Source organism: Gouania willdenowi, chromosome 13, assembly GCF_900634775.1.
Source record: "Gouania willdenowi chromosome 13, fGouWil2.1, whole genome shotgun sequence".
NCBI lineage: Eukaryota > Metazoa > Chordata > Actinopteri > Blenniiformes > Gobiesocidae > Gouania > Gouania willdenowi.
Window position 1 is genome coordinate 27,092,275 of NC_041056.1, and position 121,896 is coordinate 27,214,170.

The 121,896-nt window shown below is 36.5% G+C and overlaps 5 protein-coding genes and 2 pseudogenes across 5 annotated transcripts; 2 read left to right on the forward strand and 5 right to left on the reverse strand.

Annotated features, from left to right (window-relative positions):
• The first annotated feature begins 11,929 nt into the window (after positions 1-11,929).
• Positions 11,930-23,092, forward strand: p2rx5 (purinergic receptor P2X, ligand-gated ion channel, 5). The gene is made up of 12 exons (XM_028465105.1): positions 11,930-12,091; positions 14,645-14,795; positions 14,969-15,040; positions 19,568-19,643; positions 19,756-19,852; positions 19,940-20,020; positions 20,124-20,265; positions 21,271-21,407; positions 21,503-21,596; positions 21,840-21,905; positions 22,000-22,082; positions 23,026-23,092. Exons 1-12 carry the CDS (start codon positions 11,955-11,957, stop codon positions 23,090-23,092), a joined length of 1,203 nt encoding a protein of 400 aa, XP_028320906.1. The 5' UTR covers positions 11,930-11,954.
• A 17,665-nt stretch (positions 23,093-40,757) lies between these two features.
• Positions 40,758-56,694, forward strand: LOC114474407 (SAM domain-containing protein SAMSN-1-like). The gene is made up of 9 exons (XM_028464701.1): positions 40,758-40,871; positions 41,667-42,091; positions 47,793-47,873; positions 48,172-48,300; positions 48,721-48,838; positions 50,177-50,331; positions 50,432-50,644; positions 51,332-51,479; positions 56,165-56,694. Coding segments are annotated over exons 1-9 (1,443 nt in total). The 5' UTR covers positions 40,758-40,870; the 3' UTR covers positions 56,338-56,694.
• Positions 56,695-70,344: 13,650 nt separating this feature from the next.
• LOC114474674 (ubiquitin carboxyl-terminal hydrolase 36-like) lies at positions 70,345-75,327 on the reverse strand (annotated as a pseudogene).
• A 3,847-nt stretch (positions 75,328-79,174) lies between these two features.
• On the reverse strand, positions 79,175-84,918 carry LOC114474676 (ubiquitin carboxyl-terminal hydrolase 36-like; annotated as a pseudogene).
• A 2,101-nt stretch (positions 84,919-87,019) lies between these two features.
• On the reverse strand, positions 87,020-101,967 carry LOC114474678 (ubiquitin carboxyl-terminal hydrolase 36-like). Its single transcript, XM_028465114.1, has 14 exons — positions 101,904-101,967; positions 101,588-101,701; positions 100,783-100,989; positions 100,560-100,670; positions 100,337-100,436; positions 99,131-99,198; positions 98,951-99,021; positions 98,779-98,861; positions 98,568-98,679; positions 98,339-98,479; positions 96,673-96,773; positions 96,243-96,390; positions 87,644-87,710; positions 87,020-87,024 (listed from the first exon to the last, which is right to left on the reverse strand). Exons 3-14 carry the CDS (start codon positions 100,985-100,987, stop codon positions 87,020-87,022), a joined length of 1,212 nt encoding a protein of 403 aa, XP_028320915.1. The 5' UTR covers positions 100,988-100,989; positions 101,588-101,701; positions 101,904-101,967.
• On the reverse strand, positions 90,334-93,543 carry LOC114474526 (ubiquitin carboxyl-terminal hydrolase 36-like). Its single transcript, XM_028464912.1, has 7 exons — positions 93,479-93,543; positions 93,055-93,168; positions 92,249-92,455; positions 92,026-92,136; positions 91,800-91,899; positions 90,590-90,657; positions 90,334-90,480 (listed from the first exon to the last, which is right to left on the reverse strand). Exons 3-7 carry the CDS (start codon positions 92,451-92,453, stop codon positions 90,392-90,394), a joined length of 573 nt encoding a protein of 190 aa, XP_028320713.1. The 5' UTR covers positions 92,454-92,455; positions 93,055-93,168; positions 93,479-93,543; the 3' UTR covers positions 90,334-90,391.
• Positions 101,633-110,466, reverse strand: LOC114474680 (ubiquitin carboxyl-terminal hydrolase 36-like). The gene is made up of 13 exons (XM_028465119.1): positions 110,402-110,466; positions 109,980-110,093; positions 109,175-109,381; positions 108,952-109,062; positions 108,728-108,827; positions 107,544-107,611; positions 107,364-107,434; positions 107,192-107,274; positions 106,981-107,092; positions 106,752-106,892; positions 105,087-105,187; positions 104,656-104,803; positions 101,633-101,701 (listed from the first exon to the last, which is right to left on the reverse strand). The coding sequence occupies exons 3-13, from the start codon at positions 109,377-109,379 to the stop codon at positions 101,633-101,635; spliced, it is 1,209 nt and encodes a 402-aa protein (XP_028320920.1). The 5' UTR covers positions 109,380-109,381; positions 109,980-110,093; positions 110,402-110,466.
• Between the last annotated feature and the right edge of the window lie 11,430 nt (positions 110,467-121,896).

Here is a 121,896-nt window from a genome sequence, read left to right on the forward strand (position 1 = left end):
TTATTATTATTATAATTGTTACCTTTTATAGTTCCGTTGGTAAAAGTGGTTCTGCAGAATCAACCATGCAAGGTAGGGCGGTGCCCTTTGGTGGTTGGGTCCAAATCCCCCAGGGGACCTTGGATGCAAAAATTCACCTATATCTGCCAGCAGGTGGCGCTATAACAAAGATCAACGCGTTTTTGGCCAATAACTCCCACACCGTTTGTTGCAAATTTAAAACCTTCATATCCACAGAATCACCTGGGCTAGGCCACGCCCAGGTAATTGGAAAACTTACTTTTTCAAAATCCTCCTTGGGGTTTTGTCCAATCAGCGTGAAACTTGGTACGTAGAGTCTTCAGTTGAACATGATATACAGTTAACTAAATGAGTTTGTTCGGGTAAATTATGCGTAAATTATTAATGAGTCAAGTTTTCTAGCTCGCAATAAATATGCAAACTGGCGCATATCTCGGTCAAAATATATGCTAACACCAAATCTGAGATCCTTAGTTAGCATGTGACTGTGAGGGTATGCGCCAAATTTGAAAAATATAGGCCACTAGGGGGCGCTACAAATAACGAATAATCTCTTAAATGGCAAGACTAATTTTTACCAAATTTGGTGGGAATGATCTTGGGTCCCTCCTGAGGCGATATCCCAAATGTAATCGCGATTGGTGAAAGTGGGCGTGGGTTATTACATCAAAACTTATAAATAAACAAACATTTATTTCAGCTGAATTATTGTTGAGGGCAGTGAAATTTACAGGGTAGATATAGAAGACCACACAGACCACCCATACCAAAAAGTGCACCACTAGGTGGCGCTATAATTGCAAAAACAATTTGGCCTTTAACTTTCACAATTTTATTCACATTTTCATAAAATTCATATCCACATGTTTCCTACATAGATTTGCATCTTCTGACAGAGGCCACGCCCACTCCCACAGCACATTGCTCTTTGTAAGTCACGACATATCAAAAACATATTTTTCAAATTACTCCTTGGGGTTTTGTTTAATCGGCATGAAACTTGGCACGTAGAGTCTTCAGTTGGACCTGATCTAAAGTTGATAAAATAATTTTGTTGGCTCAAAATATACGCGAATAATTACTGAGTAAACTTTTCTAGCTAGCTATAAAAATGCATAACTGTTGCATATCTCGGTCAAAATAAATGCTAACAACACCAAATATGAGATCCTTGGTTGGCATGTGACTGTAAGGGTATAAGCAGAATTTGAATAACTTAGGCCTCTAGGGGGCACTGCAATTATGAGAAATTTATATCTCCTAAATGGCACAACCAATTTTTACCAAATTTGGTGGGTATGACCTTGGGTCACTCCTGGGACCGTATCTCGAAGTTAATCGCGATTGGTCAAAGTGGGCGTGGCTTATTACTACATAACATATAAATAAACAAACCTTTATTTCAGCAGAAGTATTATGTTGAGGGCTGTGAAATCTACAGGGTAACTATAGAAGAGCACACAGATTACCCATACCAAAAAGTGCACCACTAGGTGGCGCTCTAATGGGTGCAAACACATTTTGGCCTTTAAATCACATCTTCCAAAACTTCATATCCACCTGTTCATACCAAATGGCACGTTGGCCTGTGTCCTGACGCTCGCCACGAGCCCGTCATCTTTTATGACGTACTTCCACGGGCTCCTCGAAACCTGGGGGCAGAGTCGCGCGGGAGGGCTTGGCCCCCTTTCATAACTGCTTGCAGTTCTAGTTATTATTATTATTATTATTATTATTAGAATAATAATAATAATAATAATAATAATAATGCTTTTGTTAATATTCCTTCCCATTTCTACCACTGTGTCGGTCAAAGAAGGCCATGACCGGTGTCCAGGAAAATTAATCGATCTTAAAGGATCAAGCAGAAGTCCAACCCACTAGCTTTGATTGACAGACTGAAGTTATTCTGCTAAAAAACATTATGAAATCAAAAGAACATCGTGGAAAAACAATGGACTTTGTAAAAACAGTTTTATTTTCTAAAATCTTGGAAAATAAATAAAAAGTCATTATTTTAAAAAGTATGACATTGTTAAAATAATTATTCTGAAATATATAATGGCCATATTATACTGTATATTTGTCTGTTATTTATCAAAATGGTATTTATTTATTTCAATAGTGTTTTTGTTTATCTAATTATGACTCTTTTGTTCTTCCATACAGACCTGGCTCATCAGCGAAAACAGCAGAAAAATTAGGTCAAAGAACTTCTGGCCAAACAGAAACAGGAAAATATAGATGAGAAGCGTCAACAGGATTTGGAAAATTAATAAATAAATAAAAGATTAATGAGAAATCAAACAATGAAAAGCAACTTCTCAATCGCAAAAAATTAAAACCCAAACTGATCAACCAATATGAAAATGTTGAAGAGACATATTTAAATGACTTAAACGGGTCAAAGACAATTAATGGGAAGAAAAGCTAAAAGAGCTGAGAATAAAGCAAATTAGATTCCGTTGTTAAAGAAAGGCTTGGCACAGCAATGGAAGTGGAGGCTCAAAGCAGGATCACAAAAGTTGCTCATCAGCGAAAACAACAGAAAAATTAGGTCAAAGAACTTCTGGCCCACCTGGCCAAACGGAAACAGGAATATGAGAAGCGTCGACAGGATTTTTTAAAAAAAGAATTCATGAGAAATAATGAAAAGCAACTTCTCAATCTTGACAAATTAAAACCCAATCGGGTCGACCAATATATAGCGGACAAAAATAAAGATAATAACAGCATAACCTGTGATGTTTTTGGTCCAGTGTCATCTATCCCAGTTTAGCTAATAAACATGGGGGAAACAGCTCTAATGGCAAAGTAGTTCTCCCCCCGATTGGACGAATAGGACAGCAACAGAAATGAGCAGTCCCTCACACTCCCTCCAATCGTCTTCTAACACAGTCTTTCCTTCTACCTATTGCTCCCTGAAACAAAAGTTTGCCAAAACTGTTGAATCCCACGAGAAGACCATGATTGACTTCCATGCACAATGGCATGAGTGGTGGTCCACTCGGGAGGAGGAGATGCAAACTTCAATGTCCAACCTTCAGAGCCAGCATAAACACAGGATAGATGAACTTTTGCAAGAACAGAAGGAAGCTAAAAAGATATTCAGAGCAGAGAGGGAAGCTCTGACTAACAGGAATGCTGAGAGCCTGACAAAGATTTTAGCTTTGGAAAGTCAGTTCATCAAGTCTCAGGCAGTGTGAAGTGACAAGTACAAAACCCTGCAGGAGCAACACCTGTCCATGAGCAAAGCAACGGAGGTTGCAACAGCAAATGGAGGCCCTGAACAAAAACAGTGTTGAACCCCAGGAGCTGGGGTCTCATTTATAAAACTGTGCATAGGTAAGATCACTTCAGCTGGCGTACGCTAAAAACCAGGAAGTGCATACGCAAAAAAATTGTCAGACTTATAAAAGAGGGCACACGCTCGTCCCACGCCTGTTTCCGTTTATAAATGACAATCAACTCGAAAGTTGTCACACATGAGGAAACACCTTGCTCCGCCCATACGGTGCCTATAAAAGGTCCGGTGAACGCCCTTAACGAATATTCACTAATACAAATTTCACGATGAACCGAGGGGGAAAACGAGCAAATAAAACAAATTTCACTCAATGCAGGTGGAGGCAGGAGTGGCCAATCCTGGTCCTCAAGACCCACTATTCAGCGTGCTTAAATGTTTCCTTCTTCCGACACACTTGATTGAAATGACCAGGATTGTTATCAGGCTTCTGCAGAGCTTGATAATGAGTTAATCATTTGAATCAGGTGTGTTGGAAAAGGGAAACATCTAAAACATGCTGGATAGTGGCTCTTGAGGACAAGGATTGGCCACCCCTGGATGGAGGTATTAATTGTTGAGGTGGACACACACAGGAGAGTGTCATTTGTTGACAGTGTGCATTACGAATGCCGGAAAGGCAGATCACGTTGCGTTGCCTCAGAGTGTCAGATTGTGACTGAGTTGAAAAAGAAATGTCAGACATAAAAGCGGAGGAGAACATGTGTATCATTCTGCATAGGAAGAACGTCTGTTGAACAGTGTGCACAGGAGCTCAGCCTCACAAACAAAAAGCTGGAGGATCATTGGGGAATTCCTCTGCGTTATAAGAAGGCTGAGATGGACTATATGCACCTGAAGCATGGAATTAAATTGTATTTCCTTGTTTGAATTAATAAAATGAACAGGTAGTAAAACAACTTTGGTACTATACGTAATTCACAATATTTATTTTCAAGTAAAACCATATTTTTAATCAGTCCCAGGTAAGGGTGTGCGATCTGACGATATCAGATCATTAAGGATTAAAACATGACGACGATCTCCCAAATCACGGAGATCGTAGAACCGTCTATAGTTCACATTTGATTTACTTTAAAAACTACTTTGAGCAACTCAGAGCTTCCCTGAAAGAATCAACACTACATAATTTAATCACATTTCAGCCTTAATGAAGGAAAAAGTCAAAAGTGACACAAAATGTTGATATTGAGCTGCTATTGATTAATAAAAGGGTATTTTTGGCATTTTTATCCACTGACTTTAACCCATTATTGTTTTTCTTGTAAAATTATTGAAAAAAATGAATAAATAATTGGAGTTTATATTGCCTAGAGCCATTTTGAAGAAAAATATAGAGATATGAATATTGGTCCATATCACCCAGGCCAAAGCAGAAACGTTTTATCTTGTAAAGGATATGGTTGTCTAAACTGTGGGAAACGAGGAGTTCACACATTGTTTAAAGTAGGATTTTGTGTGAGTGTTTGAGTGTTACCTCAAAAACAAATAGAAATCACTAGACTGATCTGCTGCCTTGTTATGTAGCAAATGTTGCTGATGCTAATGCTACACCACTTTAGTTAAAAAAATTAAAAAGACTGTGTGACCAAAATAACTTGTCAGCATTTTTGTTTGATGTTAATTGTATTTGGAACCAGTTTGATGAATTGCTTACATACATTTTTTTTAACTATTTGAAAACTACCTTGTCTTAAATTTTCCATTTAGGATGATGGTTTTAAGTAGGTGAATTGGTTTGTTTTATTAGTAAATAATGTCAAAATGATTTGAATGAAAAAAATTGTGATAAAATTGTGATCGTGATTTTACAAATAAAAAATCATGATATGATATTTTTTCCCATATCACCCACCCCTAGTCCCAGGGTGTTTACTGGTCGGTGGTGTTGAGGCTGGGGTGAGTGAGCCTGGTCCACCTTCCCGCAGCACAGCGTTCGCCCTCCCACCGCAGCACCTTGTCCTCATGGGGGGGCAGAGTTGGCGCCAGACAAAGTTCAATGGGAGTTTTTGGGAGTTATTCTATATATACTTATGTTTGCCATTTAAAAACTCTGTACCAACAGTGTGCAGGGGTGAAAGAAAGAAATAATATAGTAAATTAAAGCTGTCATCAGCATTGAACGGGCCCTTGCAACCACACGCATGTCGGGAAGTGGCGCACGTTGAAGTGTGTTGCATGTCGGAGTGTGGCAGAAGTGTTGAGACGTAGCTGACCATTTTCAAGGATGATATCACAAACTTTCCTGTAATGTTCTATGCAAATATAATGCCTATGATTTCCTTTTACCAATAGGTGGCGCTATGACTATGGTTAACCGGAGGTGCTTAATTTGATTTTGTGTGTAATAAAACAGATGTATATAATTAGACAATAAGGTTACATTGTGTAATCTTTGGGAGAAAAAAAACTATTTTTTGTTTCTGTAGTTTTCTACATTATTAAATGTTTGTGCAGCAGACAAAGAAGTCCATCTGCTACAAATATAACTTCCTCAAATGTCAGTGTGCTGATGAGCAAAACGCCCAGTTAAATAGGTGTGGTCTGCACCAGTTCCGCTCGTACACTAATGATTGCTGCAATCTTAGTAAACTCCGTACAGCAGATGAGGAAACTGAGTCACTGAAGGATTTACTGAAGCAACCAAATAACCACCCTAAATTTCATATCTTTGTGAATCTGGCCCTGAGTGTTTAAAGCGAGTCCTCAGCAAGTATTTCAGGACCATGGACAGGGCCTCAGCCTGCTAGTGTTAATCCTTCTTCTTCCAGTCAAAGGATGTCCAACTCTTAAATTCTGCTGCATTTTTTTTTAATGTAAATATCTTTAAAAAAGCATGTAAAAGCATAAAAGTTGTTTGTTGTTCTTGTTGTTTTAAAATATAGTAAATACACATCTGTACTTTCTACTCTTTACAAATAAAAGTTTAACTCTTGCTTTTAAGACCTTCAGATCGAGAATGGCTCTACGCAGGGTCAAGATGGCGCAATGTCCCCTCAAATAAATGTCTTGCTCCGTCAAATCAAAATTTTAGAAGTAGTGGAAAAATCCGCAGAAAAGGGGAGACTAAGACAATATAGTATCAGCTTCCTCTCATCTCTCTCTGTCTCTCCGATGTGAGCGCACATAGACACATCCAATCACTGTTAGTATGCAAATGAGCCAAGTCATAGCGAGACAGTGTGGTGTCAGGTTTCAGCGCGGCCACGGAACGATAAGACTTTGAAGAAGCAGCTGCGTTTTCTCTTTTCACTACTGCTTTGCACCGCTTTGTTTCCTTTAATCACAGCAGTTTTTACAAAGCTTATTTATTTTCCACTCCAGCATCCTGCAGCTCACAAAGAGAAAGTTAATCCATCCAATTTTCAGAGCTTTTAAAAAGTGTAGTGCTCCTGTGGAGTGGAGAGAAGGGAGATTTTGAACTGTTCGGTTGCAAACATTTTTTTAAAATAAAAAAAAAAAAAAAAAAAAAGCAAGCCAAAAAAAAAGAAAAGACAACATTAAATGTTCTGTTCTATATCTGTTGTGTTTTATAAATTAGTTTGATGAGTTTAAAAAAAAAATATTATTCATAACACTACCTTTTAGTTTTGTAAATATTGATCATAGTGTGTGAAGTCTTACTTTAGGTTATAAGGTATATATATATATATATATATATATATATATATATATATATATATATATATATATATATATATATATATATATATATATATATATATAGTATATATATATATATACAGTATATATATATATATAGGTGTGTTGGTTGATAAAATCTGAATCTTTATTTTATTTTTTTATTTTGTTCATTTTATTTTTATATATTTTTTTTTTTCAGTTTTCCCCTTTGAGATATTGCCATCTTATTGTGGTCAGGGGGTTTTCGGGCCTCAGTGATCTTAAGAGCTATACTAGCAGGAGCTTAGTCTTCAGGTAGGACACCCAAGTTGGACAGGTCTGAAGGTAGAGGCCTGACTAAGTGCAATCCACTTCTCTAGGTTGGGGTTGGACACATACATAGCTAACAACACAATTCAATTTAGAAAACACTTACTATAAGCACAGGGGAAACAAAGTGCCTGAGCATGATGTGTACACATGATGAAATAATGTTTGGTGATTTTAGCTCCTTTGAATATATGTTGTTCTTACTGAAGGGTGATTCAAGAGTTCTGTTTTTAGTCGTTCATAGACCCCCAAAATGTGCTGGAAATTTCATGGATGAGTTGAACTGCTGTCAGTTGTATCCACTGAATGCAACTTTTTAATAACAATTGACTTTAATATTAATGTAGACAATAACATGGACAATACTGCCAAAGAACTCATTGCTTTAATTGACTTACCTCTCCTCTGTATTTTCGTCATGAAATGCAAATGCAAATCATCTAGTTCCAATTTGTAAACCTGGTTTGCAGCACAATTCTTGACTTAAAAACCTAAACTTCTCTATGTGTTCCTGTTTAGCAGTGTATCATTTGATGCCACTAGGGAGTGCTAAATTTCTACTTACTGTGCATTTTTTAGGAATTTAAAACACATTTTACCCTTTGGAATTTAGTGGGCTTCTGATTTATTTTTATTCTCAGAAGGTATTATGACTTCAATCAGATAAATGCTGTAGGAGCCATATTGCTCATCATGCTAATTTTATAGTTGCTAGAAATGTTTTTAGTTGGTTGGATCTGAGAGTGGGAGGGGAGTGTGGAGTTAACTGGGTGTTAGTTGAAACTGGAAGAGAGTGGAGCCACACAGTCTTTTGACCTCTCTCTCTTAGCTCTCTCATTTTTGCATTTGTGGATTAACCTGTTGCTGATTTTTCTATAAGTAAACATTTAAACTTTACTACGTGGTCCTGTGGATTTTTTGGATGCAAATACGTATGAGGAGTTTTTTGGGAGCGTCAAGCTAAGGCTGCACTCAGTGGACACCTACAAATGCCAGAATCCCTACTTTTTTTCTCAGCATTATACATGTTATTACTTTAAAACTTTTCCATCCACATCATTTCTTTACTTGACCAGTCAGGAGCTGAGCCATTATTACTGGGTTTGAATGGAAAGTAAAAATTTATTGTGTGAAAACTGTTCACTTTTTGCACTAAAATGTAAAACATTTTACCAACGATGTTAATGAATCCACTGCCTGCATGGGTGGCCTGCTCCAGGTCCTCTTTGCTCTCAGAGCATTCAGAGGCTATGAAACACCCCGAGTCTACTGTGTCCCCGATTTCACCACCTGCAGCACCAACAAAAACACACAACACAACAATGTAGCAATAATAATTTTTTACTCTATCTGATCACCTTAGAAAAGGCCAAATCCATGCCAACTTGTATACAGCAGGAGCATGAACAGGTATACAATGTATTCTCAGGCAATACATTTCTAATAGAGGCAAAAAACCAAACCTTGCCTAACCCTAACCCCACTAGTTCCCTCTGCATAACTAAAAAAAAAAAAGGGGCAACATAGCTCCAAAGGTGTCATAATTTATCAAACGACACTTAATGACCCTTCATGAAACCTTCTTCAATCGGTTCAACCAGCCCATGCCCCCTCCTCCTCCTCCTCCTCCTCCTCCTGACCCAACTTCACCTTCACCATCTCCCTCAGTACAGTCATCTCTCGTCACTCCCTCAGTACACCTCCCCCCAGACACTACATCAACACAACCACCCCCATACATCACTTTTGACAAAGTCAGAGGCCAGCTGAGGAAGCTTCAGCCCAGGAAAGCAGCAGGCCCAAACATGGTGTGTCATAGACTGCTGAAGACCTGCACTGCTGAACTGGGTAAGCCGCTACAACGCATCTTCAACCTTAGCCTGCAGCTCGGGAGAGTGCCCACCCTCTGGAAGACATCCTGCATTGTGCTGGTTTCTAAGAAGAACCAGCACAGTGAGCTGAATGACTTCTGACCAGTGGCACTCACTTCACACCTGATGAAGACGTTGGAGCGGCTCTTCCTCAGCCTCCTCGGACCCGAGGCGCAGCACGCCCAGGACCGTCTACAGTTTGCATACCAGGCAGGTGTTGGTGTGGAGGATGCCATCCTCTACCTTCTACACCGAGCCCACTCGCACCTGGATGAAGGAGGCGGCACAGTCAGGGTTCTGTTTTTTAATTTCTCGAGTGTGTTCACCGCCATCCAGCCCCTGTTGCTTAAGAACAAACTGAACAGGATGCGAGTAGACCCCTGTCAGGTCACCTGGATCTCCACCTATCTCACCAACAGGCCGCAATATGTCAGGCTGAAGGACACCACGTCTGACACTGATCAGCAGCATCGGAGCGCCCCAAGGAACGATGCTGGCCCCTCTTCTCTTCACCCTGCTACACCTCTAAGCTGTATCACATCCAGAAGTTCGCTGATGACACAGCCATCGTTGGGTACATCAACGACAACAGAGAGAAGGAGTACAGGAGCCTGGTGAGGGACTTTGCTGATTGGAGCCGCACCAACCATCTACAGCTTAACACCTCAAAGACAAAGGAGCTGGTCATTGACTTTAGGAGGTCCATACCAAGACTGCAACCAGTTCTGATCGAGGGCGCTGAGGTGTAGGTTGTGGACTCCTACAAGTACCTTGGGCTGTGGCTGGATAACAAACTGGACTGGGCAACTCACACAAACCACCTATGCATGAAGGAACAGAGCAGGCTGTACTTCCTGAGGAGGCCGCACTCTTTTAACATATGCAGGAAACTCCTGTGGATCTTCTACCAGTCTGTTGTAGCCAGCATCCTATTTTACACCGTGGTGTGCTGGGGGAAAATCACCTCAAAGAAGGATGCCTTCAGGTTGGACAGACTGATCAGAAGGGCAGGCTCTGTGGTTGGCATGAAGCTGGACTGGTGACGGTGGCAGAGAGAAAAACACTGGACAAAGTGCTGGACATCATGGACGATTCCAGCCACCCATTACACACTGTCATCATCAACCCGAAGATCCTGTTCAGCCACAGATTGCTCCGTCCAAAGTGCAGAACTAACAGACTGAAGCACTCCTTTGTCCCTCAGGCCATCAATCTGTACAACTCCTAGGTCGGGGGAGGAGGGGTAGCAGACAGAGGAGCAATAGCTGTAGTCTGTAGCACCAACCTTGTTTGTTTATTTATTATTTATTTCTGTACATTCTGGTTTCTTTTTTTGTATTTTATATTATCTATATTCTGTATTTCTGTATTGTATATTTCAACCCTGTGTGCTGCTTTTTTTCTTTCTTTCTGTAATGCTACTGGAATTGTAATTTCCCTGACGGAGCCTTCCCAAGGGATCAATAAAGTCTAATCTAATCTAATTATTCATGCTAATGACAGAAAATGACAACGTAAATGTCAGCCTTATGTATAAAACTTCAAGTAGTGTTTACCCAACGTGTACCTCCTACATCATTTTCTCATACGCGGAGTTTGCAGAGGGTACCTCCTAGTGGTCACTAGTCTTCAACTACAGTTTTCCAAATTCTTAAAACATTCGTATATTGTGTAAATTATATTAAGTACTAAAAACACAGAGACTAGGAAATTTAAAAAAAACTGCGATATAAAATTCAAAATATCACAAAATCAAACTAAATTAAAAAAAAACAGTTTTAATGTACCACAGCGGCGTGATGACATTTGACAATCCTGCTTCTCGTAGCTGCTCAGAGCTTTGTTTACAACATGGCGGACACCGCGGGTGCGCGCTTGTCTGGATATAAAGCAATGGATTGAGCGGTGCTGTTTCAATCTACTCGCCCTTACCCGACAAATCCCCTGGCCGCCGGGAGTGTGCATGCATTCAGCGAAGGTGGAGTAACGTTGTTACTTTTAAAGACTTTTAATGTCAAATCTAAGTTGTTGGACTTTTAGATACTTTTTAATCCTTATGTATCCTTTTATACTAACCTACCTGTCTCACTTAGTGATTTACAACTGACACAAAGTCTATCCCTCCATGTTAAAGTGCATCTTCCATATTAAAGCACGTGCGTGCGTGCGTGCGTGTGTGTTAGCAAGATAACTTGAAAAGTTATGAACGGATTTGGATGAAATTTTCAAGAAAATGAATAAATGAGACAAGGAACAGGCACACTGTGAAACTTTTGCTAAACATTGTTTTAGAACACTGATGATGTCATTAACAGTGATGATGTCATAATTTTATGCTATGTTAATGCTAAGCTAATGCAGTGTGACGCAGGCCCGCACCTGCATCCTTACTTGCTGTCTTAAAAACTGTACTTAGCAAATAAAACATTTCTGATTCTGATTCTGATCGCTAAGGAAAAGCCCAGCCACCTTATGGAAGAAACTCATTTCAGCCGCTTGTACCTGCGATCTTGTTCTTTTGGTCATGACCCAAAGCTCATGAACATAGGTGAGTGTAGGAATGTAGATTGACCAGAATGTTTAATGGTGGAATTACCAGTTCCACCTGGCAAAACAGAGAAGACTGTGTCATGTGTGAGATGATTCAAGCAAATTAAAGAAAGGGCCAGGGGCCATAGGTTTAACACCACTGTTTAAAGCAGCTGCCTAAGGGGTGGAGAGGGGCTGCAGTTAGAGCTCTGTTTGAACATTCTGTCTCAGACCGAGCGTGAAACTGTTGGTGAAGATCCAGGATCTGCTGTGTGATGGCTGGGAGCAAATGGAAAGGACACTTCTCTGCTTTATTTAACTACAAAACTGAAAAATACATTGTAGCCAAAAATAAGAAAGTGGGAGTTTTGTACAGACTCATTCAGTTGTCTATAATCGGTTACCTGATAGGGTAAGTAGCCAATATCATGTTGTTTTACTGTAAACCTCATCATTTTGGTTGTGACTGTTTAATGGATAGGCTGGATATTTGCTGCTTGATTGGTGATGTGTTTATCAATATCAAGTACAGAACTCCATTATGAAATAAACTTTGTCAGTTTTTAGAGGAACAGATTGAAAAATGTGTTGGAAACCTTCATATGAGATTTAGTTTCATAATGACATGATTCAATCGCACATTTGCTGCACATTTGAGATGAGATTGACCAGTTCCACCACATTCCAAACAAACTTTTTTTTTTTGTTTCTTTTCCAATTGCTTGAACTCATTTAGCAAATGCTTTGCTCGCTGTGGCAATACTTTAAATACAAGCAGAAAAAAGAATTGAATCAAAAAATGAAGTATTCACATGTATGGCTCTGATACACTGTCATCAAAACTCTAAAATAACTGGGCGAAATGAAACACTGATGACAAATAAATACACCTTTCCATCATTTAAACACTATTAGCTTTGCGCAACACGATACAGCAGTTTTCACTGCTTTTCATTCTTTTCTTCAAAAAGAATTCTGCAAAACTCAAAGTTGAGTCTATTGTAGCAGCAGCACATGCTCTAAGTTATGGCCATGCTGTGTTTAAGGTAGACATACCATGAGGTAATGTATTGTCACATTTGTTTAAACATATGTTCATAGTGTGTAAGCAATGGGAAATAACTGTAAATGAAATCTGGTGACTGTGGAGGTCAATGCCATCTAGTTTCATATTTGAGAAGCCAGTTAGAGATGATTTAAAGATGATGGACACAATGTGTTTATCAAAGGTTGGACGTAGTCTGGGACAACACTGAGGCAGGCTGGGAAAATGAAAAGATGTTCAATAGATATAAATTACAAAGTTGTGAATAACAATAATAACAATGTATGCCCTGAATACCTTTCCCACCTTTACACAACTAGGGATTTTCAGTGATTGCGGTAAATGGACAAAAAAAACACAAAATTCAAGCATTTGCGTGATTTCAACGTAACCCTCCAGTTTTTTGAAAAACATCTGAAGCACAAAAATGTTAAATTGATAACAGTAATTGACTCTCTTCACCCTATTTAGCATGTTTGATACAATTTCTAAAGCCATTGAAAAAGTAAAATATGATGAAACGTGATGCAAACATGACACGGAAATTGGTATACCCTGAAACGGAATTGTGGAATTTTTGAAAGGGAAAATAGTCTTCCCTACATAACCAACCTGTACCAATTGTATAGATCTAAATGGCACACTAAGTGACACTTTGCAGTCTGTTTGCTTTAAAGCTGCTTATCGTAAAAAATATTACAAAAAATAGACTAAACAAAATGTGGGGGAAAAAAATGAATTGAATGTTCATTTCTCAACCATAAGCCGTCTCCAAAGGTGTTTTAGAGAATTTGGCAGTACATCCTACCGGCCTCACAACCACAGACCACGTGTTACCACACCAGCCCAGGACCTCCACATCCAGCATGTTCAACTCCAAGATGGTCTGAGACCAGCCACCCAGACAGCTGCTGCATCAATTGGTTTGCATAACCAAAGAATTTCTGCACAAACTGTCATAAACTGTCTGAGGGAAGCTCATCTGCATGCTCGTCGTCCTCATCGGGGTCTTGACCTGACTGTAGTTTGTTGTTGTAACCGACTTGAGAGGGCAAATGCTCACATTCGATGGCGTCTGGAACGTTGGAGAGATGTTCTCTTCATGGATGAATCCCGGTTTTCACTGTTCAGAGCAGATGGCAGACAGCGTGTGTGGCCTCGTGGATGAGCGGTTTGCTGATGTTAACGTTGTGGATGGAGTGGCCCAAGGTGCCGGTGGGGTTTGGTATGGGTAGGTGTATGTTATGGATAATGAACACAGGTGCATTTTATTGATGGCATTTTGAATGCACAGAGATACCGTGACGAGATCCTGAGGCCCATTGTTGTGCAATTCATCTGCGACCATCACCTCATGTTGCAGCATGATAATACACAGCCATATGTTGCAAGGATCTGTAAACAATTCCTGGAAGCTGAAAACATCCCAGTTCTTGAATGGCCAGCATACTCACCAGACATGTCACCCATTGAGCATGTTTGGGATGCTCTGGATCAGAGTATACGACAGCGTGTTCCAGTTCCTGCCAATATCCAGCAACTTAGCACAGCCATTGAAGAGGAGTGGACCAACATTCCACAGGCAGTGGGATGGATTATCTCTGCAAAGGAGAAGTGCTCACTAACACAGATTTAGACAGATTTGTGAACAATATTTGAGAGAAATAGGTCTTTTGTATTGTGTATCTAGAAAATGTTTTAGATCTTTGAGTTCAGCTTGTGAAAAATGGGAGCAAAAACAAAAGTGTTGTTTATATTTTTGTTCAGTGTAGTTCATGGCTATTTTTTTTCTTCGTTTTTTTTTTTTTTTTACCATGTCATACTTTCAACACATCATTGTCAATTTACAGTATTGTATCACCTACACTATTGAATTACAGTGTTTTAAAAACCATCCAATATTTCTGTTCACACACAAAGGTGGGTTTTTATAAAAAAGAAAGGCTACCAGGAGACAGACGAGTCCATCCAGAGCTCAGTCATCACCAAAGTGAAGGGAGTCTCAGTCACCAACACTTCTGAGTCTGGTGTCCTGCTGTGGGGACCGGAGGATTATGTTGTCCCACCACAGGTGAAACATCTCAACCACACTACCACCGTACAGCACTTTATAACAGAAAGTGTTCTTACCACTTATAATCATATACAAATTAGTATAATTTTTTTCTTCTTATCCAAGGTCAAATGTGGAAGAACCTCCTCGTGAAATGATATCGATACAAATATTACTTTTCCTTCCCACAGGGTGAAGCTTGTCTTTTTATCATTACCAGTTTCTTGGAGACACCAAACCAGAGGCTTGGATTCTGTGCTGAGGTAAGAAAGCACATATTGACACTATTGAGCCAGTCATGCCATATTTACGAGGAATGAGATGAAGTTCAAGTCCACCCTGCGTGACAGTTCATTCATTTGGACAGTGGTGTGAGCACATGCTCTGTGGTCTCCATATGGTACCCCTGTAAAAGACTGTGGCATCCTTTTCAAACTGCATCAATGCTGTTGAATGACTGTTGAGGCACAATCATTGGCACAACCTTATGACTGTCATAGGGTCATGGAATTAATTATTTGGAATTATTTGTGTTTACTTGGAAATAGTCATTCCAAATTGAGCTTTACATGGAAAATGCGTTTATTCACCTTAATTCAATTCTGCTTTAGGTCTGGGGTTGGGAAGGGTTCTGATTGGACAACAAACCTTTTCTTTTCGGCCACAACATTGAAGACCAGATAATAAGAACTTTTTTCACTTTTATTTTGATTGTCGTTTTAAGCAGCAGCTCGACAATAACATACGGTTTCACTTTCATCAGCAGAGGAGGAGAAGGGAGATATGGTAGCGGAGAATCATTTCTGAAATAATGAAGCCTGTTTCATTTGCTAATGTCCGTGTGAATGTCCACATGTTTATACGTCCATCCACTTCTTCATTATATCCATGTCTTCTAAGGCTCTTATTAAATAAATAGTCTCCACCCCTTGCTGTTTGGCGCCCATCTTGGAATGTGTCGTCACCAGCGCGTCATCGCAACAGGACGAGCATGCACAGGAAGTCCAAAATTAATTTAAAGCGGAATTATACCTATACAGCATCGAGGGGTTATTTCATTCGGAATGAAAAATCTAAATAAACCAGCCACTCAATTCGGATTTAAGTTTCTCAGATCTATGGACACAGGTCAGATAGGGGATCCCAGTGTTCACAGCAAACATGGTGATGCTGCTTTTAGTTGTTATGCTGCAAAGAAACGGATCAAACTGCAGCAGAGCTGAAGTCAGCATCCAATGTGAAGATTTTTAAATCAAAGTTAAAGGCACACTTTTTCTCTACTGCGTACGATTGAGAGGGAGATTTTTGGTCATGTTGTTGTTGATGTAATGTGTTTGTTGCTGATTTGAAATGTTTTTACTGATGATTTTAAATGTTTTTGCTACTGATTTTAATGTTCTTATTGATATTTAAGCTATTGAATGCTTTTTTTTTGCACTTTTTGATCATGTAAAGCACATTGGTAAATTTGGTAAAGCCTTGTGTTTGAAATGCACTATACAAATATACTTGCCTTGCCTAATTTGGAATGGCCATTTTAATTCGGAATTAGGTATTTACAAGGTCAGTTCAAAGAGGATTGAATTGTTATTTGGATCTAAAGCCCAATATTGTGGCCATACTAAAACATTATGTAATCGTGGCCATTGCCCACTACAACTCCAGTGACAGGACTGCCTTAGGACATTTGGTGAGAATTAAGTAAGGATTATTTGTTTATTTAACTCTTCTTTACTTAGCCTCTGTACGTTTGCTGACGTGAGTCATTTTTAAGGAGTTTCAGGTGTAAGCAGACAGGTTAGTGCTGGAGGGCAGAGCAGTACGTTAAAATGCAAACTTCTCTGAACAGTTGTGTTTAGCTTATTGTTACATGTTGCACATTTCACACTTGCTTTGTTTGCCCTCAAAAGTAGCATGCATGTGGTACATTCTGCTGAAAAATGTTATTATGAAATAAAAAGGTAATTGTGGAAAAAGACATTATGAAATAAAAAAAAGACCATTGTGGAAATAGATATTTAAGAATAAAAAAATGTATTTCATAATAATATTACCATATTTAACAATTGAATGGCCATAATATATATTTGTCTGTTATTTATCAAAATGGCATTTATTTAAAAATTGTTACGGTTCAGTGTTGGTGTGGACCCAAATGCAGGGAAAGAAGGAGGCATGATCGTAGCATATCGTTCCTGGAACCACTCCATGTTTTTATTCCAAAATCAAAACCTAAATCCAAAACAGGGGAGTAGGAACAGGGAGCAAGACCAGACACAAGGCCCGAGACCACGAACCTGACATCACACAATGATCCCACAGTCATACTGCGTACAAGCACTCAGCTAAATAGTGGAGGAGGCCTGATTGGGAATGGGCCACACCTGGGTGGAAACACGAGGGCGCTAATCAATCACCACCCAAGCACACAGACATCACTGAGGGGTGGAGTCACAAACAGGAACACCTGAAACACAGACAAGAGTTAACACAAACCAAATAAACAAAGACAGAATAACAAAAAGAGGACCCAAGGGTTAAAATAAACAGAACCTAACAAAAATGTTTTTATTTATTTAATTATGACTCTTTTGGGCTTCCATACTGTCCAGGTTAAATGAGCAGTGGTTGAACCTGCTACTTTTTGTTTTAACATGGCGTGTGGCAATGACGTCACAGAGTCGGCAGTAACGTCTTTATTATTAAAAACGCTTTTTAAACACATCCATATAAAGTCTGCCATGCTTAAGTCCAATGCGTTTTTTCCTTTTATCGATACAATCTATTGATTACCTCTTCAAATTATTTTAGATCAATATGTGTCATCTGGAAGGCCATCTTGCTGATCACAGATCAATGTAGTTGGATGATAGGAATAGAAATCGATTCATCGATCTAATGGATGAATTGTAACACCCTTTCAAATATGACAGCTGATCAGCTGCAGACCCTTGAAAAATCATTTTAATCGTATTGTTCTGACATTTAGCAAATAGAAATAATTTAATTTTTTTTTTACTGGACCGGAAAAGTACTGTATATTCTGATTTCATGTTGCGCAGTGAGAAAAATTGTGTATGTAAATATCTGGTTTTCACTGTAGATAAATTAAAGTATTAAGTATTAATAAATATATGTTAACTTTTATTTTTCTCCTTTTTTGTTTTCAAAGTCTGACAGAAAACACTTGAAAATGTATTATCTAGTGCACAAAGAGCAAATAAACAGTATACACTGAGACTCACATTCTAATGCCTGCAGTTGGATGAGTAATATGACTAATACTTTGTTTGTACAGTCAACACGACAGAGGAACACTGTCCCTACAGTGTTATGTCAAAACAAATGAACTCCAAAGATAAACAAAAGGCAGTCTGTGCGTTTGGTTGTGTTTATTCCACTATACTTCATTTCCCTTTGCTAGACCTTTAGCGACACTTTTCCAGAGACCTTGTGGTATGTAAACGTAGCCTGCTGCAGTAGAAGGCCTGACTGCCAACATTCAGGAGCCATCAGCATGGCTTTTTTAAGTCTTCCTGGGAGAAGCTCTCCCAGGTAGAGTAATATGTAATTAAAACAGGGCTTTTCATCAATTACAAATTCAGAAAACTAATCTGTAAACAACCATTAACTACTTTTTACTTTAGTTTGTGGGGATTTACTGGAGATTTATTGCCTTAATTTAAGATATTTTACCTTATTAAGATTTCCCTTTTTGCAGTGTAAAACTTTGTTTAGTAACACTTTACTTTTATACATAAAGGCTGACATTACACTGTCATTATTATAACATGACACTTGTCACAAACATTAATAAGGTGTCATGAAGGCTGTCATTAAGTGTTGTTTGTTACCCTAACCCTTCTCCTACCTAACCCCTCTAGATCCCTCCACCTAATCCAAAAAATGCCAACATAGCTTCAAAGGTGTCATAATTTAGCAAAAGGTGTCATAATTTAGCGAGCAGCACTTAAAACTGGAGTTCTCCATTTATTTTTTTGAATTGAAGAAAAAAAAAAAAATCTTATTAGCATCATATTGTATATTGTAAAAGTAAATATTTCTGGAAAAAAATTGTACGTCTGCGTGCTGTCTGTGCCTTATAATTATGTATTTTAGTTAATAAAACCCCAGAAGACAAAATCTTGGCAGTTACTCCCTCCAGCTCCAATCAAAAGGATTTAGAGAATGGAGGGGTGAGCAGAGCCCACAACTAGCCTCCTCATTGGCTGCCGCGATATATAGTGAAGCGCGTGCATGATGTCAACTTGTTTTCAGTCTTAGACTAACTTTGGACGCACAAGTGGCTGTTTTCCTTCTAGACAGGCAATCTAATGTTTCATTTTCCTATATTTTGTGTGCATCCTTTTGCCTGGCGACGTGTTTTACCAATAGTGCACGTTCAGCTCTCGTGCGCGATTTCGTGCACTTCCGTGAGAGTAGAAGACTGGGAGGGATTATGAGAGTGGGGGGCGGAATTTACGGTTCAAATTCAGCCATGCTGCTCTATCATGGTTCAAGAATCAGGTAGTGCAGTTTTAATGACGGCGTTCATGACACCCTATTCATGTTAATGACATGTGTCATGTCATAATAATGACAGCATAATGTCAGCCTTATGAATAAAACTTCAAGTAAAGTGCTACTATCTGTTTTTAGTAGTTGGGGTTTATCCTACATCGAATGAAATCAAATTGTCATTACATATTGTATGAAAGATACAATGCAAAGTGCTGAAAATAACTGATAAACTATGTATCAATTGTTGAATGAATGTTCCTCTCTTCCAGAGTCCTAAAGTGTTGGATGGCCACTGCCAACATGATTCAGACTGTAAAGAGGGAAGATTGGTTGTGGCTGGTAATGGTGAGGAAGATGTGTTGTTTAAAGAAAGTCGATAGTTATCGTGGAGCTTGCATTTATCAATAATATTGACCATAATGACATCTGGCCATGTTGCTTTACTGGTTTTGTGAAGGAGTCACCAGTGGCCAATGCTTGAAGAAAAACACCAACTCCACTGGAACCTGTGAAATCTACGGTTGGTGTCCTATTGAAAAATACTTCAAACCAAAGTAAGATGAATCTAGTACAGATTTATGAAAATTGAACCCACAGATAAGGCTCCATGTGATTAAGTGATGTGATGTGTGTTTGAACAGAGGACCACAGCTAAAGAACGCTGAAAACTTCACCATCTACATTAAGAATTTCGTTCAGTTTCCAAAATTTTCCTTTTCAAAGTAAGAGCTTTTTTTTTTGCACCAAACACAACTTCTCCCCACTGACTTTTGATAACAATTGCAGAAATAACAAAGCACACCAACAATATTTTTGTCCTGGAAGGTCCAACGTTCTTGAAACTGCTGATGGATCCTACCTAAAGAAATGTCGATACAATGAGGAGATCAATCCGTACTGCCCCATCTTTCGTCTGGGAGACATCACCAAGCGTGCAGGATACGACTTTCAGGACATGGCAACATTTGTTAGTAGGACTCTGGTCAAAATGTAGCAGTTTAATCTACTGTTTAGATTGTCTTGTTTATGTTATACTTAATCTTGTTTGTATTTTTTAAAGAGCTTTCTGCATTTTCTTCAAAAGGCCTTGTCTTTTGCGAGGTCACAGTTGTAAATAAGAAGTATGATCTTAATCTGTCCTTACCTGGTTAAATAAAAATTATATTTTGATTAAAGAGTTTAATCAAATAGAAGAAAAAATGCTTGTTTAAAATGTATATGAAATGTAATGGAATCTTTCATGGCGTAAAGGTAGACCTTTGGTTCAAAATTTGTCAAAATCTGTTAAGTACTTTTGACGTAATTCTGCTAACAGACAAACAAAACAAATGATAAAATGCATGTGAAAATATTCCCTCCATTAAACATAGTTTGTATGTTTAAAGGAATTCCAAACTGAATCATGGGATGCACCCGTCACTGTCTCAGTCAGCATTTATGTGAAAGATTTGATGTAACCTAAAATAATAAAATATTTAAATGTTGTACAAAAACCTAAATCCCTTTTGCACTAAAGCAAGAGAAACACAGAAACCCACAAAATCTTTAACAAAATGAACAAAATATGCTAATACGGGACGGAGAAAGCAAATTCAGGCTTGCTATTGGCTTTTCAAACGAACCAATCAGTAGTAGTAGACTAAAAACAGTCAACTTGTACTACTAGTGAGATGTTATTGAACTCTCGAATTCTAATTCCCCTTTTTGAAAATTGGTGGAATTCCCCATTATCACAACTATTTCATGAATCTACGAGGATGATCATTGTGTGTACTGCATTGGTTTGTTAAAGACTAAACAGTTTGAGAAAGACCCATAAAACATCTAGTTTTAATTCTTCACAGTATTCCTATTTTCTCTTACCATGCATATATTTGGACCAAAATAGGTTTTCCCGAGGGCAACAAGACATCAGATACTTTTGACGAGGAACTAAAAAACGGCCTGTTTCTAACCGTTGTTTTTCGTGCAGGGTGGCTCTATTGGCATATCGATAGAGTGGGACTGTGACCTTGATAAAGGGTACTCTCACTGTCATCCCAAGTACCACTTTGTCCGTCTGGACATCAACGTATCCAACAACAGCATCTCAAAGGGATTTAACTTCAGGTAAAATCTGATGTTCAGTGACCACTATTGAAAGTGACAGTGTTTTGAAAGCAAAGAAGAAAACTGACACTTTTGTGTAATTCTTGTATTCACAGACACACTCGATATTATAAAAGCACAGAAGGGCAAAGCTATAGATCTCTGTTCAAAGTCTACGGTGTCAAGTTTAACATCATGGTCCACGGAATGGTGAGAATAGAAGTTCTTACACATTTATCTGCTTCCAAAGCAACAACTTTAGGGACATGTTTAATTGGCTGGAAAATACAGTATAGAGAAGATAAAATCATCACTACTTTTAGTGGTCACAATGTTACAAGAGGTGACTAAAGCTTAAAACAAATCTATATATATATATGTTTGTTTTATATATCTATTAGAAGTTTTAGTTAAATACAATGACTATTACATCTTCAATCTTTTCATCCATAGGCTGGACAGTTCAGCATTGTTCCAACAGCCATTAACCTGGGAGCAGGACTGGCACTGTTGGGAGCTGTAAGTATAACCTTGCTTTTGTCACCTGGACTTTTTTTTAGCATCACATTAAGTAGTGAGAGTACAGGATGTGATAGTATATGTGTCTCTGCAGGGAGCTTTCTTCTGTGACATGGTGCTTCTCTACCTAATAAAGAAAGGGACCTCCTACAGAGAACGCAAGTTTGAAGGAACATGGTGTGGAAAATGATGTTTGATATGTATTATACATACCACTAATATTGGGTATATACACTGTAGGTTAGTTTGTATGTTGTGAGATTTTCACTTACACATGCATAATACTTAAACATTAAAGGTGTGAAGTCACCAACGGATCACCTCCGTTGGTGCTCTGGATCACCTCCAAAATGTATTGGAATCTTCTGTGGTCTAAGGCAGTGCTTCCCAACCTTTTTTGGCTTGTGATCCCATTTTAATATCCCAAATGTTTGGGACACATTTCTTTTTTTAGAATAAGTTTTTGGTCACATATGTTATACTGTGTTACGAGTAGCCAGGATTACGTGACATGATGCACCAGCTCAGATATATTCATACTGCATTGTATTTGAACTAGAATTACATTTGAGAAAGTGAAAGTATAGAATACAGCTGTTTGAGATTGTGTGTGGCGTTTTACTTTGAAAAAGAACAATACTTTAATTTTCATTAATTTTCATTTTAAATACGATTTCAATCAGTAATTTAATTTGTTTATTTGTTAGTAATTACCAGATATTTCAGGCGACCCCATTTCAATTCTGGTTGAAAAACACTTGCCTATGGTCTATCTTTGGTTTAAATTTGATCAAAAACTGTTTAGTTCTTTTCATGTAAGCCTGCTAACAAACAAACAAGCAAGGCAGGCTAATTTTACTTTTTAGAAAAGTAGAAAAACTCTGCAAAAAAATGTGTAGTAAAAATTACATGCAGGTGAGGAGTTTGATAAAAGGTTTAAAGAGATATATCCATACTTTATGCATTTCAATGACAACCCCTTCATGTTAGGATAAAGTGATTTAAATTGATTAGTTGATAACATCTATTGGGAGAACAAAATATTGTGGCCATTGATGTGTGTGCCTTGTGTGGTTTGTACTTGAGCTACTAAAACAGTAGGTGTTTCTCTGTTTGACAGGATGCAAAAATCAACATCTGAAGAAGTCGATGAACTAAAGGACAACAACAACAAAATGGAAAAGTAGACACAGTCAACTTAGTAGTATTTTCACTACCTGAGCTAAGTCGTGAATACTGCAGTTTTTAATGAAAAAAAAAAAAACTTTTAAAGTGGGCACCACAACACAAAGGTACTACTGTGAAATATTCATGAGAAAAATCCTGTTTGTAATTTGACAATGTAATAGGCCGATATTCTCAGATTATGATTTTCGTTGTTGACTCTTCCTTGCTATAAAAAGCTACTTTAATTTATTAATTAATATCAAAATATTAGTAATAATGATAATCATTATAATAAAACTGTAATCTGTAAATAAAATGTTTAGAACTCACTTTTTTTTCCTAGTTAGTCCTCAATTGGTAGATAGTTTCTGTGTTTTTCCTTCTGTGTTCTGTAGGTTTAGGCTCCCTATTTGTATTTCTAGCCACTCCCTGTCTACTCAGTTTGTTTGTTTGTTTGTTTGTGTGTGTGTGTGTGTGTGTGTGTGTGTGTGTGTGTGTGTGTGTGTGTGTGTGTGTGTGTGTGTGTGTGTGTGTGTGTGTGCGTGCGTGCGTGCGTGCGTGCGTGCGTGTGTGTGTGACTTAGTTTACATTGTACATTGTGGACAATGGGGCTGTACAATGTTGTGCAACTGTATATGCATAATATAAATATGTTTGTTATATCATTTATAATACAAAAATCTATTAAAAGATCAGATTGACTCATCAAAGATTGTCTTTTTTATTTTCATTTACTGAACCTATCATTACTTATTCCATAATATATATGGCGACCGTGGCTCAGGTGGTGTGTGAATGTGAGAGTGAGCTGTTATGTAAAGCACTTTAAGACTGCTTCAGTGTGGTGATAAAGCGCTATATAAATCAAGTCCAAGTCCATATGGTTAACTTAGGTTGGTATATAAGTTGGTATATATACTGTGTATATGAAATAAATCGTTCTCTCACACTCTGTGGGTGGTATGTTTGTCTTCCTCATGCTCTGCTTCTCTAACAGAGGACTGGTTTCAAGTGCTCCATGTATCACAAGGAACACGTGTGCTTTGACCTTCCACATCTGCTCCAGTTGTTCTTTGAGCCTTTGGTACATGAAAACTGAATAGTATTCACTTGACGTGGCCACACCTCCAGTCGCCATGTCTAGGGCAAAGCTGCCGTGCGCTACAACCACACTCTGGATAATGTTGACAGGCAAATATATCAGAAACTACAGCTAAGTGGATGGGATAGTTTCAGGGGCATTTCTAGACCCCCTGGGGGCCCTAGGCAAGAAGGACTATGGGGCCTCCTGGCAATATACAGTAAATCCCAGAAAAACCAACACAACTAAAATGTGCAAAATTTTAAGAATGATTAAAAGGCTACCAAGCAAAAAACAACAAAAAAAACAAGGAATTTAAGTGGAAAGTAAGAGTACACTAACCATTTCTCATTGGATTTTCTAACCATTTCTCATTGTCATTTTGTAATTTTCTCTAGTGAATCTCCCGACGTGGATTTTCTGAAATTTGGGGAAATCCATGTCTGTTATTTAGAGTGTTTTTTTTTTTTCTCACAATTTGACACAGAGCATTGTCATCGATAGCTTTTGGCCACAGCACAGGATCATCTGATATTATTTGATTTGCTATTATTTGAGTACCTTCTGTCCTGGTGATGTGGTGAGGAGGTGGTGATGGATTGCTGCTGCTGCATGAAGGTACCATCATGTCCTACTCTTCTTCTTCAAGACCCCCTCATGATCTGAGGTTGATATTGCTAGAAAGAAAATAGTATAAGAAGCAATTGTTTAAGGCAAATTTTTATGTGGTCATATTAAATCAGATAGCTCCAATGACATATTTTAAACTTTAAAATGTTTTTTAAAAAGTTGAACTAAATAAGTTCCTACTTTCATGTAGAGAGGTCTGCTGCTGCTGCTGCTGATGTTGATGTTGTTGTGGTGGTGGTGGTCCAAAAAACTTCAACAAAGCACATCGGGGAAGAAAAAAGAAAAGAACAAAATGTATTTGTTTGGCTTGCATAAAGTAAAGTAAAGAAATGAGCATGCTACACAAACACTAAACATTTGAGATTTGAATTGAATAATTAATTAACATGAATTTGCAATAACAACTTTAATGCTTCATGTTAACATTTTATTTAATGTAACATTTAGGCTATCGCAGAACATTTATGGATGTATCAGTTTTACCATTTAACGACAAACACTTTATTCTGGGAGAAAATATCATTGGTAGCAAAGGACTAACTTATTGTGTGGCTATAAATGTACAGTATGTACACAGCCACTGGCAACAATACTTATGATGTGTAAGCTAAGCTGCACTACTTCTTAACATAAAGCTGTTAAAATTGGTGTAAAGTAAGAATAAATATGTGCTCTAAGTTTGTCACACCACATAAGTTTGTTGTTAACCACACTGTCAAATTTGAATGATTAATATTTACATATAAACACACTTTATAAATGTGTTTAGAAGTAAATGAATGCTGAATTCACTTTACACAGACTTAAATGTGCAGTTAACTTTTCTGGTGCTGGGTGGATGACTGGGAGTTTGGGACAAAGTGCCTGGGACTAATGGGGACTAACTTTTTTATAATGTAACACACATAGTTTACACATTCTCATTTACCACTATCACATTTTTTCTTTTCATCCTCTTCTTGTTTTTTTTTCTTCTTTTCATGAGTCCTGAGGGATATGTGTTTTTGATGACATCAGCACGTTGATGCAGGGACCGGTAGTAGTGGGGCCCCATTAGGGAGGTTCCCGACATATCACTGTAATGTGTCCGGGGGGTTTCAAGTTGTGTCACTGATATTTGCCGTCTGTCGGGGCCCCCTACTAGCAACTACCCAGTAGTGAGTACTCAGAAAGGGCCCCTTGCAGGGGATTTGTATTAAATATGTGTGATTTGTCACAGGAAAGCAGAGCTGAATACCCTAACGATTGTCTTTGACTATCCATTTTCGGCTAAAAAAAAACTGCACATTGCAGTGAAACACGTGGCTATTTAAGCTCCTATTGTGATTGTGTGTCTGACAAACACTGCTTCAAGGTTTGTGTTTATCGCAGCAGCAGGAAAGTAAATCTTTAATAGTCAGCCGTTTCAAACACTCAGCGGAGCTACTAAATCTCTTCCTTGTTCTCCTCATCTCTTCTGTCCACAGGAATAGTCCATTTAATACAACAGTCCATTGTTTTGTCCAACTGTTGGCTTACAAACACATCAGCTCGTGCCATAAAGGCGATAGGAGGCAGTATAACGGCTGCGAAAAGTGAAACTGAATGTGAGTGCTGCGCTTTGATTTATCTATATACTGACTGTAAGATATTAATTGCGGATAATAATTAATAATAGCTGTGACATCAATGAATACGATCTATACTTTTGAGACACAAGAACAAGTTTCCAAAATAAAGCCTTAACAAAATGTTCATATCAGCTCCAAACAACAAGCACAGTTACATACCGTGTGCGTCCTCTGATCATACATTTAGGAATTGTTAAAGTCCTACGTTCTTCTAAATCTTCTAAACCAACTCTTTTTCTGCATCTGACCACTGCTTTTGTGGCTCCTTGTGGCCCATGTGCTGGTCTTATTAGTCTAATACCAAGTTTCACCAGTAGGTGTCAGTAACAGACAAAATAAGGTGCATGCATCCAAAAACAACACAATGCAACATAAATACAATTAAAGATATATACAGAACTAATTTTTGTGCTACAGCTTCTTGCCACCAAAATTACAAATATGTATATCAACTCAAAAGTCAACAATTAAATAAAAATATTCTAATTTTTCTTGAAATAAAAGTAATCCTTTAAATTGCATGTTCCTTTAACAAAAGCATTTCTTTATTATTACTGCATCATCTGACTTCAGTTGTAATATGCATTAATCACTTGTAGTCTAGGACAACAGTATTAGATGGATTTGAGTAAGTCTGCGTCTGACCAGAAACCCTGTGTTCTCACTGGATGCGTCACAAAATGTTTGTGCGACCAGATTACATACAAGGTGAATGGATAGACGCAGCCCAGTGGCGAAATCTTTCCTGTGCGGCCGTGCGAGCGCGCTCCCGATTTTTTGTCATATTCGCACATTCGCAAGAGTTGAAGCTATTGAACTCCTACAACTGTTTCGCAAGACAAAAGCCAATCAAAGTCTTTGTTGACGATGACGTCAGGCCGTCAACACGGACACTCCTTTTTCACCTCTCATAAACATAAACCACCAGTGAAAAAAGCCGGTGTGATTAGCGGCTAATGCTATCCTAGCTCAGTGCCGACTTTCAGAGATGAAAACTACAGAGAGAACTTGTACCTGCTACTACCACCTCCTCGCTGATTCTCCTCCACGCCAAATCCTTCCTAGTCCGGTCCCGGTTATAAAGGCTGTGTCATACATCTCCAGGTGGTCACACACATCTTCTATTCCATGGTTGAATGGGTGAACAGACCGGTGTCCGTGTTGACGGCCTGACGTCATTGCCAACAAAGACTCAGATTGGCTTTTGTCATGCGAAACAGTCGCAGGAGTTCAATATTTTCAACTCTTGCGAATGTGCCAATATGACAAAAAATCGGGATTGAGCTTGCATGGCCAACGCTTTTGACGCGTGAATCGAACTGCACCGCCGCACAGGAAAGATTTCGCATCTAGGACGCATCTATCCATTGACTTAGTATGTAATCTGGACGTACAAACAATTTGTGACGCATCCAGTGTGAATGCAGCATTAAGCTTGACTGCATTTCATTCATCAAAACCACCACAACAATGAATACCAATCCATATTAGGCAGATCAATGATAAATTCATCTTTGGAAAAAATGCATAAACTCTTATTACTTTTGGAAAAAAACAAAGATGTTTGTTTGTTTGTGTGTTTGACTGTTTGTGTACACGATAACTTGAAGAGTTATGAATGGATTGTGATGAAATTTTCATGTTTTGTATCAGTAGTTATAAAACGAATTTGGCTCAAGTACCCCTTTTCTCTTATTTCTGAATTCATGTAATCCTTTGTCTGAATACAAAATTTTGCTTATAAAGCTATTTGAAAACAACTAATGATTATAATGATGGAATGAACAAGTAATTTAAAGAATCTTTTTAAATAAGTGAAAATAAACAGTATTTAGTGCAGTGGTTCCCAACCTCTTTTGGATCCCGACCCCAAGGTTGAAAAACAGTGATTTAGTGGCTCCTAATTAGATTTATTTCTATAGTTTTTATCATTTCCAATCATCTCATGCCTGGGGTGGGACCAAGACTGACACTTTAATTGTTTATTTTCCACTCCTTCTCCCAAGTGCTCCCTGTAGTGCCATCACGTACCTCGATTAGAAAAACACTGCTTTATATTATAGTCGACTATATTTCACAGATTTCAACTAAAATCGTAATGTCATTTAGTTGACTCAAACTACAATAACTACACTATAAATATATTTCCTGATGACTATATTTTGACTAAACAACAAAGACTAAAACTACAATTTTTAATGGCAAAATTCACTCTGGTTATGATTTTGGCTTCAAAGTAATTAATTAATTTTTCAAAACTGTGTTAATTCCTATCTTCTGTAATCAGTATTGTTTTCATGTCCCTGTCTGAATCCCACTGCTCTCTGACTCCACACTCTGGTTAACTGTGACTTCTTCTTTTTTTAAATCACTGGACAACTAGTAATGACACACACACACACACACACACACACACGTAAGCGCTCGCACAACTTAATCCCTTCCTGATAGAATTTAGTAGGTCACTGCAGGAGTTCACTGCCATGTGGGTCACTGTCACTGCTTGGATTTTTTCAGCTGTTTCTGTTTCTCTTTTATACTTGAGGCAGAAAAATTGAGTAAAAATTGATATTTTATTTCATCTCATTAGATTTTTCAGTTCAAATTTCAAGAGCTTTTCTTTTACTCCAATACTCCTACAGTGAGTTTCCTTTATCATTAGTGCTAATTTTGACAACAAATTATGATCTTAGTCTTTTGACTATGATGCAACTTAGTTTTAGTCCAAATGTAGTCATCAAAACTATTTTAGTTAACTAAATAAAATAAGGTTTTAGTCGACTAAAATATACAGGATAAGAATGTATGTATATTTTTTTAAAGATTCAATCAGAGTTGATCAACCAAATACGGCATAGTATTAATGTTACTACACACAGACAGATACAATGTGATCAATGCATAGACCACATGTTCATATGAGTTCTGATTGGATTTTGTCCCAAAATTAATATTTAGGTTTTTTCTTTTTTTTTTTTTTAAATTAGTCATAGTCTTGTTATTGTCACTTAAATTATTTAGTCAACAAAAAAAAATAAAGATTTTTTTTTTTTATCAACAAAATTAACACTGTTTACAATACAAACATATAATCAGAAAATGATGCTGATCCTGCCTAATGTTATTATTATTATTTATTATTATTAAGAAACCCTTCAAATTCCAGGCACCCGCATTCCTACCACCTGCACATATTATTGAAGGACTGTAGAAAGGTAATACCTTTCCAATCAAGTCTGTTACATCACGATACAAATATGGGTCATACGTGTTAATCTCTCCATCTGTTTCTTCTTCACATTAGAGCAGCTCAACCATCAGACATGGAGGATTGCTGCGTTATTAGAGTGCCTTCTTCACACCTCTGTGTTAATCACCTAATGCATACGAGTCATTTCATCAGTGCAGACACATGTGAGTGATTTCATCAGCACACCTCAGCCCAAACCAAATATTATCAATTTATTATATCACAACTTCCAATTATGTAAAAGGATTGTGGTGATGTGTTAGGAATTCAATTGCTGCATGCAGCTGTGCTTAAAAGCATTAAGTCATCATCAGCAGCCCAAGCAAGAGCTGTGGTTCCAATGGAGACAGCCTGTAAACACTGTCCTCTCTTTATTTGTATCTGTAAATGTTGTGTTCTCGGATTTCATAGATTCATATTTTCAATCATGTATTTTATATATACTTCTTTCTCTCCATGAATGTAATATTACCACAATAATAAACTTAAATTGTCATTTTTTTTATAATGAAAGTGAGTATTAGATTCTCTAGTAGCCTACATTGCAAGGGCAAATTATTCTTGAGTTTAAATAATTTTTTTTATTCTTAAAGCTGATATCCAGAGTTTCTGAGAAACGTCTCGATGTCCCGCCCTAAACAGCCTCACTTCCTCCCACTGCCTCTCCCAATCTACCAGAAGCCAGGCCTCTACTTTTCTGCATGCGCATCGCAGAACATAACAAGGTTGCAGCGAGTCACATTGATATAGGTCTATGGGTCAGGTTAGAGCCAAAATCAAATTTACCTGTTTGCTGTTGTGACGCGCGGCCTTGCAGTTCCAGCTCAGCAGCAACACACGCACTGGCACCGCGAAGACAGTGTGTGTGATTGCGCAACAGGCACGCACACACACTCGCAACCCGACGCTCCATCAGGCAGCACACACACAGACATTCATCCATCTATCTATCCATCCATCCATCCATTTTTCAGAGCTGCTTTGTCAGTGTCGTGACTTCCCCAGGTGATGATGTAGATGGTCAAAAAGGTGTAATGTGGAAAAAAGGCCTTCATTGAAACTGGCTTGCAAAATAATACAAAGTTTAAAAAAAAAAACCAAGCAGAATCAAAACAGGAGAACTGGAGACAGCGATCCAATGAGAGCAACCGGGGTCAGTTCATGCTCTGAAGCAAAAACAGGAGAGAGGCGCCTATATCTCTCACAGGATTTTCAGACATCACATGATAACTAATTTACCTTTCACTGGGACACAAAGAAAAGAAGCAACAAATGTTTATTACTGTGGTATGACCCCCATATGTCAACGAACAAAGGCCTGAGTTAGATTAATTTAAAGCATGAAGCTGTAATTGGAGGAAGAGCAGGCATGTGAACAGGGTGCTTTCAAGGGTCGCTAGACAATATCACATGCAAACAGCAGGTCTTCAAAGCGTGACTGAATTTCATGTGTTCAGCGGCATGGCGAAGGCAATAATCAACTTCAGGTGAAAAGGAATATTGCATAAAATGAATATCATATGAAGCAGTCAATACACCTCATCAGCACACAAACAAACAAATCACACACATTTCCACACTCCCTTCCGTATTACTCCCACATCATTCATTTATTTTACATGTCTCTCTTCCTCATCCTGTTCACATGGTCACATGGGATTATACAGTATGTGTGAAAGCACCCTTAGTGTCACTGTTGTATTAGGATTTTTCAGTGATCGGTAGCTACCGTCTTGGGAGAGCAAAGGTAGCTTTGGGGTGGGGCAGGCAGCGGGAGGTGTAGTGTTTACAACAGTGACAAAACCAAAAGGGACCTTTAGGGGGAGCGCTAAGCACAAGTTACGTAGTTCTACTTTAATGTTATCAATAGATCAATGCGGTTTCCTTTGACAAGATTACTGTTTTCCACTGGCAGATAGACGGGGACTGACATAGTAGTCACATTAAATTATAGGAAAAAACAACATTGCGTCCATTTGAGTACCTGCACTTCCATTTATATTTATTTTGTTGGCTACTTCATTAAATGGATTATGCAGCAGACAGGGAAGTCCAACTGCTGCTTTATAGCACAATCACCTCAGTCCAGTTCAACTTCTTCAAATGCTCATTTAAATAATAAGGCAGTCAAAAACTACTTCTGAACTTGCACCAATTTGCGTGGCAATCATAGTAAATTCTTAGCAAACAGTGCCACCACCAAGTATTTAGGCACATAAGTTGTTTAGCACCTTAGTAAATCTGCCCCAAAGTATTTCAAGAACATGTTCTGTGAATACTTGATGAAAGTTTAAAACTCATTGTATTAGGAAGCAAATCATTACAGTCTGAGGCAGCTTTCAAAACACACACACACACACACACACAATCAAAACAAAGACCCAATCTGCCTCTCTGCCTCTGAGTTGTGCTTTAGCCGGTAGAGTAATGGTGGTCCATCTATTGGATTAGAGGAGGGATTTCTCTCTGGTATTAATCGGAGAAGACAGCAGGCGACCCAGGCTGGGATCACACTGAGCTGTTGTGTCTTTCGGCCACTGGCTGACACTTGGTTCGTTGTTTTTCCTCCATCTGCACTGGGTAGCAACAGTCGCCAACATGAACCTTTTCTGCTTCTCACTGGTAAGAAAACTTTTCTAATGTGTTCACAGTGTGCACGAAGGGAAAGAGACTGGAGAGGAAAAAGCTCCACTAATCACAGTAAACTGTATGAAACTTAATTGGATGAGAGCTAAGTTTGCATTGGTTTTGTTTATTCATTTATGACATAAATCTGCACCTTTGTTAAACTCATACAACTAAGAATGTTTTTTTTTTTTTTTTTCTGATCTAAAATGTAACAAATGTGTCTGAAACATGCACCTGTTCATAAACATGCACCTGTTTATTTCCACAGGTAGTCATTCCATCAGTGTTTAGATTAATATTTACCTCAGTCATTACTCTATAAGAATGATTTAGTATTTCTAATGAAGATTGCAAATGTTTGGATACTCTCTATTAATCTAAAAAAGATGCATTCAATTTATGACTGCACCTACACTAACCCATTGGATGAGACCAATGTAGACGAGTTTAACAGATGTTAAAACTATAGAAAATGCATTGTCAAATAAGTAGAATTTGACTATAACAGGTTATAAATACATTGTCACTTTAGGACTGTCGATCCTCTGATCTGTAAGTGCATTTGCAGTTCTAATAAAGTCTACATGATAACTAACATTAAGAGAAATGTCAAAACTGTCTTAATTTACCTTACTTTGTACTTCATGGAGGACAAATCATAAAGGTGTTCTTCAAAGGTAGATATTTTGTGTTGAAAGGTGGCTGCCTGACCCTTTAAAGGCAGTCACACTGAGACAAAATAAAATACAATAAATTGAAATGGAATTTAATTGAAACCGACTTAGGATATTTGTTTTACGGCACCCTGAACCCCATTGCATTACAATTGAATATTATAACTGTGAAAAAGGTAAAGTCTTGACCTCAAGCGACCCGAAGGCTATGTTTTCAAGGATTGTGTTCAAAATCGCATATTAATGTACTACTCATACATACTAAGTCTGACATTAAAATAAGTATGTAGTGCTTTTACATTAGATAGTATGGAAAGATTTAGTACGCCAAATGTATAATGTATTGGGACATCTTTTACACTAGTATGGAATCAGAACAGTATCATAATGAATGAACTCTTGCAGGGTTTTTCACGAATGCACATGCTTTGTTTTGCAGTTGTATTCCAGATTCACGAATGCACACGATCTGTTTTGCAAATGCGCACACACACTGGTTCACAAATAAATGTTTGTTTTGCAGTTGTATTTCAAATTCACAAATGCACACGCTCTACTTCACAAATATTATTTTGAGGCACACATGTAATATAAATCCACAGATGATGCAAATTGCTGAATGTGCATTTACGAACAGCTTCTGTGCTGTGAAACCCCTGTGCATTTGTGAGAGAAATGTGTGCGGTGAATTTTGAGACTGCCCTGACGTCGCGGGTCACCGAACATCACCATTGGCTGATAAAAGTGATTGACAGATTCATCAGCCAATCAGCTGTGTGTGCTTTCAGCCAATCATATGGCTTCTTTCATTTTTGCCACACTTTTAAACCAATTGCAGATCTGCTGATATGTGTGCGCATACGCAGTGTTCAAACAGGAGTGTGGAGAAAATGTGAGAAGCCATTGAGTTTGTAGTGCATAGTGCAGAGTATTCAATTTCGATCACAGCCCTAAAACATGCAAGAAAGGGACTCTGCAGAACCAGACCAGGACACCCCTCCCTGTCTTATAGAAAAAGATAAACTCACTGCAACTTTTTTTTTCTTTCCTGGCCTCTACGACCCACCCAGTACAGGTCCACGACCCACTCTTGGGTCCTGACCCACCAGTTGAGAATCACTGATTCTAAACTATATGTTATTCTACTGATGGATTCAATAAATAATCAATGGGAAAAAATGTGTTATTGGCCTTATTGCATGTTGAAGATGTTTCATGTTCCATCAAATGGCAAAGCCGACCTCTACATTATACTGAATTAGGTGAGATGACACCAAAACATGCAGAATTAAGTTCCTGACAGATGTGTTTTAAAGGATGGACTAACTACAACAGCATCAATACGATGATTAAGTCAATGAAGACAAATACTTTACATCTAGTGGCACTCACAAAAAAAACATTATTTCCACATGATTATGTTGTGATTTTTGTGAGTAATGGCTAAATGTAGATAATGTATTTTCCTACAATAAGCAACAATATTTCAATAACATCATCCTTTGAGAGCACATTACCACAACACTTGGATGAACAGAAAGCACTGATGAGCCACATTGGTTTTGTGTTCCTAGAAGAAATCTAAACAAGCCAAACACATTTTCTGCCTGGAGGATATTCAATCCTTCTCCACTTCCCTGGATGACAAGCAGCATTAGCAGCATTTACGGCATCAAACCTTTAAAACCATCAATTCTATTTTGTATTTTTGTGTTTAATCAAAGCAGTTATTTCAATGATTTAATTTTTCTACTGAATGTTCTTTATTTTGGTTTAAATGAGATCACGTTACAGCTTGCTGCAGTATTTGAGCTTCTTAACAACTGTGGGTTTATCTGTGTGGCCACTGCACTTCAGGAAGGGTCGATGGACAGCCTGTATGAAGCAGTGCAGAATTCCAGTGACGTTCCACCTCGGCCTATTCCGAGCCGCTCCTCCAGCAGAGCATGCAGCCGCTCCTGCAGCCCAGCATTGCTACTGGATGACAATGCAAAGTGGCAGAATTCTGGAAGATCTATATCGATGGTGAGCATCAGTCTACTGCACACACACACACACACACACACACACGCACTCACACTCATGGATGCGTGTACCACATGATTTTATGAGAAAGGCCTTTCTTAAAGTAAGAGGCCATTAATATATTAACAAATGCAATAGAGTCAGCAAGTTAGAAGAAAAATGTTAATAGTAGACTTAAATAATATGATCGTATATAATAAATAATGCACGTTCCCACCAAACCAAAAACAGTAAAACAGAGAAATTATCACATGGGAAAAAATACAACAAACAAACAAAAAGTCATTATTAATGTATAAATAATTGACAAAAAAAACTAACATTAGTGAGAAAAATACTATTTGCAATACTGTGGGAGAAAATATTTCATTGTAACACCATCAGTTCAAATTTAGCTATTTTTCTTGTCCATGCACTTTGTATAAAGACTGAATTAAAAGCAAAAAAAAAACAATATTTAAAGAAAATAAGATAATAATAATAATAATAATAATAATAATAATAATAATAATAATAATAATAATAATAATAATAATAATAATAATAATAATAATAATAATAATAATAACCAGTATTCCAAATCAGTACAAACAATGACGTGACTAAGAACAAAAACAAAAACAAATAAGGATAGTTATGCTTTAGTTTACTGTAAAAAAGGAACCTCTGGCTTATGGCTGTATGCATATAGCAAGAAACAGCCCAAGGTATAAAGAGTACTAATATTTCCTATTTAAAGTAGAAGTATTGTTACTTAATTAAAATTATACTCAAGCACAAGTACAAAAAAGTCATAGATAAAATACTCTAGTACAGGTAAAAAATAGTTCATTTAAATAGTAAAAGTTAACTTTCACCCCCCACATTTAGTAATTGTAATGTAATAAATCTTGCCACGGTTCCCTTGCATACAGTAAACATTTCATGTATAAACTTAAAAAGGTAGAGATAAAAACTTACTGAGCCCCTAAAGGGACATGGATATTTTTTTTATTGCGCGCTCAAGTAAAGGTTCCACACTCTCACATAGAACCTTTACGTGAGAACGTAAAAGTTCTACGGGAGCACGTAATAGTTTAATGACTGTGTAAAACGTCAGTCATCAGGCTGCATGCTCTGCTTGTATGGAGTTAATCATGTCAAAGGACACAGTTGAGTTTCTGTGGGAACATTCATTAGTAGATAGTAGGAGATCACCTCTCTAGGGAGGTCCTGTAGTCCACCAACCAGACTGTATTTACAAAAATAAAGCTGATTATGAAATAAATCAGCAGAACGAGACTGCAGCTGCCTCTCAGGCCTTTATCCAAAATTTTAACTCAAGCTTGTTACTCAATTGCAATTTCCCTAATGCTCTATCATTGAGGTGAGTACAGTACACACATTAATTCAACAAATCCTTTATTGGTGGAAGAATGACTTATTTACACAAGGATAAAAATGCTTAAATGATTTGTTTTCTTCCAGGAAATGCCACAAACACATGGGGTCACTCTGAATAAAAAGAAAAGAAGGTAAGGTCATAGTTTGTGTTTAAATTCAGCATTCTTTTCCAGTTTCTTACATACATCTGTTTTAGACCTGTGCCACTCAGTCCAGTGTTAGCTCTATTGTACAATCTTTGCCTTTCTTTGGGTCAATTTGAGTGAAAGCTGAGCCAAAACTCCTGCAAGTGAAATGGCTTTGTCATAAAGTAATAAGTGCTCCATGTTGGTCTCCCTTAGGGTTAATACTGTAATTCCATCCTGCTGCAGAGTAGACAATCTCTTCATTGCTGTTTTCCCCTCCCTCATCTTCAGTTCATTTTCTCTATTTCATAGAATGCTGCATTTTAAGAGGGGGGATTGACTACCCATTAAATTCAATTGAAACAAAAGCTTAGTATAAAATTAAGCTTCACTAAGGGAGAATGCAGCTTTTGTTGTCTTTAATTTTAAGGCTGTCTGTTAGCCCAGCAGACAGCAGATTATGGCTTTGGGCTCGTTGAACTAAGCAGATGGAAGGTTCCCATGGTCAAAACAACTTTCCTTACCTGGTTGTTCTATTAGAATCAGACAGTGTGGTAAGTCAGCCTTTAAAGGTCCATTATCATGCTATTTTTCACCCATCTCCATTTGTTCTAAGAACCCCAAAAACATAGTATTTGAGGTTTATTTTCCCAAACTCTCCTGTTTTCCAATGTTTTAGCCTCTGAAAAGTCTCTTTCTGAGCAACTCTACACAAATAGGCTGATTGGGACCTACTTACGCAGATTCATGAGTGGGCGTGTCTATAGACGGGACACTGACTTCCTCCTCCTCGCACGGTGACGTAGGGCCAGAGGACGGTCCGCCCTCCTCCCACCCACTCCGTAGCAGAGCTCATGCTGCTTTATAAACATGAGACAGAGATTGGGGGCAGGGGGTTCACCGGTACATACATAGACTGTAGAAAATACATACATAGCACTGCGTGAAGGACGCTGAAACATGTCAATCGCGGCAGAGAGCTTCCTGGAGGCACGGCTTCTCCAGCTCAGTGCCGCGTCAATTTCATCATCAAAGTGGGAATGCATCATCAAATTAGAGCGAGGTGTTTGTGCTCACCCTGCAGTAAGAAAGGAGCAAATCACCTTCTAACTAACGATTGAAGGAATCAATGAAAAAAACACTTTGGGCATGTGTATGAAGCCCTTGTCACGGCAAATTTGCGGTTGACCTCATTTGGAGACATGATATATTGCTCTGTTTGAATGATGGAGTCCAGTCGAAGCATTGATGATTTTATAAAAAAGATTTATTATAAAATTAAATAAAAAAAGAGTAAAAAAGGAGCTTCCATCCTGTGGAATGAAAGGCAAAAGGCTTGTGGCAGAGCAAAAAGGCAAGACCCACACTAACTAACAGTTTCACAGCTTAAGCTTTTATACAGATAACAGAAAAAGTTCCACCCTGAGGTGAGGAGAAGGAGGGGGTCAGATGCCCAACAGTGGAAACGTTTGAGGATGATGAAGACGTGTATATTATGAGGAAGGTTGGGCGCCACTCTTATCTATCCTTGATAGTGTGTGTGCGTGTATATCTGCATGTGAGTTTGAGTTTGGCCTTCAGCAGAGACTCTGTGTTGCACTGTGGATACAATACAATCTGTACTGTTTAATCTAACATGACTCAGCTGTTCAAAAGTGCAAAGAGTAATGCAGTCATCATGTATTAAAACATGACAAATTGTACACATGAACATACATTTGACGATTTGATGATGAATATAATAATTGCCATAACACCCTAATAGCACTTTATGATGTTTATAGCACAGATAAGTTGATTTAGCTTAACATGGGCCCTTTACATTTTAACAATGTTTTTTGAAGACGCCAATAAATATTGGATTGTTTTTGGCTTAATTTGAAATGAGACAATGGACTAAATCTTTAAGACTAGTGAACTAAGATGTCCTATTGTGTCCTGTTATTCCTACAGGGATCAGATCTAGAGAAAACTTAGATCAGTGGATGAATAAGGATGAATAATTGATAATGTTGGTGTAATAATGGGGTTAACATGTCTGATTAGCATGTTTGCCTGACAACAAAAGGGCTCTGGGTTCAACCCCTAGGTTTGACTAATTGTGTGGCACTACCTGGTACTGCTACATGTGGTTAAATTACCAGCATGCTTTCCTGCTCTATAGCCCCATACTAATAGTACCCCTCCACCATCTTCTCTTTTTCCCCCTCACCAAATCACTTGAGTCCTGAGTGTTTTCCTTTGTTAAATTCTGCATTTGATGAGTTTCACTTCACATCCCTGCTGTATCAACAGCAGCCTCTCAGATGACTCATTTGATTTTGGGTTAATGCTGACAAGGCATTTGTGAGTCATGATTCAGTGCAAAGATTCATCTTTTTAATCTGGGTCTTTGATGATGAACTGAGCAGCTGTGATTGGTGCTGCTGAAACAAACTGCTGACCATCACATTTTCAGAGTTTTGGTTCTGCTGTGGTAAAGGAAAGGCATTTTCACTCTATACGTTTTATATAGTTTATTTTCAAATAACTATTCTTGATGGTATTTACTTTTTTCAAAATATATTAACTGTTTTCAATCAAAGTCATTTTCAAATTACCATTTCAATATTCTTATTGTACTATTTTGATAATAAAAATTGTGGGCACCCCTGGTCTACAATAATCTTAGTCTGTCTCTTCAACATTGTTTTTATATATTTACCTTTAATGCATTTTAAGTTTCAAAACTGTCTTATCGGTGCTGTCAATAGTTGTAAAGCATCTGCTTGATCACATGGGTCTGCTTTTTTTTCCATACAGAACGCAAATATCAAAATCAGCATCAGATAATGATACATTAGGTGAGCATTCTAATCTTATTACACTTCCTTTTAATGCAGCTATGCAGTATTTTTCTGTGACTCAAAGTTTTATTTCGCTGTTCATCTGTGTCCCATGTTCACCTTGACATTTCATTTTAAAACCTTCAATATTGGTCCTCAGACAATCCCAGCTCTAATGCAGCAGTTTGGCAGGCTACCAGGAGTCGAGAAGATTTAATTCATTTCCCCAACAGTCATTATGAAGGTAAACCTTATGTGAAATGATATTTAAACTGGATGTTCACAACCACTTCCACCTGTAGAATGACACCTCAAGCTAGTCAAGAATCCCTGAACTATAGATACCCATTCACCTAAACTAAGTGTTTCTATTGTGTTCTTCTAGAAATAAGAAGGACAAAGCACAAATCAGACACCAAAGGAGGGAAAGGAGTCCATCATTCTGGCACAAAGAAAAAGGAGAAATCGTCTTCAAACCAGGTTAGAGATTGCGTCTTACCCTGCTTCCTTTCAAACAAGCTAAAATAAGCCAGTAATGTGCCGATAATATCACATCATTAAAAATGCAAAGCATTGTTGGAGCCTAAAAACAACTTAAAACCAATAAAATGCATTTTGTATGTCTACCATGAATGTTATTATTGATAAATTAATAGAATTTGTGTTAAACTCAAATGCAAGGATTATAGACCAAAGCTGTCTCACCAACTTGTTTTGATAAATCTGCAGTTGGGTGTCAGGTCAGGTTTTTTTTCTTCTGTATTTGTAATTTCAGTGTGACATGAAGGATGGAGATGTGACAAATATTTTCAGGGCTGATTTTTAGTTGGACACCATTTGTTTAGTTGGTCTTGTTTTAGTATCACAAGTATTTTTTTTTTTTTTTTTTTTTTGAGGTATGGGCCTGTACTAATAATAATAATAATAATACATTTTATTTGTAATGCACTTTACATTTGGAAAGAAGTTGGATGAGTATATCCGGGATATCTCTCCGTTATCGGGCTTCACTTAAATAAATAATTGCTGTCCCAGAGCAGCTGTACTACGAAGATGGCTATCAACATGTTAACTTAACCCAGGGGTTTCCAACCTGGATCGGTGCATGTTAATATAAAATGGGTGGAGACTGCAGCATCAGACAAATCACAAACGTGCAGAGCAACTTGCGTCCCCATGAGGAATAATTCTTAAAAAATATTTTACAACCAATGAATATTTTTTTTCAGGACAGTTTCCAAAAAGCAAAAAGGTGATTCAATGTCTTGACAACTAATTTATTGAGTAGTTTTACTTATTCATTAGATGTTTTAGAGAAAACCTTAAAAAAGTGTATTAAAGTCGAAATCATTTTGTAAGATATATGGTTCCCCCTTGTATTGGTCAACAACTGTGCAGAATATCTAAACAATGCATCTTTCAAGTAGTTTTCTATGTGTCTTTTTAGAGCATACATACAAAAGGAGCGACTACTGAATGTAAATCTTCCAACAAAAGAGGCCAAAAGTCTGCCAAGAAACCAGGCGGACATGGTGGGAAAGAAGGTTCAAAGAAATGCCACAATTCAAGTAAGTACACTTTGCCCAACACAATGGAGGATTGGACAATCTATAAAACATTGCTTAGGGTCTAGAGTTAAAGTGTAAAAACTTGAAAATGAGGTATTAAAAAAACAAAAAAAACAAATCTGATTTATAAAACCATGCTTACGTACACTTCTAAGCACTTTTCCTGTATAAAATGCAACATACTTATAACTTTGTGAAATGAAGTTCACCTAAAAAATTAATAATGTAAAGAACCTCATAATTCGTTTTTGCATCTAAAAAAAAAGCAGTTTGAATATTCTAGCCAAGCATTAAGCTGTGTTAACTCGTGGCTTCAGATATCGTATTCTTCTTGACCTTTCTGCCTCCGACACTTCCCCATATGATGACTAAAGAAGATTTTTGGCCAGCTGTAAAAAAGTGTTTGTAGAAGTGTTGAAACTTGGGATTTTTACAGTTGGGATTTGATTTGGTTTCAAATCATCTTTTAGCTTTTGTTTTTAGTGTCCTAATAATGGCAACACTAACACTGCACCAATACTGTGTCGAGGTAATGTCTTGTTCAGGAAATATGTTCAAAATAATGCATTTTGCATGACACTGGTTTATGAATTCCTCATATTTTGTTCCACTCTACACTTGAAATTGTGTTTTCAAGGCTTTCAGCAATTGAGACATACTGACACCATTTAATACATTTTGCCGTGTTGTAACTAATGCTGGCAATTTAGATATGGGACTAGCTGTAGTCTGACATTGGGACAGTAAAAGTGTTCTTCATGTTCTCCTCTTTTACTCTGTGTTGTTCTCTCTCAGTGACTCATCTACCTGGCACAGTAAGCCCACCCACTGGACCCCATTCCCTGAATGTTCCATATAGGTCAGACAGGATGCTCTACCTTGGCAAATCCTCTACCCTCCCCACCCAAGAAAATGCAACGCCAGGCCGATGCACAGCAGTGGTCAACCTACCAGGTGGAGCAACGCCCACCCATCACCAGCGTTGGAGCAACCCAGGTGACACCAGTCCCTCATGGGGCACCATCCAGCACACCTGCCGAAGGCCGCTCACAGAATATCGTGTGTACTCCCATGACCTCACCACAACACAGGGAAAGGAACAAAAGGGATGGCAGCTACAGGCTCCTCCCCAGGATGGAAGCCTGAAAACGGAGCGTAAACCCCAGATTCCACTAAAAGTGCCACGATCCATGACGGATGTTGATCTCTCAGAGCCAAATGTAAGTTCATGCAATACAGTTATCTGTAGTCAAATGATCAATCATTATATTTTGCAACATTTATTCATGCATTCATTCATCATCTGACCCGCATGTTTATGCTCAGGGTCTTGGTGGTCTGCTGGTGACTATATCTATTTTCTACAAATGTATTTATGTAGTTATTCACCATTGTACAAATTCACGTGACATCCTAAAGTTTAACTGAAACATATACAACCTAAAAGAAAAGCTGTACTACTTTTTCAAGTGGAATATGGGTGACCATTGTCTAGATCCAGGGTCACCAACATTAGTGAAACTGTGATCTCCTTCATAGGTACTGAATAGTCTGAAAGGCTACCAGATTGAAAAGCACTTCTTAAATACTCAATTTATACTTTAATTAGAGGGTAGAGATAATAAGGAAGTTTCAACATGCAACACTTCTCCTAATTTATGCAATTTCATTTTCATTAAATTTCATAGAAAATGACCATCTTCCTATTTTTGAGTTACTGACAACTTTTAACTAATAATAATGTAACGAATATGTCTTGTTTTATCTTATATATAACATACTACAACCCATACACCAAATTTGCAACACTAAAAAACATGTAAATATTTCAGTGAAAATAAACATTTAAAGATGATAATTTCATTACTAAAATTGTATCTCCTGCAGTATTATTTAACTCTATTAAATACTAACTACATCTGTCATCTGTATATATCTTTGTGAGTTGGAATTCTAGAAAGTAAATCAGATTTTAGATGGAGCACATAGGTGACTAGAGCTGCTGAGGGCACCTCACATGTTTCATACTGGCTACCTGGTGCCCGCAGGCACCGTGTTGGTGACCCCATGGTCTAGATATTGAAATATCCCCTTGAAGACAACTAGGAGGTTCGTGTAGTGAATTTTATTTGCAAGCTCCATCAAAAAATCATTATAATTGAAGTTTTGCTGGGTTAATTTTTTTAAAAATCCTTGTAGAGCAGCCATTATGCTGAAGTTGTAGACCGGTGTCGTGACCAAATCTGTGACTCAATAAAATGGTGGCTCGGGTGGCCCTAGTCATTTGTGCACAAAATAAGGACAATAGGCTCTGCTAATACCAAACAGCAGGGCGGATTGTCCTGTGAGTGCAATGCTTATGTGTGCACTTGACATTGTAAGACCCTGACTGATACCCAGCACAGCAGACACGTGCAGGGTAGGCCATGCGTGGCACGAAGATTATCATGCCTTGGAAGAAAATGATCCAAGAAGAGGAGAATGACCTGGTGTGAGATTACAAGTCCCCATGGGTGTGTTGATTCTTCGTGATTAAAAGTCTTGTAACAAGATGTAAAGCTTTAAAATATATAGATAAAGACGACACGATGTTTAGAGTCTCTTTAGGTGACGATTCAATTCTTTAATTTATAGTTAGTTAGTTAGTTAGTTAGTTAGCTAGTTTTTAAACAGTCTTTAAACTGTAAATTTTTCTACAAATCTATATATATATATATACATACGTTTTTAAAACTTTTGGAGGAAAAAAAAATTGTCTGAATTATATATTTTTTAAAAGTCATGTGAGTTCTGTAGATGAACAACAGCTTCTCAAGGGAGCCCATCTGAGGTAATAGTTCAGACCTTAATCTGGATTGACAGGAATTCATATCTGACTGCATGCAGTGGGATTAAGCCAGGGTTTTGTCTACAGAATTGTCTTTTCCAGAAGAGACTAAATGAAACCTCCCACAGTACAAACATGACAGCCAAAGCCCCTTTATTTATTTCAGTCAGAGCGATCACTGATAGAATTGTGGGATCCTATGGAGGTTTAAGAATGTCCTTACAGAGACTCGGGTCTCTGTAGTTTATGATTGATTCATGAGAGTCAGGTGCTGAGCAGATATAAACGGGAAGGTGTTTTCGACACACTGAAGTTGAAACTTTCAGCTTTTCCTCTGACGTATCTCAGCACTTCCTCAAAAGCTTTCACCCTATCTTTAAATTAAATTACTGGAATAACTTGTCATATAATACACTTCCTTTTAGTTACGAATGAAAAGACTCTCACCTAAAAATTCTGAATATTTTTATTTTCTTCTATAGTGATTTATTGTATTTTACCCTTAAAGATACCAGTTTTTTTTTTTTTTTTGTTTTTTTGTTTTTTTTTTACAGTGACAGCAAATGATTTTCAAACCAACCACCTTTATATTATTTTTTTAAATCTCTCAAAAAACACCATAATTATAAGATTTGCCCCCTGGTTTGTTTTGTTCATGAGGACACAAAATGCACACTTCAGCATTTGTGTGTTTTTTTTTTTTTCATTTTCTAAGAGATACTGCCACTAGAAGCACAAAGTTAGTTGCCTCACATCCTGTGTGTTGTGAGGAAGTGGTCCAGCCTGCCCATCAGTCTGCAGTCGGTGTTAGTTAACGCTTCACTGCCAGGAGCGAAGATAGAAAAGGGCAAAGACGGACAAACAATAGTAATTATAAAGCAGGGAAAAATGTTGCAGAGGGCGGCGTCCAACGTGTCCGACAAAGCAAAGACCAACAAACCAAAGGTTGGTGGAAAACAACTAATATTTATTCGAATGGCTTTTTAAAGGTTTGATAGTGGAAAAATGCTTGTTAGTGGGAAGATGCAAGTCACCTTTGACCTATATTTTATAATCAATATTGTTTAAAATGTGTGAAATACATGTTTTGTTTTGTTTTGTTTTTGTTGTTGTTTTTGGGAACACTATGTGTTTGTTAGAAAACCTAGTCTTTTTTTCACCTTAAATGAAAGCAATCTCGCTGTAATGCAGATATATAACCCTGCTAACAACAGCTTTCTAAAACAAGTGACTCACTTCACAATGAAATCCTTGAATTCTGCATCAGTGCTGTTTTTAATAAAACAGTAGGCCTGTTGTCTGTATTAAATCAATCTGCACAGGGATGTCTAGGAGTACAGGGCTCAGATTTTAACCTGGATTTCCAGGGATTACTCACTTACGTAATTATTTTTGGTTCTCTTCCATGAACATGACGATTGTCTGAGGCAGGATTATTAGGACTTTTAATTTTATGAAAAATAAGGAAAAAAAAGATGGAAAGCAAGTTACCAGACAGTGTATACAAATATTAGTGATTTGTGTGTTTTATTATTATTGCTAAAATTATTAGAATGGTATAACCAATGGACCAATGTAGGATAATTATGTTTTCCCAAGCCTGGTTTGATACTTAAAGCTGCAGTATATACTTTTTTTTTTTTTTTTTGCATAATTTTTGGCAAAAATCCATAATTATCTTTGGGCATATTGTAATCCAGGAGCTTAACGCTGGATTTCAGCCAATCAGAAATCTTTCTACAAACAGAGTGTTCCATGAGCTGTTATGGGCGTTACTATTGGCTGCTTGATTAAAGTCAATGCGCGTTCACGTATCCTTGATATAAAAGTGTAATGGCAGATGTTCCAGCAGAAGTCCCCATTGCAACGTTAGACACAACGGTTACACGGCAAAGCAAGCGGAAAAAGAAGGACCAACGTGGAGAAGCAACAGTCTAAAGGCATAAATGTGTTCGGGCGGAACGGACTGATGGAAGTCCCTCTGACTCGGTATATGGGGTGGACTGCGCGTGGTCGGCTGTGAGTCCGCCCCACGTACTAGTTACAGAAGGCAGAGTAAAAACGGACGGGATTAATTGCTTGTAAAACTAAGAGAAGCATATCCAAGGTGGGAGAACATGTATAATTAATTTGCAGTGTGGACGTGGAGTGTCTGCTATGCTCTGCTGGGATCACTATGGCTGCTTGTGTGTGAGCTTTGTGGCAGAGAAGGATCTGAGCCTCTTACTGTTGTCACATCAGCGAGTGATACGTGCTTTAATGTCTCTAAAACATCAGAAAACTCTCCAAAAACACAAGATAGAGTCCCTGCATTTGTCACTAGTCCATTGAGAAAAAAGTTGCAAAGGGCTCCACAGTTGTGCGCTTTCACAAAAATACCAGTAAGGGACGATAGGTTTCTAAACAGGGAAAGGAGGAGGGAGCCTGGTTGTTAATATACAAGTCTCACGATTCTACATACTGCAGCTTTTGGTGCAGAAGACATCGTCAATGCCCGAAGGTCTCATTGCTGCCTGAAAATGTAGCCATGCTAATGAAATAACATGTCCATATCATAAAGCTGGGCTATGTAGTAGAGATTTAAGTTTTTGTCCGACCCGGGTTCGGACTCTGCGCGGTGAATAAATTGTCAGGTGATGTGTTTCAATTAGCACGAGAAAGACGCCCGTATTGTCTGTAGCGGCACATGAAGCTGCTTGTCATGTTTATAGTTGTATGCAGAAGGAGGGACTCGTAAATATAAGACGTACACTACACACAGGTCCACGCACACACAGAGACAGACGGAAATACACACATGATGTGTCTGTACATACACATAGCTTTATGAACCTTCTGATTAGTGCAGAATCTGCTCTTTATAGAGGCACAGAGTCAAAAACCTCACCGCTGCAGCAGGCTGTTCACGCGGAACATTTGACTTCCTCATTAAAACTGTCAATCAACGCTCAATGAGGGCTGTGATTGGAGGAAAAACCCTCCCCCCTCCTTCAGCTTTTATAGGAGGGGCGGGGCCAAACGTCAAAGTTGATGACGCGAGGTAATCCAAAGAATCCGTCTCAGTCAATAGCAAAATTTAATTGTAATAGCCGGCTTAAACCCTTAAAGGCCAGTAACTCTGAGATTTTACTAAATAAACTAAAACGCAAAATTAAAATACTTTTACTAAAATATGAAGATTGGGACTAGCATTAATAAACGGCACTACTTAATACCCAAATACATATGTATTCAGCAGAAAAAAGTAGGTTTGGGCTTTAGCTACTCTTAAAGTCTTGAACTAAACGTGGGAGGGAGGGGATAGAAAATAACTGGCTTCATTCGGTCGGACCTGTTTGGCTTGTGTTCTTTTTGGCTCGAAACAGTCTACACTACTGTGTAGACTGTTCTAGTTTGATATTTTAAAAAACTTGTCCCACAAAGTTCATACAAAGATGGGATTTATATATATATATTTTTATTTTAAAGATTGTCACGATGATGACATGATTTGGTTTTAATTTTAGACTGGCATGAATTGTCAGTCTCTGTTTTTGCATTCTATTTGCTTTATTTATGTTATTCTTTATTTTATACCTATTGAGTGGAGAAGGTCATAACCAGAGTACGGCAAGTATTTCCAAGTCCAATAAAAAAAAACATTGTTATTTTTCCATCAGCAATTCATTTTGTCTTTTTTTCCCTTTCCAAAAATATCATTATCATTATCATTTACTCTATCATATTGTATTGTGAACTCTGTCTATCATCCCCCTACTAGTTATCTTTCCACCATTAGTCCTCTAATCAGTAAATTATTATTATTATTATTATTATTATTATTATTATTATTATTATTATTATTATTATTATTATTATTATTATTATAATAATAATAATAATAATAATAATAATAATAATAATAATAAATAAATAAATAATTCAAAATAATGAAAATAAAAAATCAGAGAAACAAAGTAGAGCACTACTGAATTTTAAAGGCTTCATTTGCAGCTTCAGATTCCACAGATTTCAAACCATAATAGATACCTTGTGATCCAGATGTATTTGATTTGTCAACATAATATATTTTTCACTTTTTACTGTCTCCATAGCGTACCACAAGCTTCGGCAGGTTTGATGGACTCAAACATCAGTCATCACCGATTAAACCAGAAGAAAATGGAACAACTACGGTTTGTACAATTCATTCGGTCTCTCATGTTCTGCTCAGAAATGCTAATAAAGGCCAGAGAACGAGACTTTTTAATAATCACCGTCATAACAGAGGTAACACATGTGCAGTGATGAAGTTTGACAAGTAGTTCACAGGAAAAACAAGTTCCTTCCTGGAAAATAACCTTTGCTGCACAGGATGTGGCACAATCTTTGAAGCTTTAAAAAGAAGAAGAAGAAGAAAAAACACAACAAAAAAGTCAACGCTTTCAAAGAAATTTAAAATTGTGTACTAATAAAGGACCTTGTTGCTTTCAGCTCACAGAGGAAAGCCAAAGTTTGGACCCAAACAAAGCAAATGCCCTGGGAAAGAAAATGAAAGCCATTTCATTAACCATGCGTCGAAGAATGTGCAAGAAACAAGACAAGTCTTTCTCTGAGGAGACCGTGAGATTTATCTTTTTTAACTTACACATGCTTGCATTACTACATTTTGAATAGATTTCTTTAAAATGATGAAAGCAAAAAAAAAAAAAAAAAAAAACTTGTATTAATTAATTCAGCCACATTTAAAGCAAACCTGCAGGTTTTCCCCCAAAAAACCCACATCCATGAAAATGATAGTATTTTGTGCAAACAAAAGATGAATAATTATTTGCATGTTTTAATATGCTCTTCAGATACTGAAAATATTGAAGACTTCCTCTTGTAATTGTTTTTTTTTTTTTTTTTTTTGCTTTTATATGGTTTTGTTATATCAGCAGTTTTTATATGTTATAAATAGGTTGAGAATGCAGAATTTGCCTTACTCAGTAAGTATCATTTCACTCCCATAAACTGCACATCTTGATGTTTTTTGTTTTTTAGGGGGATGAAATAGAAAAAGACCCAGAAGCAGAGACAGATGAAGTCCCTTCAGCTAAGAACAATCCTACAAAATCGAGCAACTCTTTGGAAAGTCTCTGCAGTGGTCAGAGCTCTTCAAGTAAGTCTCTGCACATTGAACACAACTGGAGGACTTACATTGAAATGCTTCAAAAAGTATATCTAAAAAAAAAAAAAGCATGTTTACTTGTGAGGTTTGCATAATACACCTTTGGAAGTATTATGATCCTTATCTGGATTGGGGTTGGAGAGTGCCAGGGTCCTAGGCATGGATTCAAACCCAGTACCTTTGAATGCAAAACCAGGTTATATCAATATTTAAATTATTTACTTTCACTTACAAAAAAAGGATCAACCTGGAAATGGAAAACAAACGTCTGCCAAACGCAAAATCTTCTCTTTGTCAGATATTGGCAGTTATCTGGATCAGGATCACTGATCACTCACACTTTAAAGGATTGGAAGAAATGTATATCCCCATTAATATTGATGCAGTTGATTGAAATGTATAGGCATACCTATTTTTAAAAACAATTAAGATGAAATGTGCAATCTGGAACTGATCTGAGTGAAACTCAAGGGAGAAATTAAGGAAACAACCCAACATAACTGAGTCAAATTTACTATAGATCAAGTAATTACGAACCGAGATATGAATTTTTGAAATTTCACCAATGATGAAAGAGAGGGATTTTTTGATTTTTGAAATAGATTCAGAATCAGTATATTGATCTGGATCCCCCCCAAAAATGTTATGAAATCTTCCATGGCTTAAGTCTATCTTTGGTTTAAATTTTGACTGAATATTTTAAGCACTTTTGTTGTAATTCTGCTAACAGACAAACAAAGAAATAAACACATGCTAGTGAAAATATGACCTCCCTAGCTGAGGTAAATGCAGTTTACGATAATACTGAATTATAATATAACAATTTCAAGCTTTTTTTTGGCATTCTAAATACAGGTTTCAGAAGATACCATAATCTAGTATATTATCAAATGATTTTATGTCTGATCACAGTTTTTCGCAGCTCCATCACAACTTACATAATACGAAATATTGTCTCTTTCTGAACTTGTGTGTTTTTAATATTTTATACCACGCACTTTTATATTGATGAACTTTTTATACCAATGCACCTTTATTCTGATTAACTTTTATACGTTTACCATACCCTATGTTTTTTTTTTTTTTTATTATTATAATTGTGTCTGTCCTGGCTTGAATCTCTAAGTGTACTTGAATGTTGTGTGGGGGGAATTTGCAATGTCATTGTACTTTGTACAATGACAATAAAATGATTTTGATTCTTATGTTCTTGGATTGTCTGAGTAATTACGGACATACCTGTACGATGACTAAACCGACTGCAGTGGGTCATCACGTGTTACGTAAGCATTTTTAGTGTTGAATTGACCATGTTGTGTGTATGTTTAGGTGGTGTCACCAGTGAGTCCAATGGTTCTGGTCAGAGAGACAGTCTGGGGTTGGATGAGGATGGATCCTTTTATCAGGGACAGTTCTGTGGCAGAGCACGCGTCCATACAGATTTCGTTCCAAGTCCGTATGACACAGACTCCCTAAAACTCAAGGTAATGCTGAGGAGCAGCCGTTAATAACCTGAAGCTTGCTGTTTTGCGTTTCTAGCAGCATTTTATAACAAGGCTAAGTTTCTGCTTCCTCTTGGGTTAGGTCGGTGACATCATCAACATCATCAGTAAGCCTCCAATGGGTATCTGGACAGGACTGCTCAACAACAAAGTGGGAAACTTCAAGTTCATCTATGTAGACATTGTGGTGGAGAAAGAGAAGGAAGAGGAGGTTCCTAAGATCAGACAACAGAAGCTGTGTAAAAGACCTCGACCGAAAACACTTTTGGAGTTGTTGGAACGATTAAACCTTGAGGTGAGGAACCCCTGAGTACCGGAACATTTCACTGTGATGACAAAATATTTGATTTCTCGATTTGTCCCAGGTAATTTCTGCAAAATGCTGTGTTTTAGTCGTTATGTGTGCCCCCAGAACTGTGCTTAAGGAGTAACTAAAACCAAAAACAAATGTTGAATATGAAGTAGTGGTGTTTCTTGATTGTTGTCCAACTCTTGATGCTTTGGCAAAGTATTTCAAGTTGAAGGAGTGACTGCACTCTATGGGTTCAAACACAGCTATTACAATTGGATTTTGCTATTGGCTGAGAATGGTAGTGACATCACTGACATCATAGTGGCTTCTTATGTCATGAACCAGCGCTATTGGCTCCACCCCTTTTGTAAAAATCAGTACCTGTGAACTCCACAATCTGTGGCGAGTAGGTTGAATTGAGAGAATTGTGAATACAGAAGTATAGCTTATAGTTAGCATTAGCATTGCATAGATTGTTATTTGGAGGTTTTATAGTATAGACGGGGCGTGTCTTAACTGCTCCAAGAGCCCAGTACGCCAAAACATCTAGGTTTATTTACTCGTTAACTGAAATTCCATCAAGTTATTGTCAGAAATAGACTTTATCAACTATAAAAACCAACTTGGTTCTACACCTGCATGTACATTATATGAAGTGGCTACAACATATTGAGAATAATGCTGTTTCAGGAATACGCCTCTGCTTTGCTGCTGAATGGCTATCAGACAGTGGAGGACTTGACGCATCTGCAGGAGAAACACCTGATTGAGCTGAACTTCAAAGACCCTGAGCACAGACGTAGGCTGCTTGCTGCGGCTGAATACCGCTACACTGAAGGTCAGGAGGAAACCAGAAAATCATGTAATCAATCACTAAGCATGGGTAAAATGATAGATATGTTTTCATAAAAGCAGATCAGGAAGTTCATTCAACCAGATGTTCTTGCTTCCCTAATACTGTGTGTATAAAACTCATGTGTTGAGCCTGATTGGTTTTAACCATATTGAAGGATGGTAAGATCTGCTCGACTCAGATGGAGAGATATAATAATGGTTTGGATTTGTACAGCACTTTTTTCAAGGAGACTCAAAGCACATTTCAGAATTTACAGAAACCATTATTAATTCACATCAGTCATACCAGTGGTGGTACAGGAGCGTGGCTGCAATTTTGCACCGATGGCCCCTCCGACCACCACCAACACCAACATTTATGCGCAATTCTTATCCATTCATATGAAGCAATTTGGGTAAAGTGCCTTGCCCAAGCACGCAATGACAATGACTTGGGTACTAGCAGGATTCGAACACCCAACCCCTTCAGTTATTGGACGACCCACTTTACCACTGTTGCCTCTATGTGTCAGCAATGACGTCAAAAGAGCAAAATTACCGTTAATCCAACCACTAAAAATCAGTCCTGAAATATACTGTTTGTAACCATAGAACTGATGAAGGTGCGCAAATGTGAACACACCACACCCATCCTCTATAACCTTCATTGGCTTCCTGTTAGGATCAGGATTGAGTATAAAATCTGCCTCCTGACCTATTAGTGTGTCTACGGCAGCGCACCAGTGTACCTCAAAGAACTCATTCATAGTCACAAACCAACTGGCCATCTCAGCTCCTCTGACAGTCACCAGTTCCATGCCCCCAAGACAAATCTTCAAACTATGGGAGATAGGGACTTTCAGGTGGTTGCGCCTCGACTGTGGAATGCCCTCCCCAACCACTTGAGGGTACCACAGTCTATTGAGGCTTTTAAAAACAAACTAAAAACCCACCTATTTTGGATTGCATTTTCTTAATATGGTTCTTGCTGTTTTTACTGTTTCTATATTTTGGTGTTTTTATTTCCCTGTAGCACTTTGAGATGTGTTTTCATGTGTAAAGTGCAATACAAATAAAATGTATTATTATTATTATTATTATTATTATTATTATTATTATTATTATTATTATTATTATAACTCAACATTTCTAAAGTTTTAGTGAGCTGGTGTTTTCAAATTATCAGCTGTAATCAGACTAAAAAAAAAATCCAAATTCAGCACTCGTTTTATATTTACATTAGTGCTGGACAACGATACAATTCTTAATTGTGATTAAGTATTGTGCGCTAAATTCAATAATAATTTCAAGCGTAGTGTATTGCACACTTTTATTTAAAAAGTACTGATGTATAAACAAACACAAACAATTAAGGTGCTTGTATAGAGCAAAATTCCCTTTACGCAGTATTACAACATGATATACCCCCAGAGACCAGAGCCAGTATAAACCTTCTGAACAACAGTTTTCTTTGTTTCTATACAGGAAACAGCAGAAACGTTTTTAGAATAAAGAGTGAGATGCAGTGGTTGACCATGACCACACAACAAAAAAAAAGTACAAAGCTGCGATCTGCAGGGGACTTTTTACTCTGTGAAGTCCATGTTGTAGATTTTCTTTGGAGAATCTGAGTAAAAATAAATAAATAAATAAAAATGATTGATAATGACAGAATTAACTGCATTTATTCATTCCTCCAACATTACATTTTCTTACTGTTCCGCACCAGCAGTCTCCAGTGAGAGCAACCGTTGGTGCACGTTGTAACGCCGTCGACTCTGTGTTCTTCTCGTGATGGTGCGCCTTAAGGGCGGCTCGTACCAGCCGTCATTCGTTGCGATCCTAAGAACGTTCCTCTGGCCAACATCTGCAACGATACTTAACGGCCTGCAGTTTGTAGCTATCCACTTCGCCATAGCATTTGTTAGCTTGTCTTGCTTTTGCTTATTAATGCTTCACCCACTCGATGCATCCAATGTGGACTGACAAAGCCTCCGTTCGCTGTTTGTTTGGGTGGGTGATTTGGTCGCGTCAGCGGTGTATATTGCATTTAAGTGATACTTAAGACTTGATATACTCCGATGATGAGAAAAATCTGCTTTGCAGTAGCTACATATAACGTTAGTTTCATTCAATTTCATCCAGTCTAGAAGCAATTTAAAATTAAAATGTAAGAGCTCGGTACCTTTCTCCTTGTCCTCCAAGTTCTTTTCTGTTCCGGCTCTTCATCATTTAACATAACAACATCCAACCCAACGAGAAACGGACTTTCAAAATAAAACAATAATCAAAAAACTGCGTTAATGCGTGATAAAATAATTGTCAAGGTTAATTAATTACTGCGTTAATGTGATAATAATGCCCAGTATTAATTTATACCAAAAGGCCACATATCATACAAGTATAACAGACACACAGTTCATTTTCATATTGACTGCCACTTTTTTACGTTAGGTTCATATTTCAATATTTGGCCTTATACTTAGGGTTGGGTACCGAAACGCGATACCAATATGGCACTGGTTCTGACGTAAACGGTAGTAACCAGACCAAATAAGAACAAACGTTCAAAATGTTGAACTTAAGCTTTAACACCAGATTTAAAAGGCAGAGTTTTGCATTTACACAGGAATGCAGCAGATTGGCTACTTCAGGGATTTACTGCAATCTGTGGCTCTTTGACTCTTTTTTTGGCTCCCTAGCTTTAAAAAAAAATATTGAAATAGTTGGGGGTTTATTTTCAAAGGCTATTAATGATTATTGACAAATAAAATCATAACAATATTCATCTCCAGTATTATATAGTTTAATACAATATTGTTTTATTTGATATTATTTAGATTTTTTTGTTTATATTATTTCCATATGTTTCTTGTATATATATTATTTAGGGTAATATTGTGTTCAATTTGGCCCTGAAAAAAGTGTATGTTTCATTTGCAACCCCGGTTTAAGCACCGGAACCGTTTAAAAAATACCCAGTAGGCACCGGTATCGGATAAAACCCAACCCTACTTATACTCCACCATATTTGGACAAAAAAGATGCATCAATGTTGCTATATTTACCCCAAGTCTTTTCACACTTTTAGTTTGCAAAGGTTTCACTAACTAAAAGTTTGATTCTGGAAGTGGAGACTTTTAGGTTGCGTGTGGAGTTAGTAACGATTAAATGTGTTACACCTGTGTGAACTGGCACAACCTGGACTTTGCTCGTCAGCCAATTAGACAAGATTACTAAGCAACCAGAAAAGTCATCAAGGCTACAATATCCTGGTCATTGTTGACACATATTCTATCTGGTTATAGTTCTCTGTGGAGGATTCATAGATATGTATATGTTTAGTAACGTTTTAAATATCTGGGTCTTCTCAGCCACACTGGAAGGTTTAACATCCTGTGTGCCGTGTGACCCATTAAAGATTTCCTGATTCTCAAACAGAAAGTAGAAGGTGTTCCTGTAATCTGATTATCTCAAAACCATGCATGAATAAAAACAATACCTACATTCACTGAAAACCATCAGAACGTCTGGTTGGTGCTTATTTAAATATTTAACTCAAACCAATGTGTATGAGTCACTGTGAAATATGTAAAAAGGGGGGTGAAAGTGTGGTTAAACGGATGGCAGCGTCAGCACTGTGACCTCACAGAGCCTTTGGCCTCACACTAAGTGCCAGTAAATTCATGATCTAGGTTAGTGTTTTGTTCACACGAATTAGCTGTGTTTGTCATGGAGGTAGAAAATGAGGGAGCAGATACACATTGTTACTCAGAAGTTTAGCACTCACTGAAGAAAAGGGAGAACTTGACTCTGTTTTCCAAAATTCAAGTGAACTATTCTAAACGAAAACATTATTTTGCTTCCATTAGAGATTTATTGGTTGAAAGTCTCTTTATTCCAGTAGTTCTCAAACTTTTGTTTTAGTATATCCCACTTTGAACGAAAGTGAGCTTTCAAGCACCACCTGCGCCCCTTGCCCCCCTAAAAATTCCTGACAAATAACACATTTTCAAATGTATTGAACCAACAAAGAACAAGTAACATCATATTTCATAAGGAATAGACTGATCTCCTGCATGAAAAACAAATGTAAATGTGAAGTAGTCAAAAATACAGGAAATAATCAAACATTGTTTGCAAACTGTGCCAAAACGCTTAAGAAAACAAAAAAGGAAATTGATTTTTAAGTCACATATTGAAAGTTTGTTTATTGTCCCACTCCGTGTGAAATACATGGCAACGTAAATCATTGTTTTTGCACTTTAGTTCCACGTTACATTTTGTTACCGATCCTTATCGAATGCAGTCTATTTTGCTTTTTTAATTTCTGCTACATTGTTATGTTTCTCGTGATTACTTTCTTTGTGTGTAGGCGTTTTGTTTAGTGTTAATGATCTTTTTTTTTAACAAAGAAATTAATTTGAAAAGATTGGCGTGAAATTGAAAATGTGCTCCTGTTTGTCGCTCCCCACATGTCATGTCTCCATTCCCCACCAGGGGGTGTACCACACACTTTGAGAAGCACTGCTTTATTCTGTTCTTCTGATCTTGAGGATACATTGTGTACCTGTTCATGCTCCCGCTGTATAGAAGATGGCGTGGATTTTGCCTTCTCTAATGTGATCAGATGTAGAAAAATGGAGTATTGCAACAGTGTTGTGTACTGTGTTTGTGTTGGTGCTGCAGGTGGTGACATCAGGGACTCAGCAGAGAACCAAACGTCCTACAGTCAGCAGGAAGAAGACAGTGATTGTCCCAGAGACTCGGGGTGTTTTATCCCCTCTGAATGCTCTGAGAGCAAAGAGGACCCGGAGCAAGCCACCCAGGCAGTGGATTCATTAACATCATTGGTCATGTGATTATTATTACTATTCCTTGCATTTGGTATAACAAGCCCTGTGTAAGATTGGAGCTCCCTAAAATGTCATTTTATTGTATTTTATTTCTGGTAGCTGTTTCAACCATTTCCAGCAATATTTATTGCATTAACAGATCTTTTTTTTTGTACATAAAGTCATTGTCAAAGTTGCAGGATTTTCCCCTCCTCAATTAACCTTCCAACGTGTTTTCCTAATATTGAGATTATAATAAGTGTGTGAGAGATTTTCTATATTGTGTACTGTACGGATTGTCATGCGGTGATTTCACTCACCTGTACATCATTTTTGTGCAGAAAGTGAACAGTTTTCATATAATAAACTTTTACTTTCCATTTCTACCCTGTGATATTGGCTCAGCCCCTGACTGGTCAAATGAAAAATGTATGGGGGTGGCTAACTTTTAAAGTCAGAAAATGTATAATGCTGAAACAAGTCATCAGTCTGATTTTACAGTAATCTGATTAAAGCATAATACTGTCTGAGAAGAAACATAAATAAGAAGCCCCTACATTTTAAAAGGTAAAACCTCTTTTATTAAAGAATATAATGTATTTTCAATAGTTTTAACTGAGGAAACTTTAATTTAATGTGCCAATTAATCAGTAACTGTTACACTTACAAAAATCCCAAAAGATAGCAGGAGTGTCCTTAGAATTCTGTTTGCTAGGGTATCCTGGTCAGTAAAATATGACTACATTTGTCAGTCTATTATAACAATAATAAAGTAATTGTATAATTTTTTATTTTTTTTTGTTATCCTATATACCTATTAGTGGTGGAATTTGTTTAAAAAAATTGTCTAATAAATTAAAGACTTTGTAATGACATAATCTAAATTAATTGCACAACAATATTTGACACGAGACGAATCAATGAATACAATAAAAGAGCTTAAACAACAAAATTGTGTTTGTCATTTCCATCATTGAGCGCTAACATAATGTGCAATATAAATGAAGAATATTATGATTGCATTGTTCACAAAGCACAAACTTTGAATTTAAGTAAGCTACATTCATGGGTTTTCTATATTCAAGTATACAAAGAAACTCCTGGCTTGCCAGGTGAGAAAATTATCGTTTTTCTTCATGGACTACAAGCAGTGGTGCAATTAAAATTCATAATTTCCTGCTACTAGTCTGTGGGCCGGGGTCAGGGGCTTTCAAAGTGTCGGAGGCACCTCCCCTGGAGGAGATCAAGCAGCACAATCCCTACTTTCAGGATGTCCTTGTAACTCACTAAAAAGTCTCCAGTTAATTCAGAATGCTGCAGCTAGAACACTAACAGGTACTAACAGGAGAAAGCATATTTCTCCAATATTGGCTTCTCTTCATTGGCTTCCTGTAAAATCTAGAATAGAGTTCAAAATCCTCCTGTTAGCATACAAAGCTCTACATGATCAAGCTCCTGTGTATCTTAAAGACCAGTTAGTGCCCTATCGTTCAGACAGATCACTCCACTCTCAGTCTGCTGATCTCCTGGAAGTTCCTAAAATGTCTAGAAGTAGAACAGGAGGAAGAGCTTTCAGCTATCAGGCTCCTCACCTTTGGAACCAGCTCCCAGTCTTAGTACGAGAGGCTGCTACTCTCTCCACCTTTAAAAGTAAATTCAAAACCTACTTAATTACTAAAGCGTATATCATATAATAGCATTCAACTAAAAACTAGGAAGAAAGCCCTAAACCTAAAAATATGAACTAATAACTAATATTATATAGTAGAACACCAACATTATATTCAAACACAATCCACCATCTACACATTGCTCCAATGAGTTGCAATGGGATGATGTCCAGTTAAACACAGTTGTGCTGGGTTGTAAACAACCCCCCCCCCCCCCCACTTCTGTCCCTCGTTGCATAACCCACCATACTGCTCATACTGCTTCACACCATTTACACTGATGTCCACCCCATATATCATTACATGTGACCAGTACAAGATGAAACCTCGTCTGTAGTGGTAGCATTTCAGAGCATGGAGGATGCTGCAAAACGCTTAAAGTTAACCTAACCACTAGGAACGAGTGTATCATATTGTATCATGTTTTTCCTGCAGTCTGTGCCTTCTCCTCGCCCTCCGCTCTCTTTTCTGTTTCAGGTGTCTTGATGCTGGAGCTGGTGGTTCCTGATCAATGGCTCACGGCTCAACTAGTCTGGGACACTCGGATTGTCTATCCTTCTATCCTATTCTGTTTGTCCCTCTGTTCACTAACCCCAACCAGTCGAAGAGGATGGCTGCCACCTTCTGAACCTGGTTCCGCTGGAGATTTCTTCCTATAAAAAAGAGGGAGTTTTTTTCTTCCCACTGTCGCTAAATGGTTGTTCATAGGGATGTAACGATTCACTCAACTCCCGATACGATTCGATTCACGATACTGGGTTCACGATACGATTCTCTCACAATTTATTTTACAAAATGGGAATGTAGACAAATACTGTATTATTTTCCTTTTATATTTCATTGTCAAAAGAATCCCTTGATAAACTATTCAAAACAATGCAATTTAACTAAAAATAAATCTTGAATGAAATAAATAAAGGAATAATAGAAATGAAAATGAAGCCTATTAATTTAAATTCTGGTTCTATAATAAACAATGCAAAACTGCATAATAGTTCTTTTTCTTTTTAAAAGTGCAACTGAAAATGTATTTTGTGCCTTAACAATTGGACTTTAAAAAAAAAAACACTGATTTACGTCATATTTGTTTGGACCAGCAGAGGGCGCTGGTAACACAGTGGTCGGTTGGAAGAAGAGAAGCTATGCTAGCAGACAGAGCTAATAGAAAAACGTGACTTTTACAGATATTCAAGTAATATTACAGATATTCTTTCGGTGCTAAAGGGGTAATGAATCATTTATTAACATATTTAAGAGTAGAAGGCGGCCAGAAAGAAAGTATTAGCAGACTCCGCCCGCCACCTACACTTGTACACTTGCCCTTTGCTGGTTAAAAAAAGTACTGCGATTCAATTTTCAGAAAATCGATATCAACCGTGATACCTATGAATCGATTTTTAACTGCCTTACGATTAATCGTTACATCCCTACTTGTTCATATGGATCTTGTTGGGTTCTTTCTTTCTTACTCTGGACTTTATATTTTGTTCAGTGCTTTAAGATGACTTTGTTGTATTTTGCGCTATATAAATAAAGTTGAATTGAATTGAATATTTAGTTTTTCTGGGATTGTTTTTTTAAAAAAGAGCCAAAATTAAGAGTACCATATTTTTTCGGACCATAAGGCGCACTTAAAATCCTTTAATTTTCTCAAAAATCGACAGTGCGCCTTATAATCATCTGTGCCTTATGTATGAAATTAATATGTCAAAATGTTTTAGTACAACTTTGGTAACCTATGACGCTGCACCGCTTGATGGATTTTTGGCGCTTCAGGGCTACCGTAGTCAGGCGCCTCATGGAGTGATATGTACCAGTACTGTGCTTCAACATACTGAACTGAAAAAGTGAGTGTAATGTTCTGTATTTTATGTGTTAAACCTGAACAATGTTGAGAGTTATTGTTAATGAGTTGAATAAAGTTTGACTTATCTGACTATTTAGTTTCACCTAATAATAATAATAATAATAATAATAATAATAATAATAATAATAATAATAATAATAACAAACCGGTGCACCTTATGTATGAAAATAGACCCGGTCAGACCCATTCATTGATAGTGCGCCTTATAGTCCAAAAAATACGGTATACCTACTTCTCCGAGATCAACTCCAACACTGATTATACTTAAAAATGAATTTAGTTTGTACAGTCAAGCTCTACACCATAATGTAACATTTGTTGTTTATTATTTCAGCCCACTTGAGTAAAATAAGTTGCATATTAGTCTTTTTACTTTTTACAGGGACATTTTTGAGTAGAAAAAAAAAAAACTTACTTAAATTTGAATAATGATTTACATAAAAACATGCTGATTGAACTTGATTTTTTTTTGTACCTAATATATATATATATATATATTCACCAACACACAGAAAATGCTGTATTTTGAGTCTGCAGCGCCCCCTGCAGCGCTCCCATCTCACGTTGTTTCTTCTGGATGTTTGTGAGCTTTAGTCATTTAAACAATTACTATTAGGTCGTTTGAACTTTATGTGTAAGATAACGAATGAAGCCTATTTGTTTAGAAAAGAGAACCTTTGGAACCAGAAGGAAAAATAACTTTCATAACTTATTTTGAAAGTCACATACAGTTTGCTTCCTTAACATTTGAAAAGTTTGAGTATTTTGATCAGTGTATGTTTTGGACATTGAATTTTCTGTTCAGAGAAGGAAATCCAAAAACAATTAATGCTGCAAGCAGCGATGAAAATGGAAGCATATGTGTACCATAATTCAATTTAAAATGGATAAACAGAATTCCTGTATTTTCATTTTCTTCTCCAAGGTTGCTAATTTTGTAACTTAATTAAAATGATAAAATAAATTACATTTAAGTTTTCATTTTCAAAAGATGGCCCAGCAAATAAGTAACAAAATTAAATTTGAAATGGAAAATTTGAAAATTAAAATGCATTAGCAGAAAGGCCTTATTTGACTTATAAATTAAATTGGTAATAAGTAATCAAAATTGCATTTTCAACACTGCTCATTTTGTGGCACAAGTAAAGAAAGGAAAGAAGTCATTGCATTTTTGTTTTCATGCCCCACCCCCCGCGCAAAGTGTAAGATAATTAGGAGGCCAAGCCCGCGGGGCCAGGGAGCCGGTTGCTAGGACCAGCGGTGCTAGGAACCCTACTGTAATCATAAGGATTATTGTTACCTTTTATTTTTTCCCCGGTAAAAGTAGTGCTGCAGGCAAAACCGTGCAAGGTAGGGCGATGCCCCTTGGGGATTGGGTCCAGACCACCCTGTGTACCTTGGACGCAAAAATTCACATATGTTCGCCAGCAGGTGGCGCTATAGCAAAGGTCAACGCGTTTTGGCCAATAACTCCCACACTGTTTGTTGCAAATTTAAAAACTTCATATCCAAAGATTCCTTGAATAGCACTGAATCACCTGGGCTAGGCCACGCCCATTTCCGCCTGAACTTTTCTCAGAGCAAAATCACAAAAACTGGAAAACCTACTTTTTCGAACTCCTCCTTGGGGTTTTGTCCAATCAGCGTGAAATTTGGCACGTAGAGTCTCCAGTTAACCCTATGAGTTTGTTCGGGTCAATTATGCGCAAATTATTAGCGAGTAAAGTTTTCTAGCTAGCTATAAAAATGCAAACTGGCACATATCTCGGTCAAAATAAATGCTAACAACACCAAATCTGAGATCCTTAGTTGGCATGTGAATGTGAGGGTATGCGCCAAATTTGAATGATGTAGACCACTAGGGGGCGCTACAAATAATGAATATTTAAATCTCTTAATTGGCACGACCAATTGTTACCAAATTTGGAGGGTATGATCTTGGGTCCCTACTGAGGCGATATCTCAAAGTTATTCACGATTGGTCAAAGTGGGCATGGCTAATGACATAACACTTAAATAAACAAACATTTATTACTGTTGAATTATTATGTTGAGGGCAGTGAAATTTACAGGGTAGATATAGAAGACCACACAGACCACCCATACCAAAATTGCCCCACGAGGTGGCGCTATAATTGCAAAAACATTTTGGCCTTTAACTTTCACAATTGAATTCACATCTTCATAAAATTCATATCCACATGTTCTCTACATAGAGTCACATTTTTTGACATAGGCCACGCCCACTCCCACAGCACATTGCTCTTTGTAAGTCACTACATATCACAAACTTACTTTTTCAAATTACTCCTTGGGGTTTTGTCCAATTGGCATGAAACTTGGCACGTAGAGTCTTCATTTGGACCTGATCTAGAGTTTAGCAAAACAATGTATTCGGGCAAAATATGCGCAAAATATTAACGAGTAAAGTTTTCTAGCAAGCTATAAAAACACAAACTGTTGCATATCTTGGTCAAAATAATTGCTAACACCACCAATTCTTAGATCCTTGGTTGCCATGAGACTGTGGGGGTATGAGCCAAATTTAAAAAAAATAGGCCTCTAGGGGGCACTGCAATTATGAGAAATTTATATTTCCTAAATGGCACAACCGATTTTTATCAAATTTGGTGGGTATGACCTTGGTTCGCTCCTGGGACCGTATCTCAAAGTTAATCGCGATTGGTCAAAGTGGGCGTGGCTTATTACTACATAGCATATAAATAAACAAACCTTTATTTCAGCTGAAGTATTATGTTGAGGGCTGTGAAATTTACAGGGTAACTATAGAAGAGCACACAGATCACCCATACCAAAAAGTGTACCAAGAGATGACGGAAGACCTTCATTGTTCAGACCCTGTATGAGCCACATCCATCTCAAGCAAACAGTCAACTCCAGCCGAGTCAAGGGACTCTCTCAAAGTTGCCATAACGCTATAGTGGACAGCGACTCACTTGGCCTCACAGTCTTTATGAGAACGGTGGATGATGACAAGCATGCCTTATCCATAGAGGACGAACAGTTTTGGCAAATAATGGACAAAGAGGTTTTTCAGGATGAGTCCAATAGTTGGGTGGCTCCTCTTCCCTTCAAGTCCCCCAGGACACCTTTGCCTAACAATCGTGACAAGGCATGACCCGCCTCTCTTCGCTACAGCGCACCCGAGAATGTAAGTCAAAGATGAAAGACCAGTTCATCGACTTCATGCGCAAAATATTTGACAACAACCATGCAGAGCCAGCACCCCCACTCCCAAAAGGTAAAGAGTGCTGGTACTTGCCAATGTTTGGGATCTATCATCCCAAGAAACCCGACCAAATCAGGGTTGTCTTCGATGCAAGCGTACAATACAATGGCGTCTCACTGAACAATGTGCTACTCACAGGACCAGATTTGAACAATAGTCTTTTGGGAGTCCTCATTTGTTTCAGGCGAGAGCGAGTAGCAGTCATGGCCGACATTGAACAGATGTTTTATTGTTTTGTTGTGAGGGAAGACCAACGAGACTACTTACGCTTCCTCTGGTATCGAGGGAACTACCTCTGCAAAGAGATCGTTGAGTATAGGATGAGAGTTCATGTGTTCGGCAACAGCCCTTCTCCAGCTGTGGCAACATACTGTCTCAGGAGAGCTGCAAAGCAAGGAGAACAGCACTACGGGTCAGACACCAGACGCTTCGTAGAGCGGGAGTTCTATGTAGACGATGGTCTCGTTTCCACATCAACAGAGAAAGAGGCAATTTCTCTGCTTCAGAAAACCCAAGCGTCTCTCTCAGAGTCGAATCTGAGACTTCATAAGATCACGTCCAACAGCATAGAAGTCTTGAGAGCATTTCCAGCAAGGGATCATGCTAAGAACATTAAAGATCTCGACTTGGATGGAGACACAATACCTACACAGCGAAGCCTTGGACTGAGCTGGGATGTTAAGACTGACACATTTGCCTTCCAAGTGTCTGCGGGTGACAAGCCGTTCACGCGATGTGGTGTGCTTTCTACCATAAACAGCCTTTTCGACCCTCTCGGCTTCGTTGTTCCCGTGACCATTCAAGGCAAATCATTGCTGAGAGAATTAACCCTGGATGGAACTGACTGGGACAGCCCACTGCCTCAAGACAAATGTAATGTTTGGGAGACATGGAGAGATTCGTTACGAGAATTGCAACATCTTCACATCCCTCAAGCTTATACTATCACCTTCTGCTTCAATGCCAGTCGGAAGGAGATATGCATCTTCTCAGATGCCTTGACCAAAGCAATCTGTGCTGTGGCGTACCTCAAGACAACAGATGAAAATGGCCAAATCCATGTGGGTTTCATCATGGGAAAAGCGAGACTTGCACCTGCGACTGAACCTACCATACCCAGATTGGAACTTTGTGCGGCAGTGCTCGCCGTAGAAGTCGCCGAGCTTATTGTTCAAGAGATCGACATCCAACTTGATGCAATTACCTTCTACTGTGACAGTAAAGTGGTGCTGGGCTATATTCATAATCAGTCCAAGCGATTCTATGTGTACGTCCACAACAGGGTACAAAGAATCCGCCAGTCCACAGAACCAAACCAATGGAAGTATGTGCCTACAGAGCATAACCCTGCTGACCATGGTTCTAGGTCAATCCATGCCTCACAGCTCACTAGAACCAACTGGTTCCCAGGTCCAGCATTCTTATACAAGTCACCGACAACCAGTCAGCAACAAGAGACTTTTGAGCTCATCAATCCAGATTCTGATGTAAAAATCCGACCACAAGTAACAAGTTGTGTCAGAAATCAAAAGGACAAGCTACTCGATTTTAAGAGGTTTGCAAAATTCTCTTCCTGGAAGTCCTTACGAAGAGCAGTTGCAACACTCGTTCACATTGTTCTTTCTTTCAAACTGACAAGTCGAGGTGCCAGGGCATGTAGTGGTTGGCATTGGTGTCCAAAGCCTCTGTCCGCTGACGAGTTGTCCAAAGCGACCACGTTACTCCTTCTTGCTGTACAGCGAGCCTCCTTCCCTGAAGAATTATATGTTCTCTCCAAGGGAGTTGACATTTCTAAGAGAAGCTCACTGATTAAGCTAAATCCTATGGTAGATTCGGATGGCATACTGAGAATCGGGGGCAAGCTAAAGCTAGCTGACCTAAGCGACAGAGATAAGCATCCAATCATTCTGCCTGGCAAACATCGTGTGTCCACGTTGCTCGTCAGACATTATCATGAGCAGGTTGAGCATCAAGGTCGTACCTTCACCGAAGGTGCCATTCAAGCTGCTGGCATATGGCTAATTGGTGGCAAGCGATACATAAGTGCTGTTCTTCACGCATGTGTCATCTGTTGAAAGCTTCGTGGGAAAAAAGAGAAGCAAAGGATGTCAGATCTCTTGCAAGAACGACTGAGCACTTTACCACCCTTTACCTACACTGGTGTGGATGTTTTCGGTCCCTGGGTCGTGACGGCCAGGTGCACAAGAGGAGGCATGGCTCAGAGTAAGCGCTGGGCTGTACTCTTCACTTGCATGAGCACACGTGCGATCCACATCGAAGTGATCGAGTCCTTAGACACTTCTTCATTCATCAACTCCTTGAGAAGATTCTTTGCAATCCGTGGCCCTTCTGAACAGCTACACTCAGACTGTGGGACCAATTTTGTTGGTGCTTGCAAAGAGCTGGAGTTCCACAAAGTGGTGAAAGAGTCAGAAGTCCAGAGGTACACCAACAATCAAGGATGTACGTGACGTTTCAACCCACCTCACTCCTCACACATGGGAGGTACGTGGGAACGCATGACAGGAGTTGCAAGGAAAATCTTAACACTCAATGCTATTGCGCACTCCATCTTCCAGTTTGTCTCACAAAGTCCTGTGCACTCTAATGGCAGAAGTAACGGCCATCATCAATTCTAGACCTCTAGTTTCAGTCTCTTCAGATCCAGAGGTTCCTCAGATTCTTACTCCAGCAATGCTTCTCACGCAGAAGCAGAGTGTTCCACCTCCTCCGGGGAAGTTCACTGAGAAGGACTTGTATAAGCAACAATGGCGTCAAGTGCAGAGATTGGCCGACCAATTCTGGAATTGTTGGAAACGCGAATATCTGCAAACACTGCAACTTCATCACAAATGTCCAGGCCCAACATTGGAAAGGGTGATGTCGTCTTGATGAAGGATGATCGTACATGCCGAAACGACTGGCCCATGGGTCTCGTAATAAATACTTTCCCGGGTGGTGATGGGAAGGTCCGCAAGATCGAGATCAAGGTCGTCAAGGATGGAGCAGCCAAAAAGTTTCTCAGGCCTGTAACAGAAGTTGTTATGCTTCTAAAGAACGAGGACTGAAGTATTAATATGTGGCATCTTAAAAGATACCAGGCGGGGAGGTTTCTGCCCTTAGTTTTGTAATATAAGTGCTGCATGTTAATTTAGTCTGTCTATTCAGTGGAGTCTTTTATTTTGAAGGTCAGTTTTTGGGCATGTGACAGGAAGTCAGCCATCTTCTTTAGTTCTCTGTAAGCCACATGTGGAGAAGTTCATCCACTGCCATCTGCTTTGTGTTTACGCCATCGACATCACCGTCTGTAAGTTTTTTATTCATATTTAGCAGCAGAATTTGGTTTAAGCTTTATTTGTAAGTAATATTTACTATAATGTGCATTTTGATTACTTTAAGATGCAAATGGGTTTATGTTGGTTTACTGGCACTCTGACATGTGATATGCTAATTTTCTGTGTGTTTAGCCATTGCTGATAGTAGTTGTTTTATTTCGGTTCTACAGTTTTACTCCATGTTGAAACGTTTACGTGGTGCATCGGGAATAGAGTGGAGCTAAGGAAGCTACATCCTGACTCACGTATTTATTCAAGAGGAGTTAGGCTAACTGCTAAATTGTGTTGGACACACACAAGGAGAGCAGAATAATGTCTTACTATAGAAAAGTGGGATGTTAAGTGTCTTTTTTATGGATGTTAACATGGGAACTTTAATTCATCTTTACTTTAGAATAAAAGTTAAATCCTCTTTAAACTGACCTTGTAAACACTAAATTCCTAATACAAATTCAATTCTGAATTACACAAACACACACACACAGACAGAGATTCTTTGCTTTATAGATAGATATAAACATTGATTTCTGGTCTTTTCAAAATGTAAAATTTGGCATCTACCTTAAAAATGAAAAAAAAAATGTAAATTTTTTGATTAAGAATATTAAGAATATTATTTAATTTTATAATGAATTCAAATTTATAAAAATAAAAATAAAATACCCCTTTTTATTTTATTTTGTTTTATATTTTCCTTTTGTGTGTGTGTGTGTGTGTGTGTTTTTTTTTTTTCAAGACAGGATGTTTGTTCCGTAGCGGAATGAACGGAGTAAACTAGAAACTATTTGGTTCATTCTGTTTGGTTTAAGACTGAATGACAACGGAACAGAATGAAACAGGTGGAGGCGGGGCCGCTAGCATTTTTGTTTACAAAGGTTTTAACTGGATTGGAAGTGTTAGCTGTTTAGGAATGTACAACTATATACCTCTGTGCCTCAATGTTTATTATTTATTGCAAGTGCAATTTTGTTTTTTGAGAGAGAGTTGATAAACCATTTTATTTATTGCTTTGGTTGTGTGTGGTTTTGCATTTAAGGTGTTTTTTTTTTTTTTTTCTTAACAGAGACGGGGTTTATTTTATTGTTTTTGTTTGTGATATTTATTAAAGTATAATTTTTTGCTACCAGAAACAGAGTCCATTTCATTTAAATTGTTTGTTTTATTTGTCTAAAATATTTAAAAGTTTTTGAAATTACAATGATAAAAAATACTAATGACAAGTTGATTGTATTTGAAAGCGAGTACTTGCATTTTTATGATATGTTATCATTATTTTAGTTGTTAATTTGGTCTAAAAAAGACAATAATATCGTTTATCGGCAATAATTTGTGGGACAATATATCGTCCAGCAAAATCTGTTATCAGCCCAGGCCTATATTTATATACGTATATATATATATATGTGTGTGTGTGTGACTGTGGTTCACACTCCAACAAAGTAGGTGGCAGCACTGCAGCAATAAGCCTTTACACTCTCGCTCAGAGCCCACGTAATCTAAACAAAGTGTGTGTGGCGCTACATTTGAAACAGCAGCATTTGAAACAGCATGAGGATTTTCTCAAGACCGCCGAGACGAAGAAACAACAAACCTGTGGCTCCCTCACTCAACCAATGTTACAATCAGTCATAAAAATCCACTTTCAAGCCTCCAGCTTTGAAGCTCCTCTTCATCCTCTCTCCTTTATGGTGCCATTTAGCGCGCTGTAATATGAAAATGCATGTAACTCTCAAATGCAAAGTTCAAACTGCTTCATATTTGATATACACGTTGACTGTCCGTCCCTCAACAAAACTACCTTTAATTGTATCTTACTTTATTTTTGACATACATTTTTGTTTGATTATGAGTTTTTTTTTTAATTTATTAGTATTTACTTTGTTTCCTCACGGGAGTTAAAAACTAATATTTTCTTTCAAAAATAAGAAGTATTTAAAAAAAAAAAGTGGAATTTAAAAAATTAAAGTTGAAAACACAGAATTTGGGAAAAAATAAAACAGAATTTGGGAAAAAAAACAGATTTTATAGGGCCCTATTTTTTACTTATTACATTTTTTCTTACCCATTTATTTCTATTGGAAATTTCAGCTTTTTTCATATTTAAGCCCTTCATCTCCAGCCATTCTTTAACCAATTTTGACCATTCAGCCTTTAGCATGTTCAGCTACGACCTTCAACACATTTCAACAGACATTGCTAATATCCAGCTATTGCTAGGTTAATGCTCACCTAAGGCTAGGCTAATGCTATTGCTTGGCGAATGCTAAAGTGTTATTGGTGCTAAAGCTTTGTTGGTACTAGCTCATGCTAGTTAATGATAATTTATGCTAATGCTCAGCTAAGGTTAGGCTAATGATATCGCTTGCTGAATACTAATGCTTTGTTGGTGCTAATGCTTTATTGGTACGAGCTCATGCTAGTTAATGCTAGCTTATGCTAATGCACATTAATGCTAGCTAATGCTAAGGCTAACTTGTGCTAATGACAGCTAATGCTAATGATAAGCTAATGCAGTACGACGCCGGCCAGCACCTGCATCCTCAGTTGCATTTATTTCAGGAAATGCAAATATTCTAGTTGAATGAGTTTTTTCCCTTCCTCCCTCTGCCAACACCAACAGCATTTTATATGAAGCCTCAGACTCACCAGCTGGTCTGACTGGTGCCCATTATCGATTTCAAATTTATATTCAAGTTAACGGATTCATGACACTAAGTTCAACTTCAAATCTTTTTGTCTCCAAACCCTCAGAGCTGTGAATACATACAGTAGAATATGCCATATTGCAGATTTCATTGTTTTTTGTCACAAAAACATATTTCAAATGATCATATTAAAGTTTTTACCAGAAAAAAATAACCAAAGCAAATACAGAACTTTTGTCAATGGAAAAACAAGCTACCCAAACTAATCCTGAGCTCTCGTCCCATCACTGCCACCTTTCAAGGTTTTTGGAGTGGTTACAAAATTACATTTTGATTCTTCCCACTATATATCTGCTCCTTTAAAAATTATTATTATTTTTTTTTTTGCAAATATCAGATCAGTCAATCGTGTGATTTTTAATTTGGATGTTTTTCTGGAACTATCTGCTTTTCAACCTCAGGAACCAGGGTCTACATTTAGTTCAGAGGAGATGTAACAGTGATCAAGGGCTAAGATTTTAAATTTGCTCAGAAACTTGCTGAATTTTAGAATTGTATGACTTCTGGCTTGTAAGGCTGTCCAAACATTGATCACTCAATCACTTTGCTTTTCTTTGGTTAGTATTTATCAAATTGGGCCTTTTGAACATTTAAACTGCTTCATGTTGACAGGTTGGTTGAATATCTTTTGTTTCCACATATCTGACACAGTATTTAAACTCAGGCATAGCTAGTGCATTCTATTCCGCAACAGGTTGGTTTGGATAGCTGTTTCCCTTTGATCATTAAAACTTTCTAAAAGGCTATTGTTTTCAGGTTATCCTGGGTCGAAAAAAACGGGATACATTATTCCTATTAAGCTTTCTTTTTCTTTCTATTTACATTTTTAAAGAAATGAAACAGCGGCGAATGAATGACAACTTTTTTCATTTTGACTTCACTGCATTTTGACTTCATTAATGCGTTTTAGCATTCAAACAAATCTCTTATTTTACTACATTTTTGTGTGACTTTCAGGTCTAAAAAATGAAACTTTTATGACACAAATCCTAATATATTCAACCAAAAATTACTCAATAAATATTGTTGGATTCCCATTCACAGAAAGCTACCACGTCACAGAGTTGTGATGCAAATAATTTAGTCTATTGGGCCCATTAACTACACATGCTCACTGTGTACCAGGACATTTCACGTTTGGCTACAATAGAATACTGTGTGAACCAAAATGTGACATATTTAAAAGGAAATAAGAGTCAATACAACATACATTTGGGAGATTTATTTAGGTTTATTCTGTTTACATGAAAAAAGCAATGATTAAGTAAAATGCTGAAGTACATAATAGTATAAATATTTACAAGCTGTCACTGTTTGTTTTCTTTCCTCGTCTTCTTCTTCTTCTTCTTCTTCTTCTTCTTCTTATTCTTCTTCTTGCGTTTTTTGGAGCCCTGAGAGCCATGTGGCTGGGTGGATAAGGGCTGTGCTTTGACCTCCAGGCAAACCTCCAGAATGAGACATGTTGTGGGAACGTGATCCAGAGATTTAGGTGAAGTTAAAGGAATGGAGAGGTGGCGGCTAACATTAGCAGGAGCAGGAGGAATCTTCTGAGACAAACTGGACTGGGATGAGGAGGTCAAAGGAGCCTCTTGCCTGAAATACAAAAAAAACACACAAGGTGGTCAATTAAATTTTTCAGTTTCAATTACATTTTCAATTACCCATGTTGAATTACGATTACAGTGACCAGCATTTTTACTAATTACAATTAACATGGCAGCCTTGATTAAAACCACTTTTATTTTCCTGGAAAGAATAGTCCCTAATTCATCGTTTTACAGGATTTTTTTTCCCATCAAAACTATTAAATTAAGTGGGAGAAAATAGTGTTGAAATGATTTCCTTTTTAAATGATTAATAATCAATCATCACTTACTTGCTGTAGAACAGAACATAGGCTTGGTGTTTCAGGACAGCACTGATGTCACTTTTTGACACCAAATTGTCGTTCATCCTATACCACTGGTTGTCACTCGCCTGTAAAACACACACACAATCAGCTATAGCTCTCAATGACATTTACACAAGACAGGGTTCAGATCAATTATAATTGTAATTGTGTAATTGATTATTAATTTACAATCATGGTGTAATAAAATCTTGTAATTGAGTTTTGATAATTAACTTTGTAATTGTGATTGCCATGAAAATTCCAGAATATTTGTCAATTGTAGTTTAATGCAAAACTGGGGAAACATGTAACACTTCTATGTACATTTCTACGCATAATGTACAATTATTAAAATATGTTTCATATCAAGCTTTACCACATTTTACCATTTAAAATAAATAAACCGAAGGATATACTGACACAAATACCCCAACCCTGACACACTTTTCAGCACAGAGCGTAATGATGGAATAAATGAGTGATAACACACATTTTAAAGAATATAATTTTGTAAACAAGTGGAATGAAACAGTATTTAGATTTATCTCTATGGTTTTTATGAATGCTGGTTATTTCCCATTTTGTTGTTTGTTATTGTTATTATTCAGTATATTTATCTCTTACTTTGTGTGTTTTTGTTGTTTTTGTGTGTTGTTGGTATTATTTAAATCAGCGGTTCTCAACTGGTCTCACCCTGGGACCCACATTTTGCAACGGTTAATAAATTGCAACCCACTTTTTTTTTCTTTTCTTATTTTTTTTAAGAATTCAACCAACCATATTTTGTTATTCAAAAATAGCCGTTGACAACACATATACATATATAATCATTTTTAAAACATAAATCTCCATATTTTCCTGGTCAACATGCATTTCTGTCAAATGGAAAGTTTATTTCAAAATAAAAGACAAGTACAGCATGACAGAAATTTAGTATTTATTTTTGACCAGCTGTCTGCCACCCACTCAGTATAGGTCTGCGACCCACCAGTTGAGAATCACTGATTAAATCATTCTCTCAGTATTTGTGTTTTTGGTGTCACTTCTTATGCCGTATTGTATGTTTCTCTGTTTTTTTGTGTGTATTTTGTAGTGATCTTGTGTTTTTTTTGTATTTATTTTATTTAATGTGTCTTTGTCGTTTTGTGTGTTACTGTTAATAGTATTTTTCTCTCTCTTAGTGCATGTGTTTTTGGTGCCACTTTGTCGTTGTTTGTCTGTTTTTGTATTATTCACTATATTTTTCTCTTATTTTGTGTGTTTTTGTTGTCATTTTTTGAGTTGCTGGTAATATTTAGTAGAAAGTGTCTATTTGTACGGACAACCCCCGGTGCTAGTAGTACGGTTACCAAAGTACAACTACATCTTAGGGTTAGGTTATAACCCAATATTGCAACAACTTTTAGGGTTAAGTTTAGTCTAAGTCACGTGACCTAAACTGGCCCAATGGGGGCGCTGCGTACGGATAGAATGTTGATACAGCAACCGATAACCACTGCCTATTTAGTATGGTTATCATTTTTAACTAAAAATAATGCTTTTATTTGTTAATTTTCCTCACTCCCTCTTTCTCAAATACCCCCTGTATTGCCATTGCATACCCCCATTTGAGAAACACTGGGTTAGCAGGTAAAAAGCAGTGCCAGTACCTTGACGTAGCAGAAGTAGTGACCATAATGATCACTGTGCCCAGAGTGAACCAGTACCGCGTACAGGCTGTAGATCCGAGGCTTTCCTTGAGTCTTGGACATGAATGGACGTAGATCCAAGTACTCAGAGTATTTCACGTGCTGATTAACAAACAAAACAGGAATTAAAAGCAGTCGGAAACCAGCAGAATACATGAGATAATCTTCTGTTTGCACATAGTGAGGATACCTTTGAGATCTTCCCTCCAGTGAAATCATCAAATCTCTTAAGAGAGACAGTCAGCACGTTGGCTCTCTTATGAATTGTGAATCGCTTAGTGGCCGTGACCATGTGTTCACATCTAATGGAAGGAAATAATTGTTTCATTAGTTTGCTGGAAAACTACTATGATTATAAGAAAGAAAAAGAGCAGACATTTGGCAAAGAATTATTCACTGACTTTGAGCACTTGTACGCGTTTTCACCGCCGAGCTGCTCTGCCTTTACAAACTGCTCCAAAGCCTCGGACACAGTGGAAGCTTTCTGCACGGGAAGAGAAAACAACAGTTTAACTAATCATGTTCTGATGAACAAATATTTAAACGTTAATCAGATTAAATCGAACAAATTACCTGAATATCCAGAGTGACATCCAGAAAAGGATCAAACGTATCCGAAACGGCTTTGCAGTCTAAACATTTCACTGTAAAAGGAAAAATAAATAAATCAAGGCCATGTACAGTATGTAGTTGAGTCAAACCATGAGAACACAAACAATATGTTGGAGTATAAAAAAGTAACAAATATTATACCTCTGGAGCGCAAACAGCCTCCAAATACTTGGTGGATTAACGTGGTTGTCTGCGTTTGCCTGTCCAGTCTATAAGAAGCACAAAACATGGTGTCAAACAAGAATGAACAACATGTGACTTGATACCAGGGTTAGGGTCAATTCTAATTGTAGTCGCGTAATTGATATTTACAAATATGGCGTAATTGTAATTTTAAAAAAATCTGTTGCTTTCGTAATTGTAATTAAATTGCAATTGAGATCAGATAATTGACTTTGTATTTGTAATTGTAATTGTTCTAACTAGTAGGGATGTAACGATTCACTCAACTCCCGATACGATTCGATTCACGATACTGGGTTCACGATACGATTCTCTCACGATTCATTTTACAAAATGGGACTGTACTTAAATGACTGAAAAATATTCCTTTATTTTTTGGGGGGAAAAAAAACTAGAAAATACTGTACTATTTTCCTTTTATTTTTCATTGTCAAAAGACTCCCTTGATGAACTATTCAAACAATGCAATTTAACTAAAAATAAATCTAGAAGCCTATTCATTTAAATTCTGGTTCCATAGTAAACAATAAAAAACTGCATAATAGGTATTTTTCTTTTTAAAAGTGCAACTGAAAATGTATTTTGTGCCTTAACAATTGGACCTTAAAAAAAAATTAAAAAAAACAGTCTGCACTGTATTTGCGTCAGATATTTGTTTGAACCAGCAGAGGGCGATGGTAACACAGTGGTCGGTTGGGATGCAGCTAAGTGTAGTGAAGAAGAGATGCTATGCTAGCAGACAGAGCTAATAGAAAAACGTGACTTTTACAGATATTCACGTAATATTACAGATATTCTTTTGGTGCTAAAGGGGTAATGAATCATTTATTAACATATTTAAGAGTAGAAGGCGGCCAGAAAGAAAGTATTAGCAGACTTCGCCCGCCGCCATGACTTCTGGATAGCGCCCTCTGCTGGTTAAAAAAGTACTGCGATTCAATTTTCACAGCATCGACGTGAACCTTGATACCTATGAATCGATTTTTAACTGCCTTACGATTAATCGTTACATCCCTACTAACTACAGTTTCACACAAATGCAGTTAACAATTATTAAAATATGTTTCATATCAAGCTTTCCCACATTTTACCAATTAAAAAAAAAAATTTAAAACCTAAATTTTTTATTGTCCCTGCTCTATGCTGGACAGGTGAATGAAACTTACTTGATTGCAGGTAAGCAGGACTGTTGCATAGCTTCCACTGTGTATCGCAGAACTCGTGCGCATCCTCCTGGTTTCCATACTGGAAGTGTTTTGCAATCGCTGCAATTGGAAAAAAAAAAAAACATCTTAGTAAAGCTAAACATAAGAAAAGTTGATTTTGATGTCGTCTTAGTAAAAACTACCTGCAAAGCTTCAATATTATAGCTTTGCTGGAGTCACTTACTTTTGAGCTCCTTGAGCACACCAGTAGGCCTGATGACCCTGCCTGAGTTGGCAAATACTTGTAGGATGTGGTTTTCCATGATGCACATCATACAAAATCCTGGTTCGTGACCTACAAAAATAAAAGATCAGCAAATTCTCATTAGCATTAGAGGAATTACCCTGGAAAATAGCGCATAGATTTACCAAAACTGATCAACAATGGTGTAAAGTTCATAATTACATGTCTTGGAGTGCTCCTTGGTCAGCATGTAGTTTGCCAACGGTGGTGTGTAGGTGATGCATTGGAGAACTGAGTTAAGATAACAGGTGTTCCCTGCGTTCATCAGACCTGCACCAATGTCATGGACCCTGGCCCAGTTTAGGTTAAGCTGGTCAGGAGAGAACAGGACCTTCCTGGGCATTTCAATGCCAGATCTACTGTTCATAGCTGGACACACAAAGCACACATTATTATAATGCAATTACATTCAACTTTTTACAAGCAATATTTTAAGATTTCAAACTAGCGCCATTTTTATTTAGCTATAATTAAAAGGAGTGGGGTTAAATTATAATTGTAATTTTAAAAATTTGTTGTTGCAATTGTATTTAGATTGATTTTAGATAATTGACTTTGTAATTGTGAATGCCATGAAAATTTTATAAAAATTGACAATTATAATTTAATGAAAAACTGGGGCACCATGTTGCAGTTCTACACATATGTAGTTAACAGATATTAAAATATGTTTGATATCAACCTTTCCCACATTTTACCATTAAAAAAACCCCAATATAAATGTAGAAATATACTGACACAAAAAAAGGCTTAGACGCCTTCACCAAAAATATTAAAACCTATATTTTCATTGATTAGGAAGCCTAACAATGCAACCAATAGAAGGAAATAAACTAGATGATAGATATTTGTTATTTTACAGCTAAAGATGGTTAAGGGGGTACACTTGAGAAACACTGTTATAGAGCATGTATGGAGAAACTCCATCCTTAAAAAATTATACAGCCAGTAAAAACACTGCTCAAACCTTTCTTCGTGGCCCTGAGGGTCTACTGTTGCAGACTGCAGACTTCAGCCTTGGGTGATTACACCCAACTGACCCAGGGTCAGACTTTTCTGAAGATCTGCCTTGTTTTCACACTGCAATGGGGATGAGAATACATAAGTGCATATCTTTAGATCCATACAAACGAACAAAACAATATAATATGTTATCATTATTATTTAGATTTTTAAAACCAATCAGAAATACACCATTTTTTTTTAAGTTTCTGGTTTTCTAGTTTTCCTGTTTCTGGTTTTAAACTAATGAAACAATTGGTTTTGAATCTAAATAACATATTTTTTACTCTGTTGTCATTTGATATATTTAAAATCAATTAAAAATTAAATATGTTAAGGTTTTGTTTAATCAGAAAAGTTTTTTCAGTAATTTGTCTATATCCTTACATGTTTCCACTGTTAACTTCAAGTCTTCTTTAGAGGTGATATAGTTTTGCTGTGTTCTTTCAAGTTTCCTCAAAAAGAATAACTGTGAAAACATCTACTGACGGCTTTCATGTCCCTTGTGGGCGTGGCCAACTGTCGGCAACTTTTCGCGCATGCGTTGAACAGTTCCAGTGGTCAATCAATGGCATGCTACAGCTAGCTAGTGTGTTAGCTTCTTACAACGGTCTCACTCTGACACAGTAAATCGAAACACGGCTATGAATGACTATGGTCAGTCATTTTCTGGTTTTGTGTTTGTTGTTTAACCTGAACACGATAGGTTTAAGTAACGGCGTGTAAATAAATGAATGTTTATCCGTGTGTTGTTGCCGCCATCTAGCGGCAGAAAAGTGTAGCAGCATTGTCTCAGAAAGGGCTTCAGAATACCCGGATGCAATGTTATTTCTGTTGACCCCAGACGCACTTCCACATAACCTTAAAAAACTACAATAAATCTGAAATTTCAGCCATCAGAACAACATTTAAAAAAATGTATTCCCCCAAAATATAAAGATCATCCACTTCAAAATTCTAAATGACATTTACCTATCAAATGATTTTATTAATAAAAGATTTGAACTGGATGTGGACAATTGTTACATATGCAAAACAAATGTAGAAACAACAATACATTTATTTTATGACTGAAATTGTTAAATCTATATGGAACTCTAAATATGATTTGTTGTTTTCTAATAACAAGTGCAGTGCCCGTAGGAAGTATGTCTTACTATAGAAAAGTGGGATGTTAAGTGTCTTTTTTATGGATGTTAACATGGGAACTTTAATTCATCTTTACTTAGAATAAAAGTTAAATCCTCTTTAAACTGACCTTGTAAACACTCAATTCCTATTACAAATTCAATTCTGAATTACACACACACACACACACACAGACAGAGATTCTTTGCTTTATAGATAGATATAAACATTGATTTCTGGTCTTTTCAAAATGTAAAATTTGGCATCTACCTTAAAAATGAAAAAAAAAAACACATTTTTTGATTAATAATGTATTCATAATAACAAAATATTGTACACAAATGCAAATATGCTAAATGCCCATGGTCAAAGATTCCTAGACAAAATTGAAAATGTTCATGCAAGAATACTATTTAATTTTATAATAAAGTCAAATTTATTAAAAAAAAATACCCCTTTTTATTTTATTTTGTTTTATATTTTCTTTGTGTGTGTGTATGTGTGTTTTTTTTTTTCAAAACAGGATGTTTGTTCCGTAGTGGAATGAACGGAGTAAACTAGAAACTATTTGGTTCATTCTGTTTGGTTTAAGACTGAATGAAAACGGAACAGAATGAAACAGGTGGAGGCGGGGCCGCTAGCATTTTTGTTATAAAGGTTTTAACTGGATTGGAACGGATTCATGACACTAAGTTCAACTTCAAATCTTTTCGTCTCCAAACCCTCAGAGCTGTGAATACATACAGTAGAATATGCCATATTGCAGATTTCATTGTTTTTTTGTCACAAAAACATATTTCAAATGATCATATTAAAGTTTTTACCAGAAAAAAATAACCAAAGCAAATACAGAACTTTTATCAATGGAAAAACAAGCTACCCAAACTAATCCTGAGCTCTCGTCCCATCACTGCCACCTTTCAATGTTTTTGGAGTGGTTACAAAATTACATTTTGATTCTTCCCACTATATATCTGCTCCTTTAAAAATTATTTTTTTTTTTTTTGCAAATATCGGATCAGTCAATCGTGTGATTTTTAATTTGGGTGTTTTTCTGGAACTATCTGCTTTTCAACCTCAGGAACCAGGGTCTACATTTAGTTCAGAGGAGATGTAACAGTGATCAAGGGCTAAGATTTTAAATTTGCTCAGAAACTTGCTGAATTTTAGAATTGCATGACTTCTGGCTTGTAAGGCTGTCCAAACATTGATCACTCAATCACTTTGCTTTTCTTTGGTTAGTATTTATCAAATTGGGCCTTTTGAACATTTAAACTGCTTCATGTTGACAGGTTGGTTGAATATCTTTTGTTTCCACATATCTGACACAGTATTTAAACTCAGGCATAGCTTGTGCATTCTATTCCGCAACAGGTTGGTTTGGATAGCTGGTTTCCCTTTGATCATTAAAACTTTCTAAAAGGCTATTGTTTTCAGGTTATCCTGGGTCGAAAAAAACAGGATACATTATTCCTATTAAGCTTTCTATTTCTTTCTATTTACATTTTTAAAGAAATGAACAGCGGTGAATGAATGACAACTTTTTTTCATTTTGACTTCACTGCATTTTGACTTCATTAATGCGTTTTAGCATTCAAACAATCTCTTATTTTACTACATTTTTTGTGTAACTTTCAGGTCTAAAAAAATGAAACTTTTGTGACACAAATCCTAATATATTCAACCAAGAATTACTCAATAAATATTGTTGGATTCCCATTCACAGAAAGCTACCACGTCACAGAGTTGTGATGCAAATAATTTAGTCTATTGGGCCCATTAACTACACATGCTCACTGTGTACCAGGACATTTCACGTTTGGCTACAATAGAATATTGTGTGAACCAAAATGTGACATATTTAAAAGGAAATAATAGTCAATACAACATACATTTGGGAGATTTATTTAGGTTTATTCTGTTTACATGAAAAAAGCAATGATTAAGTAAAATGCTGAAGTACATAATAGTATAAATATTTACAAGCTGTTTTTAAGGGCTGTGCTTTGACCTCCAGAATGAGACGTGTTGTGGGAACGTGATCCAGAGATTTAGGTGAAGTTAAAGGAATGGAGAGGTGGTGGCTAACATAGCAGGAGCAGGAGGAATCTTCTGAGACAAACTGGACTGGATGAGGAGGTCAAAGGAGCCTCTTGCCTGAAATACAAAAAAAACACACAAGGTGGTCAATTGAATTTTTCAGTTTCAATTACATTTTCAATTACCCATGTTGAATTACGATTACAGTGACCAGCATTTTACTAATTACAATTAACATGGCAGCCTTGATTAAAACCACTTTTATTTTCCTGGAAAGAATAGTCCCTAATTCATCGTTTTACAGGATTTTTTTCCCATCAAAACTACTAAATTAAGTGGGAGAAAATAGTATTGAAATGATTCCTTTTTAAATGATTAATAATCAATCATCACTTACTTGCTGTAGAACAGAACATAGGCTTGGTGTTTCAGGACAGCACTGATGTCACTTTTTGACACCAAAGTGTCGTTCATCCTATACCACTGGTTGTCACTCGCCTGTAAAACACACACACAATCAGCTATAGCTCTCAATGACATTTACACAAGACAGGGTCAGATCAATTATAATTGTAATTGTGTAATTGATTATTAATTTACAATCATGGTGTAATAAAATCTTGTAATTGAGTTTTGATAATTAACTTTGTAATTGTGATTGCCATGAAAATTCCAGAATATTTGTCAATTGTAGTTTAACGCAAAACTGGGGAAACATGTAACACTTCTATGTACATTTCTACGCATAATGTACAATTATTAAAATATGTTTCATATCAAGCTTTACCACATTTTACCATTTAAAATAAATAAATAAATAAACCGAAGGATTATACTGACACAAATACCCCAACCCTGACACACTTTCAGCACAGAGCGTAATGATGGAATAAATGAGTGATAACACACATTTTAAAGAATATAATTTTGTAAACAAGTGGAATGAAACAGTATTTAGATTTATCTCTATGTTTTTATGAATGCTGGTTATTTCCCATTTTGTTGTTTGTTATTGTTATTATTCAGTATATTTATCTCTTACTTTGTGTGTTTTTGTTGTTTTTGTGTGTTGTTGGTATTATTTAAATCAGGGGTTCTCAACTGGTCTCACCCTGGGACCCACATTTTGCAACGGTTATTAAATTGCGACCCACCTTTTTTTTTCTTTTTTTTTAAGAATTCAACCAACCATATTTTGTTATTCAAAGATAGCCGTTGACAACACATATACATATATAATCATTTTTAAAACATAAATCTCCATATTTTCCTGGTCAACATGCATTTCTGTCAAATGGAAAGTTTATTTAAAAATAAAAGACAAGTGCAGCATGAGAGAAATTTAGTATTTATTTTTGACCAGCTGTCTGCCACCCACTCAGTATAGGTCTGCGACCCACCAGTTGAGAATCACTGATTAAATCATTCTCTCAGTATTTGTGTTTTTGGTGTCACTTCTTATGCCGTATTGTATGTTTCTCTGTTTTTTTGTGTGTATTTGTAGTGATCTTGTGTTTTTTTTTGTATTTATTTTATTTAATGTGTCTTTGTCGTTTTGTGTGTTACTGTTAATAGTATTTTTCTCTCTCTTAGTGCATGTGTTTTTGGTGCCACTTTGTCGTTGTTTGTCTGTTTTTGTATTATTCACTATATTTTTCTCTTAATTTGTGTGTTTTTGTTGTCATTTTTTGAGTTGCTGGTAATATTTAGTAGAAAGTGTCTATTTGTACGGACAACCCCGGTGCTAGTAGTACGGTTACCAAAGTACAACTACATCTTAGGGTTAGGTTATAACCCAATATTGCAACAACTTTTAGGGTTAAGTTTAGTCTAAGTCACATGACCTAAACTGGCCCAATGGGGGCGCTGCGTACGGATGAATGTTGATACAGCAACCGATAACCACTGCCTATTTAGTATGGTTATCATTTTTAACTAAAATAATGCTTTTATTTGTTAATTTTCCTCACTCCCTCTTTCTCAAATACCCCCTGTATTGCCATTGCGTACCCCCATTTGAGAAACACTGGGTTAGCAGGTAAAAAGCAGTGCCAGTACCTTGACGTAGCAGAAGTAGTGACCATAATGATCTTTGTGCCCAGAGTGAACCAGTACCGCGTACAGGCTGTAGATCGGGGCTTTCCTTGAGTCTTGGACATGAATGGACGTAGATCCAAGTACTCAGAGTATTTCACGTGCTGATTAACAAACAAAACAGGAATTAAAAGCAGTCGGAAACCAGCAGAATACATGAGATAATCTTCTGTTTGCACATAGTGAGGATACCTTTGAGATCTTCCCTCCAGTGAAATCATCAAATCTCTTAAGAGAGACAGTCAGCACGTTGGCTCTCTTATGAATTGTGAATCGCTTAGTGGCCGTGACCATGTGTTCACATCTAATGGAAGGAAATAATTGTTTCATTAGTTGCTGGAAAACTGCTATGATTGTAAGAAAGAAAAAGAGCAGACATTTGGCAAAGAATTATTCACTGACTTTGAGCACTTGTACGCGTTTTCACCGCCGAGCTGCTCTGCTTTACAAAACTGCTCCAAAGCCTCGGACACAGTGGAAGCTTTCTGCATGGGAAGAGAAAACAACAGTTTAACTAATCATGTTCTGATGAACAAATATTTAAAGGTTAATCAGATTAAATCGAACAAATTACCTGAATATCCAGAGTGACATCCAGAAAAGGATCAAACGTATCCGAAACGGCTTTGCAGTTTAAACATTTCACTGTAAAAGGAAAAATAAATAAATCAATGCCATGTACAGTATGTAGTTGAGTCAAAACCATGAGAACACAAACAATATGTTGGAGTATAAAAAAGTAACAAAATATTATACCTCTGGAGCGCAAACAGCCTCCAAATACTTGGTGGATTAACGTGGTTGTCTGCGTTGCCTGTCCAGTCTATAAGAAGCACAAAACATGGTGTCAAACAAGAAATGAACAACATGTGACTTGATACCAGGGTTAGGGTCAATTCTAATTGTAGTCGCGTAATTGATATTTACAAATATGGCGTAATTGTAATTTTAAAAAAATCTGTTGCTTTCGTAATTGTAATTAAATTGCAATTAAGATCAGATAATTGACTTTGTATTTGTAATTGTAATTGTTCTAACTAGTAGGGATGTAACGATTCACTCAACTCCCGATACGATTCGATTCACGATACTGGGTTCACGATACGATTCTCTCACGATTCATTTTACAAAATGGGACTGTACTTAAATGACTGAAAAATATTCCTTTATTTTTTGGGGGGAAAAAAAAACTAGAAATACTGTACTATTTTCCTTTTATTTTTCATTGTCAAAAGACTCCCTTGATGAACTATTCAAACAATGCAATTTAACTAAAAATAAATCTAGAAGCCTATTCATTTAAATTCTGGTTCCATAGTAAACAATAAAAAACTGCATAATAGTTCTTTTTCTTTTTAAAAGTGCAACTGAAAATGTATTTTTGTGCCTTAACAATTGGACCTTAAAAAAAAAAAAAAACAGTCTGCACTGTATTTGCGTCAGATATTTGTTTGAACCAGCAGAGGCGATGGTAACACAGTGGTCGGTTGGGATTGCAGCTAAGTGCAGTGAAGAAGAGATGCTATGCTAGCAGACAGAGCTAATAGAAAAACGTGACTTTTACAGATATTCACGTAATATTACAGATATTCTTTTGGTGCTAAAGGGGTAATGAATCATTTATTAACATATTTAGGAGTAGAAGGCAGCCAGAAAGAAAGTGTTAGCAGATTTCGCCCGCCGCCATGACCTTCTGGATAGCGCCCTCTGCTGGTTAAAAAGTACTGCGATTCAATTTTCACAGCATCGACGTGAACCTTGATACCTATGAATCGATTTTTAACTGCCTTACGATTAATCGTTACATCCCTACTAACTACAGTTTCACACAAATGCAGTAACAATTATTAAAATATGTTTCATATCAAGCTTTCCCACATTTACCAATTAAAAAAAAAAAATTTAAAACCTATATTTTTTATTGTCCCTGCTCTATGCTGGACAGGTGAATGAAACTTACTTGATTGCAGGTAAGCAGGACTGTTGCATAGCTTCCACTGTGTATCGCGAAGAAACTCGTGCGCATCCTCCTGGTTTCCATACTGGAAGTGTTTTGCAATCGCTGCAATTGGAAAAAAAAAAAAACATCTTAGTAAAGCTAAACATAAGAAAAGTTGATTTTGATGTCGTCTTAGTAAAAACTACCTGCAAAGCTTCAATATTATAGCTTTGCTGGAGTCACTTACTTTGAGCTCCTTGAGCCACCAGTAGGCCTGATGACCCTGCCTGAGTTGGCAAATACTTGTAGGATGTGGTTTTTCCATGATGCACATCATACAAAATCCTGGTTCGTGACCTACAAAAACAAAAGATGAGCAAATTCTCATTAGCATTAGAGGAATTACCCTGGAAAATAGCGCATAGATTTACCAAACTGATCAACAATGGTGTAAAAGTTCATAATTACATGTCTTGGAGTGCTCCTTGGTCAGCATGTAGTTTGCCAACGGTGGTGTGTAGGTGATGCATTGGAGAACTGAGTTAAGATAACAGGTGTTCCCCGCGTTCATCAGACCTGCACCAATGTCATGGACCCTGGCCCAGTTTAGGTTAAGCTGGTCAGGAGAGAACAGGACCTTCCTGGGCATTTCAATGCCAGATCTACTGTTCATAGCTGAACACACAAAGCACACATTATTATAATGCAATTACATTCAACTTTTTACAAGCAATATTTTAAGATTTCAAACTAGCACCATTTTTATTTAGCTATAATTAAAAGGATTGGGGTTAAATTATAATTGTAATTTTAAAAATTTGTTGTTGCAATTGTATTTAGATTGATTTTAGATAATTGACTTTGTAATTGTGAATGCCATGAAAATTTTATAAAAATTGACAATTATAATTTAATGAAAAACTGGGGCACCATGTTGCAGTTCTACACATATGTAGTTAACAGATATTAAAATATGTTTGATATCAAGCTTTCCCACATTTTACCATTAAAAAAAACCCAATATAAATGTAGAAATATACTGACACAAAAAAAGGCTTAGACGCCTTCACCAAAATTATTAAAACCTATATTTTCATTGATTAGGAAGCCTAACAATGCAACCAATAGAAGGAAATAAACTAGATGATAGATATTTGTTATTTTACAGCTAAAGATGGTTAAGGGGTACACTTGAGAAACACTGTTAAAGAGCATGTATGAGAAACTCCATCCTTAAAAAATTATACCAGCCAGTAAAAACACTGCTCAAACCTTTCTTCCGTGGCCCTGAGGGTCTACTGTTGCAGACTGCAGACTTCAGCCTTGGGTGATTACACCCAACTGACCCAGGGTCAGACTTTTCTGAAGATCTGCCTTGTTTTCACACTGCAATGGGGATGAGAATACATAAGTGCATATCTTTAGATCCATACAAACGAACAAAACAATATAATATGTTGTCATTATTATTTAGATTTTTAAAAAATCAGAAATACACCATTTTTTTTAAGTTTCTGGTTTTCTAGTTTTCCTGTTTCTGGTTTTAAACTAATGAAACAATTGGTTTTGAATCTAAATAACATATTTTTTACTCTGTTGTCATTTGATATATTTAAAATCAATTAAAAATTAATATGTTAAGGTTTGTTTAATCAGAAAAGTTTTTTCAGTAATTTGTCTATATCCTTACATGTTTCCACTGTTAACTTCAAGTCTTCTTTAGAGGTGATATAGTTTTGCTGTGTTCTTTCAAGTTTCCTCAAAAAGAATACTACTGACGGCTTTCATGTCCCTTGTGGGCGTGGCCAACTGTCGGCAACTTTTCGCGCATGCGTTGAACAGTTCCAGTGGTCAATCAATGGCATGCTACAGCTAGCTAGTGTGTTAGCTTCTTACAACGGTCTCACTCTGACACAGTAAATCGAAACACGGCTATGAATGACTATGGTCAGTCATTTTCTGGTTTTGTGTTTGTTTGTTTAACCTGAACACGATAGGTTTAAGTAACGGCGTGTAAATAAATGAATGTTTATCCGTGTGTTGTTGCCGCCATCTAGCGGCAGAAAAGTGTAGCAGCATTGTCTCAGAAAGGGCTTCAGAATACCCGGATGCAATGTTATTTTCTGTTGACCCCAGACGCACTTCCACATAACCTTAAAAACTACAATAAATCTGAAATTTCAGCCATCAGAACAACATTTAAAAAAATGTATTCCCCCAAAATATAAAGATCATCCACTTCAAAATTCTAAATGACATTTACCTATCAAATGATTTTATTAATAAAAGATTTGAACTGGATGTGGACAATTGTTACATATGCAAAACAAATGTAGAAACAACAACATTTATTTTATGACTGAAATTGTTAAATCTATATGGAACTCTAAATATGATTTGTTGTTTTCTAATAACAAGTGCAGTGCCCGTAGGAAGTATGTCTTACTATAGAAAAGTGGGATGTTAAGTGTCTTTTTTATGGAATTTAACATGGGAACTTTAATTCATCTTTACTTTAGAATAAAAGTTAAATCCTCTTTAAACTGACCTTGTAAACACTCAATTCCTATTACAAATTCAATTCTGAATTACACACACACACACACACACAGACAGAGATTCTTTGCTTTATAGATAGATATAAACATTGATTTCTGGTCTTTTCAAAATGTAAAATTTGGCATTACCATAAAAATGAAAAAAAAAAACACATTTTTTGATTAATAATGTATTCATAATAACAAAATATTTACACAAATGCAAATATGCTAAATGCCCATGGTCAAAGATTCCTAGACAAAATTGAAAATGTTCATGCAAGAATATTATTTAATTTTAATAAAGTCAAATTTATAAAAATAAAAATACAATCCCCCTTTTTATTTTTTTTTGTTTATATTTTCTTTGTGTGTGTGTATGTGTGGTTTTTTTTTTCAAAACAGGATGTTTGTTCCGTAGTGGAATGAACGGAGTAAACTAGAAACTATTTGGTTCATTCTGTTTGGTTTAAGACTGAATGAAAACGGAACAGAATGAAACAGGTGGAGGCGGGGCCGCTAGCATTTTTGTTTACAAAGGTTTTAACTGGATTGGAACGGATTCATGACACTAGTTCAACTTCAAATCTTTTCGTCTCCAAACCCTCAGACTGGATGACATACAGTAGAAATATGCCATAGTGCAGATTTCATTGTTTTTTTGTCACAAAAACATATTTCAAATGATCATATTAAAGTTTTTACCAGAAAAAAATAACCAAGCAAATACAGAACTTTTGATCAATGGAAAAACAAGCTACCCAAACTAATCCTTAGCTCTCGTCCCATCACTGCCACCTTTCAATGTTTTTGGAGTGGTTACAAAATTACATTTTGATTCTTCCCACTATATATCTGCTCCTTTAAAAATTATTATTATTTTTTTTTTTTGCAAATATCGATCAGTCAATCGTGTGATTTTTAATTTGGATGTTTTTCTGGAACTATCTGCTTTTCAACCTCAGGACCAGGGTCTACATTTAGTTCAGAGGAGATGTAACAGTGATCAAGGGCTAAGATTTTAAATTTGCTCAGAAACTTGCTGAATTTTAGAATTGTATGACTTCTGGCTTGTAAGGCTGTCCAAACATTGATCACTCAATCACTTTGCTTTTCTTTGGTTAGTATTTATCAAATTGGGCCTTTTGAACATTTAAACTGCTTCATGTTGACAGGTTGGTTGAATATCTTTTGTTTCCACATATCTGACACAGTATTTAAACTCAGGCATAGCTAGTGCATTCTATTCCGCAACAGGTTGGTTGGATAGCTGTTTCCCTTTGATCATTAAAACTTTCTAAAAGGCTATTGTTTTCAGGTTATCCTGGGTCGAAAAAACGGGATACATTATTCCTATTAAGCTTTCTTTTCTTTCTATTTACATTTTTAAAGAAATGAAACAGCGGCGAATGAATGACAACTTTTTTCATTTTGACTTCACTGCATTTTGACTTCATTAATGCGTTTTAGCATTCAAACAAATCTCTTATTTTACTACATTTTTTGTGTGACTTTCAGGTCTAAAAAAATGAAACTTTTATGACACAAATCCTAATATATTCAACCAAAATTACTCAATAAATATTGTTGGATTCCCATTCACAGAAAGCTACCACGTCACAGAGTTGTGATGCAAATAATTTAGTCTATTGGGCCCATTAACTACACATGCTCACTGTGTACCAGGACATTTCACGTTTGGCTACAATAGAATATGTGTGTGAACCAAAATGTGACATATTTAAAAGGAAATAAGAGTCAATACAACATACATTTGGGAGATTTATTTAGGTTTATTCTGTTTACATGAAAAAAGCAATGGATTAAGTAAAATGCTGAAGTACATAATAGTATAAATATTTACAAGCTGTCACTGTTTGTTTTCTTTCCTCGTCTCTTCTTCTTCTTCTTCTTCTTCTTCTTCTTCTTATTCTTCTTCTTGCGTTTTTTGGAGCCCTGAGAGCCATGTGGCTGGGTGGATAAGGGCTGTGCTTTGACCTCCAGGCAAACCTCCAGAATGAGACATGTTGTGGGGAACGTGATCCAGAGATTTAGGTGAAGTTAAAGGAATGGAGAGGTGGCGGCTAACATAGCAGGAGCAGGAGGAATCTTCTGAGACAAACTGGACCTGGGATGAGGAGGTCAAAGGAGCCTCTTGCCTGAAATACAAAAAAAACACACAAGGTGGTCAATTAAATTTTTCAGTTTCAATTACATTTTCAATTACCCATGTTGAATTACGATTACAGTGACCAGCATTTTTACTAATTACAATTAACATGGCAGCCTTGATTAAAACCACTTTTATTTTCCTGGAAAGAATAGTCCCTAATTCATCGTTTTACAGGATTTTTTTCCCATCAAAACTATTAAATTAAGTGGGAGAAATAGTGTTGAAATGATTTCCTTTTTAAATGATTAATAATCAATCATCACTTACTTGCTGTAGAACAGAACATAGGCTTGGTGTTTCAGGACAGCACTGATGTCACTTTTTGACACCAAATTTGTCGTTCATCCTATACCACTGGTTGTCACTCGCCTGTAAAACACACACAAATCAGCTATAGCTCTCAATGACATTTACACAAGACAGGTTCAGATCAATTATAATTGTAATTGTGTAATTGATTATTAATTTACAATCATGGTGTATAAAATCTTGTAATTGAGTTTTGATAATTAACTTTGTAATTGTGATTGCCATGAAAAATTCCAGAATATTTGTCAATTGTAGTTTTAATGCAAAACTGGGGAAACATGTAACACTTCTATGTACATTTCTACGCATAATGTACAATATTAAAATATGTTTCATATCAAGCTTTACCACATTTTACCATTTAAAAATAAATAAACCGAAGGATATACTGACACAAATACCCCAACCCTGACACACTTTTCAGCACAGAGCGTAATGATGGAATAAATGAGTGATAACACACATTTTAAAGAATATAATTTTGTAAACAAGTGGAATGAAACAGTATTTAGATTTATCTCTATGGTTTTTATGAATGCTGGTTATTTCCCATTTTGTTGTTTGTTATTGTTATTATTCAGTATATTATTCTCTTACTTTGTGTGTTTTTGTTGTTTTTGTGTGTTGTTGGTATTATTTAATCAGCGGTTCTCAACTGGTCTCACCCTGGGACCCACATTTTGCAACGGTTAATAAATTGCAACCCACTTTTTTTTTCTTTTCTTATTTTTTTAAGAATTCAACCAACCATATTTTGTTATTCAAAAATAGCGTTGACAAAACATATACATATATAATCATTTTTAAACATAAATCTCCATATTTTCCTGGTCAACATGCATTTCTGTCAAATGGAAGTTTATTTCAAAATAAAAGACAAGTACAGCATGAAAGAAATTTAGTATTTATTTTTGACCAGCTGTCTGCCACCCACTCAGTATAGGCTGCGACCCACCAGTTGAGAATCACTGATTAAATCATTCTCTCAGTATTTGTGTTTTTGGGTGTCACTTTCTTATGCCGTATTGTATGTTTCTCTGTTTTTTTGTGTGTATTTTGTAGTGATCTTGTGTTTTTTTTGTATTTATTTATTTAATGTGTTCTTTGTCGTTTTGTGTGTTACTGTTAATAGTATTTTTCTCTCTCTTAGTGCATGTGTTTTGGTGCCACTTTGTCGTTGTTTGTCTGTTTTTGTATTATTCACTATATTTTTCTCTTATTTGTGTGTTTTTGTTGTCATTTTTTGAGTGCTGGTAATATTTAGTAGAAAGTGTCTATTTGTACGGACAACCCCCGGTGCTAGTAGTACGGTTACCAAAGTACAACTACATCTTAGGGTTAGGTTATAACCCAATATTGCAACAACTTTTAGGGTTAAGTTTAGTCTAAGTCACGTGACCTAACTGGCCCAATGGGGGCGCTGCGTCCGGATAGAATGTTGATACAGCAACCGATAACCACTGCCTATTTAGTATGGTTATCAATTTTTAACTAAAATAATGCTTTTATTTGTTAATTTTCCTCACTCCCTCTTTCTCAAATACCCCCTGTATTGCCATTGCGTACCCCCATTTGAGAAAAACACTGGGTTAGCAGGTAAAAGCAGTGCCAGTACCTTGACGTAGCAGAAGTAGTGACCATAATGATCACTGTGCCCAGAGTGAACCAGTACCGCGTACAGGCTGTAGATCCGAGGCTTTCCTTGAGTCTTGGACATGAATGGACGTAGATCCAAGTACTCAGAGTATTTCACGTGCTGATTAACAAACAAAACAGGAATTAAAAGCAGTCGGAAACCAGCAGAATACATGAGATAATCTTCTGTTTGCACATAGTGAGGATACCTTTGAGATCTTCCCTCCAGTGAAATCATCAAATCTCTTAAGAGAGACAGTCAGCACGTTGGCTCTCTTATGAATTGTGAATCGCTTAGTGGCCGTGACCATGTGTTCACATCTAATGGAAGGAAATAATTGTTTCATTAGTTTGCTGGAAAACTACTATGATTATAAGAAAGAAAAAGAGCAGACATTTGGCAAAGAATTATTCACTGACTTTGAGCACTTGTACGCGTTTTCACCGCCGAGCTGCTCTGCCTTTACAAACTGCTCCAAAGCCTCGGACACAGTGGAAGCTTTCTGCATGGGAAGAGAAAACAACAGTTTAACTAATCATGTTCTGATGAACAAATATTTAAACGTTAATCAGATTAAATCGAACAAATTACCTGAATATCCAGAGTGACATCCAGAAAAGGATCAAACGTATCCGAAACGGCTTTGCAGTTTAAACATTTCACTGTAAAAGGAAAAATAAATAAATCAAGGCCATGTACAGTATGTAGTTGAGTCAAACCATGAGAACACAAACAATATGTTGGAGTATAAAAAAGTAACAAATATTATACCTCTGGAGCGCAAACAGCCTCCAAATACTTGGTGGATTAACGTGGTTGTCTGCGTTTGCCTGTCCAGTCTATAAGAAGCACAAAACATGGTGTCAAACAAGAATGAACAACATGTGACTTGATACCAGGGTTAGGGTCAATTCTAATTGTAGTCGTGTAATTGATATTTACAAATATGGCGTAATTGTAATTTTAAAAAAATCTGTTGCTTTCGTAATTGTAATTAAATTGCAATTGAGATCAGATAATTGACTTTGTATTTGTAATTGTAATTGTTCTAACTAGTAGGGATGTAACGATTCACTCAACTCCCGATACGATTCGATTCACGATACTGGGTTCACGATACGATTCTCTCACGATTCATTTTACAAAATGGGACTGTACTTAAATGACTGAAAAATATTCCTTTATTTTTTGGGGGGAAAAAAAAACTAGAAAATACTGTACTATTTTCCTTTTATTTTTCATTGTCAAAAGACTCCCTTGATGAACTATTCAAACAATGCAATTTAACTAAAAATAAATCTAGAAGCCTATTCATTTAAATTCTGGTTCCATAGTAAACAATAAAAAACTGCATAATAGGTATTTTTCTTTTTAAAAGTGCAACTGAAAATGTATTTTGTGCCTTAATAATTGGACCTTAAAAAAAAATTAAAAAAAACAGTCTGCACTGTATTTGCGTCAGATATTTGTTTGAACCAGCAGAGGGCGATGGTAACACAGTGGTCGGTTGGGATGCAGCTAAGTGTAGTGAAGAAGAGATGCTATGCTAGCAGACAGAGCTAATAGAAAAAACGTGACTTTTACAGATATTCACGTAATATTACAGATATTCTTTTGGTGCTAAAGGGGTAATGAATCATTTATTAACATATTTAAGAGTAGAAGGCGGCCAGAAAGAAAGTATTAGCAGACTTCGCCCGCCGCCATGACTTCTGGATAGCGCCCTCTGCTGGTTAAAAAAGTACTGCGATTCAATTTTCACAGCATCGACGTGAACCTTGATACCTATGAATCGATTTTTAACTGCCTTACGATTAATCGTTACATCCCTACTAACTACAGTTTCACACAAATGCAGTTAACAATTATTAAAATATGTTTCATATCAAGCTTTCCCACATTTTACCAATTAAAAAAAAAAATTTAAAACCTAAATTTTTTATTGTCCCTGCTCTATGCTGGACAGGTGAATGAAACTTACTTGATTGCAGGTAAGCAGGACTGTTGCATAGCTTCCACTGTGTATCGCAGAAACTCGTGCGCATCCTCCTGGTTTCCATACTGGAAGTGTTTTGCAATCGCTGCAATTGGAAAAAAAAAAAAAAACATCTTAGTAAAGCTAAACATAAGAAAAGTTGATTTTGATGTCGTCTTAGTAAAAACTACCTGCAAAGCTTCAATATTATAGCTTTGCTGGAGTCACTTACTTTTGAGCTCCTTGAGCACACCAGTAGGCCTGATGACCCTGCCTGAGTTGGCAAATACTTGTAGGATGTGGTTTTCCATGATGCACATCATACAAAATCCTGGTTCGTGACCTACAAAAATAAAAGATCAGCAAATTCTCATTAGCATTAGAGGAATTACCCTGGAAAATAGCGCATAGATTTACCAAAACTGATCAACAATGGTGTAAAAGTTCATAATTACATGTCTTGGAGTGCTCCTTGGTCAGCATGTAGTTTGCCAACGGTGGTGTGTAGGTGATGCATTGGAGAACTGAGTTAAGATAACAGGTGTTCCCTGCGTTCATCAGACCTGCACCAATGTCATGGACCCTGGCCCAGTTTAGGTTAAGCTGGTCAGGAGAGAACAGGACCTTCCTGGGCATTTCAATGCCAGATCTACTGTTCATAGCTGGACACACAAAGCACACATTATTATAATGCAATTACATTCAACTTTTTACAAGCAATATTTTAAGATTTCAAACTAGCGCCATTTTTATTTAGCTATAATTAAAAGGAGTGGGGTTAAATTATAATTGTAATTTTAAAAATTTGTTGTTGCAATTGTATTTAGATTGATTTTAGATAATTGACTTTGTAATTGTGAATGCCATGAAAATTTTATAAAAATTGACAATTATAATTTAATGAAAAACTGGGGCACCATGTTGCAGTTCTACACATATGTAGTTAACAGATATTAAAATATGTTTGATATCAACCTTTCCCACATTTTACCATTAAAAAAAACCCCAATATAAATGTAGAAATATACTGACACAAAAAAAGGCTTAGACGCCTTCACCAAAAATATTAAAACCTATATTTTCATTGATTAGGAAGCCTAACAATGCAACCAATAGAAGGAAATAAACTAGATGATAGATATTTGTTATTTTACAGCTAAAGATGGTTAAGGGGTACACTTGAGAAACACTGTTATAGAGCATGTATGGAGAAACTCCATCCTTAAAAAATTATACCAGCCAGTAAAAACACTGCTCAAACCTTTCTTCCGTGGCCCTGAGGGTCTACTGTTGCAGACTGCAGACTTCAGCCTTGGGTGATTACACCCAACTGACCCAGGGTCAGACTTTTCTGAAGATCTGCCTTGTTTTCACACTGCAATGGGGATGAGAATACATAAGTGCATATCTTTAGATCCATACAAACGAACAAAACAATATAATATGTTATCATTATTATTTAGATTTTTAAAACCAATCAGAAATACACCATTTTTTTTTTAAGTTTCTGGTTTTCTAGTTTTCCTGTTTCTGGTTTTAAACTAATGAAACAATTGGTTTTGAATCTAAATAACATATTTTTTACTCTGTTGTCATTTGATATATTTAAAATCAATTAAAAATTAAATATGTTAAGGTTTTGTTTAATCAGAAAAGTTTTTTCAGTAATTTGTCTATATCCTTACATGTTTCCACTGTTAACTTCAAGTCTTCTTTAGAGGTGATATAGTTTTGCTGTGTTCTTTCAAGTTTCCTCAAAAAGAATAACTGTGAAAACATCTACTGACGGCTTTCATGTCCCTTGTGGGCGTGGCCAACTGTCGGCAACTTTTCGCGCATGCGTTGAACAGTTCCAGTGGTCAATCAATGGCATGCTACAGCTAGCTAGTGTGTTATCTTCTTACAACGGTCTCACTCTGACACAGTAAATCGAAACACGGCTATGAATGACTATGGTCAGTCATTTTCTGGTTTTGTGTTTGTTTGTTTAACCTGAACACGATAGGTTTAAGTAACGGCGTGTAAATAAATGAATGTTTATCCGTGTGTTGTTGCCGCCATCTAGCGGCAGAAAAGTGTAGCAGCATTGTCTCAGAAAGGGCTTCAGAATACCCGGATGCAATGTTATTTTCTGTTGACCCCAGACGCACTTCCACATAACCTTAAAAACTACAATAAATCTGAAATTTCAGCCATCAGAACAACATTTAAAAAAATATATTCCCCCAAAATATAAAGATCATCCACTTCAAAATTCTAAATGACATTTACCTATCAAATGATTTTATTAATAAAAGATTTGAACTGGATGTGGACAATTGTTACATATGCAAAACAAATGTAGAAACAACAAAACATTTATTTTATGACTGAAATTGTTAAATCTATATGGAACTCTAAATATGATTTGTTGTTTTCTAATAACAAGTGCAGTGCCCGTAGGAAGTATGTCTTACTATAGAAAAGTGGGATGTTAAGTGTCTTTTTTATGGATGTTAACATGGGAACTTTAATTCATCTTTACTTTAGAATAAAAGTTAAATCCTCTTTAAACTGACCTTGTAAACACTCAATTCCTATTACAAATTCAATTCTGAATTACACACACACACACACACACAGACAGAGATTCTTTGCTTTATAGATAGATATAAACATTGATTTCTGGTCTTTTCAAAATGTAAAATTTGGCATCTACCTTAAAAATGAAAAAAAAAACACATTTTTTGATTAATAATGTATTCATAATAACAAAATATTGTACACAAATGCAAATATGCTAAATGCCCATGGTCAAAGATTCCTAGACAAAATTGAAAATGTTCATGCAAGAATATTATTTAATTTTATAATAAAGTCAAATTTATAAAAATAAAAATACAATCCCCCTTTTTATTTTATTTTGTTTTATATTTTCTTTGTGTGTGTGTATGTGTGTTTTTTTTTTTCAAAACAGGATGTTTGTTCCGTAGTGGAATGAACGGAGTAAACTAGAAACTATTTGGTTCATTCTGTTTGGTTTAAGACTGAATGAAAACGGAACAGAATGAAACAGGTGGAGGCGGGGCCGCTAGCATTTTTGTTTATAAAGGTTTTAACTGGATTGGAACGGATTCATGACACTAAGTTCAACTTCAAATCTTTTCGTCTCCAAACCCTCAGAGCTGTGAATACATACAGTAGAATATGCCATATTGCAGATTTCATTGTTTTTTTGTCACAAAAACATATTTCAAATGATCATATTAAAGTTTTTACCAGAAAAAAATAACCAAAGCAAATACAGAACTTTTATCAATGGAAAAACAAGCTACCCAAACTAATCCTGAGCTCTCGTCCCATCACTGCCACCTTTCAATGTTTTTGGAGTGGTTACAAAATTACATTTTGATTCTTCCCACTATATATCTGCTCCTTTAAAAATTATTATTATTTTTTTTTTTGCAAATATCGGATCAGTCAATCGTGTGATTTTTAATTTGGGTGTTTTTCTGGAACTATCTGCTTTTCAACCTCAGGAACCAGGGTCTACATTTAGTTCAGAGGAGATGTAACAGTGATCAAGGGCTAAGATTTTAAATTTGCTCAGAAACTTGCTGAATTTTAGAATTGTATGACTTCTGGCTTGTAAGGCTGTCCAAACATTGATCACTCAATCACTTTGCTTTTCTTTGGTTAGTATTTATCAAATTGGGCCTTTTGAACATTTAAACTGCTTCATGTTGACAGGTTGGTTGAATATCTTTTGTTTCCACATATCTGACACAGTATTTAAACTCAGGCATAGCTTGTGCATTCTATTCCGCAACAGGTTGGTTTGGATAGCTGTTTCCCTTTGATCATTAAAACTTTCTAAAAGGCTATTGTTTTCAGGTTATCCTGGGTCGAAAAAAACAGGATACATTATTCCTATTAAGCTTTCTATTTCTTTCTATTTACATTTTTAAAGAAATGAAACAGCGGTGAATGAATGACAACTTTTTTTCATTTTGACTTCACTGCATTTTGACTTCATTAATGCGTTTTAGCATTCAAACAAATCTCTTATTTTACTACATTTTTTGTGTAACTTTCAGGTCTAAAAAAATGAAACTTTTGTGACACAAATCCTAATATATTCAACCAAGAATTACTCAATAAATATTGTTGGATTCCCATTCACAGAAAGCTACCACGTCACAGAGTTGTGATGCAAATAATTTAGTCTATTGGGCCCATTAACTACACATGCTCACTGTGTACCAGGACATTTCACGTTTGGCTACAATAGAATATTGTGTGAACCAAAATGTGACATATTTAAAAGGAAATAATAGTCAATACAACATACATTTGGGAGATTTATTTAGGTTTATTCTGTTTACATGAAAAAAGCAATGATTAAGTAAAATGCTGAAGTACATAATAGTATAAATATTTACAAGCTGTTTTTAAGGGCTGTGCTTTGACCTCCAGAATGAGACGTGTTGTGGGAACGTGATCCAGAGATTTAGGTGAAGTTAAAGGAATGGAGAGGTGGTGGCTAACATTAGCAGGAGCAGGAGGAATCTTCTGAGACAAACTGGACTGGGATGAGGAGGTCAAAGGAGCCTCTTGCCTGAAATACAAAAAAAACACACAAGGTGGTCAATTGAATTTTTCAGTTTCAATTACATTTTCAATTACCCATGTTGAATTACGATTACAGTGACCAGCATTTTTACTAATTACAATTAACATGGCAGCCTTGATTAAAACCACTTTTATTTTCCTGGAAAGAATAGTCCCTAATTCATCGTTTTACAGGATTTTTTTCCCATCAAAACTACTAAATTAAGTGGGAGAAAATAGTATTGAAATGATTTCCTTTTTAAATGATTAATAATCAATCATCACTTACTTGCTGTAGAACAGAACATAGGCTTGGTGTTTCAGGACAGCACTGATGTCACTTTTTGACACCAAAGTGTCGTTCATCCTATACCACTGGTTGTCACTCGCCTGTAAAACACACACACAATCAGCTATAGCTCTCAATGACATTTACACAAGACAGGGTTCAGATCAATTATAATTGTAATTGTGTAATTGATTATTAATTTACAATCATGGTGTAATAAAATCTTGTAATTGAGTTTTGATAATTAACTTTGTAATTGTGATTGCCATGAAAATTCCAGAATATTTGTCAATTGTAGTTTAACGCAAAACTGGGGAAACATGTAACACTTCTATGTACATTTCTACGCATAATGTACAATTATTAAAATATGTTTCATATCAAGCTTTACCACATTTTACCATTTAAAATAAATAAATAAATAAACCGAAGGATATACTGACACAAATACCCCAACCCTGACACACTTTTCAGCACAGAGCGTAATGATGGAATAAATGAGTGATAACACACATTTTAAAGAATATAATTTTGTAAACAAGTGGAATGAAACAGTATTTAGATTTATCTCTATGGTTTTTATGAATGCTGGTTATTTCCCATTTTGTTGTTTGTTATTGTTATTATTCAGTATATTTATCTCTTACTTTGTGTGTTTTTGTTGTTTTTGTGTGTTGTTGGTATTATTTAAATCAGGGGTTCTCAACTGGTCTCACCCTGGGACCCACATTTTGCAACGGTTATTAAATTGCGACCCACCTTTTTTTTTCTTTTTTTTTAAGAATTCAACCAACCATATTTTGTTATTCAAAGATAGCCGTTGACAACACATATACATATATAATCATTTTTAAAACATAAATCTCCATATTTTCCTGGTCAACATGCATTTCTGTCAAATGGAAAGTTTATTTAAAAATAAAAGACAAGTGCAGCATGAGAGAAATTTAGTATTTATTTTTGACCAGCTGTCTGCCACCCACTCAGTATAGGTCTGCGACCCACCAGTTGAGAATCACTGATTAAATCATTCTCTCAGTATTTGTGTTTTTGGTGTCACTTCTTATGCCGTATTGTATGTTTCTCTGTTTTTTTGTGTGTATTTTGTAGTGATCTTGTGTTTTTTTTGTATTTATTTTATTTAATGTGTCTTTGTCGTTTTGTGTGTTACTGTTAATAGTATTTTTCTCTCTCTTAGTGCATGTGTTTTTGGTGCCACTTTGTCGTTGTTTGTCTGTTTTTGTATTATTCACTATATTTTTCTCTTAATTTGTGTGTTTTTGTTGTCATTTTTTGAGTTGCTGGTAATATTTAGTAGAAAGTGTCTATTTGTACGGACAACCCCCGGTGCTAGTAGTACGGTTACCAAAGTACAACTACATCTTAGGGTTAGGTTATAACCCAATATTGCAACAACTTTTAGGGTTAAGTTTAGTCTAAGTCACATGACCTAAACTGGCCCAATGGGGGCGCTGCGTACGGATAGAATGTTGATACAGCAACCGATAACCACTGCCTATTTAGTATGGTTATCATTTTTAACTAAAAATAATGCTTTTATTTGTTAATTTTCCTCACTCCCTCTTTCTCAAATACCCCCTGTATTGCCATTGCGTACCCCCATTTGAGAAACACTGGGTTAGCAGGTAAAAAGCAGTGCCAGTACCTTGACGTAGCAGAAGTAGTGACCATAATGATCTTTGTGCCCAGAGTGAACCAGTACCGCGTACAGGCTGTAGATCCGGGGCTTTCCTTGAGTCTTGGACATGAATGGACGTAGATCCAAGTACTCAGAGTATTTCACGTGCTGATTAACAAACAAAACAGGAATTAAAAGCAGTCGGAAACCAGCAGAATACATGAGATAATCTTCTGTTTGCACATAGTGAGGATACCTTTGAGATCTTCCCTCCAGTGAAATCATCAAATCTCTTAAGAGAGACAGTCAGCACGTTGGCTCTCTTATGAATTGTGAATCGCTTAGTGGCCGTGACCATGTGTTCACATCTAATGGAAGGAAATAATTGTTTCATTAGTTTGCTGGAAAACTGCTATGATTGTAAGAAAGAAAAAGAGCAGACATTTGGCAAAGAATTATTCACTGACTTTGAGCACTTGTACGCGTTTTCACCGCCGAGCTGCTCTGCCTTTACAAACTGCTCCAAAGCCTCGGACACAGTGGAAGCTTTCTGCATGGGAAGAGAAAACAACAGTTTAACTAATCATGTTCTGATGAACAAATATTTAAAGGTTAATCAGATTAAATCGAACAAATTACCTGAATATCCAGAGTGACATCCAGAAAAGGATCAAACGTATCCGAAACGGCTTTGCAGTTTAAACATTTCACTGTAAAAGGAAAAATAAATAAATCAATGCCATGTACAGTATGTAGTTGAGTCAAACCATGAGAACACAAACAATATGTTGGAGTATAAAAAAGTAACAAATATTATACCTCTGGAGCGCAAACAGCCTCCAAATACTTGGTGGATTAACGTGGTTGTCTGCGTTTGCCTGTCCAGTCTATAAGAAGCACAAAACATGGTGTCAAACAAGAATGAACAACATGTGACTTGATACCAGGGTTAGGGTCAATTCTAATTGTAGTCGCGTAATTGATATTTACAAATATGGCGTAATTGTAATTTTAAAAAAATCTGTTGCTTTCGTAATTGTAATTAAATTGCAATTAAGATCAGATAATTGACTTTGTATTTGTAATTGTAATTGTTCTAACTAGTAGGGATGTAACGATTCACTCAACTCCCGATACGATTCGATTCACGATACTGGGTTCACGATACGATTCTCTCACGATTCATTTTACAAAATGGGACTGTACTTAAATGACTGAAAAATATTCCTTTATTTTTTGGGGGGAAAAAAAAACTAGAAAATACTGTACTATTTTCCTTTTATTTTTCATTGTCAAAAGACTCCCTTGATGAACTATTCAAACAATGCAATTTAACTAAAAATAAATCTAGAAGCCTATTCATTTAAATTCTGGTTCCATAGTAAACAATAAAAAACTGCATAATAGTTCTTTTTCTTTTTAAAAGTGCAACTGAAAATGTATTTTGTGCCTTAACAATTGGACCTTAAAAAAAAAAAAAAAACAGTCTGCACTGTATTTGCGTCAGATATTTGTTTGAACCAGCAGAGGGCGATGGTAACACAGTGGTCGGTTGGGATGCAGCTAAGTGCAGTGAAGAAGAGATGCTATGCTAGCAGACAGAGCTAATAGAAAAACGTGACTTTTACAGATATTCACGTAATATTACAGATATTCTTTTGGTGCTAAAGGGGTAATGAATCATTTATTAACATATTTAAGAGTAGAAGGCAGCCAGAAAGAAAGTGTTAGCAGATTTCGCCCGCCGCCATGACTTCTGGATAGCGCCCTCTGCTGGTTAAAAAAGTACTGCGATTCAATTTTCACAGCATCGACGTGAACCTTGATACCTATGAATCGATTTTTAACTGCCTTACGATTAATCGTTACATCCCTACTAACTACAGTTTCACACAAATGCAGTTAACAATTATTAAAATATGTTTCATATCAAGCTTTCCCACATTTTACCAATTAAAAAAAAAAATTTAAAACCTATATTTTTTATTGTCCCTGCTCTATGCTGGACAGGTGAATGAAACTTACTTGATTGCAGGTAAGCAGGACTGTTGCATAGCTTCCACTGTGTATCGCAGAAACTCGTGCGCATCCTCCTGGTTTCCATACTGGAAGTGTTTTGCAATCGCTGCAATTGGAAAAAAAAAAAACATCTTAGTAAAGCTAAACATAAGAAAAGTTGATTTTGATGTCGTCTTAGTAAAAACTACCTGCAAAGCTTCAATATTATAGCTTTGCTGGAGTCACTTACTTTTGAGCTCCTTGAGCACACCAGTAGGCCTGATGACCCTGCCTGAGTTGGCAAATACTTGTAGGATGTGGTTTTCCATGATGCACATCATACAAAATCCTGGTTCGTGACCTACAAAAACAAAAGATGAGCAAATTCTCATTAGCATTAGAGGAATTACCCTGGAAAATAGCGCATAGATTTACCAAAACTGATCAACAATGGTGTAAAAGTTCATAATTACATGTCTTGGAGTGCTCCTTGGTCAGCATGTAGTTTGCCAACGGTGGTGTGTAGGTGATGCATTGGAGAACTGAGTTAAGATAACAGGTGTTCCCCGCGTTCATCAGACCTGCACCAATGTCATGGACCCTGGCCCAGTTTAGGTTAAGCTGGTCAGGAGAGAACAGGACCTTCCTGGGCATTTCAATGCCAGATCTACTGTTCATAGCTGGACACACAAAGCACACATTATTATAATGCAATTACATTCAACTTTTTACAAGCAATATTTTAAGATTTCAAACTAGCGCCATTTTTATTTAGCTATAATTAAAAGGATTGGGGTTAAATTATAATTGTATTTTTAAAAATTTGTTGTTGCAATTGTATTTAGATTGATTTTAGATAATTGACTTTGTAATTGTGAATGCCATGAAAATTTTATAAAAATTGACAATTATAATTTAATGAAAAACTGGGGCACCATGTTGCAGTTCTACACATATGTAGTTAACAGATATTAAAATATGTTTGATATCAAGCTTTCCCACATTTTACCATTAAAAAAAACCCAATATAAATGTAGAAATATACTGACACAAAAAAAGGCTTAGACGCCTTCACCAAAAATATTAAAACCTATATTTTCATTGATTAGGAAGCCTAACAATGCAACCAATAGAAGGAAATAAACTAGATGATAGATATTTGTTATTTTACAGCTAAAGATGGTTAAGGGGTACACTTGAGAAACACTGTTAAAGAGCATGTATGGAGAAACTCCATCCTTAAAAAATTATACCAGCCAGTAAAAACACTGCTCAAACCTTTCTTCCGTGGCCCTGAGGGTCTACTGTTGCAGACTGCAGACTTCAGCCTTGGGTGATTACACCCAACTGACCCAGGGTCAGACTTTTCTGAAGATCTGCCTTGTTTTCACACTGCAATGGGGATGAGAATACATAAGTGCATATCTTTAGATCCATACAAACGAAAAAAACAATATAATATGTTATCATTATTATTTAGATTTTTAAAACCAATCAGAAATACACCATTTTTTTTTTAAGTTTTGGTTTTCAAAATATGTTAAGGTTTTGTTTAATCAGAAAAGTTTTTTCAGTAATTTGTCTATATCCTTACATGTTTCTACTGTTAACTTCAAGTCTTCTTTAGAGGTGATATAGTTTTGCTGTGTTCTTTCAAGTTTCCTCAAAAAGAATACTACTGACGGCTTTCATGTCCCTTGTGGGCGTGGCCAACTGTCGGCAACTTTTCGCGCATGCGTTGAACAGTTCCAGTGGTCAATCAATAGCATGCTACAGCTAGCTAGTGTGTTAGCTTCTTACAACGGTCTCACTCTGACACAGTAAATCGAAACACGGCTATGAATGACTATGGTCAGTCATTTTCTGGTTTTGTGTTTGTTTGTTTAACCTGAACATGATAGGTTTAAGTAACGGCGTGTAAATAAATGAATGTTTATCCGTGTGTTGTTGCCGCCATCTAGCGGCAGAAAAGTGTAGCAGCATTGTCTCAGAAAGGGCTTCAGAATACCCGGATGCAATGTTATTTTCTGTTGACCCCAGACGCACTTCCACATAACCTTAAAAACTACAATAAATCTGAAATTTCAGCCATCAGAACAACATATTTAAAATTTGTTATTCCCCAAAATATAAAGATCATCCACTTCAAAATTCTAAATGACATTTACCTATCAAATGATTTTATTAATAAAAGATTTGAACTGGATGTGGACAATTGTTACATATGCAAAACAAATGTAGAAACAACAATACATTTATTTTATGACTGAAATTGTTAAATCTATATGGAACTCTAAATATGATTTGTTGTTTTCTAATAACAAGTGCAGTGCCCGTAGGAAGTATGTCTTACTATAGAAAAGTGGGATGTTAAGTGTCTTTTTTATGGATGTTAACATGGGAACTTTAATTCATCTTTACTTTAGAATAAAAGTTAAATCCTCTTTAAACTGACCTTGTAAACACTCAATTCCTATTACAAATTCAATTCTGAATTACACACACACACACACACACAGAAAGAGATTCTTTGCTTTACAGATAGATATAAACATTGATTTCTGGTCTTTTCAAAATGTAAAATTTGGCATCTACCTTAAAAATGAAGAAAAAAAAAAAAACGTACATTTTTGATTAATAATGCATTCATAATGACAAAATATTACACACACAAATGCAAATATGCTAAATGCCCATGGTCAAAGATTCCTAGACAAAATTGAAAATGTTCATGCAAGAATACTATTTAATTTTATAATAAAGTCAAATTTATTAAAAAAAAATACCCCTTTTTATTTTATTTTGTTTCATATTTTCCTTTTGTGTGTGTGTGTTTTTTTTGTTTTCAATACAGGATGTTTGTTCCGTAGTGGAATGAACGGAGTAAACTAGAAACTATTTGGTTCATTCTGTTTGGTTTAAGACTGAATGAAAACGGAACAGAATGAAACAGGTGGAGGCGGGGCCGCTAGCATTTTTGTTTATAAAGGTTTTAACTGGATTGGAACGGATTCATGACACTAAGTTCAACTTCAAATCTTTTCGTCTCCAAACCCTCAGAGCTGTGAATACATACAGTAGAATATGCCATATTGCAGATTTCATTGTTTTTTTGTCACAAAAACATATTTCAAATGATCATATTAAAGTTTTTACCAGAAAAAAATAACCAAAGCAAATACAGAACTTTTATCAATGGAAAAACAAGCTACCCAAACTAATCCTTAGCTCTCGTCCCATCACTGCCACCTTTCAATGTTTTTGGAGTGGTTACAAAATTACATTTTGATTCTTCCCACTATATATCTGCTCCTTTAAAAATTATTATTATTTTTTTTTTTGCAAATATCGGATCAGTCAATCGTGTGATTTTTAATTTGGGTGTTTTTCTGGAACTATCTGCTTTTCAACCTCAGGAACCAGGGTCTACATTTAGTTCAGAGGAGATGTAACAGTGATCAAGGGCTAAGATTTTAAATTTGCTCAGAAACTTGCTGAATTTTAGAATTGTATGACTTCTGGCTTGTAAGGCTGTCCAAACATTGATCACTCAATCACTTTGCTTTTCTTTGGTTAGTATTTATCAAATTGGGCCTTTTGAACATTTAAACTGCTTCATGTTGACAGGTTGGTTGAATATCTTTTGTTTCCACATATCTGACACAGTATTTAAACTCAGGCATAGCTAGTGCATTCTATTCCGCAACAGGTTGGTTTGGATAGCTGTTTCCCTTTGATCATTAAAACTTTCTAAAAGGCTATTGTTTTCAGGTTATCCTGGGTCGAAAAAAACGGGATACATTATTCCTATTAAGCTTTCTTTTTCTTTCTATTTACATTTTTAAAGAAATGAAACAGCGGCGAATGAATGACAACTTTTTTCATTTTGACTTCACTGCATTTTGACTTCATTAATGCGTTTTAGCATTCAAACAAATCTCTTATTTTACTACATTTTTTGTGTGACTTTCAGGTCTAAAAAAATGAAACTTTTATGACACAAATCCTAATATATTCAACCAAAAATTACTCAATAAATATTGTTGGATTCCCATTCACAGAAAGCTACCACGTCACAGAGTTGTGATGCAAATAATTTAGTCTATTGGGCCCATTAACTACACATGCTCACTGTGTACCAGGACATTTCACGTTTGGCTACAATAGAATATTGTGTGAACCAAAATGTGACATATTTAAAAGGAAATAATAGTCAATACAACATACATTTGGGAGATTTATTTAGGTTTATTCTGTTTACATGAAAAAAGCAATGATTAAGTAAAATGCTGAAGTACATAATAGTATAAATATTTACAAGCTGTTTTTAAGGGCTGTGCTTTGACCTCCAGAATGAGACGTGTTGTGGGAACGTGATCCAGAGATTTAGGTGAAGTTAAAGGAATGGAGAGGTGGTGGCTAACATTAGCAGGAGCAGGAGGAATCTTCTGAGACAAACTGGACTGGGATGAGGAGGTCAAAGGAGCCTCTTGCCTGAAATACAAAAAAAACACACAAGGTGGTCAATTGAATTTTTCAGTTTCAATTACATTTTCAATTACCCATGTTGAATTACGATTACAGTGACCAGCATTTTTACTAATTACAATTAACATGGCAGCCTTGATTAAAACCACTTTTATTTTCCTGGAAAGAATAGTCCCTAATTCATCGTTTTACAGGATTTTTTTCCCCATCAAAACTACTAAATTAAGTGGGAGAAAATAGTATTGAAATGATTTCCTTTTTAAATGATTAATAATCAATCATCACTTACTTGCTGTAGAACAGAACATAGGCTTGGTGTTTCAGGACAGCACTGATGTCACTTTTTGACACCAAATTGTCGTTCATCCTATACCACTGGTTGTCACTCGCCTGTAAAACACACACACAATCAGCTATAGCTCTCAATGACATTTACACAAGACAGGGTTCAGATCAATTATAATTGTAATTGTGTAATTGATTATTAATTTACAATCATGGTGTAATAAAATCTTGTAATTGAGTTTTGATAATTAACTTTGTAATTGTGATTGCCATGAAAATTCCAGAATATTTGTCAATTGTAGTTTAACGCAAAACTGGGGAAACATGTAACACTTCTATGTACATTTCTACGCATAATGTACAATTATTAAAATATGTTTCATATCAAGCTTTACCACATTTTACCATTTAAAATAAATAAATAAATAAACCGAAGGATATACTGACACAAATACCCCAACCCTGACACACTTTTCAGCACAGAGCGTAATGATGGAATAAATGAGTGATAACACATTTTAAAGAATATAATTTTGTAAACAAGTGGAATGAAACAGTATTTAGATTTATCTCTATGGTTTTTATGAATGCTGGTTATTTCCCATTTTGTTGTTTGTTATTGTTATTATTCAGTATATTTATCTCTTACTTTGTGTGTTTTTGTTGTTTTTGTGTGTTGTTGGTATTATTTAAATCAGGGGTTCTCAACTGGTCTCACCCTGGGACCCACATTTTGCAACGGTTATTAAATTGCGACCCACCTTTTTTTTTCTTTTTTTTTAAGAATTCAACCAACCATATTTTGTTATTCAAAGATAGCCGTTGACAACACATATACATATATAATCATTTTTAAAACATAAATCTCCATATTTTCCTGGTCAACATGCATTTCTGTCAAATGGAAAGTTTATTTAAAAATAAAAGACAAGTGCAGCATGAGAGAAATTTAGTATTTATTTTTGACCAGCTGTCTGCCACCCACTCAGTATAGGTCTGCGACCCACCAGTTGAGAATCACTAATTAAATCATTCTCTCAGTATTTGTGTTTTTGGTTTCACTTCTTATGCCGTATTGTATGTTTCTCTGTTTTTTTGTGTGTATTTTGTAGTGATCTTGTGTTTTTTTTTGTATTTATTTTATTTAATGTGTCTTTGTCGTTTTGTGTGTTACTGTTAATAGTATTTTTCTCTCTCTTAGTGCATGTGTTTTTGGTGCCACTTTGTCGTTGTTTGTCTGTTTTTGTATTATTCACTATATTTTTCTCTTAATTTGTGTGTTTTTGTTGTCATTTTTTGAGTTGCTGGTAATATTTAGTAGAAAGTGTCTATTTGTACGGACAACCCCCGGTGCTAGTAGTACGGTTACCAAAGTACAACTACATCTTAGGGTTAGGTTATAACCCAATATTGCAACAACTTTTAGGGTTAAGTTTAGTCTAAGTCACGTGACCTAAACTGGCCCAATGGGGGCGCTGCGTACGGATAGAATGTTGATACAGCAACCGATAACCACTGCCTATTTAGTATGGTTATCATTTTTAACTAAAAATAATGCTTTTATTTGTTAATTTTCCTCACTCCCTCTTTCTCAAATACCCCCTGTATTGCCATTGCGTACCCCCATTTGAGAAACACTGGGTTAGCAGGTAAAAAGCAGTGCCAGTACCTTGACGTAGCAGAAGTAGTGACCATAATGATCTTTGTGCCCAGAGTGAACCAGTACCGCGTACAGGCTGTAGATCCGGGGCTTTCCTTGAGTCTTGGACATGAATGGACGTAGATCCAAGTACTCAGAGTATTTCACGTGCTGATTAACAAACAAAACAGGAATTAAAAGCAGTCGGAAACCAGCAGAATACATGAGATAATCTTCTGTTTGCACATAGTGAGGATACCTTTGAGATCTTCCCTCCAGTGAAATCATCAAATCTCTTAAGAGAGACAGTCAGCACGTTGGCTCTCTTATGAATTGTGAATCGCTTAGTGGCCGTGACCATGTGTTCACATCTAATGGAAGGAAATAATTGTTTCATTAGTTTGCTGGAAAACTACTATGATTATAAGAAAGAAAAAGAGCAGACATTTGGCAAAGAATTATTCACTGACTTTGAGCACTTGTACGCGTTTTCACCGCCGAGCTGCTCTGCCTTTACAAACTGCTCCAAAGCCTCGGACACAGTGGAAGCTTTCTGCACGGGAAGAGAAAACAACAGTTTAACTAATCATGTTCTGATGAACAAATATTTAAACGTTAATCAGATTAAATCGAACAAATTACCTGAATATCCAGAGTGACATCCAGAAAAGGATCAAACGTATCCGAAACGGCTTTGCAGTTTAAACATTTCACTGTAAAAGGAAAAATAAATAAATCAATGCCATGTACAGTATGTAGTTGAGTCAAACCATGAGAACACAAACAATATGTTGGAGTATAAAAAAGTAACAAATATTATACCTCTGGAGCGCAAACAGCCTCCAAATACTTGGTGGATTAACGTGGTTGTCTGCGTTTGCCTGTCCAGTCTATAAGAAGCACAAAACATGGTGTCAAACAAGAATGAACAACATGTGACTTGATACCAGGGTTAGGGTCAATTCTAATTGTAGTCGCGTAATTGATATTTACAAATATGGCGTAATTGTAATTTTAAAAAAATCTGTTGCTTTCGTAATTGTAATTAAATTGCAATTAAGATCAGATAATTGACTTTGTATTTGTAATTGTAATTGTTCTAACTAGTAGGGATGTAACGATTCACTCAACTCCCGATACGATTCGATTCACGATACTGGGTTCACGATACGATTCTCTCACGATTCATTTTACAAAATGGGACTGTACTTAAATGACTGAAAAATATTCCTTTATTTTTTGGGGGGAAAAAAAAACTAGAAAATACTGTACTATTTTCCTTTTATTTTTCATTGTCAAAAGACTCCCTTGATGAACTATTCAAACAATGCAATTTAACTAAAAATAAATCTAGAAGCCTATTCATTTAAATTCTGGTTCCATAGTAAACAATAAAAAACTGCATAATAGGTATTTTTCTTTTTAAAAGTGCAACTGAAAATGTATTTTGTGCCTTAACAATTGGACCTTAAAAAAAAAAAAAAAACAGTCTGCACTGTAATTGCATCAGATACTTGTTTGAACCAGCAGAGGGCGATGGTAACACAGTGGTCGGTTGGGATGCAGCTAAGTGCAGTGAAGAAGAGATGCTATGCTAGCAGACAGAGCTAATAGAAAAACGTGACTTTTACAGATATTCACGTAATATTACAGATATTCTTTTGGTGCTAAAGGGGTAATGAATCATTTATTAACATATTTAGGAGTAGAAGGCAGCCAGAAAGAGTTAGCAGATTTCGCCTGCCGCCATGACTTCTGGTTAAAAAAGTACTGTGATTCAATTTTCACAGCATCGACGTGAACCTTGATACCTATGAATCGATTTTTAACTGCCTTACGATTAATCGTTACATCCCTACTAACTACAGTTTCACACAAATGCAGTTAACAATTATTAAAATATGTTTCATATCAAGCTTTCCCACATTTTACCAATTAAAAAAAAAATTTAAAACCTAAATTTTTTATTGTCCCTGCTCTATGCTGGACAGGTGAATGAAACTTACTTGATTGCAGGTAAGCAGGACTGTTGCATAGCTTCCACTGTGTATCGCAGAAACTCGTGCGCATCCTCCTGGTTTCCATACTGGAAGTGTTTTGCAATCGCTGCAATTGGAAAAAAAAAAAAACATCTTAGTAAAGCTAAACATAAGAAAAGTTGATTTTGATGTCGTCTTAGTAAAAACTACCTGCAAAGCTTCAATATTATAGCTTTGCTGGAGTCACTTACTTTTGAGCTTTTTGAGCACACCAGTAGGCCTGATGACCCTGCCTGAGTTGGCAAATACTTGTAGGATGTGGTTTTCCATGATGCACATCATACAAAATCCTGGTTCGTGACCTACAAAAACAAAAGATGAGCAAATTCTCATTAGCATTAGAGGAATTACCCTGGAAAATAGCGCATAGATTTACCAAAACTGATCAACAATGGTGTAAAAGTTCATAATTACATGTCTTGGAGTGCTCCTTGGTCAGCATGTAGTTTGCCAATGGTGGTGTGTAGGTGATGCATTGGAGAACTGAGTTAAGATAACAGGTGTTCCCCGCGTTCATCAGACCTGCACCAATGTCATGGACCCTGGCCCAGTTTAGGTTAAGCTGGTCAGGAGAGAACAGGACCTTCCTGGGCATTTCAATGCCAGATCTACTGTTCATAGCTGGACACACAAAGCACACATTATTATAATGCAATTACATTCAACTTTTTACAAGCAATATTTTAAGATTTCAAACTAGCGCCATTTTTATTTAGCTATAATTAAAAGGAGTGGGGTTAAATTATAATTGTAATTTTAAAAATTTGTTGTTGCAATTGTATTTAGATTGATTTTAGATAATTGACTTTGTAATTGTGAATGCCATGAAAATTTTATAAAAATTGACAATTATAATTTAATGAAAAACTGGGGCACCATGTTGCAGTTCTACACATATGTAGTTAACAGATATTAAAATATGTTTGATATCAACCTTTCCCACATTTTACCATTAAAAAAAACCCAATATAAATGTAGAAATATACTGACACAAAAAAAGGCTTAGACGCCTTCACCAAAAATATTAAAACCTATATTTTCATTGATTAGGAAGCCTAACAATGCAACCAATAGAAGGAAATAAACTAGATGATAGATATTTGTTATTTTACAGCTAAAGATGGTTAAGGGGTACACTTGAGAAACACTGTTATAGAGCATGTATGGAGAAACTCCATCCTTAAAAAATTATACCAGCCAGTAAAAACACTGCTCAAACCTTTCTTCCGTGGCCCTGAGGGTCTACTGTTGCAGACTGCAGACTTCAGCCTTGGGTGATTACACCCAACTGACCCAGGGTCAGACTTTTCTGAAGATCTGCCTTGTTTTCACACTGCAATGGGGATGAGAATACATAAGTGCATATCTTTAGATCCATACAAACGAACAAAACAATATAATATGTTATCATTATTATTTAGATTTTTAAAACCAATCAGAAATACACCATTTTTTTTAAGTTTCTGGTTTTCTAGTTTTCCTGTTTCTGGTTTTAAACTAATGAAACAATTGGTTTTGAATCTAAATAACATATTTTTTACTCTGTTGTCATTTGATATATTTAAAATCAATTAAAAATTAAATATGTTAAGGTTTTGTTTAATCAGAAAAGTTTTTTCAGTAATTTGTCTATATCCTTACATGTTTCCACTGTTAACTTCAAGTCTTCTTTAGAGGTGATATAGTTTTGCTGTGTTCTTTCAAGTTTCCTCAAAAAGAATAACTGTGAAAACATCTACTGACGGCTTTCATGTCCCTTGTGGGCGTGGCCAACTGTCGGCAACTTTTCGCGCATGCGTTGAACAGTTCCAGTGGTCAATCAATGGCATGCTACAGCTAGCTAGTGTGTTAGCTTCTTACAACGGTCTCACTCTGACACAGTAAATCGAAACACGGCTATGAATGACTATGGTCAGTCATTTTCTGGTTTTGTGTTTGTTTGTTTAACCTGAACACGATAGGTTTAAGTAACGGCGTGTAAATAAATGAATGTTTATCCGTGTGTTGTTGCCGCCATCTAGCGGCAGAAAAGTGTAGCAGCATTGTCTCAGAAAGGGCTTCAGAATACCCGGATGCAATGTTATTTTCTGTTGACCCCAGACGCACTTCCACATAACCTTAAAAACTACAATAAATCTGAAATTTCAGCCATCAGAACAACATTTAAAAAAATGTATTCCCCCAAAATATAAAGATCATCCACTTCAAAATTCTAAATGACATTTACCTATCAAATGATTTTATTAATAAAAGATTTGAACTGGATGTGGACAATTGTTACATATGCAAAACAAATGTAGAAACAACAATACATTTATTTTATGACTGAAATTGTTAAATCTATATGGAACTCTAAATATGATTTGTTGTTTTCTAATAAGTGCAGTGCCCGTAGGAAGTATGTCTTACTATAGAAAAGTGGGATGTTAAGTGTCTTTTTTATGAATGTTAACATGGGAACTTTAATTCATCTTTACTTTAGAATAAAAGTTAAATCCTCTTTAAACTGACCTTGTAAACACTCAATTCCTATTACAAATTCAATTCTGAATTACACACACACACACAGACAGAGATTCTTTGCTTTATAGATAGATATAAACATTGATTTCTGGTCTTTTCAAAATGTAAAATTTGGCATTTACCATAAAAATGAAAAAAAAAAAAACATACATTTTTTGATTAATAATGTATTCATAATAACAAAATATTATACACAAATGCAAATATGCTAAATGCCCATGGTCAAAGATTTCTAGACAAAATTGAAAATGTTCATGCAAGAATATTATTTAATTTTATAATAAAGTCAAATTTATAAAAATAAAAATACAATCCCCCTTTTTATTTTGTTTTGTTTTATATTTTCTTTTGTGTGTGTGTGTGTGTGTGTGTTTTTTTTTCTTCAAAACAGGATGTTTGTTCCGTAGCGGAATGAACGGAGTAAACTAGAAACTATTTGGTTCATTCTGTTTGGTTTAAGACTGAATGAAAACGGAACAGAATGAAACAGGTGGAGGCGGGGCCGCTAGCATTTTTGTTTACAAAGGTTTTAACTGGATTGGAAGTGTTAGCTGTTTAGGAATGTACAACTATATACCTCTGTGCCTCAATGTTTATTATTTATTGCAAGTGCAATTTTTGAGAGAGAGTTGATAAACCATTTTATTTATTGCTTTGGTTGTGTGTGGTTTTGCATTTAAGGTGTTTTTTTTTTTTGTTTTTTTTTTTCTTAACAGAGACGGGGTTTATTTTATTGTTTTTGTTTGTGATCATTATTAAAGTATATTTTTTTGCTAACAGAGACAGAGTCCATTTTATTTAAATTGTTTGTTTTATTTGTTTAAAATATTTAAAAGTTTTTGAAATTACAATGGTAAAAAATACTAATGAGAAATACAAGTTGATTGTATTTGAAAGGTTGTACTTGCATTTTTTTATGTTATTATTATTTTAGTTGTTAATTTGGTCTAAAAAAATTGACAATAATATCGTTTATCGGCAATAATTTGTGGGACAATATATCGTCCAGCAAAATCTGGTATCAGCCCAGGCCTATATTTATATACGTATATATATAAAAAATAAAAAACTCTTCCTCACCCTCCGCGGGCGGTCTCTTTTTTCCTCCAAGCTCGGGTCCTCGACCAGAGGCCTGGGAGCTTGAGGGTTTTGCACAGTATCTTTGCTGTTCCTAGAACTGCACTTTTCTGGACCGAGATGTCTGATGTATTTCCTGGGATCTGCTGGAGCCACTCCTCCAGTTTGGGGGTCACTGCCCCGAGTGCCCCAATGACCATGGGCACCACTGATGGCTTCACCCTCCAGGTTTTCTCCAACTCTTCTCTGAGCCCCTGGTATTTCTCTAGTTTCTCGTGTTCGTTTTTCCTGATGTTGAAGTCGCTTGGTATTGCTATGTCGACCACAACAGCTTTCCTCTGCTCTTTGTCCACCACCACAATGTCTGGTTGGTTCACCATTACCATTCTGTCCGTCTGTATCTGGAAGTCCCACAGGATCTTGGCTCGGTCATTCTCTACCTCATTGGCCTCTTTGCACAGTCTACACCTGGGGTCTTGTCTGGTGTGGTAGATCTGGGCCTCTATTGCTCTGGTGCTCAAGGTCTGCTTCTGTGCAGCCATGATGAGTGCCTCTGTGCTGTCCTTTAGTCTGGCTCTGTCTAGCCATTGGTAGGATTTCTTGATATCCGCCACTTCAGTTATGTTTCGGTGGTACATCCCGTGTAGGGGCTTGTCCTCCCATGACGGAACCTCCAGCACCTCATCTTCTGTTCCCCATTGTCTGAGACATTCACTGAGCATGTCATCTGTTGGAGCCTTGTCCTTGATGTACTTATGGATCTTGGATGTTTCATCCTGGATAGTGGCTCTCACACTCACTAGTCCTCGGCCTCCTTCCTTACGGCTAGTGTACAGTCTCAGAGTGCCTGATTTGGGGTGGAACCCTCCGTGCATGGTTAGGAGCGTTCGCGTCTTAATATCTGTGGTCTGTATCTCATCCTTTGGCCAGGTATTATTCCTGCAGGGTATCTGATTACTGGCAGGGCGTAGCTGTTTATTGCCCGGGACTTGTTCTTGCCAATGAGCTGGCTTCTTAGGACCTGCCTTACTCGTTGGAGGTTTTTGGCCATAGCCGCTTGCCATTTGCTTGTGGGATTCCGAGGTACTTGTAACTGTCCTCAATGTCTGCTATTGTTCCTTCTGGGAGTGAGGCCCCTTCTGTGTGGACTACCTTCCCTCTCTTAGTCACCGTCCGACCACACTTCTCTAGTCCGAATGACATCCCAATGTCTGCACTGTATATATATATATGTATATATATACATATGTATTTATATATATATATATATATATGTGTGTGTGTGTGTGTGTGACTGTGGTTCACACTCCAACAAAGTAGGTGGCAGCACTGCAGCAATAAGCCTTTACACTCTCGCTCAGAGCCCACGTAATCTAAACAAAGTGTGTGTGGCGCTACTAGGAGAAGGAGAAGTAGGGGAAGTGATGTCGGCCGTGTGGGAATGTTTTACTGTAAACTCGAATAATACGACCAACCTCATCGCGCATTTGAAACAGCAGCATTTGAAACAGCAGCATTTGAAACAGCAGCATTTGAAACAGTAGCATTTGAAACAGCATGAGGATTTTCTCAAGACCGCTGAGACGAAGAAACAACAAACCTGTGGCTCCCTCACTCAACCAACGTTACAATCAGTCATAAAAATCCACTTTCAAGCCTCCAGCTTTGAAGCTCCTCTTCATCCTCTCTCCTTTTTGGTGCCATTTAGCGCGCTGTAATATGAAAATGCATATAACTCTCAAATGCAAAGTTCAAACTGCTTCATATTTGATATACACGTTGACTGTCCGTCCCTCAACAAAACTACCTTTAATTGTATCTTACTTTATTTTTGACATACATTTTTGTTTGATTATGATTTTTTTTTTTTTTTATTTATTAGTATTTACTTTGTTTCCTCACAGGAGTTAAAAACTAATATCTTGTTTCCAAAATAATAAGTATTTTTTTAAAAAAAAAGTGGAATTTAAAAAATTAAAGGCAAGGCAAGGCAAGACAAATTTATTTATATAGCGCATTTCATACTCAAGGCAACTCAATGTGCTTTACATGATAAAACATTCAATTGTTTAAAATCAATAAGAACATTTAAATCAATAAGAACATTTAAAATCATCAGTAAAATCATCATTACATCAACAACATGACAAAAAATCTCTCTCTCAATCATATGCAGTAGAGAAAAAAAGTGCCTTTAACTTTGATTTAAAAATGTTCACATTAGATACTGACTTCAGCTCCGCTGGCAGTTTGTTCCACTTCTTTGCAGTATAACAACTAAAAGCAGCATCACCATGTTTACTGTGAACTCTGGGCTCCACTATCTGACCTGTGTCCATAGATCTGAGAGACCTGCTAGGTTCATACCTGACTAACATGTCACTGATGTATTCTGGACCAAACCCATTCACAGATTTATACACCAGCAGCAGAACTTTAAAGTCTATTCTGAGGCTAACTGGGAGCCAGTGTAAAGACTTTAAAACTGGAGTAATGTGCTCTGACCTCTTTGTTCTGGTTAAGACCCGAGCTGCAGCGTTCTGAACCAGCTGTAGCTGTTTGATGCTCTTTTGGGGGATTGTATCTTACTTTATTAGTGTAAAGTGGAAAACACAGAATTTGGGAAAAAATAATTTGGGAAAAAATAAAACAGAATTTGGGAAAAAAAACAGATTTTTTAGGGCCCTATTTTTGACTTATTACATTTTTTCTTACCCATTTATTTCTATTAGAAATTTCAGCTTTTTTCATATTTAAGCCCTTCATCTCCAGCCATTCTTCAACCAATTTTGACCATTCAGCCTTTAGCATGTTCAGCTACGACCTTCAACACATTTCAACAGACATTGCTAATATCCAGCTATTGCTAGGTTAATCCTGGGTCAAAAAAAACAGGATACATTATTCCTATTAAGCTTTCTATTTCTTTCTATTTACATTTTTAAAGAAATGAAACAGCGGCGAATGAATGACAACTTTTTTCATTTTGACTTCACTGCATTTGTACTTCATTAATGCGTTTTAGCATTCAAACAAATCTCTTATTTTACTACATTTTTTGTGTAACTTTCAGGTCTAAAAAAATGAAACTTTTATGACACAAATCCTAATATATTCAACCAAGAATTACTCAATAAATATTGTTGGATTCCCATTCACAGAAAGCTACCACGTCACAGAGTTGTGATGCAAATAATTTAGTCTATTGGGCCCATTAACTACACATGCTCACTGTGTACCAGGACATTTCATGTTTGGCTACAATAGAATATTGTGTGAACCAAAATGTGACATAATTAAAAGGAAATAATAGTCAATACAACATACATTTGGGAGATTTGTTTAGGTTTATTCTGTTTACATGAAAAAAGCAATGATTAAGTAAAATGCTGAAGTACATAATAGTATAAATATTTACAAGCTGTCACTGTTTGTTTTCTTTCCTCGCCTTCTTCTTCTCCTTCATCTTATTCTTCTTCTTGTGGTTTTTGGAGCCCTGAGAGCCATGTGGCTGGGTGGATAAGGGCTGTGCTTTGACGTCCAGGCAAACCTGCAGATTTAGGCGTGTTGTGGGAACGTGATCCAGAGATTTAGGTGAAGTTAAAGGAATGGAGAGGTGGTGGCTAACATTAGCAGGAGCAGGAGGAATCTTCTGAGACAAACTGGACTGGGATGAGGAGGTCAAAGGAGCCTCTTGCCTGAAATACAAAAAAAACACACAAGGTTTATTTATTTATTTATTCAGTTTATTTCCGACATGGTTACATTCACTTTTTTTTTTTTTTTACATTTTTTTTTTTTTTTTGTACATGCCGAAAAAGGAGACGAGAGAAGCAGTTTGCTTATCTCTGCAATTGAAATGAATAAATTACAGACCTTTTTTACTCTTGGTTTCCACATTTAATTCAGTCTCCGTAAAATAATCACAGTCTGAGTTTTGTTTCCAGTGTTTATATAGATCTGGGTCCATATCCATGATTACCATCAGTAATGTTGTTGTTTAGGTGGATCCTTCGTATTTTCCCAAGTCTTCCATCGTTTTGATGAGGATTGGTTTTCCGTTCTCTTCTCCCAGTGGTGTGATGTAAATCCTGCAGTTTCTTGTCCACGTCCTCACAATTTTTCCTCCTTTTTTTATTTGGCGTGCCTTCCATGCATTTTGTTTTCGTCAGGTTTTCATTGACGTACACCTTCGTTCCCTTCAGTTTATTTCCTTGCTTGAGTATTTCTCCTTTGAATTTCATATTCGTGAAGGTTATTTTTACAGCTCTGTTATCATTTTTCTTTGGCAGGAGATGGCAGGAGTTGATGTTGTCAGGGTTCAGGACAATGTCCTTCGAATCCAGGTAGTCAATGACCTGTTGTTCAATCGATTTTGTTTCTTCGTCACTCGCGTAACTCCTGGGTTTTATCTTTAGGCCTGTGATGATGACATCTTTCTCTCTTTCCTTTTGTTTCAGCTGTTCAACCCTGGCGTTCAACAATTTTATCTCTTCAGCATTTCTTTCATTCTTTTCTTTCAGTACCTTTGCTTGGCTTTGTAGGTTTTCCAGTGAGTTTTCCAGCGTCTTTTCCAACGACTTTATCTCGGCAGATAGGTTTCGTAGACCCTCGCATATCATCTCCTTGACCTCTTCCAAACCCGTATTGGGTTCTGAAGGGCCTCCCTGTGGTTTTTTCACCATTTTCCTTCAGTCTTGGGCCCAATTTTTCAGGCTGTTCAGCTGTAGCCAGCTGTAGCCAAGGTCGTGTTATCGGAGCGAATGGAAACACGTCTGCTCTCTCCAAAGACCAGAGACATAAGGTGGTCAATTAAATTTTTCATTTTCAATTACATTTTCAATTACCCATGTTGAATTACGATTACAGTGACCAGCATTTTTACTAATTATAATTAACATGACAGCCTTGATTAAAACCACTTTTATTTTCCTGGAAAGAATAGTCCCTAATTCATCGTTTTACAGGATTTTTTTCCCCATCAAAACTACTAAATTAAGTGGGAGAAAATAGTGTTGAAATGATTTCCTTTTTAAATGATTAATAATCAATCATCACTTACTTGCTGTAGAACAGAACATAGGCTTGGTGTTTCAGGACAGCACTGATGTCACTTTTTGACACCAAATTGTCGTTCATCCTATACCACTGGTTGTCACTCGCCTGTAAAACACACACACAATCAGCTATAGCTCTCAATGACATTTACACAAAACAGGGTTCAGATCAATTATAATTGTAATTGTGTAATTGATCATTAATTTACAATCATGGTGTAATAAAAACTTGTAATTGAGTTTTGATAATTAACTTTGTAATTGTGATTGCCATGAAAATTCCAGAATATTTGTCAATTGTAGTTTAATGCAAAACTGGGGAAACATGTAACACTTCTATGTACATTTCTACGCGTAATGTACAATTATTAAAATATGTTTCATATCAAGCTTTACCACATTTTACCATTTAAAATAAATAAACCGAAGGATATACTGACACAAATATCCCAACCCTGACACACTTTTCAGCACAGAGCGTAATGATGGAATAAATGAGTGATATCACATTTTAAAGAATATAATTTTGTAAACAAGTGGAATGAAACAGTATTTAGATTTATCTCTATGGTTTTTATGAATGCTGGTTATTTCCCACCTGGTGTGAGACCAAGAATCACTTTATTATATTTTCAGTTCATTTTCTAATCAAAATCATTTCTATCACCATTTTGTGTATTTTGTTGTTTGTTATTGTTATTATTCAGTATATTTATCTCTTACTTTGTGTGTTTTTGTTGTTTTTGTGTGTTGTTGGTATTATTTAAATCAGGGGTTCTCAACTGGTCTCACCCTGGGACCCACATTTTGCAACAGTTATTAAATTGCAACCCACTTTTTTTTTTTTTTTTTTAAGAATTCAACCAACCAAATTTGTTTGTTCAAAAATAGCCGTTGACAACACATATACATATATAATCATTTTTAAAACATAAATCTTCATATTTTCTTGGTCAACATGCATTTCTGTCAAATGGAAAGTTTATTTCAAAATAAAAGACAAGTACAGCATGAGAGAAATTTAGTATTTATTTTTGACCAGCTGTCTGCCACCCACTCAGTATAGGTCTGCGACCCACCAGTTGAGAATCACTGATTAAATCATTCTCTCGGTATTTGTGTTTTTGGTGTCACTTCTTATGCCGTATTGTATGTTTCTCTGTTTTTTTTGTGTGTATTTTGTAGTGATCTTGTGTGTTTTTTTGTATTTATTTTATTTAATGTGTCTTTGTCGTTTTGTGTGTTACTGTTCATAGTATTTTTCTCTCTCTTGGTGCATGTGTTTTTGGTGCCACTTTGTCGTTGTTTGGCTGTTTTTTTTTATTATTCACAATTTTTTTCTCTCAATTTGTGTGTTTTTGTTGTCATTTTCTGAGTTGCTGGTAATTTAGTAGAAAGTGTCTATTTGTCTGGACAACCCCCGGTGCTAATAGTACGGTTACCTAAGTACAACTACATCTTAGGGTTAGGTTATAACCCAATATTGAAGAAGGTGAAGAAGCAGAAGAAGAAGAAAGACACTGGCTCAAAAAGGAGATCAACCTGCATCTCCTGAAAACTAGAGTCAGGTACAAGTGAAGCATCCAGCAGCCACTCTGAATCGGCCTGCAGCTGCTCCAGTGAGTCCCTGTGAACCACAACAAGCTGAACATCCTGCTTCAGACTGTACACTGACTGTACCTGACCAAGCACAATGTTGTACCGTAGTTGGAAAGAGGAAGAAAAAATCTAGACCTTTCAAAAAAAGAGGAACAGGAGCTGAAAAAACAAACAGCAGAGGAGCAAACAAGGATGAAGAACAAGGATAATAAACAGATTCCATCATTAAAATCCAGAAGAAAGAAATCTCTGGAAGAGGCTGCTGTAAAAAAAAATTAAAGACGAAACAAATGAAATGAAAGAAAAATGTGCTTTGAGTTGAACTGAGTTGTTAAGGTGAACTGAGAATTAAGTTGGGTCAGAAAATGAAAATCATCGTAAAATAATGTATTAATATTGACAAAATATGAATAAAACTTTGCCTTTTTGTTTTATTGGAAATAAGAAAAGTAGGTAGTGTTAATGCATTGAAAATAAACCGAATTATGTCTGTATTAAAAAAATAATAACAGTAATACAAACTTCTGACAATATCATATTTATATTGATATACAATATGTGGTATTAAAGCACAATATTATAACATATGTGTAATAAATTGAGTGGTTCAGTCCTCAAAGTGTGGACAAAGGAGAATGAACATGATGGCATCACTGAGGCGGCCATCTTACTCCAGTCTAACCACACAGAGCAGCTGCCAGCTTCTGTCCATGTAAATAATCAGGAAAACTCATTTATTTATTTATTTTTTACTTTTACCAAGACATCCAAAACAACTTTAAGAACACACATTCAGGTATCTCCTAAAGTTAACACAACCTTCACCGGCTATGCTGTCTTTTGGCAGCTAAAGAACAACACTGTGTAAGTGTGTGAAAGGAAAAATGAAGAAAACAGGAGAAGCTGAAAAGTATCATTTTAGTTTATATTACTCTATGTATGTTATGGTGAATTTAAAAGGACATTTGTGTAGATGGCAGTGGTGCAGAATGGGACTAATACATATATTACTAAACAAACACAGATGGACTAACTTGCTTTATTAAGGTTAATTTAGCCACTAGCAATAATCAAGACACGAAACAATGAGGTATTGAAAAAAAAAAAAAACTATTCCATCAATAAATGAAAAATACTGTAACTGTTTGTCCTTGTCCTGAAAATAGCTTTGACAAACAAACTGTTCAAGTTGCTGTTCTAAATTACATCAACATTAACAAGAATAAATATTCAAACAAGTAGTAAACTGCTTCTCAAAGTTAAAAAACTTTTCAGCACAGCTCTGAGAGAAACAGAGAGAGAGGGAAAGAAACACACACACGCCAAACCTCTGGCCAGCTGCTCGTTAAGAATCAGGAAAACTTATTTATTAGGGGGCCAATCCTGCGGGGCCAGGGAACCGCGTATGCTAGGTGCTAGGAACCGTATTGTAATCGTAAGGATTTTTATTATATTTATTATTATATTTATTTTTCCCCCTTAAAGTAGTGCTGCAGGCTAAACCGTGCAAGGTAGGGCGATGCCCTTTGGGGGTTGGGTCCAGACCACCCCGCGTACCTTGGACGCAAAAAAGTCACATATGTCCGCCAGCAGGTGGCGCTATAGCAAAGGTCAATGCATTTTGGCCAATAACTCCCACACCGTTTGTTGCAAATTTAAAACCTTCATATCCACAGATTCCTTGAATAGCACTGAATCACCTGGGCTAGGCCACGACCATTTCCTCCTAAACTTTTCTAGAGCAAATTCGCAAAAACTCGAAAACCTACTTTTTCGAACTCCTCCATGGGGTTTTGTCCAATTAGTGTGAAACTTGGCACGTAGAGTCTTAAGTTGGACGTGATATACAGTTAACTAAATGAGTTTGTCTGGGTAAATTATGCGCAAATTATTTATGAGTAAAGTTTTCTAGCTAGCAATAACAATACAAACTGGCGCATATCTCGGTCAAAATAAATGCTAACAACAACAAATCTGAGATCTTTAGTTAGCATGTGACTGTGAGGAAATGCGCCAAATTTGAATGATGTAGGCCACTAGGGGGCGCTACAAATAACGAATATTTATATCTCTTAAATGACACAACCAATTTTTACCAAATTTGGATGGTATGAGCTTGGGTCCCTCCTGAGGTGATATCTCAAATTTATTCGTGATTAGTCAAAGTGGGCGTGGCTAATGACATCATAACACATAAATAAACAAACATTTATTTCTGCTGAATTATTTTGTTGAGGGCAGTGAAATTTACAGGGTAGATATTGAAGACCACACAGACCACCCATACCAAAAATTGCGCCACTAGGTGGCGCTATAATTGCAAAAACATTTTGGCCTTTAACTTTCACAATTTAAGTCACATCTTCATGAAATTCATATCCACATGTTCCCTACATAGAGTCGCATTTTCTGACATAGGCCACGCCTACTCCCACAGCACATTGCTCTTTGTACGTCACTCCATATCAAAAACCTACTTTTTCGAATTACTCCTTGGGGTTTTGTCCAATCGGCATGAAACTTGGCACGTAGAGTCTTCATTTGGACCTGATCTAGAGTTTAGCAAAAAAAATTGTTCGGGCAAAATATGCGCAAAATACTAACGGGTAAAGTTTTCTAGCGAGCTATAAAAACACAAACTGTTGCATATCTTGGTCAAAATAATTGCTAACACCACCAATTCTTAGATCCTTGGTTGCCATGAGACTGTGGGGGTATGAGACAAATTTAAAAAAATTAGGCCTCTAGGGGGCACTGCAATTATGAGAAATTTATATCTCCGAAATGGCACAACCGATTTTCACCAAATTTGGTGGGTATGACCTTGGGATCGTATCTCAAAGTTAATAGCGATTGGTCAAAGTGGGCGTGGCTTATTAC

Bases quoted from the DNA above. Each gene is read 5' to 3' on its own strand.
- LOC114474407 (XM_028464701.1), top strand. The intron at 48,301-48,720 runs GTGAGATTTATC...TTTGTTTTTTAG, and splicing joins AGTCTTTCTCTGAGGAGACC to GGGGATGAAATAGAAAAAGA. The intron at 50,332-50,431 runs GTAATGCTGAGG...CTCTTGGGTTAG, and splicing joins CAGACTCCCTAAAACTCAAG to GTCGGTGACATCATCAACAT.
- LOC114474526 (XM_028464912.1), bottom strand. From the start codon at position 92,453: ATGAACAGTAGATCTGGCATTGAAATGCCCAGGAAGGTCCTGTTCTCT. The intron at 91,900-92,025 runs GTAAGTGACTCC...TTCCAATTGCAG, and splicing joins TGTGCTCAAGGAGCTCAAAA to CGATTGCAAAACACTTCCAG. The intron at 90,481-90,589 runs GTATAATATTTG...TTCCTTTTACAG, and splicing joins AGGCTGTTTGCGCTCCAGAG to TGAAATGTTTAAACTGCAAA.
- LOC114474680 (XM_028465119.1), bottom strand. From the start codon at position 109,379: ATGAACAGTAGATCTGGCATTGAAATGCCCAGGAAGGTCCTGTTCTCT. The intron at 108,828-108,951 runs GTAAGTGACTCC...TTCCAATTGCAG, and splicing joins TGTGCTCAAAAAGCTCAAAA to CGATTGCAAAACACTTCCAG. The intron at 107,275-107,363 runs GTAATTTGTTCG...CTTCCCGTGCAG, and splicing joins ATGTCACTCTGGATATTCAG to AAAGCTTCCACTGTGTCCGA.
- LOC114474678 (XM_028465114.1), bottom strand. From the start codon at position 100,987: ATGAACAGTAGATCTGGCATTGAAATGCCCAGGAAGGTCCTGTTCTCT. The intron at 98,480-98,567 runs GTATCCTCACTA...TTTGTTAATCAG, and splicing joins CTGGAGGGAAGATCTCAAAG to CACGTGAAATACTCTGAGTA. The intron at 87,711-96,242 runs GTCAAAGCACAG...CTCATTCTGGAG, and splicing joins CAACACGTCTCATTCTGGAG to GTTTGCCTGGAGGTCAAAGC.
- p2rx5 (XM_028465105.1), top strand. From the start codon at position 11,955: ATGGCTGGGAGCAAATGGAAAGGACACTTCTCTGCTTTATTTAACTAC. The intron at 19,853-19,939 runs GTAAGATGAATC...GTGTTTGAACAG, and splicing joins GAAAAATACTTCAAACCAAA to AGGACCACAGCTAAAGAACG. The intron at 22,083-23,025 runs GTGTGGAAAATG...TCTGTTTGACAG, and splicing joins CGCAAGTTTGAAGGAACATG to GATGCAAAAATCAACATCTG.